Source organism: Puma concolor, chromosome C2 (genome assembly GCF_028749965.1).
Source record: "Puma concolor isolate L17-30 chromosome C2, mPumCon1.1.hap2, whole genome shotgun sequence".
Taxonomy (NCBI): domain Eukaryota; kingdom Metazoa; phylum Chordata; class Mammalia; order Carnivora; family Felidae; genus Puma; species Puma concolor.
This window is the reverse complement of record NC_141675.1, coordinates 52,882,741-53,002,809: the sequence shown is the minus strand read 5'-3', so window position 1 is coordinate 53,002,809 and position 120,069 is coordinate 52,882,741. Positions and strand designations below refer to the sequence as shown.

Here is a 120,069-nt window from a genome sequence, read left to right as displayed (position 1 = left end):
AAAAAAAATGTTGAAAAAAAATGGCCATGATTAGAATGAATTGTAATGCATTTGACGAATAAATTTGGTCATTGCTGTGACAACTAACACATCAAGATAATAACATACTAGCACATATAAGATTTCATTCAACTTTGAAAACATTTTAATAACATATCTACACAAATATAATCTAAGAGGGTTTAGTATCACTTCTTTGACAATTCTTCCAATGTAACTGAACATGATAAATAAGCCCAATTAGCTTAATACTTACTTTTTTATATGGAGAACAGATCTTCTGAAATGTTCCGTGGGCCCTCTGGAATATTTCAGTTAGATTGTGGTCAAAAGAGGGGCACCTACCTGGTTCAGTCAGTTAAGTGTCAGACAGGCTCAGGTCATGATCTCACAGTTCGTGAGTTCGAGGCACAGCTCAGAGCCTGAAGCCTGCTTCGGATTCTCTCTCCTTCTCTCTGCCCCTCCCCTCACTCATGCTCATGCTCTCTCAAAACTAAATAAATGTTAAGGAAAAAAAAAAAAAGGTTGTGGTCAAAAGACTTCATTTTAGACTTTAATCCTGGCAAGTTTCCCAAAAAATAGCAGAAGGTTTGAACATTTGATTAAATAGGCTCACAGAACATTCTGAAACCATACTTGTCTGTTTAACCAAAGTGATAAAAGATTTCAAAGGCAAGTGCAGAAGGTTATATAGTTGTGAGTAAAGCTTAGCTCTTTTAATAGTAAGACGAGACTTGGGTTTTTTGATAATCAAAGACCCAACAGAGACAAAACATAGAATCTTTGTTTTTCTAGGCAGATTACATTAAAAGTAAAGGAAAACTTTGTATACAAATTTTATAAAAAGCAAATCAGTAACTTAAGAAAAGGTTTTCCTTTTTAAATTTTTTTTTATTTTTAATGTTTATTTTTGAGAGAGAGAGAGTGCAAGGAGGGGGAGGGTTAGAGAGAAAGGGAGACACAGAAGCTGAAGCAGTCTCCAGGCTCAGAGCTGTCAGCACAGAGACTGACACCAGGCTCAAACTCACGAACCACAAGATCATGACCTGAGCCAAACTTACTGAGCCACCCACGCGCCCCTGTTTTCAACAGAGAAAAACCAAATTCTAATTTTGCAACAGTGTACTTTTGATAAAACACATCCTTAAGGAAATTTATTTTAATCTTAGCCAGTACTGGACACAAATAAAATTCCTTTCCAAAGCTTCTTTTGCTATAAACCTTTCACAACATTTAAAAAAATAATTTTATTTATTTATGAGAGAGAGCCAGAGAACATGAGCAAGCAGGGGAGGTGCATAGAGAGAATCCTAAGCACGTTCAGAGCTGCCAGCGCAGAGCCAGACACGGGCTCTATCTCACCAACTGCGAGATCAGGACCTGACCAGAAATCAAGAGTTGGACGCTTAACCGATGGAGCCACCTAGGCACCCTGAGATATGCTGGCTTCTTATCACAGGTGCCAGAGTCTCAGCATAACAGCCTTTTTAGCAGTTTTTATTTCAAAAAAGCCTCTTTTCCCTTTTTAAAATTCTATCTCCAGTGAAATAAAAGCAAAAATAAACTATTGGGACTACATCAAAATAAAAAGATTCTGCACAGCAAAGGAAATAAGCAACAAGACTAAAAGACAAACTGTTGAATGGGAAAAGATACTTGCAAATGACATATCTGATAAAGGGTTAGTATCCAAAATATATAAAGAACCGATACAACTCAACACCCCAAAAACAAATAATCCAATTAAAACCGGGCAGAAGACATGAACAGACATTTCTCTAAAAAGACATCCAGATGGCCAACAGATACGTGAAAAGATGCTCAACATCACTCATCATCAGGGAAATACAAATCAAAACTACAATGAGATATCACCTCACACCTGTCAGAATGGCTAAAATAAAAAACACAAGAAACAAGTGTTGGAGAAGTTGTGGAGAAAAAAAAAAACCCTTGTGCACCGTTAGCGGGAATGCAAACTGGTATACCCACTTTGGAAAACACTATGGTGTTTCTCCAGCAAGTTAAAAATAGAACTACTCTATGATCCAGTAATTGCACTGCTGGGTATTTACCCCATAAATATAAAAACACTAATTCAAAAGAGTACACGCACCCCTATGTTTATAGCAGCATTATTTACAATAGCCAACACATGGAAGATGAATGGATAAAGAAGAGGTAGTACACACACATAGCAATATCATTTAGGAATAAAGGATGAATTCTTGCCATTTGCAATGATATGGATGAAGCTAGAGGGTATAATGCTAAGAGAAATCATAGACAAACACCATATGATTTCACTCATATATGGAATTCAGGAAATAAACAGATAAGCAAAGAAGAAAAAAAAGAGACAAACCAAGAAACAGACACTTAACTATAGAGAACTGAGAACAATAATGGTTACCGGAGAGAAGGTGGGTTGGCAGATGGGTGAAATAGGTGAAGGGGATCAGAGTTCACTTACCATGATGAGCACTGAGTAATGTGTAGAATTGTTGAATCACTATATTGTATTTTAACTATACTAGAATTAAAATTTAAAACCTAAAAAAAAAAAAAAAAAAACCAGGGTGGGCCTGAATAGTTTCTAGAGTTCCATTTCTGGTTTCGTAGCAATTTGTAAGACAAAGACTGTTGTTTCCAAGTCCCTCAAACAAATGAATTATAGCCTAAATATCTATGGATTGACCTGCCTTTTCCTTTTTAAAAAGTTTTTATTTACTTATTTATTTGGAGAGAAAGTGGGGAAGGGGCAGAGAGAGAGGGAGACGGAGAATCCCAAGCAGGCTCCGTGCTATCAGCACAGAGCCAGAAGGGGGGTTGGATCCCATGAACCGTGAGATCATGACCTGAACCAAAATCAAGAGTCAGATACTTAACCGACTGAGCCACCCAGGCACCCTGATCTGCCTTTTAAATTAAAGTTTTAGTTTTTTATAGCAGGAAGATTTTCAACTATAAAGGGAATCAAAAGATTTATGCCTTTGTAAAATCTGTATCAAGCATTTTAACAAAAGCCTTTTTTCTGAGTATAGAATTTAACCTTGGCTTCTATTAGTGCCTGAAAATTGGTCTTCCCCAATTCATTTGTAGGAGGGCCATGAGAAATTTTGGTCTTCTGTTTCCTCTCTGAAGGGAGGGTTTCTCCAGGGACCTGCCTGGACTAATAACCATAGTATAATCATGGGGTGGTAGAACTCACCTTAGAAGCCAGTCAAGGTCTCTGTGAGTGTGGTTGTAAATAACCATTAATCTAATTCTTCTCTAAATTTGGTAGGATCTTCTGAAAGTGGAGGAAAAAAGGCTTTTTAATTCACAGGATCTGCTGCCGTTCAGGAGACATGCAGTTTTTATAATGGCGGGGTCTAGGATACATCTGTAAAGGTCACTGCGCAGAAATGCCTAAAGCTGAAAGAGCCTGATTGCAGCAAAGCGAACCCTATGGCCTGTCCCAGGTGCTTCTGCTGAATTCCCTTTCTAGCTTTCAGCGTTTGCACGACTAGCCTGAGTAGCCTACTTTAAACCTAGAGATTAGACCAGAGTGTTCTCTGTAAATCTTCTAGGGAAAGTTAACACAGGCAGATGGGGCTGGATTTTAAAAAAGGGAATTTATGTTGGATGTGGACATTAATGTCTTTTTTTTTTGAGAGAGAGAGGTTGGGGGGGAGAGAGAGAGAGAGAGAGAGAGAGAGAGAGAGAGAGAGAGAATGCATAAGTAAGGTGGGAGGTGGTGCAGAGAGAGAGAGAGAGGCCCAGAATCCAAAGCATGCTCCTCCAGGCTCTGAGCTGTCAGCACTGAGCCCGATGCGGGGCTTGAACTGGTGAACTGGGGGCTCATGACCTGAGCTGAAGTTGGACACTCAACCGAGTCACCCAGGCGCCCCTGGACATTAATGTCTTAAGTCTAATTTTTTTTTTTCGTTTCATCCAGGGAGTCCCTCAGGTTAGTCATTACACTAATCAGATAATTAAGAACTCTCCATAAATAATTTTTTTCTTTCAAATTCAGCCAATTCAAAGGATCTCTCTTCTGGACACTGACAAGTAGGATCTTATTAATTTCAGTAGCAGCTCAAAACAGTAAGACCTTTTATGGCTTAATCAAAGGTGCAAGATGTGTCCCTAGACAGGGCATAGATGATGCAACCCCTGTCATACAAAAGTTTACTCCCCAAAATTATTTAATTAAGCAAAGGACTTTGATGCAGAGGCAGTAAGGATGCTGTAGTGAAAATGGTGTTGCCGGTCTCCCACAAAAATGAATAGATCTGCTAATCTGTGACACCAGGCAGGCACAACTACAATGGAATTTTCCAACACTAACAAGCGATGAAGGACAAGACGACAAAGGCTCAGGACCTTATGGACCAGGACGTTTTATGAGAAACTCCCCTTGAGAACTGGCACAGCCAAAGTTCTTGTAAAAAGTACAAAGTGCTGCTTGTACCTGCACATATCAGAACCCAGGTCTATTTGGCCACCAAGGTGCCCCCAGTAAGTACCATCCAGGCGGCGAAGACCAGAGAGAATATTCTCACTGACCACAAAGTCAAGCTCTTAGGACATATGACAGGATAAAAGGAAAAATCTCGTCTGGTCTTTCTAAGCTTTAGCTTGGTGTTGGGTCTCTCAGAGCCAAATACCCAGGAGGGATGTGCCGTGCGGTTGTGGATCGTGTGGTGTTTGGCAGATGCTTACTGTCAATCTAACCTGTTCTGTGACCAACTTTCCTAACATAGGGGCGTCCTTGAGTTCAGTGGTGAGCACTCTAACAGCTTTTTTTTTTTTTTTTAATTTTTTTTTTCAACGTTTATTTATTTTTGGGACAGAGAGAGACAGAGCATGAACGGGGGAGGAGCAGAGAGAGAGGGAGACACAGAATCGGAAACAGGCTCCAGGCTCTGAGCCATCAGCCCAGAGCCTGACGCGGGGCTCGAACTCACGGACCGCGAGATCGTGACCTGGCTGAAGTCGGACGCTTAACCGACTGCGCCACCCAGGCGCCCCTCTACCAGCTTTTAAGTGCTCAACCCATGCCCATCCATTTTGAAGCTTTGGCTTCCAAGATTTCCTCTGGCAACAGCCTTTCCCTCATGTGCCCATTAACCCACAGCAAAGTTTATCTAAACAGACAGCAGTCTGATAAGAACCATTAATTCATCATTCTGTGAGGTTGGCTCAAACAGCAGGCTTCTAGAGCCTGTGCCTGCTTTCTGCCCTATGATTCGTTTTCCTAACAAATGACACAAAAGAGACAAAGGAAAACCAAGACCGTCTCTGGGAGGAAACGGATCACTAAAACCGAGAGTACTCACCCACATTTTTACCAAGACTTGCTAAGCCCAATGACTTAGTTCCACATTATTTTTTCCTGCTAATCTAAAGGGAAAAAAAAAGATTCTCATTACTCTCACTCCACTAGATTTGGCAGATGCTTACTGCCAAATCTGGGAGGCTAACATGGTAAAAAATCTTACCTTCTGCTGGTTGTAGATCAGATGTCCCAATATTTCAAAACTGCAGAATCTTCACAGCAATTCTCCAGTGGAAGTTGATCCTGCCAAATATGCCAACTGTAGGGGAGGAATTTAAATTTTATTCTATTCATCAAGGTTCTTCCAGCTAGTCTAAGAATTTAATTGGTATTAGACAGATTAACAAGAGGGGGGAAAAAAGGTTTTTTTTACATGTGCAGAGAGGCCCAATAATGCAACTGAGACCTAAAAAAATGGGCAGGTTTTTTTGTTTTTTGTTTTTTTTTTACTTTATAGACAATCTATGAGGAATTAACAGGATAAAGAAAACCTTGGGAGCTTCAATTAGTAAAGAATTCTAAACTGAATTTGGACTGTGATAGTAAATTAGTAACAAGTAACAAGGGTTGTTTGTATAGCTTTCTTGGCTTTGGCTCTAAATTTCCTATCTCTGGTGATAGGCTGTGTCTTCACCTTGTGTTATAGAGAGGGTGCCTTTTTGCATGATTTATTTCCTCCTTTCAGGGGCATAGATGGTGTGGTCCAAGTGTCCTTGTGCCTAGTCTCTTAAGCAACTTTTATTCAAAATAATCAATATACCAAAGCGGGACATTGTGGGGTGGCCTGCCCTTGGCCATTTAATGGAATGCTTATATCAGTCTCAAAACTTGTTAGCCAGGTTCCTTGGCGAGTAACTGAGTAGGAGGCATCAGCTTTAAAATATACCAAAATATTACTTTTAAGTCTACCTTGTTAGAAAATTAGAAGAGTTTATACTGAAGCAAAAAATTTTATAGACATGGACTATTACAAAATAAAAACTAGGATGATATGGTTACTTTTTAGATCTAGTTTATGTATTTTTACTTTTTAGATCTAGTTTATATGTTTTTCTATTTAAACCCCAATCCTTTGTATTCACCTTCCCAAAATCTGCCTGATTTAAAGAACCATTAAGTATTCTGAAGCACAGGAAACAATCATTTAAATGAAACACCAGATCTCCCACCTATATAATAATGCAAAGAAAAGACCTTTTCTAAAATATCAGTCTAGGGGCGCCTGGGTGGCTCAGTCGGTTAAGTGTCCAACTTCAGCTCAGGTCATGATCTCACAGTTCGTGGGTTCGAGCCCCACATCGGGCTCTGTGCTGACAGCTCAGAGCCTGGAGCCTGTTTCATATTCTGTGTCTCCCTCTGTCTCTCTGACCCATCCCTGTTCATGCTCTGTCTCAAAAATCAATAAACGTTAAAAAAAATTAAAAAAAATAAAATAAAATATCAGTCTACAATGATTAAATCATGACAAGACCAAGTCAAAACCAAAACCTCTACCTGAAGTTCCCTAAGTAATCTTCAAAAAAGGTCTGGAGAGCATTATAGTACTAGCATATTCAATGTCCTGTGATCTTTAATCAACTTTTTAGTATCACATTAAGGGCCAGAAAGGGCTTTCAGCTTTCTAGTCTCACTTATCTCAAAGTCCTCTTCCCCATAAAAGCATTTTTTAAATTAGTGAGATTAAGCTCACAAATATGACCATTATTCAATCAGATTTAACCCTTTTACAGATTTCAGTATAACAGATTATGAAGAGGAATTCTACAGACAACACACAAACACAACTAATTGTCTAAATTTAGAAAACATCCAAAATTTAAACCAACTAAATATTCCTAGTATCACTATTAGAACATCTTAAATTGCTGACCAAATTTTACTAGTATTGATTTTGTCAGCTAACTGCAGAGAAAAATTACTTCATCTGCCTTGACATAAAATGAAAAACTCTTAAAATCCCTAAGTCTTCTTTTCATTAAGAGTCTAAATTCTTCCAGGGCACCTGGATGGTGCAAGTTGGTTAAGGGTCCGACTCTTGATCTCAGCTCAGGTCATGGTCTCACGGTTCGTTAGTTCAAGCCCCGTATCAGGCTCTGCACTGATGTTGCAAAGCCTGCTTGGGATTCTGTCTCTACTTCTCTGACCCTCCCCCACTTGTGCTCTTTCTCAAAAGAAATAAACTTAAATTAAAAAAAGAAAAAGTCTAAATTCTTCCGAGTCACTGAGCCAGTAACAGGTATATACAGCATCACATTTATTTTCCTTATCTCTAGAACTTTCAAAATTTTAAGACACACAAAATAATACCAGGATTTTATCTGCATTCCATTGCCTTCTACTTTCATTTTTCTTACCTGGATTATTGTTAGAAATGAAACACATTCTGAAAGTCAGTTGGCAGTTTCTATATTTGCTCCTGAATGACAGTTCTTCATGACGTAAGAGTTTATTCCAGTTTCCCTCAGGTTAGAAAATTCTATGACCTGTTCTGTGACCTTTCCTAGCTTTCAAAGTCATACTTTCACCTAACTTGCTTCCTGGCACTTATTTGAATGGATAAATGAATGAATGAATGCTCACAATAAATTGTAAATACAACAGACTATTTCAAGGATGCACTCCAGTGTTAGTTATTTGAAGACACTTTAAAAGCAACAATTAAAGCTCTCATTCAACAATTTATAGTGTTAGCAATGCAAATAGGTGTCTTCTATAAAGGGATATACTTCTGCATGTCACAATTTACTACTACCTCGTGGATGTCTCGTTCCATTTGCATCAATTTAAAAACTCATCCGGATTTTAAAAATATTAAAGATGAAAAAGTCTAACACTTCAGAATTGATAAAATTTTAGTAATTTAAAACTAAACAAGTGAGCGAGGAAAGAAACGGTGGAAAATTGACCATATGTCTTTAAAGGTAGAGTTATCAAACTGAGAACCTATATCCCAAACTCTAACATCATACAAAAGAACATTAATAATACAACACATCTAAACAAATCTTCCATTTCATGTCTTGGAGGTGCAAGAAATACTGGTCTTTAAACTTTCCTGTATATTCGAATCAAGTGGAAAACTTTCAATGGTTTTTTTTTTAACTTTTAATGTTTATTTTTGAGAGACAGAGAGAGAGAGAGAGAGAGTTGGGTGCTGAGCTGTCAGCACAGAGCATGACACGGGGCTCGAACCCTTGAGCCATGAGATCATGACTTAAGCCGAAGTTGGAGGCTTAACTGACTGACCCACCCATGCGCCTCTCAGGTGGAAAACTTTAGATCTTGGGGCGCCTGGGTGGCTCAGTTGGTTAAGCCTCCGACTTCAGCTCAGGTCACGATCTCACGGTCCATGAGTTCGAGCCCCGCGTCGGGCTCTGGGCTGATGGCTCAGAGCCTGGAGCCTGCTTCTGATTCTGTGTCTCCCTCTCTCTCTGCCCCTCCCCCGTTCATGCTCTGTCTCTCTCTGTCTCAAAAATAAATAAACGTTAACAAAATATAAAAAAAAAAAGAAAACTTTAGATCTTGAATCCAAAGGATCCAAGTATCTAGGGGCTGGAAATGGGAGTTTCTTCTTAAACTCCCCATGTGACTTTTAAAGTGCAGTCAGAATTAGTGGGTTGGGAATCACTGCAATACTGACTACCTAGAGCTGTTACTTGTCTCCAACACAAGTAATACGGTCTTTCTTGCAGCGCCCTCTTCGGATCCTCTGTCCCCTTCTCTCTCTGCCCCTCCCGGCTTGCACTCTCTCTCAAGAAAACAAATAAAACATTAAAAAAATATTAGCCAACAATTATCCTTCATTAGAGTAATAGATAAAAACCCTCATTTATGAATATTCTCTTTTTTTTTGGCTACAGACTTTGGTTCGGATGCGGTCTCTTCCAATTTTAACCAAACTAATTAGCAAGAGATGGCAAGAGATGCAGGTTCTGTTCCTACATCTGTCCCTACGTGATCCCACTCTTGTTACTCCCATCAGCCAGCCTGTGTTTTTGCCTATGAAATGCTGGTGTTAGATTAAATATCTAGGTTCTTTTCTGATGGTCTGTCTTTATAAGCAGAATGTTTACCAAGTTAAAAACACATCCAAATTTTCCATCACAGTTCCGATATTCCTAACTATTGGCAATAGCCAGAGAAACTGAGCTAAATTCTAGGAAGGAATTTCCTCATCGGGAACAATTTTCAAAGTCATCACTAATAGTACAAGAGGCTGATGAAATGCCAAAGCAACAGTATTATTCAGGCTTGATGCTACTATACAGCAACACACATATTCATAGGGAAAATGAACTTGGTTTGATGAATACAGCTATTTATCAACGTGAAAATTTAACAAGCTGTGTGATTTTAGATGAATTACTTACCTTCTCTGTGTTTTTGCTTCCTCTATTACAAAACAGACACAGTAACAGTACTTTCATAGGGTTGTGAAAACTATATTAGATAGTGCATTTAAAGCATTTAGCAGATGCCTTGAAAACATGCTCAATACTTGAAAAAATCTTTTTCTAGAAACCTTAAGTTATAAAGCCAAACCTATAAGTCAAGAATAAAAAGGAATTTAAAATAATTATTTTATCTCTATTATCCACTAAGGGAAAGGACCAGGATATGTCTGTCACATCAGATGATTTGGGGATGAAGTAATTCTAAACAACATGGTAGAACTGTCTGGGAAAGTCCCACCTATTCTAGAAACAAAAACTTAACATTTGTTCTTTCACCATGTCAGTGAATACAATATATGATAAATTCCAACAGACCCCAATTCAACTAGCATTTACCAAGTGAATGAAACTGACAAGGCAGCAACTACGTAAATTATATTTTATTATTCAGAGCTTCAGAGAGATTAAAATAGGTAAGAATAAAATATGCAAGCATCTGCTTTTCATTTCAAAGGTCCACAAGAAACTAACATAAAAACAGGCAGTTACAAATGTGCAGAAGCCACAAGTTGAAGCAATCACCTATATATAAAACAGCTAGAAATTTACTAGCCATTTTAATATTCCCATGAAGAATCTGAGAAATGTTCTCTACTAAGAACATATGAAATCCACTCTTAAACAAAAAAAGTTTGTTCAAGTGTGCGTTGGTGGTACAGTGGTGAGCACAGCTGCCTGCCACAAAAAAGCCTGCTCATTAAAGGAGGACACCCCAAGAAGTGTCATGATACATGCAATTCACTTTCAAATTATTGTTCAGAGCAAAACAATAATTTAAAAAAATTTAAATACAAAGGTATGAGATATAAACAGATAAAGCAAATATGACAAAATAATTACTTGATGAACAAACTATTAACAAGGTTGTTCATTATTATAAGGTCTAGATGGATTGTACAGGCCTGTTCTTTGTACTGTTTTAGCTCTTCTAGATGCTGAAAATTCTTAGGACAAAAAATTCAGAAAGGAAGTTGACATACCGTTCTAAGTTTAGAAGTATAACTGAAATCAGTCTCTTCCCTTAAATATTAAATATATTTCAGTAATAATCATATTTTATTCGAGGTGTTTCAATGAACTATAAAACCAATCAACAGAGTTGAGATATACATAGAATTGTCTTTGAATATAACAGAAGTTCCTGAATATAATAGGAAGGGCTTCTAAAATTTGTTTCAGCATGAGTTCTTTCCACTGGAATCCATTAAAGTATCTAAATCTTGCAGATTCAGTTACAGCTAGTAAGCTTAAAGTGAGGGAAGTTAGTTCTTGGCTTTTCCTTTTTTTACAGGAAGTTGACCTGTAGCTTCTAAATACTTATTGATGAGGTCTTCTTGTGTGGCCGGTGAACATGGCTGATATCTGCAGTACTCCATTGTGTATTCTCCCTTTCCCTAAGAAATTAAAACAACAACAAAAGAGATTTTGTTTGTTTGTTGTGGTACAACTACCAAGGAAAAGTCATGCAAAGACAAGATTTCACATATTTGAGTGCTGTGTAGGGTGGTTTCTTAAAGAACACTAAAGTAAAGTTTAAACACCTGCTTACCTCTGTGCATGACCTAAGTTCAGTGGAATAACCAAACATATCATTTAGAGGGACCTGAAAACAAACACAGTAGATATTTTAGTATTGTTTATTGAAAAATATTTTAGAAAAGACTTGTAATTCCTTTAGACTTGGGTTTCTACTAACCACTCTTGATTTAAAAGAATTAAAAGACAGAGAAATCTATTTTTGTTTTACTGCGAGTAAAAGCCTTATTTAAAAATAATTTCATTTGAGGGGTGCCTGGGTGGCTCAGTCAGTTAAGCAAATAACTCTTGATTTTGGCTCAGGTCATGATCTCATGGTTTATGGGTCAGAGTCCCATGTAGGGCTCTGCACTGACAGCGTGGAGCCTGCTTGGGATTCTCTCTCTCTTTCTCTCCCTGCCCCTCCCCAGCTCAGGCATACTCCCTCTCTTTCTCTTTCTCCCTCCCTCCCTGTCTCAAAATAAATAACACACACACACACACACACACACACACACACACACACACACACACACACTCATTTGACAGTCACCACTAGAAACCAAATCTTTCTGTTTCACAGGGTGGACACTACTGACGGCCTTCCCTCCTCAGAACCTCCACACTCTGGCTGCAGCTCAAGCAGTGAGAAGTGTTTCTCCCATGAAAACGTCAATACAGCTTCCCTCTGGACACCTCAATATGCTGATAGTAGTGTCTTCTAGGCGGCCTTATGTAATGTGATATATGCAGGCAATGGACTTCAATATGATCCCAGCAAATCAGGGAGAAAATGATAAAACAGCTATACAAATAAAGCTTATAATGAGAAAGACACATAACTATGTAAGAAAACGAAATATTCATAAAGGCACATATAAATCTTATTTTTAGCTTAGCAACTTAAGAGTTGCTCTAATAGCAAATTATAAAAATTGCCACACATATCTAAGCCACAAATACAACACTCAAGTAACCAGGATAATGTGTCAATTTGCTCTACACTGTCCAAAAACAAACTTTCATTTCCTTCTGTGGTTACTAAAAGCAAGATTGTCAGTGACCAATAGTACTTACCTCTGCATACAGCGTGAAATAGTCCTCAATCCCATCTTGTCCTGTGATTACCCCATGGCGCTTGTTAATTCCCGCAATCACTGGTCCCTGAAATTCATTTGGGGCTATGACTTCCACAGACATAATAGGTTCAAGAATACATAATGTTGCATTTGCCAAAGCTGGATTAAAAAAAATTTACAAATTAGTTTATTAACCTTTAGACAAATGGTAACTCTTTTCTACTAGATATACAAAAAGGAAATAGAGGGTGTCCTCCAAAGGTATACACGAGTGACGAGGTTAAAATATTTGACCTGGACTTTTTTCTAGTAGCAGTAATAGTCCCTCTCCTAAACAGAAATTCCAATAAGATAATACATAATGATAGTACTACTATTTCTATTACTTTATTTTAATCCTTAAACATTACTAAGCTGCAGAGAATAATATAAAAGAGGTCTTCACGCAACATTCAGTCAAGTCCTTTACCATCTAAACTATCCAGTTGAGGGTTACTTATTTTCTCCCTCTGAATACTTTCAGGAATAAAGACAACTAACTGTTAAGTCTTTGACCAGATAAACTGATTCTTTATGGTTGGTCCCTAGAAGATGATTATTTTTATCATCAAATAACTTTTATCATATATTTGGAGAAAATTATCAAGTCACACCTGAGATCTGTCTTTCCTTTTCTAAACAATTTCAACATGTTATTGAGAATCAGAAGACCAGGGTTCTAGTTTCTGCCCTGCCCCTAATAAGTTATACGCCCCTAATAAGTTATATGCCCCTCATAAGTTTATGCCCTGCCCCTAATAAGAAACCAGGCCTCAAGTTTCTTCACCTGCAAAATAAAGACCCTGGATGCTAAGAGATATTGAAGAATTAAAATGTGTATGTCCAATGTGTGTGTCCAGGCTGCTTTTTTATCCCCCTTAATATGTACCCAGAATACTTCTTACTGTGACAAATGCCGACTGAGGTTTAACTGTAACAATGTGAAGAGAATAGAATAAAATTTCAAACATTCATATTTAAATTTAATGTTATGATAGTATGGAGTATTACTTCAGCCTTAGACTGGATGAATTATCTCTAAATAAAAACTTTAAGCAAAACACAGAAAAGATGTCAAAATATTTTAAGATAATCATAGTTTTCCCAGCATTAATTTGTTTATAATTAATTAGCAATCATTCTTGTATATTAATTAAAGCACTTCTCCTAAAGACACTCTTAGCTTAAGTGCAATAACTATAAGGAAGGCAATTTAATATACTTGGATCTCTTTGAAATATTTTCTAATTCAAATCAAAGCTCAGACCTACCTTTGAGTAATTAGTCCTAATTAGTGAATTTTGTTCTAAAAAAGAGAAATAACTGAACTTTGCAGACTCCTAAGCTCCATCATCTAAGCCCCGGAGAACCCTATACAGACATCTAAAACAGCAGACTAACAATTCTATGCAGTAGAAACAGCTCTATTTCTCATGACGTCTTGGGTTCTCACAACAGCAGAGCTTCCTTGGCTCTAAATAAATGCAATTAATGCAGAAAAAGGCACCCAGGAAGATGTGTGCAGACAAGATTTAGTACACACTATCTAGTATTTTCCATAGGTGAGTAACATAAGAGCTAGATTGTGAAAGGGTCAGTTTTAAAGGGAAGGAAGGGCTAAGTACACAGTGCCCATACTTAATTGTTGAGGATGTCCTGTCCAGTTCTCAGTTTCATATTCTCACATCCTGCTTTTCTCCTTTTACACCCTTCTTCCTCCCTCAATTCACCGGCTGACTCACTTCCAAAGAATCTTGTCCTTACTCACGCCTTCTTCTAACCCCCTGTGACAACACTCCGGAGCTAATTCACCCTGCTATATTCAATAGCCACATGGCAGCCAACTCCTAAAAGCATTTTTTTCTTCAAGCACATCCATGTATGTGGTCTACAGCTTTTTACGATAACAAGTAAAGACACCAGTATCAGCATGGGAACTTTTAAGCCTGAAGTGGTGGGCAGGGGGCATATTATTTTTATTTCAGCCCACCAGGAATAACACCAGGATATTATTTTTATTTCAGCCCACCAGGAATAACACTGATAACACCAGGCCAGATTCTGAAGAAGCCATATGAGGCGGTAGTCAAAGGCTAGGACTTTTGCCTGGGATTTAACTCTCAGCTCCGCCACTATCATGTAACCTTGAGCCATTCAATTAACTGCTCTGAGTCCCAGGTTTTCTCAACTGTAAGGTCATTGTGAACATTAAGATACGCTCAGCATAATACATAGCACATAAGTGATCGACACATGTTATTATGACCACTTGAGGCAAGAAGCTGGGGAATGGGTGGCATGTCACAGTACTAAGTCAAAGGTAACATGAAGGAAAGAGTGATTAGCATTCACTGCCCAAGGCTGCATGCTCAAGTGTTTTCAAATACATTCTTATATTTAATTTTACATTCTTTCGTTTAATACTGTGGAATTACTATCTCCAAGCAGCCTGGGGGAAGTTCCAATGACTTGCACATCTCCACACAGTAAATGGGGAGCAGAGCTGGGATTTAAACTCAAAGCCCATCACATAATGGGGCAGGAGATCAAAGAAAGGGGACTGTCAAGTTAAATGAGCTAACCCTTATTTCCAGGCTTTTATTTCTCTTGTAGATTGCCACAAGTGTGATGTTTCTGGGGAGACCAAGCATAGTTCTTTTTCTAAAACCTGGCCACAGAAAATGATGGCAATGGTCACACCTGTGGCCAAGCAGAACCTCCAATTTTATATTTCAGTTTTAGTTACATCACTGATTAATCTCCGGGACAAAGTTTAAACTGTGACTCAACACAGTTCCAATTTTCATTTTTTTTAATGAAAACATACCTGAGAATTTGAATTATTTTTCTTCCAATTTTGATAATAGAGAATAGCTCATAAGCCTCAGCTACCCTGATACGGGGCTCATTTATTAACGTTTTCACCCCCAAACTCTCATATGGCATTCAACAGAGGAATATGAATGAAAAGTTGATTTTCTTACTGAACTAAGAACTTCCTTTTACCCTCATACACTTTTGTCTTTTAGTCATGGGTGATTAAGTAACAGATGGGGAAACAGCAAAGTAATTAATTTTCATGCCAGTATCCTGCTTATTTACACGTTTACCTGGCAAAAACAAAATTCCCAATTACCATCTAGTGTACACCCACCAGGCAGTTAATCACACTTAAATAATTAAAAAAGCAAATGGCACATATTCAACTGTTTAGTTAATATTCACATACAGACTGTTTTCATGGATATGTACGTGTATACAATGGGCATATATATCTACATTTAATTATGTTTCATACAGGAGCAATTAAAAAAGACGATAAGGCTAGTTGTTAACTGACAACCATACCAATTATCTGGCTTTGGGTAAATTCTATCTTCAGGAAAGCTACCAATTTCCAGTCAAGAACCAGCATAGAACAATTGGTGATTTCTAACTTAACTGTAGTTGTAGAATGTATCACAATATATATGTATATCAAATCATCATGTGTACACTTAAAATATCTTACAATTTTGTCAGTTATACTGCAACAAAGCTGAAAAAAGTACATAAAGTGATTATAACTAATTTGTCTATCTTAATATATATTAAAGTGATAAACATCCTAGAGGGGAAGAGATAGGTGTTTTGTTTTTTTTTTTTTTTTTTTTTTAACGTTTATTTATTTTTGAGACAGAGAGAGACAGAGCATGAACGGGGGAGGGTCAGAGAGAGGGAGACACAGAATCTGAAACAGGCTCCAGGCTCTGAGCTGTCAGCACAGAGCCCGACGCAGGACTCAAACTCACGGACCGTGAGATCATGACCTGAGCCGAAGTCAGCCGCTCAACCGACTGAGCCACCCAGGCGCCCCTAAGTTCTGTTTTTAATAGGGAAAATAGAAATGATCGGAATTCTAAGAAATATTTTATAGAAACATTACAGTCATGCTATTTTTAGTGACTTATTTAGATGTCAGGAATTCCATAATTTATAAGTAATTTTCTTATGTATGATATTGTAGGCTTTTAGGTGTTTTGAGGATGGCAAAGTATTTTGAAAGAACTCGGTAAACTTTACAGTGCAGACCTTGTGCAAAACTGCTAACATTGTGACCCTTTCTCGCACAGAATAAAGGTGTATTAAAACCCTGATGAACCAGAAACCTAAACAATGGCAAATATATCTGATCCATTGCTTTTTTTTTTTTCATGTTTGTTTATTTTTGAGAGAGAGAGTGCAAGCGGGTAAGGGGTAGAGAGAGAGGGAGATTCAGAATTGGAAGCAGGCTCCAGGCTCTGAGCACTCAGCATAGAGCCTGACACGGGGCTTGAACTCACAAACCATGAGATCATGACCTAAGCCGAAGTCAGACACTCAACTGACTGAGCCACCCAGGCGCCCCTGATCTATTGCTTTTAAAAGAGAAAAGCAAGTAACACAGCAATTTCACATCAGGGTTATTCAACAAAGGAACTTGAAACTTGTATCTTGAACCCAGAAAGTTTATTCTCTTTGTCATCTCTTCTGTATTCATTATTAATAATGTCCATAAGTGTCTTAACACAGGGCAATTATATTATGATTCACAAAACATCTCAGAAATATTTTTATCAAAGAGTATCAAAATGGACAGTGGAAAATCAGATAAATCATAGCACATTTTTTAAGCATTCTATAAATCACAGTTTTATTGATTCTGTATGAATTTTGGACTTTGATTTCATGTTGTTCTTCCATTTGCATCTATGATCAGGTGTGGGGCAGTGGTTGGAGAAGGTCACTCATTTCTTGACCAGGCTCTAATTCCTTATATTACTTAAACCAGTGGAAGCCATTCATAATTTGTGTTTTCGTTTTTCACTTGTGAATAGGAGAGAAAATCCTTCATTTTCTTTATTAAAAATGCAGTCAAAATCTGTGGTTTGGAAAACTTGTCATAATCTAAAGATTGTGTTGATAGGAAAATGGGAAATTAAGTCACAAAGAAAATAAGATTTTGTTAGGCATGATTCACATTAAAACACCTATCTCTTGATAGAACTTAGAGATTATCTATAAAGTGAGGACACAGCAACCTGTCCTCACTTCGATTCTATAAATATATGCCCAGAACCTGCCATGTTCCCTGGTGGGTTGCCTAGTGCTCTGGGGGGACAAGACTGAAACAGAAGGCAGGGCTGCCCTCTGAGGCTCTGATGGTCTATCAGGGAAAACAGACACAGTTTGGAACAAGTGCCAGGACTCAGAATACCTTGTTTGAGAGCACCTTCTCCTGCGCGGATGAAAGAGATTTCATTGGAATCAACCATGTGATGTGCCCCATCTTGCAGAACAAACCGGAGCCCAGAGAGCTTGTGACCAGAAAGGGGGCCTTTCTCACAGGCATCCAAAAACCCCTGTTAATGAATGAACACAACCTCTGGAGTGAATGGATTTCACTTGCAGATGAATTACCAAGAATACCCAAACATTTTACTGTTTAGAAGTTAAGCATTTTTATGAATACTACATTTCATCCCTCAAGAAAAAAAGAGAAGTTTTAAAAAGTTCAACACCTTCACTATTTAAGTTTTATCACTGTGGCATCTAGATGAACAATACCTTGGAAAAGCATATCATTTAAAGGTGTGAGCTGTTTTAAAAATGATGCTGAGTGCTAACCCTTACCATCTTCAGGAATTGCATACCCGTTATAACCCATTATGCAGACAGCCTGCTCTTAATCTTAAAAGGAGGAAACAGAGGAAAGGCAAGTAAGAGTACCTCCATCAAAACTGGCATTGGCTCAACAGCTATGACCTGAGCTCCGACCAGACACCCATCCCTGTTGTGCCTCATTGGCAGATCAGACATTATAGCTTTAGCATTATATACGTCAGTAAGAACCAGAATTCGAAAGTAATTTTATTTTTCCAAATGCAGTTTTTTTAAAATAAACAGCCTCACTGAGGTATGACTGATAAATAATAAACTAAACATATTTTAAAGGTATAATTTGATAAGCTTGCAATTCTTTTTCAGTCATTTCACCTAAATATTTGTAGAGCTCCCCCAATTCAAGTTAGTTTTTCTTGGCAAACAATCACATGGCTGCACATGCAATACAATGTATTTACGACACTGCAAGACTGTACACTCTGTATGTTGGAAAAAATATAAGCTCTCCTTCACCTACATTAATCTTGGAGAATAGAAGACAACTTAAAAGTATGAGAATGACGAAATATTGTCTTGAAATTAAGTATAATGAATGAAATACACTGATCCCCCCAAAAAATGCTTCCTCCACTAAAGCCAAAATTAAAATCTATTAGTAAATATTTCTAAGTTAAAAGGGTAAATGAAAACTTAAAAATCTCAATCTATGAGAACAGACAGTTGCTGAAGGTTTACAACAGTCTTAAAGCCTGTGACCTGATAAGCCAACAAAGCACTAACCCCTTGTATGTGCAAAGCACTTTGCAATTTACAAAGAGATGTCATAGAGTATTATCTGGTCCTCAAGTTTGTGAGGGATTGAGGTTTAAGTATTTTATTTACTCTCAGTTGAAGAAACTGCCTCTGAACACCATGATTTACCAAAGATGACATTAATAAGTAGCAGAGATGACAGGAGAACCGAGATGTTGGGAATCTTAATTATTGATTACAATTAATGAGGTAGGTTCAATTTATCAAAAGAAATATAATAACTATGATTAAGAAACAATGACTTCCCCCACATTGTCATAGCATATATTTATAGCTCTTGAACTTAATGAATTGAAGATTCTAAATCAGATGGAAAGCTTAACAATCAGATAAAGAAGCAGGACTGTAACTAAAATGAACTATGGGAGACAATGTGAAAGAAATATGATTTGAGGGGTGCCTGGCTGGCTCAGTCGGAAGAGAATACAACTCTTGATCTCGGGGTTGTGAGTTCAAGCCCCACGCTGGGTGCAGAGATTACATAAATAAAACTTTTAAAAAATATATGATTTCATACCTTTATTAATAAGCTTGTTGAAAAAAATGTAAGAAAGTTATTTTTGTTTTTACCTTTTCTACTGCAGGCACAAACTGCTTTGGAATGTTTGCCCCGAATGTTTCATCTGAAAATTCCAACTTAGTGTAGTTCTCTGGGTCCAGAGGCTCCAGTACACCTATCACTTTTCCAAACTGGCCTGCACCACCAGATTGTTTTTTATGTGTAAATTCAAACCTGAAAGTGATTTAGGAGGAAAAAAAAATTTAAGACAGCATTATGTAATTACCAAAATGAAATAACTCCTGGTTTAAATGAAAAACCACATTTCACCATTTTTACTTCTTCCTTTGAACATAATGACCTTGCCATAAAACTTCATTACAAAATTTATTTAAAAAGTCATTCTTTCCTGGGGTGCCTGGGCGGCTCAGTCGGTTGAGTGTCCAACTTCACCTCAGGTCATGATCTCACGGTTTATGAGTTTGAGCCCCTCGTTGGGCTCCGTGCTGACAGCTCGGAGCCTGAAGCCTGCTTTGGATTCTGTGTCTCACTTTCTCTCTGCCCCTCCTCCACTCACACTGTGTCTCTCTGTCTCTCTCAAAAATAAAATAAATTGGAAGAAAAATTCTCTCTTTCCTGTTTTTACTTGAAGTATGGTGGCATACAACACCAAAGTAATTCATGGGTTTAATTATGCCAATTCTTTACTTCATAAGTAGGAAAGTAAAAGTATTAAAAGTCCATCTAAGGTTCTTGTTCTTGTAACCTACATTCCAAAGAACTCACCCTCTTCTTTTGGAATGCCTCCCTTCCCTGGGACACAGTGTTTTCTTCTTAAATCTCCACAACTGAAGACAGTCACTTGAAAATAGGAGCTCTGCAGTTAATTTAATCAGATGGTTTCTATTTGTGTTTACTACTTGGAAGTTATGGAGTGACAGAACACCAGAGAAGAGAGTTGCAGATGGATTAACACCCAGAAAGAATAATGGCAAAATAATGACCAACATTAAGTAAGTCATTTAAAGAGACACATACATAGACAGCTCAGTGTTTACTTCAAACCACTAATGATGACGTAAAAAGAATATGCACTTTATATGCATATTAAACATTTGTAAACATACACTATTTCACTGGAAAAAAAAAAATGTCCTGAGTATCTACTGTCTGCAGGGCATTTCTTCCTTTAAAATGAAACCTTCCTAGGGGCACCCGGGTGGCTCAGTCGGCTGGGCGGTCGACTTCGGCTCAGGTCATGATCTCACGGTTCATGGGTTTGAGCCCCCCATCAGGCTCTGTGCTGGTGGCTGGGAGCCGGGAGCCGGGAGCCTGGAGCCTGCTTCGGATTCTCGTGTGTGTCTCTCTCTCTGCCCCTCCCCTGCTCGCTCTCTCTCAAAAAAATGAATAAACGTTAAAAAAAATTTTTTTTTAAATGAAACCTTCCTCAAGACCCTAAGATGGAGGAGGCCAGCCGCTATCAAAATTATCTCAGATAACTGCAGGTAAATGGACATTAATGAGTGTATTACATACAGATCTGTGAGTGGTTTGGGAGAAGTAAATGTTAACTTTGGTAGGAGATGCCAGCTTGGAATACGCAGATTTCATTAAAAGCCTAAGTGTGAATGTGCCTGATAAACTGCCTTTATATAATATTCCAGCTGCCAAGAGCTTCAGGATGGGCTGTGAAAAACAAAATGCTGAAAGGTTAATTTTCCTGGGAGGGAAAAAACCCTTTTTCAGAACTAAGAGAACAGAAGCAGAAGAGAAACAGCTTCAAAGCACCACAGAATTACTGAAGGGATTCCAAAACTATGGTCCACTGACAAATTCTTGGGTATGCACAAGTTCTCTCAGACATTTAAAATTTTGTTTTCAACTTGTTTTCAACATAATAATATAACATCTGTACAAATATATTCTCGACCTGTGCTATCTATAGGTTAATCACTAACCAGGGATGCTTACATTTAAATTAAAATTTTTTAAAAATTAAAAATCCAGTTCCTCAGTTGTACTAGTCACATTTTAAGTGGTCAACAGTCAAATGTGGGAAGTGGCTACTGTCCAGGGCAGCACAGACAGAACATTTCCATCACTGTATGAAGTTCTATTGGACGGCACTGCTCTGAAGGACCAGTTCACAAACAAGTAATCTATGCAGTTGCAGGGACCGTGTCTGAATCGTAACTAAGCAGATGCCAAATAATGGAACATGTAGGTACCAGGCTGTGCTAAGCAGTTTTTATGGACTGTTTTATTGACTCTTCACCACAACTATGACGTGTGTACAATTTCTATCACCATTTTACAGATGAAAAGCCTGTGGTCAGAGAAGCTAAACAACTTGCCCAACAGGATACGGCTATTAAGCAGCAGAGCCAGGATTTGCACCAAAACCAATACTCTTAATCAAACATTTTCCTAGAAGGCTAACAAGAATATAAACTTATGTAACCTGCAAATGATGCATTCACTTCAAAAGGTATTAGAGGCTGGTACACTAAGACAGACTTTATAAGAGCTCAAAAAAGAAGTGAGAGAACTAAGACATCACTTGGTAGGCAGCTAGTAGGCCTGCTGAAGGTAAAAGAACCCATACCTGCCATCAGACCACTAGCATGCTGTGAAAGGCAATTTAGTTTTGGCAAAATGTCATCTCTCACGATAAAATTAATGTTAATTAGAACTGTGTTGGTTTTGGGGCGCCTGGGTGGCGCAGTCGGTTAAGCGTCCGACTTCAGCCAGGTCACGATCTCGCGGTCCATGAGTTCGAGCCCCGCGTCAGGCTCTGGGCTGATGGCTCAGAGCCTGGAGCCTGTTTCTGATTCTGTGTCTCCCTCTCTCTCTGCCCCTCCCCCGTTCATGCTCTGTCTCTCTCTGTCCCAAAAATAAATAAACGTTGAAAAAAAAATTTAAAAAAAAAAAAAAAAGAACTGTGTTGGTTTTATCTCTATTTTGTAGATTTATTTTGATTTTATTGTTGTACTAAGGTTGCAAGCCATAGACATTTTTACTTAGTTTTATGTTCATGTAGTTATATAAAATTATAATAATTTACCTGATCCCGGAGGGCCACAATGATTGTTACTTTAAAGGTAGCCCACACATTATTCAAATCTGAGGATAACAGACTTTTGACTAACCATTCATAAAGCTTTAGTAAATAAGATTTGAAGGACTCAAATATCGGAATGAGAGTCTCTTAACGCAGTTTATTTAACATCCAGGTAAATAAGTGTTTTATTTAAATGATTTTAGTAATGTTAAAACATTTTAAAGTGATAATTTAAAGTTAAGTTTTTTTTTAAATTTTTTTTTTTTAACGTTTATTCATTTTTTTTTTTTTAATTTTTTTTTTTTCAACGTTTATTTATTTTTGGGACAGAGAGAGACAGAGCATGAACGGGGGAGGAGCAGAGAGAGAGGGAGACACAGAATCGGAAACAGGCTCCAGGCTCTGAGCCATCAGCCCAGAGCCTGATGCGGGGCTCGAACTCACGGACCGCGAGATCGTGACCTGGCTGAAGTCGGATGCTTAACCGACTGCGCCACCCAGGCGCCCCTAACGTTTATTCATTTTTGAGACAGAGAGAGACAGAGCATGAACGGGGGAGGGTCAGAGAGAGGGAGACACAGAATCTGAAACAGGCTCCAGGCTCTGAGCTGTTAGCACAGGGCCCGACGCGGGGCTCGAACTCATGGACCGCGAGATCATGACCTGAGCCGAAGTCGGCCGCCTAACCGACTGAGCCACCAAGGCGCCCCTAAAGTTAAGTTTTAAAGTAATAATTATGCTTACAAAAGAACATAAATTAGCATGTGTGCTGTTAGTAAATGTCTAATATGTCACAACCTACATAATTGGCTTTGACCTGCAAAGATGGTAACCATACTCATGAAGCTTCAAATGGTGACTTTATCTAGGAAACTCACATATTGTATTTCTCACAACTCTAACAGGTAACAGCCAGGAGATGTTAACTAGCAATTGTGAAACTAAAAATGTTATCAGCAACAAGCTCTTTCAGTATCATCAGAATGTACTCAGCCTTTCTTTCCTGGACATTATCATAGAAACACATGATTCAAGCAATTCACACACACACACACCCCACCCCCACACACATAATGAAAACCTAAGATGTTGACTGATAGATGAATGACTCACCTCCTCACTCCCCAAAAAGTAAAACAACCTTCAATTTTTTTGAGAAAAAGCCTTAAGAGGAGAAACTAACCCTTCATCCCCTACTTACTTGACAGCTATTGGCTAATATAACTAGAAAAGACAGAAATGCCTCACTCCTTACGTTTTTAAAAATATATACTTACTCCAAATAAGGACTTTATTAGTAAATTAAAGAGGGTATTTGAGGAAGACAATACATTACAAATACATTTTTAAACTTATTTTTAAAAGTGCCACAACACATATGATTACCCAAAGAATCTTCAAAAATCTATTTTGAGGAAAAAAGCAAAGAATCTTTATTTCCAAGCCAACAAGCTAAAGTGAAGGTTTGGCCATACAGATAAAAAGGAACCTTAACTTGATCTAGAGCAAATCCAAACAACAGCCAGGCCCTTGAAAACTAAAACAAGAAGGTAATTAAGAAAACTGGAGAATGAAAATGCACTGTCTACTGAAAGTTTGTGCTTGCTTAAGCAGCTTTAAAAACTCTTGCCTTTGTTAGAAATTACTTCAGTGCAGTGCTTTAAGTTAAGTATGTTTTAATTCTCAAAAAAAAAAATTTTGTTTTGAGAGAGCAAGCAAGCGAACAGGGGAGGGGCAGAGAGGGTGAGACAGAATCCAAAGCAGGCTCTGCACTGTTAGCACTGAGCCCTATGAGGGCTCAAACTCACAAATGGTGAGGTGAGATCATGACCTGACCAGAAACCAGGAGTCTGACTTAACCGACTGAGCCACCCAGGCACCCCTATGTTTTAATTCTTAAAGTAAAATTTTCAAAGTGATTCATAAAGTAAGAAGCATGATTTATAGCAAAACCTCATTTTTCTAAGATTAGTAAGGGAGAGAGGGGTGCGGGTGTATTTTTTATTTCTCCTGATCCCCATTAATACTATGGTTTGCAGTTTCTCATACCCTGATTGGGCAGCATTGGTGCAAACCCCACAGAAAGGGGGGATTAAACAGAGCCGGCTCTTGGACTCTCAGAATGGGAAGAAGAAAGTAGTAATGAACTCACTACCTAGAGCTCCTTTGCACTTTGTCCCTTTGCATACAAGGAAGGTGTGCTCCAGGCTGTGAAGCAACCATACTTCTACCAATGGAGAGGAAAACGGAATCCCCAGAGGCGCTCCATAAAGGAAAAGGATAGAAAAGCCCTCCCGGAACTTCAGTAAAGGTCAATGAAAGGAAGACGTCCCTGCCAACCTAACCCACCTCCCCACACCTCCACCCCCTCCAGCCGGAAAGAAGGCCAGGACCCTCGCCCTGGCAGGAACCAGCGAGTAAACGTAGGCAGCAAAAGGGCGGTGCCGCAGGAGCCAGCGCCCCGCGGCAGCTTCCCGAATCGGAAGGAGGGAAGGAGGGAAGGGGGGGCGGTAGGAGCTGGCGAGCCTGCCCACACCCAGCCCGAACCAGGCGTGCCGACTCTTCCGCCTCAGCTACCCAGCAGGAGCCTGGACCAGCGAAGCACCGGTTCTGTGCACCGGTTGGGTCCCGTCCCTTAAGCTAGAGCCTCAGAGCCTCGGTGCATTCACCCACCCGCCGCTCACCAAGAATGGAAATCCCCCCGACCCACTTCCCGGCCTCCAGGGCGGCCTCGGTGGCGGAGAATTGCATCAACTACCAGCAGGGGACCCCCCACAAGGTGTTTATGGTGCAGACTATCAAACAAGCCAGCATGGAGGTGAGTCCAGCAGACGGCAGCGGGCGGGGGCCCGCACCTACTCGCTTTCCCTCCACTCCGGAGGGTCTCAGCCTCGTTCTTCGTGCGACTTCCCTTCCACTTCACCCTTGCCCGTTTGGGGACTAGGCAAGTCTAGGGAAGTTAACAGTTCTGGAGATAGTTGCCACTCCAGGGCAGTGAGGGCGGTTTTTTTTCTTGGAAAGGCAGAGGCCGTTTTTTAATGGGCACTATTACAAAGAAATGGGAAAATGTTCTAAATGTGGGGCGGCATTTTACCCTTTACAGAGTGAAACCTGTAGGAACCATTCTAAAGAACCTTAAAACTGCTACTGTGTTTCTCATCTACTACGCTAATCTGAACAAAAACTCGTCTTCCAAACGATTCTTCTTTGCCTAAAATTTATGAACAATCCTTACCAGACCCTTTGACCGAAATGAAGGGGAAGCAAAAGCAAGAGAAACCGACAACCAAAGTCAGAGAAAAGCATTCTGGGCTGAAGCGTTTCTTTAACTACCCAAACACCACTGCCACAGACTGCTGGTAAAAGATGTGCTCCCTCTGGCAAAGGGTTAAAATAAATGCTTACGGCCAAAGTAACCACTAACCAGCCTTGTTTCCATTTTACTAAAAGCTTAGTTATCGGATATAAAATACAACTAATAGGCTATAAGAGCTGACAGGGAGTAGATGTTACTTCAAAACTGCACCATATAATGAGGTATAAACTCTTAATTGTATCTTTGATTCAAAAGTGAAATACCTAAACATTTGTCTTACTTGCTAAAGTTTCATTTTGTAGGTCCACTAATGTGTAAGTAAAAATAATACTTAACATCTCTAGCCACTTTGCAGTTATCTGCCCCAAAATGGAATTCACCTTCATTGAACACGATTTGGAAGGTACACAGGGCTTTCTGAAAACCTTTTCTTTGGTATATCCTGTTTTTCGTCTTAGAATCAAAAGATGTTTCACAATTTCTTTTGTAGAGAATTTAGGATCACAGATCCAGAGGCTGAAGTCCTCTGATGATATATATATATATATATTTTTTTAATCCCCTCTCTGTTCTCATCCAAAATAAACCTGATACAGGACTTCCTGAATCTGAAGTTCTATACATGGTGACATGCCTTTTTCAAGGTCTAAGGCTTTGATCATTTACCCCCGCCAGTCAGCCCTCTGCCCCCAACCAAATGAGAGTGTATTCTTCCAACAATACAAAGAACTGAGTTACTTTGTAATAACTCATCACGTTTTCTTAATAGGATATTCCAGGAAGAGGACATAAGTATTGCCTTAAATTTTCTGTGGAAGAAATTATCCAAAAAGTAAGTGAAATGTCCTTTATTATTAAATAAAATTTGATTCTAGAAATATTTTAGATCACCTTTGCTGATAAAATCGTATTAAGTTGTTGTGAAATCCCTGCCTTGAAAAAAATAATGACTATGCATAGGTCAGATTTTATGCTTTTTAAAATATATTGAGATACATGAGGTAATTCTATTGAGCTAGTTAGCAAAGACTCTACACATTTCAGTTCAAATAAATTCCCTTAAAAAATGTTATATACTCATAGGACAGTCTGAACTTATGCCTAATACGAACAAGTGAAGTAATTTACTCTCCAGTCATCATCACTTTCTTAAATGTCTGCCTTTCTCATTCTGTTTTTGATTTATTTGAAAGATATTTATGAGGAATAAAATGACCAAATGATACCACCATGTCAGATAAGAATCTTTCAGTAATGGGGCAAGGAAATTTTTAAAAAATACATTCCTGCCAAATAATTAGTGAGACAAACTTAAAAGAAAGGAACTGCAATTTGTAACACAACCATCTTGAAATTTTATAAAAAGCTTGCCCTTTTATTGAGCATAATTCAGAAGAGATACAGGCTAACATGAGATTTATTAAACGACATCTAAGCTGCTAGACAGCCATCTTTCAAAGCAGAACCAATGCTACATTTTCTAATTTTATATGTAGATAAGATTACTGTATCTGGGTTTGAGAATATTTCTGTTATTTCAGAAGCAGAGAGTGGAGTAACAGAAAGACTTAAAAAGTAACCAAAGGCTAGAGGTAGTATATAAAATCAGACTAAAATCTAGCCTTACAAGTGGACACCCCATTAATACTGAAATAGTTAAAGTTTTAAGAACTTGTAAGATTATGAAACCCTGTAAGTTACAAAATAAGTTATCTATTTTAGATATCTTTAAGAAAACTGTAGGCCACACCCAATTAGATACCTCTGTAATAGACACTCTGAAGTTTCAAACACCATTAGAAGGCCAACACTTTTAATGTTGTACCTCAAGAATGACAGCTAGTGATGGATGGCCTTCTACATGTAAAGATATTTTGCAAAATGTTTCAAACAGCAAGTTACACTGAACTGTACAGCTGAAGTACTTTACCCTCTAACGGGACAAGATACTGCACCAGAAGTCAACTTCACATTTGAAGGAGAAATTGGAAAGAACCCAGATAAAGAAGATAACACATTTTATCAAAGACTCAAGTCTATGAAGGAACCACTTGAAGCACAAAATATTCCAGGTATATAAATATGGCATGGAAAATTTCCTTTCAACTTTAAGATCAGTGTTAATTATCCTCAAAACTGTTAGATGTTAACATTATGTTGGAAATAGACTGGCTTTTGCAAAAATATTCATTACCAATCTAATTCAACAAAAAAGGGCCTTGCAACTTTGTAGATCCAGGGCTTAAATTATATTCTGTACACATTTGAAGGAAACAAAGACATGACTTAGATTTAGATTTTCTTAAAGGTTAATATTGCATATATAAAGTAATTCCATTTATCATATAAATGTTTCCCTCCCCAGACAGTTTTGGAAATGTATCTCCAGAAATGAAGCCAGTTCGACATTTAGCCTGGGTTGCCTGTGGTTATATAATATGGCAGAATTCTACTGAAAACACATGGTATAAAATGGTAAAAATACAAACTGTCAAGCAAGTGGTAAGTGATTTGTATAACATATACTATTAACAAAGTTCATTTTACAGAAAGTATGATGATTTATAATTGGATAAACAATGTTCCTTTAGTCATTTTATATTAAAAATAGTGAGCCTGTTATTTTGAAGGAGTGAGACTTACAACCAAGGCTAAAAACAGTGAAGCTGCAGTTTCCAAGAGAGTGAAATATTGAGTTATAGGCAGTATAGCATTCAGTTCTTGTGCTCAGCTTAAAACATTATATCCTTTGGCAATCTAAATTTTGTGTTCAAATTTCTATAGGTATGCAATACTGAAACTACCTCTGTTTTCCTCCTCTATTGAAATGGTGGTGCCAGTGTTACTCAGAGACATGCTGGCATTTTTTTGCCCCAGGGATCAGCCGGAACAAAAATATTACAATCTTAATCTTTGTGAAGCTTGCTGAATATAAGTTTCTCCTATAACCCCTTTAGCCATAATCTACAACTTCCGTTTCTTGTTGATAGCCTGGTGTTTCAAGTCTGATAGGACTATTTAGAACTGCCTCTTTCTAGACTTTAAGGAGATAAAGTCAGCTTTACATTTTAGCCTTATTAAGAGGTTAAAAAGTCAACTGTTGGTATGTAAAAGATATAAAGAAAAACAGTACAAAGAAACCACAACAAACAGTCTGAGCTCTGTAAGTGAAAAGGACTTTCCACATGACTTGTTTTGGCTTGCTGGTAACAAACTGCAAGGCAACTGGAGCACCTTTGCTCCACAGGGTTTTGTAACCACATGATACCTACGGGCACTGGGGGGCAGGACACCCTATCACAGTTGTCACAACATGATGCCAAATCCCTAACAAATCTACAACATTTTCAGAAACAGCCTTTTTCTAATGCACTTCTGTAGATATCAGCTTTGGTTACAACATTCCTGTAGGGGTACTGAGGCCTCAAATAATTGAGTAACAGGTCCAGGTTACAGAAATTACACAGTCATAATCATGGTTTTCAAGGCATGTTTTTGTAGCAAAATATACACAAGACAGTACTAGTAGTTTTATGAAAGAAAACTCCTGTAACCGTTCATCAAAGTTTTAAAGCATTAACTAAAATTTCAGCAGAAAGGTTTATTGCACATTTATAATCCCTGTTAACCAAAGGAGCCACAGCAGCTTGTGCTGTCCCTCGGAGGCTAGGGTTTGTTTCAATACATTGATTATAAGCCAAGAACCTTGTACAGCAAATCTCTGGTGAATGTAGTTTAAAGTCTGTGGATGCAGTATTTCTGTGTATATGGTGTAGATGGTATAAATACTTTGTATGTCCAAAGCAATAAGCAGCACAAAGCTTTAATTATAAAACCAGATAACTACATTAAGTTTCATTATTTTCAATTTTTAAAAAGAAAATTTCTATTATAAAATTGGTTTCCTTTAATGTAAACACTCATTCCAGTAGTTTATCCCTTAAATAATGCTTTTCTGCATAATGGAAACATTAAGGAATCTTAAATGACACTCTTTAATCATTAATACTCTAAAGCAGCTATCGCAGCCCAGAACCTAAAAAGGGTACACGAAATTCATTTATTTATTCTGTGAGAGTGTGTGTGAATGAGGGAGGAGCAGAGAGACAGGGAGCAAAAGAATCCCAAGCAGGCTTCACACTGCCAGGGCGGAGCCTGACATGGGGCTTGAACTCACGAACCATGAGATCATGAACCGAACCATCAAGCGTCGTCTGCTGAAAAGACTGAGCCACCCAGGTACCCCAAGGGTACACAACTTTTAGAGTACCAGGTGGAAAATCATGATTTTAAAATGTAGGTTGAAAGAAAACTTACTTTATAAGAACACAGTTTATCTGATCAGGCTAAGTAAATTATAACATTCAATTTTTTAATTTTTACTTATTAAATGCAAGTATTATAATCATCTAGTAATGAAAGCTCAATTTTAAAATGAACATATCATTTCTGCCAAAGATATGAAGTTTCAAACACCAGGTTTTTATTTTTTATGATAGCAAAGAAATGATGACTTCATTGAATTCGACTACACCATTCTACTTCATGACATTGCATCTCAGGTAAAGTACCTTTTACCTTTATCTGATGGGACTTTGAAAACGGAGACTTGTAGCCACAGCGTATGCCCAAGTCATAATTCTGACTCTAAGTAAGAATTCATGTAAATTAAAATAGATACCAGGCTGAAGTATATTATACTGGTAGCCATTTAACTTCTTTTATGCTGCTCTTTGTAAGGACTATTTTGTCCTATAAACCCAACACTGTTTTCTTAAATGTTTTCTGAATTTTATCACAGCATTAGTTTCCTTTACTTGCAGGAGATTATTCCTTGGCAAATGCAAGTTCTCTGGCATCCACAATATGGTACTAAAGTAAAGCATAACAGCCGTCTGCCAAAGGAAGCACAACTGGAATAAATGAAGATCCTAACGCTGGATGAAGTATCAACATGCTTATAAATGCTGTGTATTCCAGATCTTCATGGATCCCTAGCTTATGGGGCCAAATTGCAAAGTGTCACTCTGTATAAATGTCTTCATTACAGTATAGAACTATACAGATTCTGTAACAGTGTCATGATGTACAAGTGTCCCAATACTAACAGTGTTATGTATATCCCATAATAAAAAGCTTCAGTCCCAGTCTCCTAGTACGTTTGTTTTGCATACTTACGGGACGGGGGCAGTAATGGTCTCCCTGAAAGCAACCTTTGGCTTTCCTGTGACACAAGGACAGCCATATTCTCTTTCCATCCTCTAAAAAGAACAGGGGAGATAATATTTTGGTATGTTTAAAAAAATAAACTGAAAGAAGAACAATCTTAAGAATCTTAACTACCTCTGAAGCACTTGTCTAAACATAATAGATTAAAAAAAAAAAGACAAACTTTAAATCACTTAAGTATCTTAGAAAGGTTAGAGACATGATATTAAGTAATACAAACTGCTTTTAAAGATTTTATGTAAATGAATTCTACTTAAGACTCATGAACTTACACTTACCTCTAATCTATCCATTAAAACTTCACACCTTTTTTCTATACTATTACATATTCACTGGAATGTTGTCAGTTTTCTACTGTCTTAACTTCTAAAATGTGATCACAACCAGAATTTTTAATCGTAAGTCATATAGCTTTTGTTTTCATTCACAGACACAGAAGAACTTTCCTAGGAAAATATGGCCCATCTACTCTATTATCTATATTCTAATGATCTTCAAGCACTAACTTGAAAAGAAGACAGGCAAGAAATGGCCTGAAGAGTGGATACTGATGGGCCAACTTCCTCAGCAGGTCTCTCCCAACGGGTGGTCTCCCTAAGGCTGGGTCCAGGATTTACCTGACCCAACTAACAATGACGTAGGGAATGAATGGATGGTCTTATTGCAAATACTGAGCCTTGATTCTAGCAGTTTACAATATTTTACAAATAAAAGGATTCAGAAATAAAAAAGAATTAACTTGTAACACATAGTAACATTTGTAACACAGTATGCCACATCTGGATAGAAACCAGAATGAAGTCTGAAGAACTACTATTAGTTTACAGTCATTAGACTGAGAACTATTGACTTGTAACAAAACAAAAACATAAATACAATGAATTTAAGTTAATTTTCTTGTTATTCATTACCTGAGCATAGATTTCCAGGTGTAATTCCCCCATTCCGGATACGATTGTCTCTTTGCTCTCAGTGTCGAAGTGGACTTTAAATGTAGGGTCTTCTCTTGTAAACCTGCCAATACCTTTTGAAAATTTTTCCAGATCATTCTTTAAAAACAGAAAGTCATTACACATTTTACTAAGCATGATAAGCAATAGGACTGTTGAAAGAACTTTACTGAATGAAATCAAATACATTAACAGCTAGGAAATAACAATGATCCCCACCTAGCTCCTAGGCCATACCCTTTCAATATTTGAGCTTGGACACCACACAGTCAAGACAGCAGTGAATGGCTAGCTGACAGAATTCTTTCTATAACAAGATAGAAAACAAGAGTCCAAGACTTACCTATGCCCTTTCCTATTCTCAGATATACAGAAACTATCCACTTGTGGGGAAAACTGCCCATGAAGGGGAAAGAAGAACCTATGTTACTGTTACGTTTTAGAAATCCTATACACAAAGGAATCAGTATATTTACCAAGACTTGATTGTAGCTTCAAGCAGAACAGTTAAGACCAAGAATAAGGCAATGCCACAGTGGGACTTCCCCCTTTCAAAACAACCTGCTTGGATGTGGTTGGATGTGCCTTTATTCTTCTTAGATGTAATTCCATACATGGTAAGCAGAATAATGGTCCTCTAAGGATATGCCCTAATCCTCCCAAACCTGTGAATTTACTTTATGAGGTGAAGGGGACTTTACAGATATGATTAAGGTTACAGACACTGAGATGGGGAAATTACCATGAAGAATCTGAAGAATCTTTAAAAAGGAAGAGGAGTACAGAAGGTTAAGTCAGGGAGACAGAATGAGGGAAGAAGAGGCAGAAGACATCTGAAGCACAAAAGGGACTCATTTCATGGTTGACAGCATTGAAGACAAGACATAAGCCCAGGAAGATGGGCAGCCTCTAGTGACCGTCATCTGGGAAATGGGGACCCCAGTTCTAACAGCCACAAAGAGCTGGATTTTGCCAACAACCTGAGTTAACTAAAAATAAAATGTCCCCTGGAGCCTCCAGAAAGGAAAACAGCTCTGTCAATACCTTGATTTTAGCCAATTAAGAACTACCTCAGATTTCTAACACTGTAAAAGAATATACTTGTGTTATTTTAAGCCACCAAGTTTGTGGTACTTTCTTACGGCAGCAATAGGAAACTAACACACCCTGGATCACCAGTATTTAACAGCTATCACATGTGCATGGAATCATTCTATATGTGTATGCTCTGTGTATGTTCCTCAAATTCTAACTACAATGCTGCAAGACAGAATTATCCACATTTCACAGGTGAGGAAACTAGGTGTAGAAAGGTGAAGTGACTTGCTCAAGGCCACAGAGCTAGTGCATGGCAAAGCTGGGACTGAATCCTGAGTCAGTTGATCTCTGAAGTCTCTTGCCTTTTCGCTACACTATGTATTTTCAACTTACTAGAAAATCATCCCTGCCCCACTATCAAGATTCACAGCTTTATGCAGTGACTTCATTATTTGAATTAAATTTGACTTTACTCCAGCAAGCAGATGGCCCTAAGACACCAAAAAACCTTTTAGATACTGATGCCTTTGATTTCCCTCTACTGTTGTGAACTATCAACAGTTAAATACCTTACATAGACTCTAAATTAGGAATGAAGAAGCATAGTGTCATTAACTTCTGTCCCTGAACGTTCTGAAGGGAAAAGCAAACAATTTTGCAAAGCACCTAGAACTGTGGCATTTCACTGTGTGGTAAGATACAAGGTTTGCCTTTTCTCAAATTTCTGATATGGAAGGATTTAATGTTTCTTACTCCCTCAACATCCTCTTTTCTGTATTGAGAAGGGTCTGGAAAATCTCATTTCCTCAAAAATGAGGAAGTAGTACCTGTTAATGTATTCACAAGACAATAAACCAGAGTATGTTCTGTAAACAATAGCTCCCAGATGACAAGAGGTCATAAAATGTTCACTCAATGCATGAATGAGTTCAATTCACGATATTAACATGACTATTATGAATGTCAAAGCAACTTTAAGAACTCAGTTATGACAGCAATGCAAATTAAACCTATTCAAGCAATTCTGGTTTCATAAAAAGCAAATGAGATCAAGTCCAATCATAGAAAGAAAAACAGTCTTGTTTTAGGCTTTCCACATTATAACCAGACATGTACCTCCTAACTACCACAAATCCAGAGATGTATTATAATCCATGAGGCAATTAATCTATACAGTAATCTAATGTACTTCAGTGGGGTTTTACTACAACTTAAGACAAATGTCCCTGTTTCCCCTTTTCATTCCTTTATGATGTGAATCTAGGAAAATATTCTTATTACTTTGGAGCTAGTGATATTGTAAAGAGTTGGAAAGCACAGTCTCGTACCAATTTTAATACCACCAATTTTTTCAGATATAGTGTGAAAAGTAATTACTACCAACAGACTGGGTGGTTTTTTTTTTTAAGTTTATTTATTTATTTTCAGAGAGAGAGAGAGAGAGAGTGAGCGAGCAAGTGGGAAAGGGGCAGAGGTGGGGCGGGGGAAAGAATCTCAAGCAGATTCCACACTTCCAGTATAGATCCTGATGCGGGGCTCAAACCCACGAAGCCACAAGATCATGCATGACCTGAGCCGAAACCAAGAGTCAGACCCTTAACCAACTGAGCCACCCATATGCCCCCAGACTGGTAGTTTTAAAAGGTGATCTCGGGGCGCCTGGGTGGCTCAGTCGGTTAAGCGTCCAGCTCTTGATTTCAGCTTAGGTCATGATCTTGTGGGTTCCTGGGATTGAGCCCTGAGTCGGGCTTTGCACTGACAGTGTGGAGCCTGCTTGGGGTTCTCTCTCTCTGCCCCTCCCCTGCTTGTGCATGCATGCTCTCTCTCAAAATAAATAAACATTAAAAAAAAAAAAAAAAAGGTAATCTCAATACCAAAAGAAGAAATAGAGACTATGAGATTGCTGGTTATCATAAGATACTATATGCATTGTGAGCTCAAGTTTTTACTGTGATATACTGAGTTTGACACCCATCTCCTACCTTGTTAGAAGGCTTCATTGCTATTGAAATGACAGGATCAGGAACATGAATTGACTCCTAAAACATTTTTTAAAAGAACAGAGAAGAATTCAAATACAGTACTGTTTGGTCCAGGAATGAATGAATTTTAATGTGCTACTTACAAAAGTATAAATACTAGTCAACATGTTTAGGCTAGATGATATATAGTGTGATATATAGTGTGGTCTGTTTCATATTAAATGTATCAATATAATAATACATTAATAAATGCACACATTTGCATAATCTCCTCCCTCCCCAAATAACAAAAATAAATTATTTATTAACTGTTTAAGACCTCTAAGTTTACTGACACATTCAGTTTAAACATAATCATAATGAACCCAATGCCAAGATGTGGAATTTCTTATTGGCTAGTGGCTACATGTACTGTTGCCATCTTTTGATAAGTTACTTTATTTAATCAAAATATACCATGACCATTGATAAAACAGAGAAAGGGCACTAGATTCTTTATACATATGATACCTCATTCAATCAATCACAACTCTGACAAGCAGATGTTATTATCCCCATTTTACAAATTAAATTATAAAGAGCTTGGAAAGAAGACAAAATAACTTGGCCAAGGGTCAGTAAGGAGTATAGGGCAAAGGTGAGACTCTAATCAAGGTCTATTTGCTTCAAAGCCTAAGCACTTCCCACAACCTCCAGTTCCTCATATTATTAGTGACAAATATTTAGAGAAGGCCTTATCAATATTTGTTTACAAAACATGCCCCTTCTCTAGATCCCCCCCAAAACCTGTACAGATTTTGATTTTTTGTAGTATCTGAAGTCAAAATGTAAAACCATAGATATCAGAGAATATTTTATACAGAAAAACTAAATTATAAAATTATGACTGCATCACATAATACAGGAACTATTATAGTGTTCATCTATTAGGGATAGACCAGTTCTTATGTAAAGAACCCACTATAAATTCCTTCACTGCAAGTTCCTATCCCCCTGTGTATTCCTATTCTTTCTTTACTGAATTCAGCTTGAACAGATGATTTTACTGTCAGAGAGCCTGCTCTCCTACAGGCGCAAAAAAGGGAAATGAGTGAAGGGGATTCACAGGCAGGAACTGCTCAAGCATGCTCTTTCCTTTGGGATCCTTCAGTGATGAAAAGCCAGACTTCTACAGGGCAGCCTGTCTGCAGTAAGACTGTTGCGTTGCACCTCGCCTTCAAGCAGGGTTCCACTCTGTTATCCCCTAGTCTACATGTTCCAGTTCTCTGGGGGACTGAGGCAAGGGTCCACTCTGGCTGCTAGATTAGTAAGTAAGGGGCACTCCACTGGGACCGGCCTGATTATGGCAACAGGAATTAGAAGGGAATCCCCTATGGGGAGGCAGATCTCAAGAGTAGAGGAATGGGCACTACACAGTCCTGGTGTATCTAGTGAAGAGTTCTCCCTCCATGCTAAACCTAACAGGACCATGGAATTATTTTACTAAGAAAAACCAGATAACTTACATAGAGCATTTGTCTGACATCCAAAGAGCCACCCACAACAAATCTACTGATGCCTGTGGCAATAAATAAAAACTTCTGTGATTGTTTTTTCTGAAGTACTAAATGTACTATATAAAAACAAAGACTTTTAAAACTCAAATGACAAACAGCTTTGAAATGAAATGACATACCATAGAAAGGCCACTATTATTTTTGTTGGTGAATGTGTCTCCGCTAGCACAGTCGATGCCAAACAATGCACAGATGTCTCCAGCATACACTTCCTCAACATCCTAAATAAAGGAATAACATAAAATAATGCTTGCAAGTAATACAAATCAGGACATAGTAACTAAAAAGTAATTACACAATAAACACATTGATATATAAACAAGTATGGCAGCATCTCACCATGGATTCTATGGAGAATGAATTATAGAACCAGTGCGATACCAACAATCAACCACAGCAAGATACGGCTTGAATAGGGCCTTTATTTAAACCATATCTTGATTGACAAGATTTTACTTTAAATGGACATTTAGAGCTATGGCATCATTATTTGGAGGATATGTAGTAGTGACAGTACACAGAGCCTCACACTTCTAAAGTTATTTCTATGGATTAAAAAGGATGTATTACACCTGGGTGGCACCTGGGTGGCTCAGTAGGTTAAGTGTCCGACTCTGGATTTTGGCTCAGGACATGATCTCATGGTCGTGAGATCGAGCCTCGCATCGGGCTCTGTGCTGACAGCATAGAGCCTACTTCTCTCTTCTCTCCTCTCTCTCTCCCCTCTCCCTACCCCTCCACTGCACTTGTGTGCATGCACGCTCTCTCTCTCAAGATAAAAAAACAAACAAAAAAGGATGTATATTATACGTGTTGCCACAGTCCAACAATGACATATGTATGACAAAGACGTAAGAGGAAAAACTGCAAAGGAAGTTTTGAAAACAAAGGCAGGGGAATTCAGCTCATGTACTTAAAATAATTTTAATTTCTCACAGATGCAAGCAGTCAAGTAAACAAAGGAAATCAAGAACAAAGAACTGGTGCCTCTTAAGTTTCCTAGTTTTTGTCCACTTATAATTGACAGTTCATTCATAACAGCTGTGGCTGTGAATGAGCAAGTGTGCCTGAGTCTAACATTTACACAGATAAACACATCTCCTAGCCTCTGGCCGGCCCATAAAAACAAACGGCTGTGACAATCACCAATCCCTCTATAATGCCCCCTGCTGCCTATCTCACAAAACAGCAATTGCATCCAATTTTGAAAGACTGCTCACTCACCTTCCAGGAGAGACAAAGTTATGGTTACCACAAATTTCTGAATGTCATAAGCTTTTGCTGACAAATAAACCTCTCTAGGAATAGAAGTGACTTGGGAAAGAGCGGGAGGAGGAGACAACTTCACACACTTAGCATTTCTATCAAGACTTAATCCTAAAAGACCACAGAAGGCATGGATAGATTCAGAACCAATTCAAAAATTCAAGCCATAAACCAAAGTTTATTTCCCAGATAAGATCTTGAGAGGCTCTAAATCTTCAGATGGATTTCAGCACCAATAAGGTCCTTCTGGGGGGCTGGTTCTATAATAGGAATAAAAAGCTCTAGGGTCAAATAGGGCTTTCACACAGGCCATACTTGTGAAAGTTAATTCCCTGAACAATGTTGGACACTGTGTATGAACTAATTAGTCTCAACTGCCTCTGAAAACCACTTACATTGTCCTAACACCTATTACATACTCTTTGTGATGGCAGTTCTTGAGAAAGGTGCTGAATCTTGTGTTCTGAGTCTTAGAGAACTAATTGTCCTTTCTCCTTAACCTTGGCCATTGAGGAAATACAGCTAATCACAAACAGTGGCATAAAATGTGTCCTTAACATCTAGTAATTTAGCCCATACCAAAGCGCGACATCAGAATTATAGCAGGGGCACCCGAGTGACTCAGTCGGTTAAGCGTCTGACTTCGGCTCAGGTCATGATCTCACAGTTCCTGAGTTCGAGCCCCAGGGTGGACTCTCTGTTGATAGCTCGGAGCCTGGAGCCTGCTTCAGATTCTGTGTTTCCCTCTATCTCTGCCCTTCCTCTGCTCACACTCTCTCTCTCAAAAATAAATAAATGTTAAAAAAAATTAAAAAAAAAAAAGAATTATAGCATATCTAAGTAAAAAGGAAGAAGTTAGGAAAACACATTCAAGTAGAAGTGATTTTCTTGTGGGGCTCAGCATACCAAGAAGGAAGATCTATTTCATGTGAATTGCATTAGCGATATTTCTGATCTCCCAACAAGGACCTCTACTTGCCTCCATCATGTCGGCGTGCATGCGAACCAGCCGTTGCACCCGCACTTTCTTTCCCGTCCGCGTGTTACAGATGGTGTCACCCTTCTTCAGTTCTCCTTGATAACTGCGGACATATGTTAACTGTCCAAATCGCCCAGCCTAGGAGTCAAGATTGGGTAAGGGCAGAAAGAAGAAAAAAGAGATGTAAGAATCAAAATTAGGAGAAAAACTTCACAACAACCTCCAATTATTCCCTATCAATTTTAGTAGTATACTTTATATATGTGTTTTGGTTTATTGCCATAAAATACTTAAAAATATCAGCTTTGAATATAAATGAGTTAAATGGTTGTTGCTGGTCTTTTTGGTATCACAATCCAAGATATTACTTCTGATTCTTCTGAAATAAAAATTAGAAAAAATTTTAAATTGTATATGTAATAAGGAAATATCCTTTTGCCTTCTAATATTATTTCATAAGTTCAGTTTAATACAATTAAGGTGTAAACACAAATCAGTTATAATTATTGGAAAGACAATACATATTGGAAAGAACAAAAATATTATCAGAAATGGTAAAGCTGTACTATACACCTAGAAAACCTTTGATAAGCACCTGGAAAGCTATACAAATAAGCATTTTTTTTTTTTTTTTGAGAGAGAGAGAGAGAGGGCACAATTGAGCAAGGGACAGAAAGAGAGGGAGAGAGGGTGAGAGGAAAGGAGAGAGAGAAGTGGGGGTCACCCAAAGCAGGGCTTGAACTCACGAACCATGAGATTACAACCTGAGCCAAAGTCAGATGCTTAACCAACTGAGCCACCCAGGTGCCCACAAAGAAGCATTCTTTAAAATAAATGAATATAAAATAATCACGGATCAATTCCTCCTCAATATTAACACTAACCAATTAGATATGCTTTAAAAGTTGCCAATTCTTCCCATGCTAATTTACAGGTTTAACACAATAGCAAAAAAATTCCCAAGAGGAATTTTTAAACATTTGATTAATGATTTTAAAATTCATTTAGAAGAATAAATGGATAAAAATAGAAATTTCTGAAGAATTAAGGCAATAAGAAGCTAACCCTGACTGATATAAAAATATATTAAATATTCCAAACTTAAAAAGTACAGAAGTACTATTAAAATTCCACTAACATTCTTTGCACAGCTAGAACAAACAATTCTAAAATTTGTATGGAACCACAAAAGACCCCAAAAGACCACAAAAGAATTTCAAGGCAATTCTGAAATTTTAACAAAAACAAAACAGGAGGCATGATGATTCTGGATTTCAAGCTACATTAAAATGCTATGTCATCAAGATGATATGGTCCTGGCAAAAAAACACACACATAGATCAATGGAACAGAACAGAGAACCCAGAAATGGACCCACAACTATAAGGTCAACTAATCTTCGACAAGGCGAGAAAGGAATAACCACTGGAGAAAAGACAGTCTCTTCAACAGATGGTGTTGGGAAAACCAGACAGCAACATGCAGAAGAATGAAACTGGACCACTTGCTCATACCACACACAAAAATAAATTCAAAATGGATGAAAGACCTAGATGTGAGACAGGAGGCCATCAAAATCCTAAAGAACACAGGGAGCAACTTTTCGACGTTGGCTATAGCAACTTCTTACTAGACATGTCTCCAGAGACAAGGGAAACAAAAGCAAACATGAACTACTGAGACCTCATCAAAATAAAAAGCTTCTGCACAGCCAAGGAAACAATGAGCAAAACTAAAAGGCAACCAACAGAATGGGAGAAGATATTTGCAATGACATATCTGTTTTTGTTTTTTTTTTTAACGTTTATTATTTTTGGGACAGAGAGAGACAGAGCATGAACGGGGGAGGGGCAGAGAGAGAGGGAGACACAGAATCGGAAACAGGCTCCAGGCTCCGAGCCATCCGCCCAGAGCCTGACGCGGGGCTCGAACTCACGGAGCGCGAGATCGTGACCTGGCTGAAGTCGGACGCTTAACCGACTGCGCCACCCAGGCGCCCCTGCAATGACATATCTGATAAAGGCTTAGTATCCAAAATCTATAATGAACTTAAACACAACACCCAAAAAACAAACAACCCAGTTAAGAAATGGGCAAAAGACATGAAAAGACACTTTTCGAAAGAAGACATCCAGATGGCTGACACAAGAAAAGATGCTCAACATCATTCATCATCAGGGAAATACAAATCAAAACCACAGTGAGGTATCACCTCATACCAGTCAGAATGGCTGAAATTTATTAATAAGACAAGAAACAACAGGTGGTGGTAAGGATGCAGAGTGGAACCCTTTTGTGCTATTGGTGGGAATGCAAACTGGTGTATCCACTCTGGAGAACAGTATGGAGGTGCCTCAAAAAGTTAAAAATAGAACTACCCTATGATCCAGCAATTGCACTATTTGGTATTTACCCAAAGAATACAAAAGTACAGAGTCAAAGGGGTACATGCACCCCAATGTTTACAGCAGCATTAACTACAATAGCCAAACTCTCTCTCTCTCAAAAATAAACACTTAAAAAAATTCTTAAAATAAATAAATAATACTCAATGCTGATAAAGATGCACTGAAATAATACATTACTCTGAGAGTATGACAGGAATCTGGCAAGAAAGCATTCATTCCTTTAATTCAGTAATCACCATTCTAGGAATCCTAAGAAGACATTCTTACATATATATTTTTTAAAAGCTTTACACATAAAAATTGTCACTGCAATGTTATTTGTACTTTTTAATTTAAAATTATCTTTTTCTTTTACAAGAAGTGTATTGTAAAAATTTTTAAATGAAAACTAAGAAAATGCCTCCAAAATATAATCCCATTACAGAAATAACCACTCTTAACACTTCGAACTTATCTACCTTTTTTCTCCACTTACAACATATGAATAGAAGCAACGACACCCTAACAAAAAGTACACCCCCATACTCGAATCTTGGTTTCTAATATCATTCTTGATTAAAAAGAACCAAAGCCCCTAGAGAAATGGCTGATTCTAGAGCTGGGACAGGGAATACACATGATAAGCATGGAGGATCCTATAGTGCCACAAAGTCAGGAAGTATTTGAAAGAACACAGGAGCAACCGAAAGAGCTCCAATGGCCAAACCTGGCAACAAAATAAATAACGTACTATTCACTGTATCTCACAATAAATATCCATGAGGCCATACTGATATAAAGGAATGACTGAATAAAAATATAAATGGGGGAAAGAAGACAACACCCACATAACTGACAGTGGATACTATTCCCTCAAGGGGGTAGAGCATAATTCCTCCCCCCTTAAGCATGGGGGGGGGGGGCTTTTAGCAGAGCAATCTGTAACCAAATCTTTCAGAGTCATTTTGTAATAGGAAGAAAACCTTAAAAGAATATTTCTACATATAGCAATTAAATACATTAGAAAGCCACTTACCTCCAGTTTAAAAGCCAGGCCTACAAATGGGTGGGAACTGTTTCTTTCAGAGTTCATTAAGATTTTGTTTTTCTCTTTTGAGTCACTTAAAAGAAATGTAAATCTGTGAGATGCAGTATTTGATATTTCTTGTATATCAATTTGTTTCATCAGAGTATTACCTGGGCAAAAGCACATGCATGCTAAACATTTGTACCTCCCATAACTGAAATTTCACTGAAAGAGATGAGTAAGAATAACTTCTCAGGGCTTAATTACTACATTGTGACAGGACCAGAGTAGACTAAAAACACAGAAGTGCCAGTTTAAGAAAAGAAAAATAATCAATGAGACCTTTAAAAAGTTTGTTTCGCAAAGCTTTTTTTGGGGGGTATGACCAAAACCAGCTGGTCCCAAATGAAAAAATTTACTAATGATGCAAACCTTGGTAGATAATAAACCATACTTCTTTCTAACTCACAAACAGAATATGATATGGAAAGTGGTATAATATTTTTCTAGATGTCAAAAGTGTTATCCAAATAGAAATGGGCGATTGATTTTAGTAAATTACAGGGAAAAAATTCACAAACACAACTTAATCAAAAGAACCACTCTTAAATTCTTTCATAGTACGTGTTAAAATATTTGTGTATAAACTAAGATTCAATTTCCAAGACTTACTCGTCCTGATTGAGAATAGCATAATTTTGGACTTCAGATGGATTTGGGAGGTATTCTAAAACAGCATCTAGAAGGGGCTGAACTCCCTTGTTCTTCAAAGCACTTCCCAAAAAGACAGGAGTAAATGACCTATTTAGAGTAGCTCTTCGCATTGCACACTACAAAAGAAAAAAAAATTAATAATTATTAACCTTAAAAAAAGTTTTGTATTTCAAATTAATTACAAACCAACAAGTGACTAAAATGAACTAGTACTCATTGGAGTACAGGCTACTGTGCAGACTAGAATCAGGTCCTCTATAACTTAAGGTCAAAATACAAGAAAAAAAAATCAGTTCCTTTTTCAGGGCTAGGAAGCGATTCACTGTATAACCACTTTTGACACTCTTGCAGTGTCACTAATTTTCAATATGACCAAAAATACATACATACACATAAAAAAAGAGGCACACACACACACAGAATTGTGTAAACAGTATGCTAACAATTATGTAAAACATAAGGAAAAGTAAAACACACAATCTCTGGAAAGATACACCACAATCTATTAACTGGTAACCTGTTATCAGGAAGAGGCAGAGAACTAGGCAAATGGGAATCACATGCAAGATTTTTTCTTTACTGTATACTTGTATGTTTTTAAATGTTTAAAACAATGAAAAATAGCATCTATTAAAAAACGTTTAGGGGCGCCTGGGTGGCGCAGTCGGTTAAGCGTCCGATTTCAGCCAGGTCACGATCTCGCGGTCCGGGAGTTCGAGCCCCGCGTCAGGCTCTGGGCGGATGGCTCAGAGCCTGGAGCCTGTTTCCGATTCTGTGTCTCCCTCTCTCTCTGCCCCTCCCCCGTTCATGCTCTGTCTCTCTCTGTCCCAAAAATAAATAAACGTTGAAAAAAAAAATTAAAAAAAAAAACAACGTTTAATTAACAGATTTGTTTTCTTTTTTAAAAAATAACATACATACAGGAAGCCAAGGAGTACAAATCACTCACAAATTAAGGACCATGATTGTAACAGGCTCTAAAATAACAACCTCCAGGTCATACCCCACTCTATTGCAAGCACTATTAATGTGTCCCAGCTGTATGCCCTGGGTGGCCCTCCCAGCTAAGCAGGCCTCTGAGGAGCTGTAGGTCTTAGCAGCCGGAAGAGGTCAACAGCAGTGCTGTGGCCACAAGCCGCCACAGCAGAAATACGGAGCCAGTGTACAAGTCTTTCTCAGTCCTCATGAAAAAATAGAAAACTAGCTACTCCAAGAAACATGTACAATCACAATTTCCAAACAGCACCACAGTGAACAGTAGCATAACAGCTGCATACGATAAAGGGAGTATAAAATAGGGGAAAATATGCATAACAAGAAAGAAATTGCTATATGAAATTATCACAAAAGCTTGTTTTTGCTGTTGCTAGGATCCACAAATGGCTACCTTACTAACGGCTTAGATTATCCCTATGCCACATGATCACAACTCAGACTTTTTGCCCCTCTCTCATATGCAAATAGGGACGTAAAAGAATCTTACCACGTTTAATTGAACAGAGAAAAACTTGAGGGTGGTAGATTTAACAAGAGGTTTATTTTTCCAAAAATTTCCCTTGTTTTCATAAGAATCACGTGCACACTTGAAAGTTATTGCCTTTTCACTGTCCCTAATAATATATCCAATAATACAGAAAGTAAAGTATACCCATGTATCCTATGCAGAAAACAGTAAACCAAGCAGCCCTGAAACGACTAGGCTTAGAAAAGCCTGTTTGCAAGGCTGGCCCCCTGGAAGGTGTCTGGGAACCTGGATTTCAGGAGGGTTCCCAGCATTCCAAGAACCATGAATGGTTTGCTGGGCCTACACTGTTTGCACAGTGTGGTGTAATGCTGAACACCTGCTTTCCTTCTGGGAGTCTGGAATATGGGTACACACTAGGCAGAGGATGTCTGTGACCAGCCCTTCATAACACCCAGGGCACTGAGTTTCCAGTAGCTGGGACTTCACAGGTGAGGTCACCGCTCACTGCTGGAGGAATGTGGCCTGCCCCGCCATGACTCCACTGGGAAAGGACTCTTGGAAGCTTACACGTGGTTTCTTCTGGACTTTACCTCATGTGCCTTTACCCTTTGCCGATTCTGCCTTGTATCCTTTCACTGTATTAAATCATAGTCATGAGTATGATAATGTGTTGAGAACCCTGGGTGATCCTCATGAATCACTGAACCAGGGAATCGTCTTGGGGATCTGACACAACCCCAGTAATAGATAAAATCCAAACTCTGCGCTGTGGTTCCCAGGACACAATGCTTGACCTATACCTTCCTACATAGTTTGTGAATGCTAAAGGACTCAAGTTATGAGATATATTAAAGCATCCTCAGCTTCAATAGGGTTCTTCCCTTGTGCATCTGATCTACTAAAACCCCCATGAGTACAAGGTCTTACACACAATAATTATTTACCTGATCTCTGCTAAGTGTACCATGTCGTTTGGTAAAATGGATGTTTTTTTAATGGTAAAATAAACATAGAATTTATCATTTTAATCATTTTTCAGTATATAGCTCAGTGGCATTAAGTACATTTACACTGCTATGCCACCTCCACCTCTATCCATCTCCAGAACTTTTTCATCATCTCAAATTGAAACTCTGACCCATTAAACACTCCATTCCTTAATGCACCCCTCTACCACTGCCCCTGGTAACCACTACTTCTGTCTTTAGGAATTATGACTATTCTGGGTATCTCATGTAAGTGGAATCATACAATATTTGTCTTTTTGTGTCTAGTTTGTATCATTTGGCATGTCTTCATAGTTCATCCATGCTATAATGTGTATCAGAATCTCATTCCTTTTTAAGGCTGAATAATATTCCATTGCATGTACATACTCATTTTGTTTATCCATTCATCCACTGCTAAGCATTTGGATTGTTTCCCGGTTTTTGCTATTGTGAATAGTGCTGTTATCAACACAGGTGTACAAATACCTGTTTGAGTCCCTGCTTTCAATTATTTTGGATATTACCCAGAAGTGGAATTCCTGGATCATATGGTAGTTCTAGGTTTAATTTTTTTTTAAACAATGGCTATACTTTCTCTACAGTGACTGCATCACCTTACATTCCCACTAGCAATGCACAAGAGTTTCAATTTCTCCACATCCCTGCCAATACTGGTCATTTTACAGAAAATAACTAGGGATGCCTGAAAATATTTTATTTACCAGAAAATAACAGGGATGCCTGAAAATATTTTATTTACCAGAAAATAACAGGAATGCCTGGGTGGCTCAGTGGATTAAGTGTCCGACTTTGGCTCAGGTCAAGATCTCGCCGTTTGTGAGTTTGAGCCCCGCATCAGACCCTGTGCTGACAGCTCAAAGCCTGGAGCCTGCTTTGGATTCTGTCTCCCTCTCTCTCTGCCCCTCCCCCACTCGCACTCTCTTTCTCTCAAAAATAAAAACATTAAAAAAAAAAAAGAAAGAAAAGAACATTAACAGAAAAAAATTGATTCTGGGTTTTTGGTTTTTTTTTTTTTAAATAGCCATCCTCATAGATAAAGTGAAATATCATTATGGTTCTGATTTGCTTTCCCTAATGATTACTGATGCTGAGCATCTTTTTGGTTGCTTATTGACCATGTGTACGTCTCCTGTGGAAAAACTGTCTATTCAAAAAATAAATACCAGTCTCAGACAGATATCTTATTTTTATAGAACTAATTGATCAAGCGAAGAAATCTATACAGCCCTTCTAAATAGTACAATAATACACGTATCAACATTTAGTCTGCAAACATTTAACAGCCTTGTCTCTTAATCTGTCTTTATTGCTATAACGCTTCTATATTTATCTTCCTCTTTCTTAAGGTATACCCAAGAGGTTGGATGTTTAAATATCTTTTTTTTTCCTAGAACAAACTGTAACTGCTTTCCCATTTTAAGATGTTACAGAACTACTTACTTTAAAAGAAAGAGTTATATGTCACAGCCAAGTATTTTTCGAAAAAAAATCAACAATGTTAAATAAATTTGCTCAGATTTCATTAATAAAAGCCATGCATAAAAGCATCATGTCTTTTTCCCACAAAAAACAAACAACAAAAAACCCCACCCCTTTTTCTGGTTAATGTAAGACTTATTTTGAGAGCACTTGCCTTTAAATCAGAAATTGAGGGGATTTTTTCTTCCAGGAACATCTCACCAAGCTGCTCATCTGAATTGGCAACACATTCAATCAGCTCCTGCCGGTGGTCAGCTGCTGCTGCCCTGAATTCTGCTGGAATTTCCTCATATCGAACAATTTGACTAAGAAAAGAAATGCTTTACGTTGCTATTTTAAGGATATTCAATTAAAAATAAAAAGCACCAGAAAAATGAAACTAGACCACTTTCTTACACCATTCACAAAAACAAACTCAAAATGGATAAAGGACCTGAATGTGAGACAGGAAACCATCAAAACCCTAGAGGAGAAAGGAGGAAAAAACCTCTCTGACCTCAGCCGCAGCAATTTCTTACTTGACACATCCCCAAGGGCAAGGGAATTAAAAGCAAAAATGAACTATTGGGACCTCATGAAGATAAAAAGCTTCTGCACAGCAAAGGAAACAATCAACAAAACTAAAAGGCAACCAACAGAATGGGAAAAGATATTTGCAAATGACATATCGGACAAAGGGCTAGTATCCAAAATCTATAAAGAGCTCACCAAACTCCACACCCGACAAACAAATAATCCAGTGAAGAAATGGGCAGAAAACATGAATAGACACTTTTCTAAAGAAGACATCCAGATGGCCAACAGGCACATCAAAAGATGCTCAACATCGCTCCTCATCAGGGAAATACAAATGAAAACCACACTCAGATATCACCTCACGCCAGTCAGAGTGACTAAAATGAACAAATCAGGAGACTATAGATGCTGGAGAGCATGTGGAGAAATGGGAACCCTCTTGCACTGTTGGTGGGAATGCAAACTGGCGCAGCCACTCTGGAAAACAGTGTGGAGGTTCCTCAAAAAATTAAAAATAGATCTACCCTGTGACCCAGCAATAGCACTGCTAGGAATTTACCCAAGAGATACAGAAGTGCTGATGCATAGGGGCACTTGTACCCCAATGTTTATAGCAGCACTCTCAACAATAGCTAAATTATGGAAAGAGCCTAAATGTCCATCAACTGATGAATGGATAAAGAAATTGTGGTTTATATACACAATGGAATACTACGTGGCAATGAGAAAGAATGAAATATGGCCCTTTGTAGCAATGTGGATGGAACTGGAGAGTGTGATGCTAAGTGAAATAAGTCATACAGAGAAAGACAGATACCATATGTTTTCACTCTTATGTGGATCCTGAGAAACTTAACAGAAGTCTATGGGGGAGGGGAAGGAAAAAAAAAAAAAAAAAAAAGAGGTTAGAGTGGGAGAGAGCCAAAGCATAAGGGACTCTTAAAAACTGAGAACAGGGGCGCCTGGGTGGTGCAGTCGGTTAAGCGTCCGACTTCAGCCAGGTCACGATCTCGCGGTCCGTGAGTTCGAGCCCCGCGTCAGGCTCTGGGAAGATGGCTCAGAGCCTGGAGCCTGTTTCCGATTCTGTGTCTCCCTCTCTCTCTGCCCCTTCCCCGTTCATGCTCTGTCTCTCTCTGTCCCAAAAATAAATAAACGTTGAAAAAAAAAAATTAAAAAAAAAAAAAAAAAACAACTGAGAACAAACTGAGGGTTGATGGGGGGTGGGGGGGGTGGGTGGGTATTGAGGAGGGCACCTTTTGTGATGAGCACTGGGTGTTGTATGGAAACCAATTTGACAATAAATTTCATATTCAAAAAAATAAAATTAAATTAAAAAAAATAAAAAGCACCAATGAAAAAGGTGAACCCTAATGGCTAAATTTTTTTTAGATGAGAAAGAACTCTGATATATTTGCATTAAAATGAAATGTAAAAACTTTAAAATTTACACAAAGGTTGTACTACTAGTAAATGTAAGAGCCAAGATTCAAAGCCAATCTGACTCCAAAGCTCATATGACTCTTGAAAATTCTATTAACCAAATTAACCAGAACATTGTAGTCACTAACAAGCAGGAATAGAGACCTCTCTTTCTATTATTAACAAACCCAATTACAGAATATTAACACAGAATACATTAATTTACAGTAAAAAAAAAAGGTTAGTAAATATGACAAACTCTTCAACCTTTACCCCAGGTTCTCCACTCCTCTAGGGGATGAATAGGTAAGACTCACAAATAAAATATACACAACTGAGAAATGGATATACTTGATGTTTAAAAACATCAGTCTCAAAGACTTTCAAAGTATTTCTTTAAAAATGGAAACTGGGGCGCCTGGGTGGCGCAGTCGGTTAAGCGTCCGACTTCAGCCAGGTCACGATCTCGCGGTCCGTGAGTTCGAGCCCCGCGTCGGGCTCTGGGCTGATGGCTCAGAGCCTGGAGCCTGTTTCCCATTCTGTGTCTCCCTCTCTCTCTGCCCCTCCCCCATTCATGCTCTGTCTCTCTCTGTCCCAAAAAAATAAATAAACGTTAAAAAAAAAAAAAAAAATTAAAATAAATAAATAAATAAATAAAAATGGAAACTAATTTCAAAAAAGTAAGCTTTTCAGAAAACATGTTCTTAAAAAAAATAAAAGAAGTCAACTGCAAATAGTCAGAATATAATTCTTACTATCCTAAAGAATGGTCTTCACAGCCTTCAGATCGTAATTTCATCCTTCCTGTCAAGCTCCCTGGTTCTTACTCTTTCGGGTCAGAATCATCTGTGGAGGGTTTTCAAAATTTACATACCCAGTGGTCTAGGGCTGGGAGAGGGTTCAGGTATGTTAAGAAATTTCATCTGTGGTGGGAGCATACAACAAAGTTTAAGAGCCTCTACTTTAGAAGACAAATGTGTGCCCTGGTAATTCTGGGAAAGTGGATTTATTCATTCATTTACAAATATTTTTTGAATACTTATTATGTACTAGGAAGTTCTAGGGCTGGGGACACAGCACTGAATAAACTTTATTAAAATATCTCTGTTCTCTTGACCTCACATCCTAAGAAATAGATGGTCACACAAAAAGTGAGAGAACTGCCTATATTCTTTCTCTGCCTACAAGACAGCTGATGAGGACAAATGATAGTTAACTGATCACAACACCCTTCACCCACCTGCCAGCCTAGCAATCCCAGTTTCACAGCAGAGAAGGAAAACCTCTCAGGAATTATGTTTGGAGAAACTGCCAGGCTACGGGGGGCCACTCCTCATAAGGAAGGGTAGTTTATGATTTCCCACATTGTCCAAAACAGTGCCACTCAAAGTGTGGTCTGTAGATCTACAATGGCAGCAGCACCTGGGAGCTTTCTAGAAATGCAAATTCCAGGCTCCACCCTAGATCTACTGAATAAGAATCTTCTGGAGGTGGATCGAGGAATGTGCTTTAACAACTTTCAGGTGATTTTTCTGATAATGTCAAAGTTTGATAACCACTGGGAAATTACAGTGTTTTGTATGCAGAGGCCACTCAAAAGGTGATTGATGGACCAAGTACCAGGTCAAAAAATTACCAATTTGCTTCTTATATTATCCAAACCACATTTGTACTATTTTTAACTGCTTTTACATATTATCCTTTTATCTTTATAATCTCATAAAGTAGGTAGAGCACTTATGATCCATGTATTCTTCCCAGATTTTATCACAATACCCAGGACATAGCAGCTGCTCCATAAAACTCTGCAGAATGAATGAACAAAAATGAACAAGTAGAAAAAGAGATCTATTACTAGCTGGAGCTGAATGCCTCCTTTTATCATACCATGCATGTCACAACATGATACAAATTACCCAAAAAGTAACATACTCTCCCTTGGAATAAATACTAAGCAAAATGGGAAGCAACTAGGATTAAAGGCATTAAAACAAAGTCATTTTGAAGTATAGTCCTCCAGCCACATTTTAAAAAGATGTTTTCTCTATGTTTAAAGAACTCATCCTTTTCCTTTTCTTTGATGCTTTTTAAAATGTAAGATTTTAGTAACATATTTCTAACTTACCCAAAGTCTCCATCAAAGTAAATGGCTCGTTCCTCAATAAGATCTATTACCCCTTTAAAATCACCCTCCAAACCAATAGGTATCTGCACAAATGCTGCATTATGACTCAGTTTAGACCTGAAAAATAAAAATACATAGTTTACTTCATTTTTTTCTCCCTAAATCCCTTTGAAACAACAAAAATACATCAATGGCAGATGTTGTGGAACTGGGAGGGAAGATATAAAACAGTTGGGAACAGCCAAACTCATCAAGCTCAGAAAGCCAAAACCCTATTTAGGCAACAAAAGAACTCTAAAATAAGTGTTTTCCCATCAGACCCCCAGAATACTCTGGATTAAAAACAGAAGAACAAGTCAATGGTGGTTGGTCAGAAAATTAAAGCACAGTGGGAAGTGGGATCACCTTGCCCAACTCTCATTCTTAGACCAGCTGACTTTAGCAAGCAGACTATAACTAGCTGAAGAGGAAATTCTTAGAGGAGACCTCTAAGCGTGTGTGTTAAAAATCAGACACTCACCGTTAGGTTGTACCCTTTTTTTAAATTTTTTTTAAAATTTTTATTTTTTTTTAACGTTTATTTATTTTTGAGACAGAGAGAGACACAGCATGAACGGGGAGGAGCAGAGAGAGAGGGACACACAGAATCGGAAGCAGGCTCCAGGCTCTGAGCCATCAGCCCAGAGCCCGACGCGGGGCTCGAACTCACGGACCACGAGATCGTGACCTGAGCTGAAGTCGGACGCTTAACGGACTGAGCCACCCAGGCGCCCCTAGGTTGTACCCTTTATCAGACACAATCACTGAAGGGATTCAGTATCAGGAATTCTCACTCAAGAAGAAATACGCTCTAGCTATCATTGTTAAGTCTACACTCTAGGCTCCCATGTATAGCTATGGATAGGTAACTAAGAATCACCAAATATTTGAAGGTTACCAATAACTTAAAAGAGAGGTGTGAGCTCAAAAACCAGTACTAAATTCCAAGGAGAGAGTTACTAAAAGAAAAGAAAATGTAAAGACCTGAGAAGTAATCATCCCTATTAATAAAGATGTTGCGATAAAACAGGATTATGGAAATTAATTACACAATTGCAGAAAAAGAAAAACAACAGGCTAAATAACAGAAGGGACACACATGACTATCAGATTTATGATCTGGAAGACTGACCTCAAGAATTCTCTCATAACCCAATCCAAAATGAGAAGAGAAAAAGATGTAGGAGAATGTACGGTAGAAAAGTTAATACATGGACACCGGAACCAGAAGAACAGATGTTAGAATTTCTAACATCTGTTTAATGAGAGATACAGAATGCAGATAAAAGGGAGTAGAGCAGAAAAAGAACCGCAGTAGTCAAATGCTAAAAGAGAATTTTCCTGGAATTCAGACAAAGACTTGGTGGAAACAGTCCATCTCTTGCCAAGCACAAGTAAAACAGAAGTAATAAGGACAAAAACTGAAAACACTTTGTTTTGCCAGGAAAATATTACAAATACCCAATAAAGAAGAATTTCATGTTCATATTCCCAAATACAATCACTTCCATCAGGCACACACAGCAATGCTGTCACTTGGAAGTTCCTCAATACCGATCTTGTCACCAGACACATCATTCGTCTCTCTACTACTACAAACTTGACTGTCTATTTTCATCAGCTCCGCCATGTGAATTGTAGCTAGGAACTTGGCAGCTACATTTACACGTCTACAAAAAGTGCAAAGTGAAACTTCAACTCTTTTGAAAGGCTATGTGAAATATACAGTATTGGGCAAAAGGTACAATGCTACAACTACTACTAAATTACATCTGCTACAGAAAGGAAGTGTTACTCTTAGCAAATATGTTACCATATGAACCCAAGGGACTATATACCATACTATTTATGGATGTTAATTAAAATTCCTCATGTAAAGGTTAAAATAGGTGATGATTCTCTAGGTTTGTCTAAATATATAAAGTACTTTCAAAATCTACTCTAGATTACTTCTCTAATCACTGCAAAACAGTGAATTGCCAGATTGTTTTCTGAACTCACCTTAAACCTCCCTACAGTTTAAGTCCTATTTTCCCCGTTTTACAGAGAAGGCAGTTGATGAGATTACAACCACAAAACAAACTATTGACATCAATCTTTCTTTCTTTAAGTTTTTAAAAAATGTTTTATTTATTTTTGAGAAAGACAGAGACAGAGTATAAGTGGGGAGGGTCAGAGAGGAAGACACAGAATCTGAAGCAGGCTCCAGGCTTTGAGCCAGCACAGAGCCCAACACAGGGCTTGAACTCCTGAACCATGACCTGAGCTGAAGTCAGATGCTTAACTGACTGAGCCACCCAGGCACCCCTGACTTCAGTGTTTCTTTTACTAAGCGACTCACATAAATATATTTTTTAGAGAAAAAAAAATTAGGAATAAAGCTTAATGACACTGAATTAATTGTCCTTCTGGACGTAAACTTTCTTATCCAGATCATCCCAGCCCCTCCTGTTCTAAGGCTCAGTACCTCATTTGCTGCAGGGCCCTGGCTGGGTTGGAGCCCGTTCGGTCCAATTTGTTAATGAAAGTTAGAAATGGAACATTATAGCGCTTCATCTGACGATTAACAGTCATGGTCTGGCACTGCACCCCTCCAACAGCACAGAGAACAAGGACTGCACCATCCAACACTCTCAGGGCCCTTTCAACTTCTATTGTGAAGTCCACGTGTCCTAAATGAGACAAAGTGTGTGAGGTCTTAAAGAGCAGTATGAATTTTTATAACATGCACAATTATACGTTTTTATATCTCTGCTCAGGACATAAGCCTTCTAATTAAAATGTGGATTTTTTCAACCACCATACCATTTACTAACCATAAGGTCCAGGGACCCAACTCTTCAAAAAACTCTAGGGGACGGGGCACCTTTAAATCAGCTACAGCTTGTAACAAGCAAGAACCTTCCTGCTCACAGTTTATTTGTACTATTTTTCAAGGGAACCACATAAGGATGAAGTGCTCTAGGTCCCAAGTCAGATTTCTCTAACAGGAATTCACAGTCACACTTTTGAGTATTATTTGACACTCAAAAATGAGCTGGGTCATAATAAAGAACTAAATGTGCTTTTGTCAAAACAAGCTGCAATAAAACCAAGAATTCAACTCACCAGGAGTATCTATAATGTTGATATTGACATCTTTCCACATGGTATAGGTGGCTGCTGACTGAATAGTGATTCCTCTTTGTCTCTCTAGTTCCATGGAATCCATGACAGCACCAACTCCATCTTTACCTTTCACCTAAACACAAACACAGCAACTCAGATTTTCCTGTCCCTGCATCCCAAGGAGGAGAGAAATCTTTACTGAGAAGGAACTAGAACACACACAGTTAACTGATGCAATTTTCCGAGAAGGCTATCACCAAACCATGTCTTGTGAAATAGAAGAGTGATTCCAGGTTTTGCCCTCTATTTACTACCTCTCTTTTCATTGTTATTCTCAGCACTACTAACATAGAGCAATCACCTCAGTCTTAGAGCCAACCTTGTTTCCTTCACACTGTTCCTGCCCACCAGGCTTGTGGTAGTCCATGAGCAGAAGTTCAGAGAACAGATTTTTCCCTGCTCTACTACATGTGGATTTTGAGTCCTAGGTGGGAAGGATTGAGCTTTCCACGTACTTGTGATTTAACAAGATGAGATTCCTCTGAAGAAATGGAAAGTTATTCAATGTTACGGTCATTTCTTCAGGAGACTTTAAAGTTACAAAAAATCGTTTTTTCTTTTCTTTTCTTTTCCCCTCTCTCTCAGTAATGTATCTGTCTGCCCACCATCAGGTCACAGCTGAGGTGGGGCCTGACCACGCCTCCAGATCCAAATGTGGATTCTATGCCCAAGGCAGCAGGTGAGCCTGGGCACACCAGGGGAAGTGCTGTTGGGCTGCCAGCACTTTGAGAAGTCCCAAGGGCCACCCTCCCCCCCCCAAAGCCCCACTCGTTGGCAGGTGGGAGGGGAGCTGCACCCCATGTGTGGGGGCACAGGCCTCATCCTCACAGCAGGCAGGCAGAAAGCACAAGCAGGCCCCTGCCTCACAAAGGGCATTTATGGAAACGAGGGGGGTGGGGGCTGGTGCAGAGTCTTCCCGCTGCAGCTGTGAGTTGCAGGGCTCGGACACAGTGTTCCAGGAGTCCATGTGGTGGCAATGCACTTCTGCTCCCAACTGTCCAGGGAGCCCCTGGCTTCCAGATGCACTTCCGGAAGCACTTGTCCTGCATCCTCCACAGCGGCTCCTGGGCCACAGCCACAGCAACCTGCACCTTCACCTGCTCCATGCTGAGCCCCGGGTCCAGTCTGCCACTGCTGGACTCCCTAAATCTGAGCCCAAAGCACTCACCACTGCTCCACAAAATCCAAAAAAAATTTTTTTGACACGTGTATTTTGTAACTATAAACATCATACTACATACAGTTTTAAAGTGTTTTTCCACTTTATAAACATCTTTCCATAACATTAAAAATTATGTAAATACTACTTTAACAGCGGCTTAATACATCACATGACTTTTTAATTGAAGTATAATTAACGATGTTACATTAGTTGCAGGTGTAGACTTAACATTCCTCAAAGACAATTTACTGAGAATCTACACAGTGATGGTCTCTAGGAGGATTCCGCACAACCACACTGCAAGCCAGTATGAACTATCCCGTTTGTGGCAGGTCTCTGACTAAAGGTCCACTGTTACCATTCATTTAATCTTTCAGGTTTTGTAATGTTTATTAAATCGTAACGACCAAACAATTAAAACCAAGCTCTCGCTAACCTGGAATCAACCATGAACCACATACCTCATGCATCTTTGCAATTCTGCCAGTGTAGTAAAGCACTCGTTCTGTTAATGTAGTTTTCCCCGAATCAATGTGAGCTGAGATTCCAATATTTCGTATCTTTTCATTAGGAATCACCCCTGATGAACACCATCGGCAGACTTTCCAATTAACCTGAAAAAATAAGAGAGCTTGTATCAACGCACTTTCTGTAAGAGATAACAATGGGCAATTAGAATTTGGTTGGTTGGTATCTTTCTACCAATGTATCTCAACGTTTATTTATTTTTGGGACAGAGAGAGACAGAGCATGAACAGGGGAGGGGCAGAGAGAGAGGGAGACACAGAATCGGAAACAGGCTCCAAGCCATCAGCCCAGAGCCCGACGCGGGGCTCGAACTCCCGGACGCGAGATCGTGACCTGGCTGAAGTCGGACGCTTAACCGACTGCGCCACCCAGGCGCCCCTCTACCAATGTATCTCAATGGACACCAAACATCATTTGAGATAGCTTGGAAAGGCAAGAGAAGGAATGAACGCCTCAACCTATGACTCTTGTAACCAAAGGAGAAACTACAAGAGAAGACAGAAAGAATACACACATTCTTAACAATAAATAAATCTGAAAAGATATACAGGTATCAAAGAAGCTAATTAATTAAATAAAAGGGGACAGATACTTTTCCAAATGTTACAGGTTTGAAATTATACGCTGGGGCTGATAAAACCAGAAAGACAATTTCCAACAAGTACTTTAATAATAGTTTTTAGTTTAAATTTTACTTTCATTTTTTCCTCCTTCTCCCTTACTGTAGTGTAGTCCACAGCTAGCAAGGATGTTTGCAGTCTCCAAGGTAGCCTACGAAAAAATTTCCAATTCCTTCTGTACAAAAACAATCACTCTTTAAAAACTTTATTCTGGTGGGGGTGAGGGTAAGGGAGAATCCTGCATTTTATGGAATCAGGACACAACATAAGCCTCTATCTATAGGACTGCATATCCAAAATGTACTGCAGCACTTCTGAGGAAAGGAAAACAGGAGACCTTAGAAAAGGTGGGCAAATACTAAATGGTTTCTGGTGGACACTTAGACAAAATTCCATGAATATCAGCAAGGAAAGCAAACGATGTTTGCATAGTAGTAAAGGCTCAGGTCCTACCCAATCCTACTCCATTCTGCAACCTCCGCAAAAGACAGAAATGCAAAGAAAAGTACAGGGAAGTTTGAACGCCAAATCAAATAACCCAGCCCAAGGACACTGTGCAGTGAAAAGAGCACTAGATGATCAGTCAGAAGCCCGGAGTTCGAACCCTGAGCACACTAATTTTTCAGCTGGTCTGACCTTCACTCCAGTCACTTCTCTTTAAGGTATACCAAAAAGAGGCTTAACCATAATCGGTGGCCTTGTCCACTCTCCCAAGGTACTGAGACGCAGCTCACGAACGAGAACATGTGCCGGTACCGAAAGGCTTTTCAGCACTGAGGCACGACAGCTCCTTTCCGGAGCTGTCAGGAGGTCCCAGGGAAGAAATCACTGTTCCCTAGCCCTGGAGAACAGCGAAGTCCCGTCCGCAGTCCCTGGTTCGGTCTCGCCTCGTCGGGCTCTAGTACCTGCTTCCCCTGCCATCCCAGGCTGGCGGGGACCCGCGGGAGCGGCCCACGCCCCAGAGCCGCGGCGACGGCTGCTCCCAGCAACCTCATTGAGGCGAGCGCAGAACTGGTGTAAAGGTCCGGTGGCTCTGGGTCTGCTCAGCAACCAGCTCCGCAACTGGAAGCGTTCAAAGTCACGCCGGCAATCAGCGCCGGCAGAGCGCATCCGGGGCGAAGGACGCTAGGGAGGCGAGAGGAAGGGAAAGAGAGGCTTCCGGACTTCAGAGCCGAACAGCGCCTTCCAACACCTGGGCGCCCTCTGTAGACCTGGAAGAGAAAGTGTCGTCGCTTTGACCAGCTAACCAAACATTTGCATGCTCCCGGAAGGATGAAACCTTTGAAACATGGTTGTTTTGCGTATTCATTGTTGCTGTCATGTCTCTTGTGTAGGTTTGAAATTTTTCATAACTTCAAAAAAATCTGAAATAGATTCCCCTCCATCAAAGTGCCTAGAAGGTCCTGCTTGAACAGCCCCACCAAGATAGCAATGTGGAGAAATGTTTGTAACAATTTTAAGTGGAAAAAAATGCAAAATTATTATCTATGTCATTACAAATACAAAAAAAAAAAAAAAAAAAAAAAAACGACCTGTAAGACATGACCTGAAAAGAACGTGGAAAAATTAACTATCAATTACAGGTTGTTTTTTTTTTTTCTCATCTCAAGAAGTTCATTGTTTGATGTTAAATGTTACATGTTCAGTACTTATGGAAGACCGCATCTTTGACGATTCCACTTGGATGTCTTAGGAGTATCTCACACTCTGTACGTCTAAAACAGAGCTTCTGCTCTTCCTCCCAAAATCTTCTGCAGTCTTTATCTCGTGAATGGAAACTCCATTCGAGTTGCCCTGACCAAAAATGTTAGTCACTTCGACACCACTGACAGCTCTGGTGTAATCTGTCAGTTTATTCTATAGGCACCACCTTCAAAACTAGGTCTAGAACCTGACCTTGTCTCCTCACCTCTCAACACTGCCATCTCTCAACCGAATTGCTGTATAACAGATTTCCTAAAGGATCTCACTGCTTCTGCCCCAAGGCAGTTCAGTCTATTCTCAACACTGACTAGAGGGCTCCTTTTAAGCCAGACCATGTCATTTCTCTGATGAAAATACTCCAGTGAGTTCATTGTTCCTGTTATTTCTACTTGTAGGTTCAAAATTTTTCATAATTAAAAACAAAAATCTGCAATGGTTTCCCCTTCCCCTCAGAGAAAGTGCTGCCAAGGGCCCTGCTTGAGCAGCCAGGCTAACATGGCAGTATTTCCCTTGCTGGTTTTGCTCCAGCCACATTGGCCTCCTTGCTGGTCCTCATATGACCAGACTTTGCTCTTCCCTAAATAGTGTAGTAGCTTTTTCCTTTATTTTCTTCTCTCTGTTCAAATAGCCTTATCAGGGGCGCCTGGGTGGCGCAGTAGGTTAAGCGTCCGACTTCAGCCAGGTCACGATCTCGCGGTCCGTGAGTTCGAGCCCCGCGTCAGGCTCTGGGCTGATGGCTCGGAGCCTGGAGCCTGTTTCCGATTCTGTGTCTCCCTCTCTCTCTGCCCCTCCCCCGTTCATGCTCTGTCTCTCTCTGTCCCAAAAATAAATAAAAAACGTTGAAAAAAATAAAAAAGAAACAAAAACAAATAGCCTTATCAATGAGGTGTTCCGTAAGGAACTCTTCTAAAACAGAGGGCTCCTCCCTTACTATCTTCCGATGCTGTTTCATTTTCCTTCCTTCCTATACCTGTTTATTGTCTGACTCTCCCAATGGGAATAAGTTCCATAAGCAGAGTGATTTGGTTTTGTTAATTGCTGTATCCCTTAGCATGTGTTAGGTGCTCCACAAGTATTTGTTAAATGAATGTGTGAATGAGAACAAATAAACAGAAATCAAATTACAAGAGCCAAGAAAAGAAAAACCAAAATCTCAATGATGAATTTCAAATTTACTTTTTGTAAATCATCCATGTATTAATTTGCAATAAAGGATTTGTAAGCAGATTTGAGGAATAAATCCATTAACGTTGAACATAACTTTAAAACATTTTTTATGGACTTTCAAAAATTTAGTCTTTATAAACCTTTATATGTATTTGTTTAATATATAAATTAAATACATAATTATGAAAATTATAATAAAATTAAACTTTAATAGTTTCTTTAAGTAAAAATTCATACTCATTATCTTGTGTGTATACATATATATTCATTTTTCTGTAATTATTATACCAAATATACTTAATTAAGCATTTTTAACCAAAGTAATCAACTTTACTCCAAAGAGAAAACTGAAAGGCAGAAAACCAAGAGCTGTCTAGCTAAATTTTTATGAGTACATATTATAGATTAAGTTTTAAAGTGGCAAAATACACATATACAATATCATCCAAAGCATTTCCACACTGTTAATTCATAGTCATTTTATAATGTATAATAAAATTGAAACTATCTCTAGTGACCAAAACCTTGTATCCATTTTTACTTAGAAATTGTCCAAGTTTCATCCAAGAATTAATTTAATTTTTTCCTAGGTCTAGAAAAGTTAACTGGGGATCTGAAAAATTACATTTTTAACTAACACATTCAGTCCTTATAATTGATAGTATTATCATAATCTTATAAGATTAAACCCCCCCTCCCCTTAGAAGACATCTGTGTTACAATTTTGTTTAAACATCATTTTATATTTTGTAATCTTAATGGAGTCAATGGTAACTTATACTTGACCCATAAGACCAATACAGGAAATTTGTAAAGTTGTTTTGGTTTTTTTTTTTGAGAGACACACACAGAGTATGAGTGGGGGGGCGGGGTGGGGGGCAGCGAAAGAGGGAGACACAGAATCTGGAACAGGCTCTAGGCTCTGAGCTGTCCGCAAAGAGCCTGACCTGGGGCTTGAACTCAGGAACCGTGAGATCACGACCTGAGCTGAAGTTGGAACCTTAACCAACTGAGCCACCCAGGTGCCCCAGAAATTTGTAAACTTTAAATGAGAAGTTCAACCTTAGTTTTATATAAACTAGGAGATTTTATTAGCATTAATTTTATATAATAAAAACTGGAAGAAGACATATAGTTGATTTTAAATAGCCATTCATTCACCCAGATCCATCCACTTATCAGAAATATTTCATAAAGCTTTTTAAAAAAACATTTTATAAACTTTATATTCATAATCATTAAATCATATTTAAATCTTTCTCAATGTTTAGTTAGTTTTGAGACAGAGATAGAACATGAATGGGGGAGGGTCAGAGAGAGAGGGAGACAGAGAATCTGAAGCAGGCTCCAGGCTCCAAGCTGTCAGCACAGAGCCCAACGTGGGGATCAAACTCACGGACCGTGAGATCATGACATGAGCTGACGTTGGAGGCTTAACCAACTGAGCTACCAAGGCACCCCTCATTAAATCATATTTAAAAGCTCCTCTTTTATCTTTAATCATACTAACAAAATATATTTAACAAAAGCTATTACTTACACTGTCCATATTTTTATGCAAAAGCAGCACAAATAGTTTATAAGCTTTTTTCTCTTAGACATTTTAGATTGTTTATTTGGAGTAGATATTCCTAGATTGCACATATGACAGAATGACTTTTTTTTTAATTCATCTTTAAAAACTTTCAAGTGGGAGGAAAAAATAGGGAGAGAAGCAGAAAAAATGGTGAGCCAGATGGCATATTAAAAATTTTGAGTTTGAGGGGCACCTGGCTGACTCAGCGGTAGAGCAAGCAACTCTTGAGCTCAGCGTTGTAGGTTTGAGCCCTACATTGGGTGTAGAGATTACTTTAAAAAATTAAAAATCTTTAAAAAAATGTGAGGTTTGATGAGGTTTTTTGGGGGTGACAGATGGATTCGTGGGGTCCAGAGCTGACAACCAAGAAAGAATTCTTGAAGACATATTTGGTGCAAAAAGATGATTTTATTTAAAGCATGGGGACAGGTCCCTTGGGCAGAAAGAGCTGCCCTGGGACCATGAAGAGAGACTGGTTTTATACCATGGAGTTGGGGGGAGGTAAAGTCCAGGGGAAGTTTCCAGTGAGATTTTCATCTGCTAAAGAAAACTCACAGGATACTGGAGGCCTAGCTATTGTCAAGCTAAGGTTGTTTTCCCTCTAGCAAAGCAGTATCACACATATCCCACCTGGGGATGGGGGTGGGGTGTTTGCGGACTGTCAGCTTGCCTTATGCTCCCTCATCAAGGTTGAACAATAATCTATTGGTATTAGGCAGTGGCCAAACAGGAAGTGGTTAGAAGGTCTCCACTAATTAGAGCTAAGGGAGACTTATAGAGAAGAGGCAAATTATTTATATTATTTATATATTATTTATTCATATTTATATTATTTATTATTATTTATTTATATTTATTATTTATAAAGCAATTATTTGTTTGGCTGTAGTTTAACTGGTTGCCTTATATGGGAAAGCCTAGTTGGCTATGATTAGATGTCTTTAGGTTTCAATTTCTTAACTTTGAGGCATTATAGGTTTGTTTTGGTTTGCTTACATGTACTACTAAAGCATTAAAGCCTCAGTCTAATAGTTTCCTTGTTTAATTAATAATATAAATATGAAAGTATTCCTGTAAAAGCTAATTACTTTCCCTCTTCAATACAGGATAAAGTTTAAATATAAGCCATACAAAGCTCTGAAGTATGGAAATAAAAGATGGCCAGTCTTCTACATAAAGAAAGTGGTCTCCTGTAGAGAAGTAACACAAAGGCTCTCCTGAGGTTTTGTTTCTTTGATATTGTTCTTCAAGGTGCCTCTCAAGTGCAAGTCTTGTTTATTTCCAAGTTCCCCAGAATGGCCATTACAATTCTCTCCTAAATTATGCCAGGAGGTAGTACAAGTCTATTAGGTGACAAACCCATGAAAAACTGCCTGGTGTTCTATCAAATGTAAAACACTGCTATGTTTGTCTCAGGCTTTAACCCTAATGTTAAACCACATGACTACTGACCTGAGAAACATGGTTAGAAGGCAACATGGGTGGATAGAAGGTCTCTCCCAAAGCAAACTTCTCATGCAACTGACAAGACTGGGGAAAGTTTTCACAGACAAATAATATAAGATGGTGGGCAAGTAGAAGATAGGAGATGGTGTTTAAAGTCAAATTCACGAGAGGACACCAAAGTCTGATCAGAATCCCCAAACCCCAAGAGAAAATAAGCATAACACTGGGGACTAAGAGATCATCAGAACGCAAATTTACTGCAAGATCCACGTAATCAGGGACAGAGGGTTCTCAAGAGGTCTCAGATATGAACATTATTACCAAATTGAAAGTCCTAATACACTGCAGTCAGGGTCTTGGTCACACTTCAGTAGAATTTCCAATTTGCCCTAGCCCAATCAGCCTAAGACCACTGTCTTGGTCCATTCAGGCTGCTATGATAAAAATATCATAAACAGTCGGGGTGCCCAGGTGGCTCGGTTCATTGAGTGTCTGACTTCAGCTCAGGTCATGATCTCTCGCAGTTCACAAGTTCAAGCCCCATGTCAGGATCTGTGCTGACAGCACAGACAGAGCCCGGAGCCTGCTTCCAATTCTGTGTCTCCCTCTCTCTGCCCCTCTCCTGATGGCACTCGGTCTCTCTCTCTCAAAAACAAATAAACATTAAAAGAATACCATAGGGGCGCCTGGGTGGCGCAGTCGGTTAAGTGCCCGACTTCAGCCAGGTCACGATCTCTCGGTCCGTGAGTTCGAGCCCCGCGTCGGGCTCTGGGCTGATGGCTCAGAGCCTGGAGCCTGTTTCCAATTCTGTGTCTCCCTCTCTCTCTGCCCCTCCCCCATTCATGCTCTGTCTCTCTCTGTCCCAAAAATAAATAAACGTTGAAAAAAAAAAGTTTAAAAAAAAAAAAAAAAAAGAATACCATAAACAATATATTGGCTTATAGAAACCGTAATTAATAGAAAGGGAAAGGGAGCTCTCTGTAGTCTCTGTTATAAAAGCACTAATCCTATTCATGAGTCTGTACCCTCATGACTTAGTCACCTCCCCAAAGCAAGATCTCCAAATACCATCATATTGCCACATTTAGGGCACCATCTGATTCCAGTGTGCTCCTGCCCTGCCCTGTAATAAAGGATAATGGAGTCATGAAGGCAGAGTAATGAAAACCTATTACTGAGACTGCCAGGTACCAGGAAAAACTCTAATGTGGCAAGGAGCCTAAGTAAGCAACTTGGCCTTATCGTCACGGCCACATTCACCAAATAGTTACTATCTTTCCATTCCCAAAAGATCCAGGGTTCCAGAAAGATCAATTGTCATCCCCAAAGAAAATATAATATGAACTACAAGCTACAGAGAGCCTTCCTTCCTATACTGGTTGACCTCAGCAATATATGGTAAAAATAATTCTGAAAAGAAGCAATTTCAGCATCATGTGAACATAAAGAATTGACATTTAATCTCCATATGTCACATATTTTTACAAGTGGCCCCTTATGAAGCACTGTGGCATAAGAAGAAATATATAATTTAATTTTTATTTACTTTCTATGGTAAACAAATTGGGAGGAAAAAAATAGCTATGGATGCTCTAATTGCTATATGATGTATAAAAGTTATACTGTTTTAATGTATTTATTAAAATGTGTTTTCATACTTGAATATAATGATTAAAGTTATCACCAATGTAAGATTTAGGCAGAAGGAGAATAATTACAGTGTCGATTCTATTGGGATTTTGTTCTATCAACTGAATTTACGCAAAAGTGTTATTTCAAATTTATGCCTTATGACAACTTCCCAATATGTTATATTATTAGTACACTAAATTACGCATAACAGGAGAATGTTAACATCTTTAATACACACCCACTTTTTGTTATAAAAATGAATTGGCATGTATGCATCTTATTTTGGTAACTAATTAAAAGTATGAAACACCCTGACTGATATAATACAGACAATCAGGAGAGCATAAGCACAATCACATAGGTCTACTTCCAAAGTTAAAAAAAACAAGATGTTAAGATTATGAAGTGATAGTGGATTTTCTGTTCTTTTTTTCCCCCCTTGAAACAGAACTTAAGAGTTAAGATTTTATATTCTCATAAACTTCAAATCTAACTTCTATAAAAACAGATTAATGTTTGAATTCTAGAATAAAAGAGCTAAAGGTGAATTTTTAAATGGTATAAAAGAGAACAACTGATTTACTAAGTACCTTGCTCAAACACACAATCTCCTGTCTAAGAAATTTTGAGACAATCAATCATTCAAGTTTACAGAATACCAAATGCATTTCTCTAAATGTCACAAAAGGCTGAGTAGAGTTTCTCCAAGGACACTCCAACTTTAGAATGTTAACTGTGGAGACAGATTAAGCTGTTTGTAGGAAAGAAGAGCAGAAATATGCTACCTTAATAAGTTAAAGAGAAAGCTCAATATAAAGTCTGATGAATGTTAAAAATGTAATCTAGAACAAAAAAGAATATACTATAAAAGAAATTATAAGCCTAAAACTCATATATATTAGCAATTTTAAATCCTTTGAAATTTAGAATTGATCATTTTTCATGTAATTTATCAAAATAATAACTAATTTCTCATAAAACAGTACTAGGGTGCTTTGCTTTATTTTTTTTTAAATCTTTAAGCTAGCTGGCTACATAACACATAAAATTTGATTTAAATAATTTTATCTTTATTAACATCACTGTAGTATTATTAGTGAAAACCAAGACTATTTTTTTTACCATTTTACTTTCTTATAATTAATACATATGACAAAACTAGTTCTAAATTCAATCTGGAACATATAAAAGAACACATAACCAATAGGAAGATAACTGAGAAAGCAAAATCAGCTTCAAAAATCAGTATGTTTTAAAATAAAGAGTTTTATAAAAGTTTAGCAACTTACTTAAATTGTTGAAAACCAAAGTTTTATTCCTAAAGTAGGGACAATATAAAGCTAGCACTTCCAAGATCATTCAGATATCAGAAGAAAGTTGTTAAGTACAGTACTGATTTAACAAGGGATTGGTCTTATGTGTATTACCCAGCACCATTACTTTCTCTGCTAAAACAATCAAAACTAAACAAATCAACTGCAAGGTTATTTATTTTTTGTTGATTTTCACAGGTGATCCTTTGATGTTGAGTTTGTCCACAAAAACATTTGATCTTCTTCCATGTTCAATGGCTGGACTTTGATGAGGTTTCTCCCTGAGAAATAGAATATGAACATTAATACCATTTTTTAAATGGCCAATGGTTTACAATTCAATACAAACATGATAAAACCACTGTAATTTATAGAGTTTTATCTAAAAATTCAATAATAGCTTTCAAAAACACATGGGAGGGGTGCCTGGGTGGCTCAGTTGGTTGAGCGTCCGACTTCAGCTCAGGTAATGATCTCACAGTCTGTGAGTTCGAGCCCTGAGTCAGGCTCCTGTGCTGACAGCTCAGACCCTGGAGCCTGCTTCAAATTCTGGGTCTCCCTCTCTCTCTGCCCCTCCCCCACCCATGCTCTGTCTCTCATTCTCTCTGTCAAAAATAAATAAACATTAAAAAAAATTTTTTTAAAAAGCAAAACACATGGGAGACTATTTCATTAACATTTAAGAAAGCAACAGCTACTTTCCTGAGATGTTATCTGACATGCTAGCCACTAGCCACGTTATTTAAATTTAAATTAATTAAAATAAAATAAAGTTTAAAATTCAGTTCCTCAGTTGCCTCAGCCATATTTCAAGTGTGGTTTAATAGCCACATGTGGCTAGAGGCTACCATATTGGATGATATAGATACATAACATTTTTGTCATTGCAGGAAATCATTTCAGAAAGTTCTATTAGACAATACTAGTTTACAAAAAATGCCACTGATGGGGCCACAGATGTAAGATCATCTATAAAGAACATGTTTTCGGGGTGCCTGGGTGGCTCAGTCGGTTAAGCATCCGACTTCGGCTCAGGTCATGATCGCACAGTCCGTGAGTTTGAGCCCCGTGTCGGGCTCTGTGCTGATAGCTCGGAGCCTGGAGCCTGCTTCCGATTCTGTGTCTCCCTCTCTCTGACCCTTCCCCGTTCATGCTCTGTCTCTCTCTGTGTCAAAAATAAATAAACATTAAAAAAAATTAAAAAAAAAAAAGAACATGTTTTCTCTAACAGGGACCTGGATTTCATAATCATAATTAGCACTGTAAAGTTTTTATCAACAAACTTTTCAAAGTGAGACAAATATTGTCTAAAAGTAACATGGGAGCAAATTTTCTATAGAAAATATTAGGGCTCTAAGTTCCTAAATAAGTAATTTAAAATAAAAGATGCTGGCACATGACACTCTGCACAAGGCTTCTGATTTACTTGGTACCCACTTGTCCATCGCTCGTTCTGTGAAGCCCTCCACCTTCTGCAGCAATCCTCCACTCTCTTATGGCCTAGAATAGATTTCTGTTTTAAGGCCTGGTGAAGCCTCTCTCTCTCTCTCAAGTGTAATTTTAATAGGAATTAGGTATTGTTTTCCATTTTTTCCCCAGAGAACCAAATTAAATTCTAACTCTACCATACACATTAAATGTACAAAAATCTCTAATCTTTAAGGTATGGCTTCAGCATATTTATATTTCACAGCTATTCCAAAAGGTAATCCCAAAGAAGGCTAAAGTTTTTGAAAAATTCTTCCAAAATATCTAATATCTAATACCTAATATAGGTGCAGATATTGTTTATTATACAAGTGTCTAAAAATGCATTTGCCATTGACTTGTTAGGGAAGTTTGTTAAGCCTTTCCAATAGAGCCCCTCTCCCCTTATCATATCTCTAGACACCAATATGTTCACCTGGCATGAAATATATGACTCCTACTCTATCTAGACTAAAAACTGTTTTACAAAAATAACTATAATATATCACACTTCCTTAGAAGGATTTTAGCCCCTATCTTCTGAGGCATAATTTGCTAGTGAGTTACTAGTGATACAATCTTAAAATATTATTGGTTTTTAGATACAAATTCAAATTTGTGTGGCATACTCAGATATAATGTAAAATTATTATATTCTTCACAAAATATACTGTTGATATAAACAACAGATGTTAATCAAAACTTCCTGATACAGAGGTAAAATTTCATAACTTTTCTTCTAATTCTTCTTTAAAAAGCACAATTTATTTTAGAAATAACTTTTACCTTCTTTTAAGTTCTCGGGAGCCTGAATTCTCATGACCAACACTTCGCATCTTAGGGTTTTCCACATGGCGCCACTGTCCCGCTGGTCTGTACTTCAAAATCTCATTCTGCCATTCATCATCAAAAGCGTGAGCATCACCTGCATTAAATATCAAAATAAAGGGGCAAGTATTAAGATATCAACTGTCAGTAAATGCTTTGTTTCCACATACTTGATTCTGGCTTTGTGCTTCTATCATCTAACCTCAAGATAGATGCAGGGAAGTGCTCCAAATATAAAGGTCTTTGACTCAGGGTAATACTTCCTTTTTTGTTTGTCCCTCTTATTCCTATTGACAATTTGGTTATTGACGATCTGGTCTTTCATGCATCTGCCTGGATATCATATTATTCCACCCAATGGACCCTTTGACCAAATCATACTGATTCACAGTCTTTTTTGGGGGGTCGTCATCTGGTGAACATGCTTTTCCTCTGTACTTGGAAACTCCTTCAATAACAAGCACTTCCTATTAACCTCACCATTTTCCTACATAACTTGGCCTAACACACAAGCTTCTGTTGTCAATTTCCTGATAGGTTGCACATCTTGACTGTCAATTTATGTTGTTATGAAGTAGGTAATCTGACTTTGATAATAACAGCTGTTAAATGGTAATACTGTTCTTCCAGATGGCCTTTATAATGTATGTGTTCTTTCACTAAATTTTTCCTCAACATGTTAATTATTGTGAAGTACTCTTCATATGTTTAACTATGACAAAACTACAAAGGTTAAAATTAAAGAAAGGTTAAGATGTAACTTCCATCTCATCGCCGAAGAATAATTTTATCAACCCAACCTTAAGAGAATTTCTTTTACTAAAATTGTAATTTAAACCCTTTATTAAGACAAAACACTTTTTGAAAATGCTTTTTGAAAATGAGAGATGAATATAACCCAAAAACTACAGTGACAAGAGTTAGGACACTGAAAGGACTTAAATGCATTGAAGAATGAATATAAAATCTAGAAAATGTAAAGACTTATTTGATATATACATGATATACTATCTAACAGTACAAGGAATTAAAATCTTATCTATACAAAACTTCAAGTGTCTGCCAGTAAAGAATGGTTTAAATAAAATATGGCCTATTCAGGATAAAACTTTTAGGTAACCATTTAGAATATTTTTGAAAGACAACATCATAGGTAATTGCTTTCACAATTATAATGGTGAATTAAAATAAGCACAATATAAACTAGACAATAAAATACTAATTAAAAAAAAGTTTATGTGTTTATATATACATAAAACTATTAAGAAATATAGTAAAACAGTAATAATGGTTATTTGAGGTTGTGATTATAGATAATTTTAATTTTCTTCTTTCTTCATTTTTTAAATATACCCCAGAAATATTAAAAAACTCATTTTGCCTACTGACAGTCTTACCAAATGACAATTCAAAAGATTGCATTTCCAAGTATAAAGCAAAAAATAAGTAACATTACCAAAACCACTGTAAAAAACAGATCTACTATGAAACAATGAATACACAATTTTATTACTTTGATAAGGTAGTCCATACACGTACTATTCATAACCTACCTCAAAAGGACATCTTATGAAATGTTTCTACAGAAAACATTCAAGTTCTACCAGTACAGCTGCTGTTTTAAGAGGAAGAATGCTACTTTCTGTGACAACTTACTTTCATTCATATTGATGAACTCTTGATTGACCTCTTCGTCTCCAGTTTTGCTGTTCTTTGACTTTTTAATGACATGAGCTCTGTCGTGAAGATGATGACCAACAGCCATTTTTTCTAGTCCACTGTCAGAATCTCTCAATGCTCTCCTAGTTTCCTTTATCTATAAAAGTGAGTTATTATTTAAATATATATAGAATATTTATATTTCTAAATTTCTCAGGACCTCTTTACCTATAGAGGTAAGACCATAAATCTACAGCTGCAAAAATACTGGGTACTCAGTTCCCCTGCTAAGTTGCAGTGAAACTGTGATAATAGTTCTCTGATATTTCCTGGACTGCTCAAAATTAAAATGTCTAGGGCAAATAGAACCAATATAATCTAACCTTTTTTTCTAAATTGTAATCAAATATTAAAACAAATAACTTAATTATATAAAACTTAGTGCCTTCAACACTGTCCTTAACAAAGTAATAGTTAGGAGTACATGCTAGCATTCCTACAAATAAAGGCAACTAATTATTCAGTAGTCATGTTGATGGGCTTGAAATCTCATGGCTCCTACATATCAACTCTATGGGTCATTAGAATATTAGTGATAGCCAAAGACTATTAATAGTAGCATGGTTTGCTGTAGGATGTCTATAAATAAATTGCTTACATTTAAGATGCATGTCACTTATAGCAAGTTAAAATGAAAATGTCTGCCCTATGGCAAGAGCATCATTAAAAGGTATGTCTTCATATGTAAGAACTAAAAAATGAACTACTCACACCTATTAAATAGGCAAACCTAATTTTTTTTTTTACTGTAAGTACTAACAAGGAAGTGTAGGAATGGAAGCTCATTATAAGACTTTCTGGGAGCCAACTGTTTCAATCGCTGTGTGATAGTAATTTAGTAATTTCTAGGAAAAGATGAAGGCACTCACCTCCTACAAACCAACAATAACATTCCTAGACCTTTTGCACAAAGAGACATGTATAAAGATAAGTAAGTGAGAAATTAGAAATATCTATCAACAGAAAAATAGATTCAAAACTGTGGTATATTCATATTTTAGATAATATATAGAAGTCAAAATAAAGAAACAGCTGCACGTATCAACTCGAATAAATCTCAGAAGCATATTACTGAGCAAAGTCAAGTTGCAGAGGACACACACAGCATGAACCCATTTATATAAAGTTTAGAAACCCATAAAATAATTCATTATATTGTTTTTGAAGCATATGTAAGTAATAAAATTGTAAAAATATACATCAGAAAAAGTTCCAGATATAGGAAAATGGTTCTTTTTGGGGGAGAAAGTAAAAGGGAAAAGGAACCAGGGAGGGATGAGTGCATGGAAACTTAAACTGCATCTGTAACATTTTTGCTTAAAAAGAAAACAAAGCAAGAGACAACGTAAAGCAAATAGAGAAAAACTTTATGATTTAACTAAACTGAGTGGAAGGAATATGGGTATTTATTATATTATTTTCTATATATTTTCTGTACACTTGTATTTTATGAGTTAAAAAATTCATTTACTTCAGATATAAATTAAAAATTGACACTTATTTCACAAAACAAAGACTTTTTTCAGGTCTGCTTACCTGGTCAAGATGTAAAGGTAATAACAAACATCAATAATAGAAATTTACATGAAAAAGGCACGTGAGGTGGGGTTGGGGAGACAAAAATTGCCTTAAACTAAGGAAAGGCAGCTAGCATTACTGTTTTTCAGAGTGATATGGTGTCTTCTCCCCCTCATCCCTACTCCCAAAGAACTGTATCAAGCTTTAATAATTAAAATATGACATAGGTGATGTATCATTCCAAATTTTATAAAGCTCCAAGAATGCTCAGAAAATACTTACTCCTCCTGGAGCCCTACGGGTTTGAGTCGAGGCCTGGAAAACCTTTGGTGGTTCATCTCCTACTTTGGAATAAGTCATAATTGAGGAAGAACTAAATGAATGTCCATTTGGATCCAGTGAAAGGTGACCCTAGAGGTAAGTATAAAATGTAAATCCAGAGAGTTTAGTCAAATATGAAGACTTATGTCAGAGGATTCAGGTAAGTAACAATGCTAGCTAGACATTCTACTAAGGCTATGGTGTATCCAAATTAGCACCTCCAGGAAGGTCCTAATCTCCTTCCATAGTAGGTACCAATTTTCACTCTTCTTGTGAGGAATAATAACAAGTGATTCACTCATAGATCCTGAAGTCTTTGAGATCACAGACTTGTAGCTTAGATTTAAATATAAACGCTGTGCCCTGAGGCCTATGATACTATTATAGTTAGTGGTTGACCCTTGTGTGTAATTTTGCCAACAGTGAACCAACTAGCCATATACCAAGAAGTTTTACACCTCCTGTGGGTACCAGATTGCTAGATTACTAATGTCATTAATAATGCCTTAGATTTGGACATTCTGAAATGATCCTTAGATTCTAAACTGGATGACTAAAATAATATGAGTCTTCTTCATCAATATGAAGTTATTATTATTTTTTTTTGATGTTAATAGTACAAGTAGAAAAGTAAGAGTATTAGTACTAGCTTGTAACTATTTGGATTGCATGGATCTAATCCAGTGATTAACATCACTCCTAAAATGTCTGTTTTCAGTTTTTTAGAAAAACAATACAAAACACTAAAAATTTCCTAGGTGCTACAAATCTTTTTAAGTAGACAAGTTACAAATAATTTAAAAATCTAAATTCATATAAAATGTCCATTTACAATAGTGACCTTCAGCAGAACAAATGTTTTTGAGGTTGTTTAATTTTGAAAGTTAATTAATGCTATTTTCAAACTCATAGTTTGTAAAATCAATTTGGTAGGTTGTGACCAGGATTTTTAAAATATGAACTAAAACAGAAAATATTGGCACACTCTGTAAATAGTATGATCATTTTCTCGCAAAACTTTTATTTCAGGTATATTTTTATAGTACACAAGTATTGTGTACTGGGTCATACTGTAAGATATATTTTTCAACCACTGTGGACCATGATTAAAAAAAAGTTGAGGGGTGACTGGGTGGCTCAGTCAGTTCAGCGTCCAACTTCGGCTTAGGTCATGATCTCATGGTTCGTGAGTTCGAGCCCCATGTCGGGCTCTGTGCTGACAGCTCGGAGCCTGGGGCCTGCTTCAGATTCTGTGTCTCCCTCTCTCTCTGTCCATCCCCCACTCATGCTCTGTCTCTCTGTCTTTCAAAAATAAATAAACATTAAAAAATTTAAAAAAAAATTGAAAGCCACTATAATATGGGTACCAATAACTGAAAATAATGTTCTCATCAATTTTTTAGTACTTACAAAGTTTCTTTGTAATTCCTGCATACTGTTTCGCATATTTAACATCATTCGGTCCATTGCCTGAAAAGGGTTGACATCTGTACGCTACAGGATATTAGGAAGTATGTTATTAACTATATGTACAACACAAAAGAAGCAAATCAACCTTCCCAAAACAGCTGAAATTTTTTTTTCTTGATTTTTGCAGTGGGATCTCATGCAGTAATCAACCAGGCAAAGATAATTTAAGGACTATACAAAAAAGTGATTTGTTAAGGAAAAAATGGAAGCATATATACAGAATCCCAAACAACCAACATATAAATAGAGAGTTGCAACACTATAAATTCATGCATACATACATGTATATATACATATACACACACATATATAAATGCATGAACATATACAGATAAACACACATTCATCAACTTTCTCAAAACACAATTTAGTTAATATTTAAATGCCGAGCAGTGTCTGGGCTGGGACAGCTCTAGAATAGAATAGTTTTCAAGTTTTTCCTTCCTCCCTCTCAATACAGCAACATGCAAATAAATAAAACTTGGGTATAAGATACCAATGTCACTTCCACTAGTACAACACAGGTGACAGAAACTGCCTGAGGGTGCAGGCTGTCCTTACATCATAAGAGGATCCAAGGGATAGAGGTTAATTCACTCTACTAGTAGGCCTGGAATTTGCCACCTACCATGGAAGGCTCAGTAGGGCATTCCCTTGAAGCATGACATATGCTTCTTTAGAATAATTAAGAATTGCTCTAGAATAGTGGTTTCTCAGCCAAGATTGACTTTGACTCTCTGGGGCATTTGTCAATAATTATACTCATTTTTGTGTGTCACAACCAAGGAGGTGTATGACTGTCATCTACTGAGTAAAGGCCAGGGACACTGCTAAAATCCTACAAAGCATAGGACAGTCCCCTACTCCCTAGAAAAAGAATTATCTGGCTTCAAATATCAATGGTGTCGGGTTGAGAAGCTCTGCTCTACAAAAATCAGTCACTGATTTTAGTTTTTATCACTAGAACACTCACCAGAACTTAAAAAATGAAGCACACATTTTAGTGTGTCACCCAATGCATTATTTACTATTATAAAACAGAAGTGTTTGATTCAAGGAACTTCTCCACTTAAACGGGAGTCTTCTGAATTCTGTAAGGGACTATAGTTTAATGCTAGTATTTCAGTCCCTCTGGAGATTCTTTTGCTGTATGCCAAGCTGGGACTCAATAAAGAATTATCAAAGGCCTGTCTCTATCTCTGCCTTCCATTGGGTTTTTATTACTTGTAACAATGGGAAATAGATAGGAAAACTAAATTCTTCTTTAGAACTTGCACTTATCACATCAGGGAACAAAGACACATTTGTGAGATACTGATACATATATCTTTGGGTACACAATGCACAATCTGCGTTTCAGGGATTCAACACAATTCAGGAAACATTCTGAATATTTTGTTTCAACACCAGGTTGAGAAATCAGGGCTGTATAAAAGACAAAATTCATGAGCGTTAGAAGGACTAGCCCAAGTAAGAAGACAAGAAGGAAGAAAAGATCAGATGTTTGGGTACATTCTGCCGTTTTCTCAATTCACTGCCACATCAGCCATTTAAAAATTTATCTGTACTTGCTGTGGGGTGGCCCAACACCTTGGGAGTGACAAAAAGTGGGGGGTACAAATTAGAGCTAAGATTCCAGTGAGCTCCTAAGGACTTTGGGAACTTTGAACACATGCTCTTCTCTCTGCCTGTAATGTTTTTATACTGGCTCTCAGCATATCCTCTCATGATTCAAGTATTACCTCCTCAGAAAGGTGACCGGTCTAAAGTAATCTCTGCTTCACCTTCCATCTGTCACTATATCATTACCCTGCTTCATCTCCTTTAGTGTACTTCAAAGTACTTTATCTGAAATTATTTTGTTATTTATTGCCTGTCTTCCTTCTATAGAAATAATTTCTGTGAAGGTAGGGTTATCTTCTCTGTTTTATTCACTACTATATTCTCAATACTTTCAAAATAATTCCTAGCACACAGGAGGACTCCCTAAACATTTGATGAATAAATGAACAAACTATCTCTAACTCAGCTCAAACTCATATATTCAATTGATACCAGATAAATTGTAAACCAGATAAACTATTGCCTCAAATGCAAAATATCCCAAACAGAAATGATCCTTTGACCACCCCTGTTCTCTTATCTGTTCATATGAGTATGAATGCTCTGTTCCTTAGCTCAATGGCATTCCCATCTAGCTAATTTCTCATGTCAAAAAATGGGCATAATACTTTCCTTTTCTCTCTTTACTGTTCCTTCAACACAAGAAATCCCCAAGTTCTACCCATTCACCTCTTTAACTCTCTTTCAAACGAGATTATTTCTCTTTATCACCATGGGCATTACCCAAGTAGAAGCCATTAGTAATATTTCCCAGAACACTTTAACAGCTTCCTGGCCTCTCTGTCTCCACTGTGGTCCCTTCTAGTCTTTCTTTCCCCTATAGGCACAATAATCTTTCAAAAATGAGAACCTGACTCTATTGCCATTTTGGTGAAAATTCATCAACTGCTTCCTTATTCTTCAGATAATATCCCCAGTTCTTACCAGCACAAAAAGAAGTCCCTGATTACCTCCGTATTTTTATCTGTATCTACTCTCCAACCCGTGCTCCAGGGCCAAGTGATCCTAAACATCTTTGAGCTTCCTAGCTAACAGGTCTTTGCACATGTGTTTTCTTCTGTGTTGAACACCCTTGTTCTCCCCCTCTCCCTGCTTTTCCTGGCTAACTCCTAATAATCTTTAAGGTTCTGGAAATCTCTGATTAACTTCCACCCCAACACCACAAAAGGTCTAGCTAGGTACCAGGCTTTTTTCTATCTGTGCTTCCACAGCACGCTGAACTTCTTGATCATTTTACTGATAAGTGAGCAGTTATAGCACAGAGTGAATTTGTTGTTTGTCCCACTAATAACTCTGGTGAGGAAGGACAAATATGGTATGTCAAACTTTAAGGAGACAAAGGGCTAAAGTCTAAAAAAGAAAATAAACAAACTTTTGCATAAGAGCATAGATGCGTCCAAAGGAAATGTTCTAAGGTCATGCTATTCTCTGCTACTCCTTAGACTGCCTTTAAGTATGTTAGAAACTAGCATCACAGAAAACAAAGAAATAGCAGGAGAAAAGCTGGTTGCAGAGTAGCCATACTTGGACATGGGAAAGGAAAAGCAGCATGAGTAAGTTAACAACAGAGTGCTAGAAAAAGCAGCCAATCTGAGCTTCTGCAAATGTGCTCTTCTAGCTACAGTTTGGTACTTTTTTTATCTTTTGGAAAGTCACCACAGCATATGGAAGTGTCCAAACTTTCAAACACAACTATGGGGATCCCTTTTGTAAATCAAATGAATATTCATCTATTAAAATGCATTTTTTCTCTTTGAAGACTGATTTTATTTATGTTGATATGACTTAATTCAGAAAAAAACATGCCTGAACACTCTAAGATCAACACATGAAACAGGTTTCAGTACACATTCTAAAAAGCCATTTTGAAATTAAGTGAAACTGCATGCCAATTCACTTTGCTTGAGTTAATGAAAAATACTTGTCAGAAAATACTGCTAAAATGGTTTGTGTCTCATGATACGAACCATACCACCAAAACTGCCAAAAGGCATAAGAGAATTCATTACCTAGGAAAAAAATCCAATTAATTTTAGTTATGATATGTATAATGATAATCCCTGAAAAAGAAAGAAATATACTACATAATCACATAGTTCTGAGCTGATAAAAATTTTAAACCATTTAATAAAAAATCCTCAACATAGATTTTAAAAATTACCTGCTTATTATTGTTATTCAAAACCATATACCACTCTTAAATATGACTGCTATATCCTATTTACCAAAAACAGTTGAAAGAAAAAGTCTTTGTTATAGATTAAGACAAACATTTCTCAAAGGAAATGCAAATTCACACCAAAGGTATAATGATTAAAGTATCATCTTTCCTTTGCTCAACTATTCCATATTTTTAAAAGATGAGTTGGGGCGCCTGGGTGGCTCAGTCGGTTAAGCGTCCGACTTCAGCTCAGGTCATGATCTCACAGTTCATGGGTTCGAGCCCTGTGTCAGGCTCTGTGCTGACAGCTCAGAGCCTGGAACCTGCTTCAGATTCTGTGTCTCCCTCTCTTTCTGCCCCTCCCTGGCTCGCACTCTGTCTCTCTCCCTCTCTGAAAAATAAATAAATATTAAAAAAAAAAAAGATGAGTTAACCTACCTATAACTGATTAAAAATAAGCAATTACCTACATTAATAACATTTCAAAAGATAAGTAGAGACATTGGGCAAAAAAATTAATGAGAATCTCCCAAGAACTAATATATAGAATAAAAAATATAGACTTCAGAAAGGATCACAAACACAGATTTAAAAATATATAGGGTCTTTGATAAAAAAATGTTAAGTATAATAAATGGAATTATCAAAATTAATAGTTCACAAATTGTATTCCTCAGTAGGTACAGATAAGTAAAAATAAAATTTAGGCAGATAAATATAAAAATTAAAAATTTTCATTACTTGGAGGTTTCAAATATTGAAAGTAAAATTTGAATTTTTGGGTAAATGGTATATGTAAGGTTTTACCATCATTCAGTGATAATTTTCTCCCTATGTAAGTTATGGTGAAAAATAGAGAAAATGTGTATTTATGTTAAATTGTATAATAAATTATATCAGATAATATATATGTATACTATATATTTAGAAGAGTAATCTCCAAAGTGCACTGAATGCACAAATAAAATTTCTCTATATCTTTTCGCTTCAAAGAAAAATATTAAATTTTTTTTATGTTTATTCATTTTTGAGAGACAGAGACAGAGTGAGAGCAGAGGAAGGAAAGAGAGAGAGGGAGACACAGAATCAGCAGGCTCCAGGGTCTGAGCTGTCAGCACAGTAGCCCTATGCAGGGCTCAAACCCACAAACCATGAGATCATGACCTGAGCTGAAGTCAGATGCTTAACCAACTGAGCCACCCAGGCGCCCCTAAAAGAAAAACATTTTAGATTGACTCTGGTGCCATCACTCAATCTAAATGTCTGATGGTCACATGTCATACCTTGAATTATAAATTGCTTAAATATATTTACAGATTAAATTATCTAGTTTTTAACAAAACTAATCCTCCCAAAATGGACAACTGGCTTAAAAATATCCCCATAGGAGCACCTGGGTGGCTCAGTTGGTTAAGTGTCTGACTCTTGGTTTCAGCTCAGGTCATGATCTCAAGGTTCCTGAGTTTGAGCCCAGCATAGGACTCCATGCTGACAGTGTGGAGCTCGCTTGGGATTCTCTCTCTCCCTCTCTCTTTGCCCCTCCCCCATTTGCTCATGTGCTCTCTCTCTCAAAAATAAACTTTAAAAAAAATAAAAAATCCCCATAAAATTATCATGAACTGAAGAAAATGCTAATAATATAAATAGGAAAACAGCATAGTTAGCTTCACCTACTTTTGTAGGAGTCTCTGCTTTCTTCATAAAATGGCTGATAGAGATGACAAATGTCAAGAAATGGGCCAAAAATTAAAAAAAAATATCAAGATGTCTAGCTGAAATGTAGATTTTCATCCACCATGCTTAAAAGCAACAGCTAATGGCTCACTGCTTAATCAAAAAATTTATAATTTCATGAGAAGAGAGAGAAGCTTTATATGAATTTTGATGAAAGTTCAAATGGACTAGGATAGCTAGCATGCTCAAAAAGCCTACTGTTTTCTTGGCTGTGCTCTTTTCAGATAGTAGCAGTCTTTCCCATCTTCTGCAGTCAATTTCTATTTGTTCCTACCTTCACATCTAGTTATAAAACACTGACTTAGAAAAGTTCAAGCTGGCAGAGAGGTCTTTTGTTGCTACTGTTTGTTTGGTTTTGCTTTAATTAATTTATTTTTGCTATTACATTTAGTCTTTCACACTTAGACATACACGTGTCAAATATATACACCCTACAGGATATAAGGAGAGCCAATCCTCACCAATATAAGTTATAAAGGCACACACACAAAAAAAATGAGTCTTGGCTAAAAGAGAGGCTAAATGTTCCTTGGAAAAATCTGCTGTAACCAATTTTATTTTTTTTTTAATTTTTTTTTAACATTTATTTATTTTTGAGACAGAGAGAGACAGAGCATGAACGGGGGAGGGGCAGAGGGAGAGGGACACACAGAATCGGAAGCAGGCTCCAGGCTTTGAGCCATCAGCCCAGAGCCCGACGTGGGGCTGCAAGATCGTGACCTGAGCTGAAGTCGGACGCCCAACCGACTGAGCCACCCAGGCGCTCCACCCATTTTATAATTTATAATTATATTACAACTTATAAATTGTAATATTTTAAAAATTATTACTTCCCTAGGAAAATACTCAGTACTCTTGGCTAGCAAAGGATTTCTATACAGTTTGAACAACAAAAAGTGGATTGGCGTTAGCATTCTAAGATAGTTGATAGGATATAATGTCATTCTCCACTGGGAATAAAATTGCCACTTCTTCCTTCTTCTATAAAAGCTACAAATAGCTCATTTATGCACATAAATACAAAGTACTATATACAGCCCTATTCTTGTCTTGCTATGGTTATAGCAGATACACAAAATATTTCAATGCTCATATGAAAGATAAAATTTCAGAATGTGTTAATTGATTTTCTCTGCACTCCTTGATAATTTTTCCTTTGATCTTAATTTCAGACTTTCATAGAAACTGATAACCCTAAAAGTAAAGTGTATATATATATATATATATATATTTAAAATGTATGTTAAATGTATATATTATTTATATATTTAAAATATATTTATATATTTTAAATGTATATATATTTATGTATTTTTAAAATGTATATATATATGTATTCACTAAATGAAAAAAAGCAAATTGGAATAAAAGTAATATATATTGGAATAAGATGAAAAAGAATGTGAAATTTTCATTTAAATGGTAAATGTAGGAGTATCTGGGTGGCTCGGTCAGTTAAGCTCACTCTTGGTTTCAGCTTAGGTCATGGTATCTCATGGTTTCGTGGGTTCGAGCCTGTACTGGGCTCTGTGCTGATGGTGCAGAGCCTGCTTGGAATTCTCACTCTCCTTCTCTCTGCCCCTCCCCTGCTCACACTGTCTTTGTCTCTCTCAAAATAAATAAATAAACTTAAAAAATTAAAAAAAAAATGGCAAATGTAATTTTATCCTTCAAACCCCTTGAAATATTCAGCCTCTCTTTTAGCCAAAACTTATTCTTTACTACATATTTATAATTTATACTGGTGAGATACGGCTCACTTTTTTCCCCTAGGTTGTGACACATATGATATGTTTATATCTAAGTATGAAAGACTTATGTAATAGCAAAACTTAATTAATAGAAAACAAAAACAAACTGCTGTGGACTTTTATTCTAGAACTGCCATTCTGAAGGAAAAAGCAAGAGAAACGAAATTAACAGGGAAGAAAGTAGTTAAGGTATGTAAACATCCTAGATTTTTTAGTTGAGTACGTTTGTAACCTCCTAGCTTTGCTCTCAGATAAGACTTATGAAAATATACTGCAGTTATGCAAGATTTTTAGATACAGTTAAAAGTTAATCTAAGTTTTGAAGGTCCAAGGAAGCCATGCAGAAGTCTGTTTTTTCCTGGTCCTATAAAGTATTACACTATAGCTTTCGCTGCTTTTTTAAAGTGGGAAAAAAAAGTGTTGCATAGGTTAGGAAGGATAGTCCCCTCACCTGTTCTAACTTAAGACATGGGAGGAAATTCTAAGATGACAACAAACTATATGCACATATGAAAAATAATGCTTTAAGTTTGGCTTATAATATATAACCCTATGGTCTTAAAGTTTTGGTAGCACAGTGGAATTCTATAGAGTTAACAATTCATTGTTAAAAAAATTTAGCTTTCCAACAGGTTCCCCTTTTTATATATAACAATTATCTCTATAACACAAACATTATTAATAGCTTAACATCATAGATATATTCTTCTGTAATAATTTTCCTCAAATTCCCATAGGACTTTCTCGCTAAGTTTAAAATAAAGAACTTACAGTCAAAGAATTTTCACCATCATCATGTCTCATGTGATTATGAGCTCTTCCTCTGCCATCAGAGATGCTGAGCAAATCTCTTCCAAAAGGTTCAGAAAAACTTCTCATCATCTGTCGCATACTTTCTCGGTGTGCAATAAAAGAATCGCTGTTGAAAATACATATAATCATTCAATGGGGCGCCTGGGTGGCGCAGTCGGTTAAGCGTCCGACTTCAGCCAGGTCACGATCTCGCGGTCCGTGAGTTCGAGCCCCGCGTCAGGCTCTGGGCTGATGGCTCAGAGCCTGGAGCCTGTTTCAGATTCTGTGTCTCCCTCTCTCTCTGCCCCTCCCCTGTTCATGCTCTGTCTCTCTCTGTCCCAAAAATAAATAAACGTTGAAAAAAAAAAATTAAAAAAAAAAAGAAAATACATATAATCATTCAAGAGTAAGTGTTGGAATTTAAATAATTAATACGTAGGCAGCTGAATACTACAAAGAATTATTTTGGTCTAATATTCTTGTTGAAGAGACAAGAGAAGAGTTTAGGCAAGTAGAATTATCTCGCTAAGACCCACTAACTCATAAATACAGAAACTGTTCCATTTGCTATCTACTATAATTCATCTATGTATAAATACACCTTTATTTATCCTTTATTGTATAAAAATGACAAACACAAACTGACACATCTTGGGTAGCTTAAGCCAGCAATAAGAAAAATGGCAAAAAAAAAAAAAAAAAAAGGACTGGAAAATTTTGCTACCAGGTAGAGGTCATTCTAGGTAGCCACCAATATAACTTCTACTGAGAACTGATAAAGAATGCTGGCTTGGGGCACCTGGGTGGCTCAGTCGGTTAAACATCTGACTTCAGTTCAGGTCATGATCTCATGATTTGTGGGTTCGAGCCCGGTGATGGGCTCTGTGCTGACAGCTCAGAGCCTGGAGCCTGCGTCAGATTGTGTCTCTCGGTTTCTCTGCCCCTCACCCACTCACACTCTGTCTCCTTCTCTCCCTCTTTCTCAAAAATAAACATAAAAAAAATTATGCTGGCTTATTTTTTAACTCTTATTTATGAAATATGAGCATTGAGAACTATAGCTATGTTACAACACTGTAAATATACATTATCTTAATAGTCAAAAATAAAGCTACAGATCACCTTTATGAAGCTAACTTTTGTTTCTATGAACTCTTAAGTTCTTAGAACTCTTTTTTTTTTTTTTTTTTTAAGTTTTAGAGAGTGAGACCATTCATGAGAGGGGGAGAGGAGCAAAGGGAGAGACAGACAGAATCCCAAGCAGGCTCCACACTCAGCGTGGAGCCCGATGCAGGGCTGAATCCCACGACCCTGGATCATGACCTAAACCAAAATTAAGGGTCGGACGCTCAACTGAATAAGTCACCCAGGCGCTCCTGCTAAGAACTCTTAATATCAGAAATCACCGCATAGTAAAAATATTTTCTAGTCTTAAGATAGCTGTTCTCAAACTTTGAAATTACCAAGCAGGTAATGAGGTTTGAAATGCAGATTTCTGTCCTCCCCCCCTCCCCCACAACATTCCAATCACATTTATTAGTTCTGGGTGTGATTTGTGGACATGCATCCCTGGTGATCATAACTCAAGCAGTCCTTTCACCAACCTTTGAGGAATAGTATCCTTTCTGTGTACACAGTACCCAAATTAATTAGAACCCAAGCCTGCTTTCTGAACCTGTTTCCATAGCTGTAAAATGAGGATAATATTGCACATCCCTGTTGCTGAGATTAAAGCATGTAATCTGAAGGCACAAAGTACAGTATCTAGTCCATATAATATGTTAAATGTTAATCTCTCTTACCTTCTCCTCTTATTAGCCCATGTATGAATGCTACTTCCTATAATTCTATTATTAATATTAAATACCTCTCATTGAGAAAAGATATGTATTTTATTTAAAAATACATATAGCAATAACCATGTTCCAGGCTGTTTTCTATTTGTATAAATATCAGTGTTCTTAATCTGATGTTATCCCAATCACCCCAAGTCCCATTCAAGAATGTAAAATTTTAGGGGTACCTGGGAGGCTCAGTCGGTTAAGTGTCTGACTTCGGCTCACAGTTTGTGATCTCACAGTTTGTGAGTTCGAGCCCTGTGTCGGGCTCTGGGCTGACAGCTTGGAGCCTGGAGCCTGCTTTGGATTCTGTGTCTCCCTCTCTCTCTGCTCCTCCCCTGCTCATGCTCTCTCTCTCTCTCTCTCTCTCTCTCTCTCTCTCTCCCAAAAATAAACATTAAGGGGCGCCTGGGTGGCTCAGTCGGTTAAGCGTCCGACTTCGGCTCAGGTCATGATCTCACAGTCCGTGGGTTCGAGCCCCGCGTCGGGCTCTGTGCTGACCACTCAGAGCCTGGAGCCTGTTTCAGATTCTGTGTCTCCCTCTCTCTCTGCCCCTCCCCCACTTGCACTCTGTCTCTTTCTGTCTCAAAAATAAATAAACATTTAAAAAAAACATTTTTAAAAAGAATGTAAAATTTTATTGCCTTATTATAGTGGTTTCTTAACTTCATTTCAGTTTGAAAAGCACTGACCCACTGGTCACTTCCTTACTGCTCACTCTAGAAGTTAAGGCACATCACCACTGGAGTGCACTTTACCAAGGCAATCTTACTCTTCCCTGTAGTCTATTGGAGCCCCCTAATAGTTTGTCCCCCTTTCAGACTTCCCCACCTTAGTTTCATCCTCCTGGGGTTACCCTTCCCACTTCTCATTCTAAACTCCAACCTTCTAATGTCATCATGAGGAAGCTCAAAAATTCTGTCTTCCTTCAGTAGTCTCAGGCAGAAAGAGCTTTCCTTTGAATTGTGCAGTATTTGTATACATAACCCTATCTCAAAGGAGCTCAGATTGAGTCATATTGTCACCTTGGAGGTTAAAAAAATAATAATAAAAACTTCAAATGCAAATGTTTAGTAAACCACTCAACTGGATTATGCTTATGTTATAAAAGAGGTTTTCATTTTAATTCAGCTTTGTTTAGGTTTAATTTAAATATGAAATTTATCCATTTTAGTCATACTGTTTGATGAATTTTGAAAAATGCATTATAGTAACAACCACCACCACAAAGGTGTAGAACATTTCTACCCCCAATGTTCCATCCTGCTTCTTTGCAGATAATTAGCTCCCTCTAACCCTAGTTACCACTGACAAACTTAAAAAAAAAAAGAAAAGATAAAGAAAGCCTATTTATTTATTTTGAAAGAGAGCAAGTGGAGTAGAGACAGAGAGAGAGAGACAGGAGAGAATCCCAAGCAGGTTCCTCATGGCCAGCGCAGAGCCCGATGTGGGGCTCGAACTCACAGACTGTGCTATCATGACCTGAGCTGAAATCAAGAGTTGGATGCTTAACCTACTGAGTCACCCAGGCACCCCACCACTGACAGGCTTTCTGTCACTATAGTTTCACCTTTTCCAGAATTTCATATAATGGAATCATACATTATGTTGTCTTTTGTGCCTAGCTTCTTTTACTTAGCATAATGCTTCTGTGATTCATCCACGTTGTTCCATTTATTCAGTTTTATTGCTAGGTACATTGTATGTATATGATTAGGTCACAATGTAATAATAAACAGTTTCTAGTTTTTTGCTATTATAAATAAAGCTTCTATGAACATTCATGTACTGTTTTTTATGTATATATGGTTTCATTTCTCTTGTGTAAAATAACTAGCAATAGGATTTCAGAGTTGTGCGGTGATTGTTTAATTTTTTTTTTTTCAACGTTTATTTATTTTTGGGACAGAGAGAGACAGAGCATGAACAGGGGAGGGGCAGAGAGAGAGGGAGACACAGAATCGGAAACAGGCTCCAGGCTCTGAGCCATCAGCCCAGAGCCCGACGCGGGGCTCAAACTCACGGACCGCGAGATCGTGACCTGGCTGAAGTCGGACGCTTAACCGACTGCGCCACCCAGGCGCCCGGTGATTGTTTAATTTTATAAAAAACGTGAACTTAGAGTTCTAGTTGTGCTACATTCTTGCTTGATAATTGGTATTATCAGTCTTTTTGATTTTATTCATTTGAATGGTGGTGTAATAGTATCTCATTGGGGTTTTATTTTGTGTGTCATTCATATATCTTATTTGATAAAATGTGTTCAAATTTTTTCCCTATTTAAAAAAACTAGATTGTTTGTCTTATTGTTATAGACTTGTAACAGTTCTTTATATATTGTAGACATAAGACTTTTATCAGATGTTTGTCTTGTAAGTATTGCTTCCCAGTCTTGGACTTGCCTTTTCATTCTCTTAACATCAACTTATTCAGCCACATGGATCTTTGTTAGGTCTTCAGTTTCGCCAGACCTTTGCGTAGTAGTTTTATTTCTGACTTAGTTTTCTATCTGTGTCATCATCTTTGCATAACTAATTTCCATTCTCAAAACATTTTATATATTTCTATAAGCTGCTTTCAATTATTTTTAGAAGATGAGGCATAAGTACAATTTTTAAAATGAAGGGAAGAATTGAAACAGGCAGTTAGATAGAAGTAGACAATCTGAGGGAAGTATAGTTAAGAAAAGTAAACTGTGTTGATTATTTTAATGTACCTTCTGAATTTCCTGTCTAAAAGGTAAAAGGCTTATTTGTATTTTATATCTTCTAATATGAGAAATTTATTTTAGGTTTTCTTTCAAAAATTTTTGACATTATTGAACTTAATTTCAGTTAGGAATATTATAAACTTGATTATCTAGTCTCTGGTACACTAATGAACTCACTAATTTATATGTGTGGTAGGCAGCTTCTAAGATGGCCCCCAATGATCCCCTTCCTTTAAGTATGGGCTGGATTTACTGACTTGCCCCTAATAGAATGTGGATTCTGCTTGGGCACTGTATTAGCATGATGACTCATTCTGGGGCAAGCAGCTGCTATGCTGTGAGACAGCCCTGTGGACAGGCCTACCTGCATGAGCTTAGAAGCAGATTTTTAAGACGTCAACAACCACGTTTAAGAACTCGGAAGTAAATTCTCTATCGGTCAAGCCTTGAAATGATGGCAGCCTTGACTCACAACTTGATGCAGCCTCCTAAGAAGCCCTGAGTCAGAACCACCCAGCCCAGAACAGCCCAGAAAGCTGTTTCTGGATTTCTAACCAACAGAAATGATATAATAAATGTTTGTTGTTTTAAGCTACTAAATTATAGTAGCAATAAATAATACCTATTACATCCCAAAGCACAGCATATAACACATCTAAAACTATCCTCATTCTAATTCTTCAATTTTGTTGGTTTTATCTAAAGACTAGGAGCAAAATGAATGCAAATCTATAAAAATAGTTTGTCTGTAGGTCTGTTTGGTATCATGAAAAAATTTTTTTTGATTTTCACCAAATTTTGAGACTATGTTTGGGATGGTATGAATTAAAATATAAGCTTCCACAAACCTCAGGAGGATGGGGTTTCTCGGACAGGTGGTCTTACTCTAGAGCAGTTGAAACAGACACAAGAAGCCCTTGAAATTGTTGATTAGAAGTCTCATGTATTAAAGCACTTGAGCCAGAGAAAACCAACTCTGGTTTAAATGAATACCCTTTCTCCAATCAAAAGTCACTAAGGAAAAGCTTCAGAACTGCAGATATTGATTGCAATACAGATGCTTCTCTATGTAGCATGCACCCAGGTGAGTGGAGAATGGTAAACAACTCTCCCCAAAAAAGACCATCTGATATACAGAATGGTTCAAATTCAATAAACATTTATCATGTATACTGAGTGTCAAGGACAGAGGTTGATTACTGGTCTAGGGGAACATATAGTCTGACACAAAAATGAGACTTACATGTTTTAAAATTATAAAAGTTGGATATTATATTAGTTTAGTCAATGTAAGAAATTACCATACATTTAGTGATTTAAAACAAAAAATTTACTTTCTGACAGTTCTGGAGATCAGAAGCCCAGAATGGGTACCACTGGGCCAGAATCAAGGTGTTGACAGGGCTGCATTCTTTCTGCAGGCTCTAGGGGAAAATCTGTTTCTTTCCTGTCTCTTCAATCTTCTAGAAACTACCCATGTTCTCTGGCTTGTGGCCCTTCCTTCCATTTTCAAAGCCAGCAACAAAGCATCTTTAAATCTCTCTAACTCTTCTACATTCAAAGAATGCTTGTGATTAAACTGAGCCCACCTGGGTAATAAAGGTTACTCTCTTAAGGTTACTGTAAGGTGATTAATAACCTTAATTTCATCTGTAATCTTAATTCCCCTTGTCACGTAAAATAACATATTTACAAATTCTGGGGACTAGGACATGGACGTCTTTGGAAGGAAGGGACGTATTCTAAATACTTCAGATATAGTCCAAATATAGTCCTAAAATCACAGTATTTAAAACAATTTCCAACTGTTCCTCCTAGTCTGCATAAAATAGTCTCAGAAGATTAAAACGCTAGAAAATACAGCCTGTGATTAACCTGGCACTAGAATGCTGAATGGGATTTCTATGACTGATGATTAAGATAGTAATACAGAATATAAACCTAAATTATGACAAGTCAATAGAGATCTTGAAAGCATTAGCTCCTGAAGTACACTCCAATGGCAGCATTCTCTCGGCACTAAATGACCTAATTTGTAATTATTATTTCCTCTTATAATTCAAGGTGACTTTTGATGTCCTTTCTTAAGACTACTAAATGATCACATGGGGCACCTGGGTGGCTCAGTTGGTTAAGCATCCTTCGGCTCAGGTCATGATCTCGGAGTTCGGGAGTTCGAGCCCTGTGTCGGGCTCTGTGCTGACAGCTCAGAGTCTGGAACCTGCTTGGGATTCTGTGTCTCCATCTCTCTGTCCCTTCCCCACTTGTGCTCTGTCTCTCTCAAAAACAAATAAACATTAAAAAAGATTTTAATAAAAGACTACTAAATGATCACAAAGTTAAAAAAAAAAAGTAAATAAGAACAAAATCCATACTGATGAAAACTACTTTCTGTTCTTAACATAGCAAAGTAAGTCATCTACTATACTTCCCCTCCCTACGCAACCCAACTCCTGATACTCTTTGAGCTACTGTCTTCTTCCCTTTAGCACTTAAAATCTTCCAATAGTCATCTATACTTGTATCCTTTACTTCCTTGTAGCTTTATTTTTTTACAAATGCCTCTTTCCTTCCCTTCACTTTCACATTAAAACGCCAAGGATTCCCTCAACCTTCCTTCCGATTACTGAAACCCAAAGGTCATTCCGGTTCCTTGAATACTCAGCAGCATATCTAACTTTGGAGACTTGTTTGACAAATGTCTCCTTTAAATTCTCCTTTGAGTGAACATTTTCCTTCTCACCCTTGACAGAGCTTACAGAGAGTCAAACGTAACTAGCGTGTCAAGATGTTGACACGCTCAGCCTTGAAGCAGCTGGGTGGGACCCAAGCCTGCCAAAGCCACTGGCGCAGGTTACTTCCGGCTTCCATCAGTCTTTCCTTCTTCTACCCCAAGGTGCTTTGTAAATATTTTCTAATGGTATATGACATTAAAATGTTGAAAAGTACCGTCTCCTAAAGACATATAGTCCCTGACTTATGATGGCTGGACTGACGATTTTTGGAATCACAATGGTGTGAGAATGCTATGCATTCAGTAGAAGCTGCCCTTCGAATTTTGATCCTTTCCCCACTAGCAACACTTGGTACCATACTCTCTAGTGATGCTGAGCAGCAGCAGCAGCTTCAGCTCCCAGTCAGCCTTACAATCACGAAGGCAAACAACCTGTACACTGAGAACCATCATGTACTCATACAACCATTCCATTTTTCATTTTCAGTACAGGATTCAATAAATTACATGAGATATTCAACAGTTTATTGTAAAATAGGCTTTATATTAGTTGATTTTGCCCAACTGTAGGCTAATGCAAGTGTTCGGAGCACATTAAAATAGGGGAGGCTAAACTATGGTGTTCAGTGGGTTAGGTGTAGGAAATGTATTTTCAAATTACACTATTTTCAATTTACAGTGGGTTTATGAGGATGTAATTCCACTGTAAATTGAGGGAGAGCTGTACTTTCTCTAGGCTTTACCCTTTATCCATTCTTGTTTTTTTCTGGCTTCTGTGGGACTATTCCTTTTAACTTGAACATTCTTAAAAATCACGGGAGGTACTTGTTAAAATGCAGAGTCCTGAAACATACACCCAAGGATTTTTGATTTATTGTATCTGGGGCATGGCCCAATAACCTGCATTTAAGCAAGGATTTCTATTAACTCTAATTCAGACATTCCAAGAACCTCACATGAATAAACACTAATCTATCTTCTTCAACCATTTCATCAGGAACTTCTAAGTTCAATTTCTGCTTGTTTTGATACAAATGGTCTCCATTTATTTTACAAATATTTACTGAATACCTATGTAAAAGGCACTGTGCCAGGCAGTGGGGATAGAGAGCTGATCTTTGTAGGGCTAAAGCCAATTTTCAACTTCATATTGGCCAAGACATTGTAATACTTTCCAAAATACTCAGGAGTATAAATTACAAATAATGATAAAGTAATTATTGGACATTTGCCTATTTCTATCCTGGTAAGTCTTTAACCTAACATTTCCAACACTTTTTCCTTAGCCTTTCCCCCCCAACTTTTTCCTTTCTTCCTCTTTACGTCCCTGTTTCTATTAAAGGCACAGTCATTATTCTCCAAGTCGTCCAAACTCAAAACTTCAGGAATGGGCCGGATATTAGTTGGGTTTTTTATCTGTCCTGTGCGAGCTTCAAGAGATGAAAAGGGTGAACTCTGGTTCCATAGGAAGAATAAAGAAGATGGCAAGTGCCATCAATCTCCCTCTACCAAGAAAAGCTGAGGTTGGTTTGCTTCTTAATTATCATTACTTCTTGAATTTTACTATTTCTTTTCTGGATTCTAACATCTATTAATTTGACCACAGTAAATTTTTAGTAGTCATGTCTAGTTTCTTTCACACTCAAACAATGGGCATCTGGGCACACAAATCTGACCATTTCTCATCACTAGTTTGAGGATGTTGCTTCATTATCTTCCTTACTTAGTGTTAAGAGAAGTCTGATGACAATCTGGTTCTCATTCTTTCTAAGGGAGCTATACTCTCTGGAAGGTCTATGATTCTTTATATATTTTTTAATGTATCAAAATTACATTATTATTGGTCCAGGTATAGAATTTAAAAAATATATCCTGTCAACCCTCAAATTTCCCTTTTCAATATGTGTTCTAAGGATTTCAGTATTTTGTTAGTTTCAGAAATTGCTCTCAACATATTTCTTTGCATATTTGTCATTCTATCCATTCCTTCCTTGTAGAACCTTGAACCCTCTATGATTTTGTCCTGCATGTTGGAAGAAATCCCTTGGCTCAGTTTCCCAGGTTACTAGTCTTTGTGAAAATTCTCCTTATCTCATTTTTTTTCATTTTAAGATCAAAAATTTAATTTCTGGTATCTCTGGTTATTTTTAAATGACTGCACTATCCTCTGACATATCTAAAGTTTTTCACATTCAATACATTTCAACCTCTTATCAACTGCCTTTCCATACTTCAGACACTAGAAAGCTTAAGGCTTGGGGTACCTAGGCGGCTCAGTTGGTTAAGTGTCCAACTCTTGGTTTTGGCTCAGGTCATGATCTCATGGTTTGTGAGTTTGAGCCCTGCATCGGGTTCTGTACTGACAGTGTGAAGCCTGCTTGGAATTCTCTCTCCCTCTCTCTCTGACCCCACCTTGCTCTCTCCTCTCTCTCAAAATAAATAAATAAAACATATATGTATATGAAAGCTTAAGACAATTTTGTGGACTCTACAGCAAAGTTTCTGGATTTAGGTTCTGCCACTTATGGGCCATTATCTGAGAACTGGAAGGTAGAAGTGCAAAAGAGTCTGTATGTACTATTCTCTTTTTTGGTAATCATGATCACAGAAGTACACAGTCTTTCCGTAGCAGTGTTAGCAGAACTCCAAGTGTCTGATCACTAGAGTTTATGAGTATTGGGGAACAGGAAAGGGAAATCCATTTTGCTAGTATGGGTCCTAGCAGGGACACCATGGCTTTGCAGCCAGCAGCAGTAGCAGCAGCCTTCCAATTCAATAATTCCTAATGGGAGAATTGGCTATTACGCCCTTGGTGGTCTAGATCTGTGACTTGGCTTTAGGAGTCATTCTTGAAAGTTTAATCTAGAGTCTGTTTCTTAAGCCATCACAACGATTCTCTAAGCTGTTTAATGTCCTGTAATAAATTCTTCCTAAAGTTTCTTCCTAAAGTCACCAGAGTAAATTTGTTTTCTGCAACTGAACTAATGTAGGTAGGAAGGTTTACTTTCGTCAGCTTTAATCGCATTCTAGTACTTCTAAGTAGTATTGACTATTCAAACTATTTTATCATTTTTCTTTTAAGTACTCTTCACTATCTTCTTTTCTACTTTCTTTTCCTCAAAAAGAAGGCATAGGTTACCATTATTGAGAGTCAAAGGAGACATTTTTTAAAAATTCATGCTAAAAAGTCTTGTTATTTGTGAAAGCCTTCTTTATAAGTAGACTATTGGAAACAAAATAACATACAGAAAATATTGCTTGTCTTTTCCACTAGATTAAAAGCTTCTTGAGGAAAAGGAACAGATCTCTCTTGTTCACTCCATGTCCAAAATTACCTAGCCCACAGAGGTTTCTTTACTGATGGAACAATAATGAAAAACGGATAGGAAAAAAGTCATTAAAAAACTTTTCAGCACTTCTAAAAAGAATTTAAATGGAATATTATGCTACCTTTAAAAGAGCAAGGCAGATGTTTATGTGCTGACATGGAAGGATTAGCAAGATATACAGTATACCTCCATTAGCAAGATATGTAGTATACCTCCATTTGTACAAGAAGCTCATGTATATATGCTTATAAATATATAGCATATAGCCCTGGGAAGCAATGCAGCCAACTGGTTACAGTGGTTGCATGCAGGGAGGGTAACAAAGGACCAGAGGTGAGAGGGAGTCCTTTTTTTTCCTGGTCTCAATAAGCCATGTTATTGAAGGACAACACATACGGGAAAGTGCACATATCATAAGCATAAAATTTACTGAGCTTTTTCCCCATCTTAACCATTTTTAAACACACAGTTTAGTGTTAAGTATATTCACATCATTGTGAGGAGGGAGTCTTTTGTCCATGTATTCTATACATTTTGAGTTTTTGCCATAAGCATGTATTACATATTCCAAAAACACCTCTTTGAAAATGTAAAGCACCTAGATACTTTATAAAATAAGGTATTAATTACCAAATGTTGGATGTTACTGAATTTTAAGATTTAAAAAGTTTTAAAAAGTTTTAAAAAGTCTTATAGTGCATACGTAAATATGGAAAATTGATATGAGAAAAGACTTCTGTAATTCCAAATCAAATGAAAATGTTCACTCCAGGCTGTATAAATGCGTTTTTCTTTCTTAATAGTACTAAAGCTTATCTCTTGGCAAATCCCACTAAAATGCTGTAAAATAAAGTATGCCAATTTATCTTATTCTGTGAAAACCCTAAAGTTACTAACTTGCCAAAGTTATTAACTTGTCAAAGTTTATGGTGAGATGCTGTTAAATTTTGTTTAATAAATTAATATTTCCCAGATGTTATTAATTAGGCATTAGTTTTAAAAATATGCTAAGGCAGAAACTGTACTCCAAAACAATATGTAGTTGTGAGGCCTTTTTGCTTTAATTAAACTTGGGACATAATTCCCGAAAATGAATGTAGAAATTTATTACACAGAATGTTGTGAATGATTGATTCTACCATATCCGGTGCAAAGGTGAGTGCTTTTAACTTATCTAAAGGATTTTTTTTACTGTGCTTAAGTAAATTAGATCACTGCTTTGCAGTTCAGAAACACAACATCTAAGCAGTGAAGTTTTACTAAAAATAAAGAACAAGGTGTCAATAATCCCATCAATCACAATTTAATCTTCTCAGAAAGCAGTGCCATTGCCCAGGTACACTTGATAATATTACAAAATATTAAAAAATAAAAAGATGAGGAGTGCCTGGCTGGCTCAGTCAGTAGAGTGTGTGGCTCTTGATCTTGGGGTTAAGTTTGAGCCCCATGCTGGGTATGGGTAGAAATTACTTAAAAATAAAATCTTAAAAATAAGAAGTAATAAATATTGTCTACATGAACCTACAGGGAGGCTATATATGAGAGTATTTCCAGACTGTTTTATTCTACAGATCTGTTTATTCTTGCCCGATATCAAATGAGTAAAGAGACGGTTAAACAGAAAAATATAGCAGAAAAATAGCAGATCCTCTACATACCTTACCAACATGATAATTTCCAACCATCTCTGCATTAGGACCACTGCTGGTCTAGATGATTGATAACCACTTTACAAAACATGTTTCACAAATCCATATTCTAAAAAATTGTAACATGTTAGTATTCTTACTTCTCCATTTACTCTCCTGCCATAACTCTCTTATCCTTTACATACTGATCCACTTGGTAACACTGCTCTATTTTCCAGCCTCTTCCTTCCTCACTGACAAATTTTATGCAAAGTCCTAAAAGAAAGTGTTTTTTCCAGTGTGTGCAGGTTAAGGATACTCTTACTGAAACAGAATACAAAAAATTTTTACAGGAAAATTAAACTATTCTTAACCAAATTAGTAAATGAATCGCTCAGGATGAATAGTCATTTTAGATAAATGATAGGTAGTAACTTAAAAAACACAGTTGTACCAAATTCACTCAGAAAGTAAAATAAAATGAAGACCCCAGACATTAGCTTTATTTAGATAGTATACATATTTCATCTTTTCCAACTAAAAACACACTAACATAATAAGAAACAAAGAAGTAAAGATATCATACATACAATGCAGAAAAATATCATAAATAAGGTCATTTTTCCATGAATTCTTGTGGCATTTTTAGTTTGGAATTTCTGTCTTATTGATAAAAGTGATAGGCACAGAAAATTAAAGAGACTACCATTCCTAAATTTTCCACCTGTTAAGGATTTCAGAATCACTATTTTAACAGTATAGGCAACTAGCATTATAAGGAAGTTGTAACAATTTAAAAATTAAATAGATCAATTGTACACAATGAGCACCTTAGGTTTTAACACAATGGAGAGCAGAAAGGGAGTTGTTTTATGCTTCAAAAAAACAAGATATGAAGATCAAGTTAAGTTCATAATTAAGGAATCAGAATTTGGTGTCTGGATCTTCCACTTTTTACTTAAAAGAACAGAGTTTCAAGTAGTTTTTTTTTTTAAACATTTATTTATTTTTGAGAGACACAGAGAGCGAGTGGGGGAGGGACAGAGAAAGAGGGAGACATAGAATCCGAAGCAGGCTCCAGGCTCCCAGCTGCCAGCACATAGCCCAACACGGGGCTCGAACTCATGAGCCGTGAGATCATGACTTGAGTCAAAGTCAGCCGCTTAACAGACTGAGCCACCCAGGTGCCCCAAGTTTCAAGTAGTTCTAAGACCCATAAATGAGTTGTCTAAGAAACGATTTTCTAATTCTTAGCTCAAAAACTAGGTTATTCCGAAATATTTCATATCTAGATGATACTTAATGTCAAATGATACCAAGTAATTGAAATTCTTTTAATTTTATTACATGTGATATGGTACTGTGTTTATGTTAGATGATCATATTTTTCAGAAATGTATTTGGAAATACATAGGGGTTAGATGACAAGAAATCTGAATTTGCTTTACAATACATTAGAGACACCAGCAGCAATAGAGACAGATAAAGCAGGTATAAATTTTGAAATTCTGGGTGACAAATACACAGAATTGCTTTTTAAGTTTTTTTAAGTTTATTTATTTTAAGAGAGAGGGTGAGCAGGAGAGGGGCAGAGAGAGACAGAGAGAGAGAGAGGGAGAGAGAGAGGGAGAGAGAATCCCAAGCAGGCTCCACACTGTCAGCACAAAGCCCATCTTGGGGCTCAATCCCATGAACTGTCTGTGCATAATCATGACCTGAGCAGAAAATCAAGAGTCAGATGCTTAACCGACTGAGTCACCCAGGCGCCCCAATACACAGTATTGTTATACTTCTGTAGTATGTGTTTGAAAATTTTCATTAAAAAAAATCTTAGAAGAACAAAAAGAAAAAGAACTATGTGGAGTTAAAGGATTTCACACTACCTGATATTTTAAAGTGGATGATCCAAAAGACAGTCCTTTTGCTTAGAGCTCTATATTCACTGGATATTTACAGCTTAGAACATGGGTACAAGTGTAGATATTAAAATATTCATTCTTATTAATATGCAGTCACTTGAGAAAACCAGTCAACTTTCCCTTTAGATATGTGGATGAGCTTGAACTGCAATGAAGAAAAATACTTCAGGGGTGCCTGGCTGGCTCAGTTGGTTAAGAGTCCAACTCTTGATTTTGGCTCAGGTCATGAGCTTGTGGTTCGTGGGACTGAGCCCGCCGTGGGGCTTTTTGAAGACAGCACGGAGCTCTTTGCAGACAGCACGGAGCCTGCTTGGGATTCTCTCTCCCTCTCTGCCCCTCTCCCACTCACATGAGCACACACTCTCTCAAAATAATTAAAAAAAAGAAAAATACTTCAGAGAATATTAGATTTTGTTCTATGAATAAGTGAGTATTTAACAGCTATTATTTTCCTATAGAAACATAAAATTTAGTAAGATTTATTATTCTGATTGCACTATAATTGGGCTACAAATTCAATAACTAAATGTGGCTCATTTAATATGTTGTCCATATCTCTTTATTTAAATAAAGTAGATATATTTATATATAGAACAACTGTTAAAAACGTCTTTGTTTTTTGAGTGACATGAACAAAAGGCTGCCTGTTGGAAAAAGCATTAAGACAAAATTGGGCTCACAGTCTGGCTTTTGCACCTGTCCGAACCATTCAGGAAGAAATCTGGATGGGCCCTCCCTGAAGTGAGTTCAATTCTTGTCTACCCAGAACAGCAGCTGCTCAGAGAGAAGACTAAAAGTTCTCTTGTTCAACCTTAAATTCTTTTTTATTAAAGCCAAAATCTCTTGTGGTAGCAAGGAGCTATTTTATGATTTTAAAAATTAACCTAATGCAGAGTTTGTTTTCTCAGGTGAGAAGTCAATCGCTTTTATATTTTTCTACCTATTCATATTATTCTCTTGAAAACTGATGTTTCATTCTAGGAAAATAAATTGGAAATATGATGAAGCCTTATAAAGTTCATATATCACAAACCGGTCATTTCATACACATAAACTAGTTTAAAGTAATAATTTGAAACGTGGTCAAAGATTTATACGAAGGGGCACCTGGGTGGCTCAGTCAGTTGAGCATCCAACTCTTGATTTCAGCTCAGGTCATGATCCCAGAGTCATGGGATCGAGCCCCATGTCGGGCTCCATGTTGCGTGCAGAGCATGCTTGAAATTCTCTCTGTTTCTTTCTCTTTCTCTCTCTCCCTCCACCCCCTCCCCAACTTGCACTCTCTCTAAAATAAAATTTTAAAAATATTCTTTGTCCATCCACAGGATGCAATACTTGCAGACACTAAATTCATGCTTTAAAGAATATCTAAAGACTAGGAAAATGATTGTGGTATATGTTGAGGAAAAGAGTGTATTTATGACCATAAAGTTTTGTTCTAATATTGGAAAATATTTTTCACATATGGAAAATGGAAATGAAATGCACCAAAATGATAGTAGCTAAAATCTTGGTTGCATGATTTCCTTTACCAAACTTCCTATAGTTTTCAGATTTTCCATGAGAATGCATTTTCATTTAAATAAGAAAAAATTTACTTATGCTATTATGAGGGCCATACTACCTCTTTTAAGATTGCTAACACAAACCACAACCAAACAGGATGATGTTTGGCACCAAATGTACTTTTTCTACTTCATATTATTTATCTATCACAAGCTAGGAAAAATAAATTTTTGCCCCCTGACCAAAATTAACTTAAGTCAGACTGGGAATAATTTCTTTTTTTTTTAGATTGGGAATAATTTCAACATAAAAGGCTTTTTTTTTTTTAATGTTTATTTATTTTTGACAGAGAGAGAGAGAGAGAGAGAGAGACAGAGCATGAGCAGGGGAGGGGCAGAGAGAGAGGGAGACACAGAATCTGAAGCAGGCTCCAGGCTCCGAGCTGTCAGCACAGAGCCTGATGTGGGGCTTGAACTCACAGACCGCAAGATCATGACCTGAGCCGAAGTTGGAAGCTCGACCGACTGGGCCACCCAGGTGCCCCAAAAGGCTTTTTTTTTTAATGGATAATATGTTTTACTTCAAAATAAGTTCCTGTTTTTAAGACTCTCTGTCTCTCTCTCTCTCTCAGGAATATATATATATATATACGTATATATATATATATATATACGTATATATATATATATACATATACGTGTATATATATATATATATACGTATATATATATATATACATATACGTATATATATATATATATATATATATACACGTATATGTATATATATATGGCCAGTTACAATTTCATTTGGCCCATACAATAATATAGTAAAAAGGAATATATTTTTCTTTAAACATATGGGTCTCAGATAATTGACATGGCAGTTCCATTCATCAAGGGAATGCCTTCCTTCCACTATACACAGTGATGGTAAAAAAGTTATTAGCAGATTGTTACTGCTCTCTTGATAACAAAGAAATGTTCCCTAGTTCCAATGAGGTATACAGGTCCTTAAAGAAAATCCAAAAGTGATCCAAGTTTTAACACTAGAAATAATGCATATTACACTCAAAAGAGAATCTTGAGGGTATGGGCCATGACTTCTACAAATTTATAATACAGTCCACAGCATTAGGCATATAATAGAAACCTAAGAAATATTTGAAGAATGAGTTACATTTCCATAGGCAAGTCTTTATTTCCCCACTGTTTAGAAGCACAGTTTAAAATGGTGATGTGGCAGAAGCCTTTGATGTTAAAAGGGTTGTAGGAATGACTATGGCCTCTCCCATCCTTTAAGTACTCCCCTACTTCTGTGTGGATTTTTACAATGTTTACTGATAAAACTAAGCATTATGATATGATTAGATGCTACCAAATGCCATTTCTTGACCCAGCAACTATGTCATATCATGTTATGCTCCTTAGCTCCTAATTCAATGGTTTGTACCTAATGAACCACAGAATGCCCCAAAAGTCTACTTTAGAAATTCTTTCAGTTCAAGGCTCATAGTGTCTCATTCCATCAAATATGATCTTAAAATCTGTGAAGTTCATTTATAATATCTATATTAAATATCTATATTAAAATATTTCTGAGAACAAACTTTTAGGTGCTAAAAATCACAATAGCTGTTAGGTCTTAACATAAAATGGGATCCTGAAAATCCAAACCTTAACCCAAACATTCATTGTTCACAAAAGCTTATTTAGAAAGGTGCTTTTGTTTTATTGCCTGTTCTATGACAATATTCTTATTCAAGAGAATATCAGTCAATGAAATGTCCATGGAATGTATTCACTTTCAACCCAGTGACTAAGTCAAAGCCAGGGTTGGGCTGCCTGGGTGGCTCAGTTGGTTAAGCAGCCAACTCTTGATTTCAGCTTAGGTAATGATCTCACAGTTCGTGAGTTTGAGCACCATGTCAGACTCCATGCTGACAGTGTGGAACCTGCTTAGGATTCTCTCTCTCCCTTCCTCTCTGCCCCTCCCTTGCTCAGGCATGCTTACTCTCTCTCAAAAATAAACAAACATTTAAAAAAAAAAGTCAAAGCCTTCAACTTCCTTCAACTACCTCCAAAGAGCAAAATAATATTTTTTTTTATTTAAAGAGATTATAGATATGTAAGTTTTAGCTCTTACTGAGAGCAAAGAGATGGGAAAAAGTAACATCCTGTGAAAATATGTAGGGGTTCTTTGACCAAAGACTGGTCATAACACATATGGTACCCTAAAGGAAAGGCTAACTATTTATTTATTATTATTATTTATGTTTATTTATTTTTGAGAGACAGACAGAGAGAGACAGAGCATGATTGGAGGGGGTGGGGAGGCAGAGAAAGAGGGAGACACAGAATCCAAAGCAGGCTCCAGGCTCCAAGCTGTCAGCACAGAGCACGACGTGGGGCTCGAACTCATGAACCGTGAGATCATGACATGAACCAAAGTCGGATGCTCAATCGACTGGGCCACCAAGGCGCCCTGAAAGGCTAACATTTACAATTAAAACTAAGGCCAATAGATTTGCCAACTTGTTTCTGAGCCTTTAATATCTAACGGCTGATATGTGGTAACATAGCTGTTCTTTGTAGACTTGCATGATCAGAATTTCCTTCTGTAGTTCAGAAGATTCAAAGTTCATGTTTCTGCACAAAGTAGACCTATATACCAGATATGTGTAAACTTCTGTACTAAATAATCAATGCTTTTAGGATACAGTATAGATGCCAGAACCCTTTTAACCTCAAATTAATTTTCCTGTCCATACATACGCATTTCTATTTCTTATTAAGCAAACATAAGTGAGAAGGGAAAGTGATATTCTTGAAAGCAAACTGCATGCCAGAAATGCCAGTTTTCAGCTTTTATGTTCTGACCCAAATTACAAGTATTATTCAGTTAAGAAGGAACAGCAATTTTCACTGAATTTCAGTTTTGCAACATCAGATATTCCCCCCCAAAAGGTTCCAAACATATAATAAAACACTAACCTTCAACATATCACTTTTAAAGTTTCCTTCTAATTTTCTCATGAAACATTTAAGACACACCATTTTTAGTAAACATTGAAAATGAACATATTTGGAGGCACCTGGGTGGCTCAGTCAGTTAAGCGTCTGACTCTTGATTTCAGCTTAGGCCATGATCTTAAGATCATGAGATCAAGCCCTGAGTCAGGCTCCACGCTGGGCATGGAGCCTGCTTAAGATTCTCTCTCTATCCCCACTCTCTCTTGCACTCTCTCTAAAAAATTAAAAAATTAAAAAAATTAAAATGAACATATTTGAATCAAGACTATAGATTTTAATTGTTTTTTTAACCCAAATCTTTTAAACATTTGACAATTTGATTACAGTATTTTACCAGTCTCAAATTATTTAATAATTCTAATTTTATATCCAAAAAGTATTTTTTGTTTGCCCACTTTTGAATAATTAGTAAATTAGACTGTGTGCTTATATTGGTATCCTTGAACTGAACTAATGGTTATTTAGACAATGGTAGTGTTCAAAGTAGGGAGTGTCAACATCAACAACAGCATATGTTGAATGCAAATACTTTCAGCAATCAACTAAATACCAGATTAACTTTAAAACAGTATAAAAGGGGCGCCTGGGTGGCGCAGTCGGTTAAGCGTCCGACTTCAGCCAGGTCACGATCTCGCAGTCCGTGAGTTCAAGCCCCGCGTCAGACTCTGGGCTGATTTCGAGCCCCGCGTCAGACTCTGGGCTGATGGCTCAGAGCCTGGAGCCTGTTTCCGATTCTGTGTCTCCCTCTCTCTCTGCCCCTCCCCCGTTCATGCTCTGTCTCTCTCTGTCCCAAAAATAAATAAATGTTGAAAAAAAAAATTAAAAAAAAAAAACCAAACAGTGTAAAAGGACACCAGATTATCATTAAACAATATTTACTTTTGTAGTACATGTAGACATACTTTCTACATGTCAGACATTAAATTAGCAACAAAGGACCCCAATGACACATAATGTTAGTAATAGGGCTAATATTTGTACAAAAGATGGTGGGCATAGAACCTTTCTGTGTTCTTTAAGGTCAGTGGATGATTTGATAAGGAGTCTGCCATCTTTATGAATTCCTTATGTTTGACTTATATTGAGTAATGGATATTCATTTTGTTTGGGGTTGGGGTCAAGGGGATGTGTCAAATGACAGATTACTGGAAATAAATAGGAACTCACATTCTCTTTCTTCTTTACTCCCCTACCCACCCAATTATGTTTACTCTTTATATAGTTAAATGTAGAGCAACGAAATTATAAGCATGCATCTATTTTATAAAGTTAATTACAATAGTTTTATCCTCAATTTATATGAAACGGCTGCCTGCATTTGAAAAAGTCTATGGAGAGTTATAACTGATGGTCCTTTCCATCCTAAGCATGGAGAAGAGTGTTCTTTGATGTATGCCTACTATTTGTGATCTGTTACTATTTCTGACCCTGACTCTTGGGTTCATTGCTTTTGCTCAGACAGTTACCCAAGAGTTTAAATTACACTTTTGCGAGACGTTTTAAAGAAGGTACTAATTATACACTCATGGTTTAGTTAAGGCCATTGCTCTTTTTGATATAATCAAGGACATAATACAACTCAAAAGTTGTCTACCATAATCTTCTTAACTGTTACCCATTGTACTGCTGTCACAATTACTTAGGAACCATTTCAACAGCTCAACTAATCTATGGATATATTTAGTCCCTATTCTCAGAGGCTTTTACAAGAGCAAATCATAATATAGCACAAAATTTAAAATTTGTTAAAATGACATTAATTGTAGATGTCCCAACAGCTCCCAAACAAGTTAACTACAACAGCACAATTAATTTGCCTGAATCCATACACTCCTTAATTTTAATGAATAATCTTTAGAATAAAATATTAATCATTATATTTTTCTATGTTAATCATTTCATCTTTTTTACCATTAATTATCCTTTCAATTATTATTTGTATGTTATTTGGTTTAAAATATTACTAACACATTTAAGCCACCATGATATTTTTTTTTAAAAAACAATGAAACAATCTATGTGGTAAACTGTCAACATTTTAAACTTCTTAAAAAATGTCTCCAAATTGCATAAAGAATTTAATTGATTAAAATAAATTAGGACACCAAGTCAAAATTCAAACTGGCAAAACATTTGGGCAAAAAAGTATCACAAATCATCCTGTCTTGGGAATTCAACTAGATTGTACTACTTTTATATAATCGCCAAAGGAAGAACTAAAAAAACCCACAGGCAACCTACCCACCCCCAAGGAAACTACATTATAATGAAGTAACTAAGTTCTGGATGCCTTCTTCCTAAGGCATCACGTTAATTCGCTTGGGACTGTCCACAGGGCTGATGCTTGTTTACCTGCGGTGTTAAATGCACCCTCTGCTTCCCTGTCCTATTTGCACTTTGACAGAAAAAGGAGTCCCTTTACAAACAAGGCTAGCTTTGTGACAAAGCAAGCAGAAACAAACCAAACAGTGAACATGGTAACTTCCAACCACTCCGTGGTGAGGGACAGCATAACTCTCCAACTTTCTTGTGCTCTCATAAGCACATACTATGAAAAATGCTATTTTAAAAATGTTTCCCTTTACAAACAATTGTCATCTTGTAAGACATTCCCTGCCCCTCATTTGGGATCGAAACAGGTGTGAAAAGGGTCCTCTAAGCATAATTCTCACCAGAAATTCCACCTAAACGGCAGTTACCGTCACCTGCAAAGCTCTGCGGCTGCCAAGGCGGACCTCTGAACGCGGGAACTCGCTCGGGCACCCGAAGTCCAGTGCCAGGGGCCGGCTCGCAGCTCTCCCCACCTCACGCCCCCAAATCCTTGTCTCTCCTCCCTCACACGTCCCCAAGTCCTCTCCCTCCCCACGGCCCCCCAATCTTCTCCCCCCACACACCCCCAAGTCTTCCTCTCTCCCCCCCCAACCCCCCCAATTCTTCTCTCCCCAATCTCCCACACCCCTAAATTCTCTTCTCCCTTCCCTCTCACGCCCTCGAGTCCTTTTCTTCTCCAGACCGCCTCCCGGAGTTACTTAAATTCCCTCTCCTCCTCTTCAGAGTTTTAACTCGCTCTTGTCCCTTAAAATAGCTCCCTTCAAGATCCCTGAATTCCCGCGCAACCGTGGGCTCCCGCCCCTCCCTCCCCACTCACGAGAAGAAGGGATCATCCTCAAAGCTGCTGCTCAGCATCCCGAACATCCTGGCTCCGTCACGCGCGGCGGCGGACGCGGACAGATTGGAAAAGGATGTAACTCGCCGCGGCCGCGACCCGAGCCAGTCTTCCCCCCGCAGTCAACGCTTCTCTCCCCGCTGCGAAGGCGGTGCCCGCCGGGAAAGGCGGTGCATGACGCCGAGCTGCTTCCCCATTGGATGCTGTTATCTGGACGTCACCAAGACGAGGCGTGGAACGGTGCGCCGTTGCCATGGCAACTGTAGTCAACATAGTGGAGGCGAGAGGTTTGGCTTCCCTCCAGTCAGGCAGCCTTTCATGAAGACTCCTGAGGGACGAGATAGCTTGTTTCTTGGAACAAGGAACACAAAAATTAGACCACTCTCTGTGTGACCTTGGGCAAGTCGTCCTCGGCATTTGGGCTGGATGGCTTCCAAAGATCCATTCACTTGCATTTTGTGAGCCACAGGAGTCATATGCAAAAACACTGTGGTAGTTGGTCAAAAGCTGGGCACAAATAATGAGAAAAAATGAGCAAGAAGTTTTTGAGTACAGTTAATAAATAATGTACTCGGTGCTTGAAAGAAATGAGACTTATCAAGTTTCACAAACTTATTTGCGTTTTGTGAGTCTAAAATTCAACAAAGCAATACTTCCCAAAGTGGGAATGCTTGTTATATGTAGATATGGCATTTCAAAAGAAGATGAGAGAGTTGCTCTCGTTTTGGTCTTCTTTCCAGTCTCCATTTCAAGGCACAAGTCTCACTCTGCTACTAATATGTCTTTAATACGTCTCCAGAATTCCTTAACCTAACAGAGTAGACCCAGTCATAAGGCCTGAAGCAAGCCCCCATATCCAACTAAAATTCCAGTGCTATATAGTTTTGTTTTAATTGTATCTACATGTGAGCCTTCTGTTTATGGCAAATGAAAATGGTTTTAAATTTAAAACAGTGCAATACATTAATAGCTAGTGTCTACAAATGTAACTGAAAAAGTGAGCTAACTTAAAGAAATAATACAGGTGGGATTCGGACATGGTGCAGGGGAAGGATATAGGACAGTGGTACTCACATTACTGAGTTTTGGAAAACACTGTCCTGAGACCTTCCACTAGTCTAAAGGCAGGTGGAGGAGAAGGTAGAAGAAAAAGGGGACATTAAAGAAAGTGAAGAATGATAAGAGTATAAGAAGAGATGCACCTTGTATGTCTACCTTAAGTACAGTGCGCACCCCAGACTCTTTAGGGGGCTGTTCTGTGGAGACAGAGGGCCATCCAGGGCTCCACAGGGCTTCCTGGTACCAGGCCAGAGAGGTGGCACTCTTCCAGCATGAAGAAGCATGCAGGACCTGATTTGGAGGTGGCAGGAGTGCTCAGAGGTTATTTTGGGAGCTGGAAATTTAATCCTTTGGACCTCTTACCTCCCCACCTTTAGCCAAGTTCGCTGGCAGCCTCCTTTTCCTGAGACTGGTGGTGTGAGGTAGGGCAGATTTTACGCTGTCCAAGTTAAGATAGCGTAGCCCTTCCAGGAAGAGGATATTTTCTTCTCCTCTGGCCTCAGAATGAAGTTCAAAGAGCATATACATGTTAGGGATTTTATAAATTAGTTTCATGGTAAAAAAAAAAAGTGTTTTAGAAGACTTGAAATTATTTTCTCTTTAAAATAGTACAACCCAAGATGTTAAGGAGGGACAGGGTTTTTAAAAATCTAAAAACAAAAACCCCCTTAAATGAAATGGGGTAGATTATTGGTGATAAATGATAGTAAGTATTAAAATAGCTTTGGGTTAAAGTCGAATAAAGCTACTTGGAGGAAAAATTTCCCCCTTGTTTCCACTGGGGTTTTCCTTAGGCTCACATTGTCAAAACATGAAAGCTTTATTCCAGGCACAGGTTAGTGACCTGGAGATCCAAAAAGCAATTTGGGCCTAATAGCAAATGCTTTAAAAAAAAACATAATAATAATGGAGAAGAGTTGAAGCTGAAGAGACCTCATAGTTTCAGACCTGATGTGTAAGATATGGGAAATGAAAGAGGTGCGAGAGGATGAATTTCCCAACAGGGAGCAGTAGAGGCTCGAGCAGGATTACAGGGGAGAGGGGCCTAGATTTGGCTATAAATAGAATCACAATAGCTAATTGTAAGCACTTCATGTGCATTAACTCATTGAATCCTCACAAGATTGTTGTGGAGTAGAGATGGCTTTTATATTCAGTTATAAGTGAGGCAACCAAGAAACAGAGAGGCTAAGTAAATCGCCAAGATTCACACAGCTAGTTATTGAACAGGGATGGATTCCTGGCACTTTCCCTCGTGTGGCTGGTCGCATGTAATGTGGGTGATTGGTCACACTGAAAGATGCAGGATGAAAGCAGGTAATAATTTCTCAGAATCATACTGACAAACTGAATAGTGGGTCCAAACTAAAAAGCATAAGATTCAGTGGAAATATATTTAAACCAACAATTCGATTTTTATAAATATTTATTGAGGGCCTACCTTGTGTTAGGCACTGATCTAGACACTAAGGTATTGGAGAACAAAACAGACAAAAATCCCTGTCCTGGAATTTATATTCTTGTAAGAGCGGAATAAAAATAAATGGCATAGAAAGTAGTATGTTAAAAGGTGATAGGTGTAAGGGGATGGACTTGTGAATTATGAATGGAAATTCTGTGTAGGACTCATCGAGAAGGTAAATCTGAGAAGACTCAGTGGAAGAAAATGGACATCTATCAGAAAAACACTCCAGGCCAACGCAAAGGTCCTGAGGTAGCATGTGTATGTAACATGAGGTAGTCTGGTATATATAACATACGATCTGTTCATGTGTCCTGAAATTTACCTTCAGAGGAATGAGATGAGCTAAGTAAAGTGAAAATTATGTTTTGGGATAATAGCTCCTATCTATACGTCCTATGTTCCAGGCACTGCATTAAGTTCTTTACATACATTTTCTCATTTAAGCCCTACAGCAATCCTATATGCTAAGATGTTTATACCCATATTACATGCGAAAAAGCTGAGACCCATAGAAATCTGGTGAATGTCCAGTCAGTTCAAATCCAGATTAGTCCAACCCCAAAGCTTATATCCTTGCCACCACCCTACTTTGCCTCCCTATAAAAAATCAATCATTTGCTGAGCACTTCTATGTACATACGTAATCTTTAACCACACCTCAACTTATGTTTCATTAGGAAGATCACTAACTGAATTGAGAAAATACAGAGAAAAGCGTAAGACCAACACTAACCTTACAACGCTATTAAAAACACCAAGAGTCAAAATGTCAATGAGTCCTCTTTTCTTTTATCCATTAATTCATCAACTATTTATTAAGGACCAATTATATACCAGGCACTGCTCTAGGCATTGAGGATGCAAAACTCCCTGGCCTCTTGGAGCTTACATTCTAGTAGACAGCTTTTTCAGCAGCTAATTCTGCAATTACCATTGTTACAGCACTTCAGAATTTTTAAAACGCTTTCAAAGACATTATCTCAAGTGCCCAAGAAGAAATAAACAGGCTCTTGAGTGCTGGACTTTCAGACTTAATCATAGATCACCAGAGCCGTCGGTGGTAGGCCATTATAAACACCTTTACCGCAGTTACTTTCAATGTATCTAGGGTTTCATTGTCCTAATCCATTTGTCTTCAGTTGTGTTCCAGGAATGAGATGTTACAGCAAATTCACAGGGGGCATCATGAGACACTTAAAATTTTGAGAAACTTGACATCTTTTGGACATTGCACAAACTAGTACTTGAAATAGTTCACATTTCAATATTAGATTGTGCTATATTCCTTTAGATGATGTGTATCTTTGGAAAGCTAGGTTTTTAAAAATTACTATGATAAAAAGGAAGTACCCCATGGAAATCCATGTGGAACAGGAATTGCCGGTGGCAGAGTTTACTCTGCTTCCAAAGTTTGAGAAGGCGAGTTGTGCTAGAGTAGAACACACCTGTTAGTAAGTATGATTATTAAAAAATGACATAAAATTATTTTTCTTTCAATTTATGTACATTTTTTTTTTTTGATTTTTACTGTTTATTTTTGAGAAAGACAGATAGAGGGCAAGCGGGGAGGGGTGGAGAGAGAGGGAGACACAGAACCTGAAGCAGGCTCCAGGCTTTGAGCTGTCAGCCCAGAGCACGACACAGGGCTCGAACCGACACAAGCTGTGAGATCATGACCTGAGCCGAAGTCAGATGCTCAACCAACTGAGCCACTCAGTCGCCCCTATGTGCATTATTTTTAAAAATGCTCCTGAGTTTTTAGGACTTAAGTTGTTTGGACCTTACTACATAGTAAACAGAATTGTTTGGTATTTCCAAACAGCTCTGAGGCACTAAGGGCTCATGGACTGATATAGTTTGGAAACCTCTGTCCTAACCCCAGGATTTTTATTTTTCCAAATTTCTGTTTTTAAATTGAAACTTGTGTCATGAATACATTTTCTCTAAAAGATGGGATTAATTTTCTTCTTAGCGTTTCTCTTCTTTTCAGTTAGCTGTCTTACCAGCCTCTGATAGGTTTACATCGTCCTCTTATGGTAGATGGGGGAATGGTGCATAGCAATGACGTGACATCTAATAAGAGCATAGATCCCAAGGTCTTCAAACTCCCTGTCAGGGCCAAGTCTAGTCAGTATGGCATCATTGTCCAAATTGGGAACAGCTGCCTCTCTCTCAAGATTCCTTTACTGACAGTAACATTGTTTAATAAATACACAAATCTGCAGTGCGTATGATATGCTTGGTGTCCCCTTAGGTGTTACACATTTGCCCATGGCAGCCCCACTCCCAAGCCTGAATTCCTTCCACCAGACAGGAGTTAACGAGTACCAAGCTCCATCCACAAACTCATGGGCTCTCCCCCCCCCACCACTACCCCCCCCACCTTCTGTGCGCTGTCCCTCTCAAACAAAAAAAATTATGTATTTTCCTGCAACTAAACTTAATTTACATTCTGAGTTCCCATTTCATTGGCAGTAACATCCCCCACCCCCAGGGAGACAATGCCAAGCTGTAGTTGGTTTTCAACCATGCTGCCTCCCTGGAGGCGTCTTTATTCCCCTCACTGGCTGGAGCCAAGGCCGCTGAGCACCTCACCATGTGCCGCGCAATACAGTACAGGGAAGAATTGTCTTGCCCTAAATGCCAGTAGGACCATCTCTGTGAGAAATACACTCACATTTATCCTCCAGTGCCATAAAAATCCAAAGCAAGTTTGAGTTTACAGAAAGAATTTTCCAATGGTCACTTCTTTTTGGTGCCTGCTACTGAGCCGAGGGCTGGAGTTTTATTCACACTGAACTATAAACAAGCAGCAGACTTCTTCAGTTACATTTATTTTCCATTTCTGTGGACGTGTACATTCATTCGTGGCTGGCTGTTTATTTTTCACAAACTGTAACTGAGTTATTTTATTGGAAAAAAATGTAAAGAAGATGTCACTTTCTGGAGTATTGGTAACTACTATCTGCCTTGGTGGAAAGATGCTTCAGGCAGTCTCTTGGGGGCAGAAGCAGAGGTTCTGGGCCCTGGAGTGGTACTAACATTCAGGTGGTAGACAGGAAGCTCCTAGGAGAGAAGCAAAGGAATGTTTTGTTTTAGTAATGGAAGGCCAGAGAGGAAGGAGATATTAGAAAAGGCTGTGGAGGAAGTGAAGACCCACTGTAGGCTCAGTGCTGAGCCAGAGATTATACTATTGTTAATATATGTGGGCAAAAGTTTTGGCTTTTCCTACATTTCTCGGAGGTACATCTTTGAGGCTTGGCTACTTGGGACTGTAGGTCATGATCTTTTTAAAACAAAGAGATAAATGCTCTCTTTCATTTAGCAGTAGTTTCCATTTAAAAAGTGTGTACCAAGAGTTTTACAAACTTTCTCTCAATGGACTCTTTCAATAACCCTATGAGGGAGGCATCGTCTCCATTTTGCAGGTAAGAACACAGAAATTCAGAAAGGAGGAGTGATTTGCTTCCCCCCTAAGGATTCCAGTACTGATCTAACAATTTCAAGGTCATTTTCTTCTCACTACCCCCATAGCCAGCTCTCAAACAAAAAAGGACTCAATAGTATGGAAGTACATAAACATGAGGCATCCAAGATCGTTCAAACTTTGATGTAGATTGTTTGGTTTAAGTACATGAAGAGGTTTTTCTGAAAAACAAACAACAAAAATATTATTTAATGAATAAAACCAAGACTATTACTCCAAGGACAATTTTAATGACAATGTAAAATACAAATATGTTATATTAATTTTTATTTGTAGTGACAAAACTCCAACTTTCTACAGAGCCCTTAATGGATCCGTATGTAGTTGATAAACATCCACATCCAAAACCTGATTCATTTTTTAAGTTTACTTTTAATTGAGGTATAATTTAAATGTGATAAAGCACACTAATCTTTAAAAAATTTTTAATGTTTATAATTTATTTTTGAGAGAGAGAGAGAGAGACAGAGTGTGAGAGGGGGAGAGGCAGAGAGAGATGGAGAGGCCTTTTGTGAAGCAAGCTCCAGGCTCTGACCTGTCAGCCCAGAGCCCGATGCAGGGCTCCAACTCACGGAATGTGAGATCATGACCTGAGCCAAAGTCGGACACTTAACTGACTGAGCCACCCAGGTGCCCCAAAGTTCACTAATCTTAAGTATACAGCTCAATAAATTTTTACATACAAATAAAACAATGAAAACACAGCTCAGTTGAGGATATAAGACATTTCCAATACCCCAGAAATTCCGTCATGATCCCTCCCAGTCAATCTCTCTCAAAGGTAACCAGTATTCTGAGATTTGTTTCTTTTGCTTAACATCATGTCTGCAAATCATTCATGTTGTTACATATAGCAGTACTCTATTCTTTTTCATTGCTGTGAAATATTTTATTGTACGCATTTACAAGTTACTCATCTACTGTTGATCAAATTTTGTTCCTTTTCTTCCTTCCTTCCATCCTTCCTTCCTTCCTTCCTTCCTTCCTTCCTTCTTTCCTTCCTTCCTTCCTTTCTTCCTTTTCCTTCCTTCCTTCCTACCTTCCTTCCTTCCTTTCATTTTTTTGGCTTTTAAGAATAAAGCTGATATGATCATTCTTGTGCATGTCTTGATTCATTTTAAAAATCAGTTTAACATTCAGCTCTTTTTAATCTTATCATCATTGAGATTTGGGAAACTTTTCTCTACAGGAAATAATTTTATAAGGATTTTTCTATTGGGTCAACACTTTGATGTTTGTGACTGTCTCTATTTCTTTTGTGTGTAGAAGAAACACATTGCTGCTTTTTCTAAAAAATGAAAAATTTTAGAATCATAGAGCCTAAAACAAGTTGAATAGTAGAAAGTATTCTTTAAGAAATACCGTTGAGGTCATCTGTTCTCAGGAACTGTTTAATGTGACTGTCTAAAGTGCTATTTTAAAAGTTATTTTTAAATCTTTGATAAGATTTGGAGAGAATTCAAGCTGTGGGTGGATGTCTCACTATGAAGGCAATCATTTGAGAAGTCTGTCCAGGGGTTAAGGGAATTACTTTGGAAAACATCAAGAACTTGAAATGCCTTCATCCATTTGTCTTATGCTTAGATACTTCTACTATTTGAAATGGTAGGGGAAAAAATGTGCTTCCATCTTAGAAGAGTTGTTTTTAATTTCAAGGCCATGCAAGTTTTAATACTATCCCGGGGCATATATTTTGGGATAATAAGATAAAGTGGTGTCAGGGGGTTAATAAGTGCCTCCAAGTCATACCTAGTTTCCCCTTCATTCATATCTCCCATTGCTATTTTTCTAGAAGTAAGTAAACACAGGCTTTAGAGAGCTAAATAATCTGTCTAAGGACATATTGCTAGGAAGTAGAGCTGGGATTGAAAGCCAGCTTGTCTGACTGTAGACTCTGGGCTCTTATTAATACACCACGCAAATCTTTGCTGGCACATGGTAGACTGTCTCCTTTCCCTCCAGATGATGGCAAGGCTATGACCTGGAACTGGAGTCAAAAACACAACAATAAAGGCCAGGCAAGGAATAAAAATGAGGGAAGTGGGATAGGTAAGATGGTAAGAATTAATAATCAAAGTAACAACAAACACTATTGTGTCAGGCACACTCAAAGTGCTTTACGTGTTTTAACTCCCTCAGTCCCCTGAACCATCTAATGGGATGGACACTGTTATTACACCCACTTTACATGAGAGGAAGCTGAGGGTCACAGAGGAGAAATCATTTGCTCAAGGTCACACATCCAGGAGTCTGGACCGAGAACCCGCACTCTTAACCCTGTGCTGTAGGGCCACGGGCTCCTGGAGGGGTGCACAGTGGGGCACTGGGGGGCTTGCCCCCCAGCCAAGGGGGAAATTGCTATTCAGCTCCAGATGATTGCCCTGCAGAAATTCATGCCCACTGGTGATATGGAGTTTCATATGGAATCTCCCAATTTTTAAAAGCTAGCCATTAATTAAAAACAAAATACCTGAGCAAGACAAACAGAACAAGCCTGTGGACTGGATCTGGCCCGCAGGCTTTGAGTCTGTGATCTAGTTACGGAGAGTGTGAGTTTTCATGGCATGAAAGGATACCCGAGCCCGGTCACATCCACATATTGTCTTCTGAACGTAACTCAGAACTGTGTTGACAGCAAGTCTTGTGCTGTGAGAGCTAAGTGTCCTGACTCCTCACAAAAGGCCTTTGTGAGTGGACACCAGTCACCACCACATCGCTGGCTATCCATATCTTACAATACCAGGGCCATGAGGCAGTAGTTTCATTTCTGCAGGATCTTTAGATTACAAACTAATATTTTCGTCTGGTTTGCAAAAGTCCAGCATAAAGTTATCAGGTTCTGGGTATTATATTAACTTTCTAATTCTGTGCAGTCTTTTTAAAAAAATTTTTTAATTTTTTTAAATATATATTTTTTTAAGTTTTTATTTATTTTTGAGACAGAGAGAGACAGAGCGTGAGCAGGGAAGGGGCAGAGAGAGAGGGAGACACAGAATGTGAAGCAGGCTCCAGGCTCTGAGCCATCAGCCCAGAGCCTGACGTGGGGCTCGAACTCACAGACTGAGAGATCATGACCTGAGCCGAAGTCGGACGCTCAACCGACTGAGCCACCCAGGTGCCCCTCTAATTCTGTGCAGTCTTAAAGTGGTCCTGAAATCATCTTGCCTGTGCACTATTTACTTGTATTCCAATTTTCCCTTTTTTGAAGTCTATCCTCCCTGGATGGCTTTGGAAAAATTAGAATCTAACAATGTAGGTATTACAATTTCAAAAGCCCATTTATCCACATAAAAAGAATCTGTTAAACTAAATGGGATTGGATGCTTCCAAGATCTCTTTTCCCTCTTAGTATTTGTCGCTTGTTTACTTACATTTGTTCTGTCGCTAGCCAGGGTGTATAGGAGAGCCATAGGTTTTAAACAAAAAGCTTACTAGGCAGCATGGTTAGAATTTTGTTTCTTTTACTTCATTTTTTTTTTCCTTTCAGGCCTTAATATTCACACTGGGCATGTATCCTAGGTTCTTAGGGGAAAAATATTTAAGCACTGTTACTAGTTTCTTAGGGCTCTCATAACAGACTAACAGCAAACTGGTTGGCTTAAACAATAGAAATGTATTCTCTTACGGTTCTGGAGGTTAGAAGTCAAGCTGTCAGCAGGGCCATGTTCCGTCTAAAGGCTCTAGGGAAGAGTCCTTCCTTGCCTCTTTCCTCCTGGTTGACAGTGCTCAGTGTTCCTTGGCTTATCCCTGTATTGCATCGATTTCTGCCTCTGCCATTACATGGCCTTCTCCCCTGTATCTGGATCCAAATCTCTCTCTCCTTACAAGGACACCAGTCACTGGATTTAGGATCGAAACTAAGCCAGAATGACCTCATTTTAACTTGATTACATCTGCAAGGAGCCTATTTCCCAAAAGGGCACCACAGGTTTGAAGTGGACGCCCATTTCGGGGAAACACTGTTCAACCCAGTGCATACGTCTATTAGTAATTTCTACAAAAATAATCAGAATAGGTACAACACAAAATTCTTAAAATTAATCATTAAACACGACTTGAAATAAAAGCCAACAATGAGCTGGCAGCTTGAAAGTGCATACCTTCATAAAACTTTATGGTAGGCATTTTGGATATTAAGGTGATTTCTTCCAACTTCTACCTACCTTTTCCACTCTCATTATCTCTTTTGCTCTATTTTCTTCATTGAATTGTTAACATTTCTCTTTTATCTTGCTGTATTTTATGAATTTTCATAGAACACCTGATGCTTTTCTGGAAGCAAGAATGGTAACAGTAAATAAAATAATAAAATAACCACTGTTAATTTGATGGTAGTGTTGAGATATTGGCCTCCATTTGAGAACAAACTCATTATGAGATGCTTTCTAACGTGATAAAATGCCAGTGTGGATCTCAGAGTGATGTCTCTAATTGCCTAGACCTTTTTGCATTAGGTATCTGCATGAGTTATAACTCCTTTGTGAAGATAAAAAGGCTGCTGCAAGAAATTGCCCCAGTGCTGTAAGAGCTGTCCGACTGGAGGGCATCTCAAATGAGATTAATGATGTCTGCCTTAATATAAGAAGATTTAGCATAACCAAGATTGTGGATTCTGCAGAAACCTGTCAGCACTCATTTATTTGGAATAAATATTATTTTTAATTAAAGTCCTAAGGTAGGTTATCCCTGAACTAATGAGATCTACAGTGATTTCCTTTGGGAATTAATTTTCTTTCTTAATTCTCAGTCATTTTGATGATTATGGTTCATTCACTCTTCCACATGGCAGTTTTATATGACATGCTGATTTCTAGCTAAAGGCACTAAATAACCCTGTATTTGTTTTCACATGGCACTCTCATTTTCTAATTATATTTATCATTTAACCCAAACCTTCTTATAGGTTTGTCTGTCCAACTTAGCTGTATATGGTGAGTTGGCTTTATAAAATAAGATCACTCACAAGAGAATAAAGCTTCATTCTAAGTGAAATGACAGGAACATAAAAACATAAAATAGCATTGCTATTTTAAACTTTTTTTTTTAATCGATTCTGGGTCTTTGCTAGGCACTGTGCTGAATGTTTTATACACATCAACTCTAATCCGCATAGGAACTCTGCAAGATAGGAATTACCATTTCTGTTTAATAGATCGTGAAACAGAGATTTAGGAAGCAGAGCAGAGATTTAACTCGATAGCTCATGTTCATAGCACCATGCCATGCAGCCTCAATGGTGGCAACCACCCAGCTTTCGGCAGACCTGCATATAAACATCAGTGCTTTACCAGTATGTGGTTCAACCAGATTTTCAGTGACTCAATAGCATTGGTGTTCTGACTACTATTGCTAGGCAAAAACCACCCCAAAACTGTGTAGAAGAGCTATTCTATGACACTCATAGATTCCATGGGTAAGGAATTTAGACGGGGAAATGATGATGGCTAATCTCTGGACCCCAGTTAGGGTGATTCAGATGTTGGAGTTCACTTACAGGTGGGTTATTGACTGGTTGGGACTATGAACCAGAACACCAACCTGTGGACTCTCCATATTGCCCGGCTTTTCCCACAACAGGGCAGCTCCTGGGTAGTTGGTCATCTCATATGGCAGCTCAGAGCTCCAAGGGTGAGTATCCTGAGAATTAGGCATGGGCCTTTCCTAAACTAGACTTGGAAGTTATGCCGTGGTACTTCTGATGCATTCTTTTGGTTAAAAGCAGGTCCCTAAGACTGACCCAGATTCAAGGAAGGGGACTTAGTCCCTCACTCCTCAATAGGAAATGTATCAAAGAATTTGCAGACATGTTTTTTTTTTTTTTTTTAATTTTTTTTTCAACGTTTATTTTATTTTTGGGACAGAGAGAGACAGAGCATGAACGGGGGAGGGGCAGAGAGAGAGGGAGACACAGAATCGGAAACAGGCTCCAGGCTCTGAGCCATCAGCCCAGAGCCCGACGCGGGGCTCGAACTCCCGGACCGCGAGATCGTGACCTGGCTGAAGTCGGACGCTTAACCGACTGCGCCACCCAGGCACCCCTGCAGACATGTTTTAAAGCCATCACAGTGGAAACAAATACTCTACTACATGCTGCTATTTCTGGTTTACAGGTTGGAGTTGGGGTTCTCATCTATTTCCCTTGTTGGACCCCATCCCCTTCTGTCAATTCACTTGGTTTCCAGACCTATAAGCAAGGGCATGCTTCAGGCAAATGGGCCTCTATTACTAGTTGGGGCTTCTGCCCCTAATTTCTAAACGATCTGCTACCCCTGACACATTGACTGGGAAAGGGTAGAAGCATTAGTAGACCTGTTTTCAACCATTTCTTCTAAGGACAGAAAGAGGCCGACTGTGCCTCTCATTTACCTTAGATGGTTTCTCTTGGTTTCTCAGGAGCAAGAGAAGTATAAAAAATTCAAATTTATTGCTTCACTCACATGCAATCATGCAACTGGTTAATTCAATCTTTAGCAAATTAAAATACTTGTTGACAGGACTCTGCTGGTGAAGACAGAAATCACCGATAGAAGGTTGCTTGATAAATGTAAAATTAGAATTGAATTCAGCGTTTTCCATGTGCTTACAATATAAGATGAATGAAAGGGCTTTTCTTCCCCCCTCTAGAGGAGAAAAAGTTGAATAAAGACATGGAAACTACTTAAATGTAAAAGGAGGTGGTTGGGCACCAGAGTTAAATTGATGATTTGGTGCCTCCTTTCCCTGGACCCTCACCCAAGAGATCATTCCGTTATGACATAAAGTCAAGCTGAAACATGCATGCCAGATCTCTCTTAAGGTGATACATTCAGGCTCAGAGAACTACTCTTAACTGATTAGTATTGGTCTGGAAGAAAGCTAAGGAGCAATAGTGATTAAGAATTCTTGGGCTCTAAATGCCACTTACTTCATATTTGAGATGTTTGCACATAAAGCTATTGCTGTTACTGCTCAATATAACTTCATGAAAAAGGTATCTAGCCTTTGGAGAGCTGGGAAAGGGAACATGCCCCTCCCCGCCCCCAGCTGTGTTCCTTAAAATTGTTTTCTAAATTAATGGGAATTTGAATGTGTAGATGGTCTATGTAGCTGAGTTTTTTCAGGATTTTACTATATTTATATTATTTTCAGGTGTACAATACAGTGATTAACCAATTCTATACATTACTCAGTGCTCATCAGGACAAGCACCCTCCTTAATTCCCATCACCCATTTCATCCATCCTCCCACCCACCTCTCCTCTGGTAACCATCAGTTTGTTCTCTATAGTTAAGAGTCCATTTTAGGATCTTACTATATTTTTAAGGGAAATATTATCTTATGATTCATAATTATCAGAGTATTTTCTACTATGATGAGCTAACACACTACACTTCCTAAACTTTCTTGCACTAGGAAAGTAGTCATTTGATTAAGTTTTAGTTGGTATGGTATACATTTTGAAGTTCTTTTAAGTTTTTAATTTAAATTTTAGTTAATACACAGTGCAATATTGGTTTCAGGAGTAGAATTCAGTGATTCATCATTTACAACACCCAGTGCTCATCACGAGTCCCCTCCTTAATATCCGTCACCTATCTAGCCCATCTTCCACCCACCTCCCTCCATCAACTCTCAGTTTGTTCTCTGTCATTAACAGTATCTTGTGGTGGGGCATCTGGGAGGCTCAGTTGGTTAAGTGTCCGGCCCTTGGTTTCGGCTCACGTCATGATCTCACGGTTTGTGAGTTCAAGACACGCATTAAGCCTGCTTGGGATTCTCTCTGCCTCTCCCTCTCTCTCTTCTCCTCCCCTGTACATGCTCTCCCTCTCTCTCAAAATAAATAAATAAACGTTAAAAAAAAGGAGTCTCTTGTGGTTTGTTTCTGTCTCTCCTCTTACCCCCTTATGTTCATCTATTTTGTTTCTTAAGTAATCCATGTGAGTGAAATCATATGGTATTTGTCTTTCTCTGACTGACTTATTTTGCTTAGCATATACCGCCTCTTCTGTATCCATTTATAATTCATTGACCATTTGGGTTCTCTCCACAGTTTGGCTATTGTTGATAATGCTGCTATAAAAATTGGGGTACATGTACCCCTCGAATCTGTATTTTTGTGTCCTTTGGGTAAATACCTAACAGTGCAAATGCTGGATTATAGGGTAGTTCTGTTTTTAGTTTTTTTTTGAGGATCCTCCCTACTGTCCTCCAGAGTGGCTGTACCAATTTGCATTCCCACCAGCAGTGCAAGAAGGGTCCCCCTTTCTCCACATCCTCGCCGACACCTGGTCCTGTGTTGTTCATTTTAGCCATTCTGACTGGTGTGAGGTGGTATCTCGTTGTGGTTTTGATTTGTATTTCCCTGAGGATGAGTGATGTTCAGCATTTTTTCATGTGTCGGTTGGCCATCTGGATGTCTTTGGAAAAGTGTCTATTCATGTCTTCCGGCCATTTCTTAAATGGGTTATTTGTTTTTTGGGTGCTGAGATTGATAAATTCTTTATAGATTTTTGGATATCATGTGCAAATATCTTCTCACATTCTGTAGGCTGCCTTTTAGTTTTATTAATTGTTTCCTTTGCTGTGCAGAAGCTTTTTATCTTGATGAGGTCCCAATGGTTCATGTTTGCTTTTGTTTTCCTTGCCTTTGGCGACCTGTCTGGTAAGAAGTTGCTCCAGCTGAAGGCAAAGAGGTTATTGCCTGTATTCTTCTCTAGGATTTCTAGAGAAATTTCTTCTCAAATTTAGGCTTTTCATCCATTTTGAATTTATTTTTGTGTATGGTGTAAGAAAGTGGTCCAGTTTCATTCTTCTGCATGTCGCCATCCAGTTTTCCCAACACCATTTGTTGAAGAGACGTTTTTTTTCATCGGATATTCTTTCCTGCTTTGTCGAAGATTAGTTGACTCTACGGTTGTGGGCCAAGTCTCTTTTAACTTTAACTTCTTGGTCTTTTTAAAAGGGAGAGCGTATATCCTTTATGCTGCCTGGAATGTGGGCATGTGGAATGTGAGAATGTTGGATACAGCTTCAGCCATGTTTGAAGCATGTGGTGGAAGCCATCTACTGAAGACGGTGGAACAAGAGCCCAAGTCCCTGACATATGAGTCCATCACAGCTGCCTTTAAATGTCCTTTACTTGAGAGAGAAACATTTTTCTTATTTGAGCCGGTTTGTTGTTGCTATTGCTGTTATGCTATTGTTATGAAACTGATATACTTAATTAGTCCTAATTGATACACTGCCCTTGAAGATAACTTTATCAGCTTTGGTCTCAGCAGGAAACAGATGACATACTAAAAAGAGTTTAATGAAGGTATTAAATACAGGGATGTGGGATGTGGGCAGGGTTAAGGGCCCCAATCAGGCAGTAGTAGCTACAGGAAACTGTTTCAGCCCCTGGGTCTGAAGGGATGAGAGGAAGGAGCTGTTAGTGTAACACAGTGAGAGATGCACCTTTGGGAAAGGGGCTAGCCTACAAGAGCTGTGGCCTTAGGAAACCAGCCACAACTGAAACATGGCCCAGCAAAGGTATAGATTTTCTCTCCTCCTTGTTCTGAAGTCCTGCTGGTGTTTCCTATTGGCTGAACCCAACCAGAAGCTGGAGGGCAAGGGAAACTGGGTGATGCAGTCTGTAAAGTTCAGCCTCCTGGGACACTGTGAAGAATTATTTTGAAGAGAATATGGAAGGAACTAGCTACATAAAATGTATTCTGATTATAAAATTATTTTTAGTTCTTAAATTATTTGAAGAGAGTGATACAATCTTAATTTGCATAAAATCATCTAATTTGTTTACTTACTGCTGCTGTTATAGTTGAAATGCGAAATGTGCATATTCTGTGACAGCAATTTCACTTTTAGGAAATCTATGCAGCCATTAAAAAAGAATGAGGCATGTCGGGGCGCCTGGGTGGCTCAGTCGGTTAAGCATCTGACTGCGGCTCAGGTCATGATCTCTTGGTCTGTGAGTTCGAGCCCCATGTCGGGCACTGTGCTGACAGCTCAGAGCCTGGAGCCTGTTTCGGATTCTGTGTCTCCCTCTCTCTCTGCCCCTCCCCTGCTCATGGTCTGTCTCTCTCTGTCTCTCAATAATAAATAAACGTTAAAAAAAAAAAAAAAAGAATGAGGCATGTAGATGTATTGCTTCAAAAAAGCTATTGACGGCGTATCAGGGAAAAAAGTTAATTACAGACCAATCTGTTTTCATGGTCTGAAAAGAGAGCCCATGCACCAATATCTCCACAGAGATATATATTTTTAAACATAGGGCAAGGTTGGGAAGGACTGTTAACAATGGTCACTTTGCAGGGCAAGACGAGGCAGCGGTATAACAGGAGGGGCAGACATTTCTTTACATTAAAAAACTGGTTGCATACGGATGGCTTGACTTTCCTTTTGTGTTTTTTAAAAGTTTTTTTTTATGAAAAAAACTCACAAATCACAAAAATGTTGAACACATCACTTAAGAAAAATGTTAATTCTTCTTATTTACTTATTTATCTTGAGAGAGAGAATGTGAGCAGGGAAGGGGCAGAGAGAGGGAGAGAGAGAATCCCAAGTAGGCTCCACGCTGTCAGCACAGAGCCTGAGGTGGGGCTCGAACTCACAAACTGTGAGATCATGACCTGAGCTGAAATCAAGAGTTGGATGCTTAACTGACTGAGCCATCCAGGTGCCCTGTAAAAGGTTAATTCTTGATATAACTTTCACTATCTATATTCTTTTATCAAGCTGTTGCTTGTATTTATGCAAGGCTAGCAAATGAGCAGATTTAATAAATTGTACGAGACCATTTGCTACCAGGGTATATTAAATTATATAATTTATAGAAAACATACATGAAACTTGAGAAAATTTTTAAGTACTTAGAAACAGAATTAGTTTAGTAAAATAGTGGCCATTCATTTAATGTACACATTCCACATTTGAACTAGAATCCAATATTCAAACCCCCCAATAACAGTTAAATTATTAGATCATTTTTTTTGACTCCCAAAGTAAAAATACATTTTAATATCATGCTGTCTTTGCTGGTAAGAGGACAGGCACTTTTTCCAGAGATGGTGAGAATTTTAAGGTAGCTTCTTAAAAAAAATAATAAATAAAAAGAGATAAAAACATATTTTTATAACTTTTAAAGCTAAGCTGTAAATGCTTTTCGAAGGGATTTAGAAATTAATTGAATAACGTCTCTTTGGAATTACATTGCACAGGTATTATCGCAAGATGAAAATGCTTTGAAATTGGAATTTATTTATTTTTTTTCAACGTTTATTTATTTTTGGGACAGAGAGAGACAGAGCATGAACGGGGGAGGGGCAGAGAGAGAGGGAGACACAGAATCGGAAACAGGCTCCAGGCTCTGAGCCATCAGCCCAGAGCCCGACGCGGGGCTCGAACTCACGGACCGCGAGATTGTGACCTGGCTGAAGTCGGACGCTTAACCGACTGCGCCACCCAGGCGCCCCTTGAAATTGGAATTTCAAGTGAAGGACAACAAATAAAAATGGAGTCTCTGGTATTTTCTAGGCTGTGGTGAATGCTAACACATTTGTTCTTATTAATTATAAAGAAGGGAAGTTATAAGTCT

At 38.0% G+C, this 120,069-nt stretch overlaps 3 protein-coding genes and 1 long non-coding RNA gene across 8 annotated transcripts; 1 reads left to right on the top strand and 3 right to left on the bottom strand.

Annotated features, from left to right (window-relative positions):
* Positions 1 to 10,142: 10,142 nt before the first annotated feature.
* On the bottom strand, positions 10,143 to 57,532 carry GFM1 (G elongation factor mitochondrial 1). Its single transcript, XM_025912898.2, has 18 exons — positions 57,307 to 57,532; positions 55,715 to 55,867; positions 54,032 to 54,164; positions 53,391 to 53,595; positions 50,885 to 51,001; positions 46,979 to 47,129; positions 42,829 to 42,986; positions 42,166 to 42,250; positions 38,743 to 38,880; positions 36,617 to 36,718; positions 34,942 to 34,998; positions 31,883 to 32,020; positions 30,921 to 31,003; positions 19,437 to 19,599; positions 17,647 to 17,791; positions 12,370 to 12,530; positions 11,327 to 11,380; positions 10,143 to 11,171 (listed from the first exon to the last, which is right to left on the bottom strand). Exons 1-18 carry the CDS (start codon positions 57,394 to 57,396, stop codon positions 11,040 to 11,042), a joined length of 2,265 nt encoding a protein of 754 aa, XP_025768683.2. The 5' UTR covers positions 57,397 to 57,532; the 3' UTR covers positions 10,143 to 11,039.
* LXN (latexin) lies at positions 24,937 to 30,889 on the top strand. Its single transcript, XM_025912899.2, has 6 exons — positions 24,937 to 25,244; positions 26,512 to 26,574; positions 27,637 to 27,814; positions 28,108 to 28,244; positions 30,242 to 30,304; positions 30,566 to 30,889. Exons 1-6 carry the CDS (start codon positions 25,116 to 25,118, stop codon positions 30,662 to 30,664), a joined length of 669 nt encoding a protein of 222 aa, XP_025768684.1. The 5' UTR covers positions 24,937 to 25,115; the 3' UTR covers positions 30,665 to 30,889.
* Positions 57,533 to 65,398: 7,866 nt separating the features above from the next.
* Positions 65,399 to 102,639, bottom strand: MLF1 (myeloid leukemia factor 1). 5 transcript variants are annotated; one of them, XM_025913908.2, is made up of 8 exons: positions 102,468 to 102,638; positions 80,603 to 80,750; positions 76,153 to 76,194; positions 72,503 to 72,586; positions 71,054 to 71,182; positions 69,191 to 69,350; positions 67,493 to 67,631; positions 65,399 to 65,520 (listed from the first exon to the last, which is right to left on the bottom strand). In XM_025913908.2, the coding sequence occupies exons 1-8, from the start codon at positions 102,512 to 102,514 to the stop codon at positions 65,415 to 65,417; spliced, it is 855 nt and encodes a 284-aa protein (XP_025769693.2). In that variant the 5' UTR covers positions 102,515 to 102,638; the 3' UTR covers positions 65,399 to 65,414. The 5 variants fall into 5 exon arrangements, with proteins under 5 accessions (XP_025769693.2, XP_086530725.1, XP_025769694.2 ...); XM_086674597.1 differs by lacking the exon at positions 65,399 to 65,520 and adding an exon at positions 66,674 to 66,739; XM_086674599.1 differs by lacking the exon at positions 76,153 to 76,194 and having other exon boundaries at positions 65,399 to 65,516; positions 102,468 to 102,639.
* A 5,184-nt stretch (positions 102,640 to 107,823) lies between these two features.
* Positions 107,824 to 112,275, bottom strand: LOC147577254 (uncharacterized). The gene is made up of 3 exons (XR_015255779.1): positions 112,122 to 112,275; positions 108,585 to 108,657; positions 107,824 to 108,075 (listed from the first exon to the last, which is right to left on the bottom strand). It is a non-coding gene; the product is annotated as an uncharacterized LOC147577254 (long non-coding RNA).
* Positions 112,276 to 120,069: the final 7,794 nt, after the last annotated feature.

What these genes read in the sequence shown, in the direction of transcription:
- LXN (XM_025912899.2), top strand. Translation starts at nt 25,116, where the DNA reads ATGGAAATCCCCCCGACCCACTTCCCGGCCTCCAGGGCGGCCTCGGTG. An exon ending in TGGAAGAAATTATCCAAAAA is followed by an intron (nt 26,575 to 27,636) that starts GTAAGTGAAATG and finishes TGTTTCAAACAG; the next exon opens with CAAGTTACACTGAACTGTAC. An exon ending in TTCATGACATTGCATCTCAG is followed by an intron (nt 30,305 to 30,565) that starts GTAAAGTACCTT and finishes CTTTACTTGCAG; the next exon opens with GAGATTATTCCTTGGCAAAT.
- MLF1 (XM_025913908.2), bottom strand. Translation starts at nt 102,514, where the DNA reads ATGTTCGGGATGCTGAGCAGCAGCTTTGAGGATGATCCCTTCTTCTC. An exon ending in TTGGCAGTTTTGGTGGTATG is followed by an intron (nt 72,587 to 76,152) that starts GTTCGTATCATG and finishes AATATCCTGTAG; the next exon opens with CGTACAGATGTCAACCCTTT. An exon ending in GTTCATCAATATGAATGAAA is followed by an intron (nt 67,632 to 69,190) that starts GTAAGTTGTCAC and finishes TATTTAATGCAG; the next exon opens with GTGATGCTCACGCTTTTGAT.
- GFM1 (XM_025912898.2), bottom strand. Translation starts at nt 57,396, where the DNA reads ATGAGGTTGCTGGGAGCAGCCGTCGCCGCGGCTCTGGGGCGTGGGCCG. An exon ending in AGGGCCCTGCAGCAAATGAG is followed by an intron (nt 51,002 to 53,390) that starts GTACTGAGCCTT and finishes TTTATTTTTCAG; the next exon opens with GTCTAAACTGAGTCATAATG. An exon ending in ACCTGGAAATCTATGCTCAG is followed by an intron (nt 31,004 to 31,882) that starts GTAATGAATAAC and finishes TGTTCTTTTTAG; the next exon opens with AGGATGGAAAGAGAATATGG.